Source organism: Phasianus colchicus, chromosome 10, assembly GCF_987193195.1.
Source record: "Phasianus colchicus chromosome 10, bPhaCol1.hap1.1, whole genome shotgun sequence".
In the NCBI taxonomy this organism is placed as follows: domain Eukaryota; kingdom Metazoa; phylum Chordata; class Aves; order Galliformes; family Phasianidae; genus Phasianus; species Phasianus colchicus.
In genome coordinates this window covers 12,828,004-12,969,656 of record NC_143445.1, presented here as the reverse complement: position 1 = coordinate 12,969,656, position 141,653 = coordinate 12,828,004, and the positions used below count along the sequence as shown (strand labels likewise).

Here is a 141,653-nt window from a genome sequence, read left to right as displayed (position 1 = left end):
CTCTTGTCTGTACCATATGACTCATGATGCTTCTTTACCAGGCTTAAAGAGAATTGAACTTGAGTAATAGCACCATTAGAGCTCTTTACCAGGAGCCAATTCCTGCGGTTTCACTGGGTCCAGCTGCTGATGACTCACAGAGGAAGTGGTAGAGATTAGGTGCACAGGGAAAAAATCAGAACAGTTCAGAAATAAAGCAAATCAACCAAGCATTACCTTTTGTGCACAACAGAACAATGGCTTAACAACTAAGGTTCAAAATGATCCGTCTTATTCCCCTCATTTGTGCTATTCCTGTTGGAAAGACCACCAGGAAACATGTGAACCACTGTGGAATACACACTGTAATCCATGGAACATCTCAATTAATATTCCCTCTTGACTACAGCTAGAACAATACATTGCATCAAGCAGTTTAATCTCCGGCAATAATGCCTTTTGTAAGATCAAGAGGTCTTTCCCTTGAATTAAGTTTTAAGCAAGGATTTTGAAAATTAGTTAGGTATTCTGCATAATGTATAGTGGTGGCTGCAGGTTCCATAAGTAGTAACTAGGTAAAATTGCATAGAAATTAGCTGCTTGTCATTAATAATGTTGCCATCAGTCATTTCTCCTTTTGCAAACTGACATCGGGTTCCCTTTAGAAGAGAGTTAATCCTCCAACAGGATTTGTTACTAGATAATGTATCTCAGATTGTATGAAATTTAAAACACTGCCTCTTATATTCAGCTCTGTGCTACAGAAAAAATATGTCCCAGCAGCAAAATGTTAAAATACCTAATCTGAAAGGAAGATGAAGGGGAAGATATTCTTAATTAAATTACTGAAGTACAGTAGTAGTGCTGCTGTTGTCTTACATCACCACAGACTCGGTCAGAGAGCTCAGGGAATGTTTGCTTCGAGGAAATTGCAATTTTGGGGGGCTGCTAACATTATGGGGAGGAGTCCTATCTGAGTTTTTATAGATTGATAAAGTAACTTACTGCAAAATCCTAAGACTGTTTTGACTACATTAGACTATTTCTTTTAAAAATATTTGAGAAAAATAACATACCAAGAGCACTGTGGGAAAAGATTATTGCAAATTTTACCAGGTCAGCAATTTATCCTTGTTTTTAAGAAGAAATTGGCACAGAATTTAACCTATGTTGCACTTTCTATTTCCTGTAAGAATTGCAGAGGTAAGATCAGCTGGTGATTATACACTGAGATGCATTTTATAAACATTCGCTTTAGTAATTAATGTAAAATGATTCACAGTCCTCTCTTCAGAATATTAAGTAATGCACTGTACCTCACATGTTTACCACCAGCCAGCACTTCGAACTGCACAAGGTGACTGCACTGGTACATGGCCTCTTCAGCCACACTACCCTTAGCCTTAATTGTGCTTCAGTGTTAGAAATAAGCACTTAACGATATTGGCAATGAGAAAGTTGCTTCTGCTAGTATTTTCCTGCATAGAAATTCAGTTCATGAGCTCTGAGTTCCCCAGATGCTACAGCTCTTTTAGCTGCATTAAGCAATAAAGTTTGCTTAATCATAGAATTGTAGAATCGTTGAGGTTGGAAAAGACCATTAGGACCATCATCTGGTCCAACCATCAACCCTTCCTTATCATGCCCACTAAACCATGTTCCTCATTTGAGTCAGGAGCACACTATATACATGGGGTATAGCTGATAAGGGGCTTGGGTGTGGCACAGCTGTCAACAACATGATGGGTAGCCCAGACAAGATAGTGGGCTGCCACAGCTGTCCTGGTAAGCTGGGGAGTGAGGCATCAGATTCCTCATCCCTGCATGAAGCCACACGGTCTTCATGCTCAGAGAAACACACGGATGGAGCAGGTCCTTTACTTTACTTTCCTCTATTAAAAGTCAGTTATTTTATGATGAAATATTTCCATTCATCTTATCTACCTTGATTCCTTGGCATATATGTGAAGATGAAAAGGATGAAACTTTATTCCTAGCAGTATATTAATTATGGATTCTGAAGGGGGGAAAAAAAGGCTAAAATGAAGTTAATATGGATTAGAAATTGTTTATTTGATACAGTTACACTGTCCCTTTAAGATATGTTAATATGAACTAGCTGTCAATACAACATCACTTAGTTGGTTTTCATCTGGACCTTAGAGCACAACAAAATTATTAGTACATAAATCTCTACTAATTTACTCTAGATTAAGATTCTTTCATCAACATGCACATATAAATTATACCATTAATCATAATGATTTCTTTCAGTATTCATGTGGATGAAATATGTAATTTCATGGGAATCCCACTGTAATTTAGTGTGAATTAATGTCCACTTATTGAAAAGCACTACCTACATTGATATTTCTAGAGGAAAAAAAACAACAGTCATGATGCATTTTAAACTACAGCCTTAATGACCTGGATGATGGTAAACAACCACCAAAGGAACATCACTGCAGGTAAAAGAAAGTTATCTTAAAAGCAGTTTGTTTCAAAGTTCATTAGACCAGATGGCAGCCTGGCTTCTATGAGCATGGAAAGCACATTGAGTGAATGAGGGGACTTCTCTTCCCTGCCCTAGGGAAGAATGGTGAGAATATGCAGTGAGGGGAGAACAGAAGCAGAGGTGCGTTCCTAGATGCTCAAGAAAGCAGTGCAAAGCCAACTGCTGCTGCTTTTTGATGGAGTGTCTGAATGGACGCCTTCCAATGGCCTCAGCAGTAAATTTCACTGAGAGAAGCAGCACTATCCATCTGCTTTTGTCTAGGCAGTATTTTAGCAATGGATTACATGTTTGGAGATAGTTGACCCAAAGATTGAGCAGGTGGAGAACCTGTGGATGGGATGACTTGGCCTCAGTTTCTCTGACCTAAGAAATGCAGCTTCCTCCTTAAGAAGTGCTGTGCCCTTTCTGGAGGTGAAATAGGTTATCACTTAATCTAGCTATCAAATATATAAATGGAACATACATATATACATATGCATGCTTCATAAGTGAGACAGTGAGGGGGAAAAAAGGAACTTCTGACTATAACAAAAGATTCATTAGGAAAAATGAACTAATCAGTGCTCTCCAAGGAGAAATTCATTCTGTTTAGGAGGCCGTACCCTCTGCTGCTGCACATACTTAATATAATTTATATTATTATTTAAATCACTGCGTAAATTTTAGATACTTTTAAAAATCAAGTTAATGGACCATACTTTACTGCTTAGCATCATTTATATCAAGAATTAGTGGCTGTGGAGATAAAATATGTGAAGACAATGGAGAAAATGCAAACAAGCAAATATCATAAAACTCACGTGTAGCATGGGTATGAAAAACAACCACAGAAAGGAGCCCTTGGGAAAGTTCAGTGTTGTGTGGTACAGACTTTAAGCAGTGTGCACACTGTGTTTCAATATAAGGTGTTCTTAAAATGGCTTTTAAGGACAGGGGCACCAACCTTCCGGGGCAGAGCATTTCTTCCACTGGGAAGTGTCTCCCTTTCCTTGCTTTGGATACAAAGACAGTGTAGCCTTCTCATAGCCTTAAGTGAAAGTAAAAGAAGGCAAATTAGGGAGTTCTTGGGGAGAGCATAGACATCTGTAAGGACTGCTTAGGATCTGAAGAAAGGAGCTTGGGGTGCTTTAAGCAGGCACAAACTAGAAAGAAAGAGAGAAAGAAATAGAGAAAGATAATAAGAACCTGAAAGAGTGAAAGGATTCTGGCAGCTGAAATAAATTCAGGGCCTTCTGCTGTGGGCTCATTAAAAGGCAGAAAATATTCCCTAAAAATGTCTTACCTGTAGCAGGCAATAAAACAGCTGTGCATCATTGCTTCCTTCAGGTTAGCTGTGCTGTATTTCATTCCTCTGCGCGCTCGCAGCCGAGAAATGTTGACAGGAAGCCCAGTTTGTGAAGCTTTGACACACAGTCTTTCACAGCCCCCAGTTCCTGTCAGTGTCACACTGCAGCTTGTGTCACCGGCGGGAGCACAGTACAGACGGGACAGCACGATGTCACAGCACAGTGCCACTGCAGCCTCAGGGGAGATGAGCATCGAGTGGGCAGCATGCAGGACCAGGGTTAGCACTCAGTTATAATTTATTAACTATACTTGTCTAACTTATTTTATGACTGCTTTGATAGAGCATGCGTTCAAATCTCAGGAATCTAGGCAGAGAGAATGCAGTGTAGCCCATGGAGTAGTACGTTATGGAACAAAAGACCAAGAGTAGACTTTGGGAGGTGTGAGGGGATCGTGGGAGGGGAGGGCTGTGGTGGGGTCTGTGCCCTCAATCTCACTGATCATGGATCCCAAGGCTGAGCAGTCAGCCTTGTGGAGAGAAGGTGGGAAGGTTTCTTCAGATTTGTGTGTTACTTTCTGATCAGTTAACTGCATGCCATTCCATAAAGTGTGGTCTTGAGTGAGAAAAACAGTTTGGAGCTGAGAACTCTTTGTTTTGGCATCTGGTAACTCAGACCTAAACTCATCTGTCTTTCATATTCCCTCATTTGCAGTCTGTTTTCTTTCTGCCTGGCTTGTAAACTTTCTGCTCAGTGAAAGAAGTTGAGAGTTATTTTCCTCCGGCAAATGAAGCTCCAGGCATGGATCCCTTGCTGCTGCCACAGTGCAAAGGATAAAAAAGTAAGTCGTTATTAGCAGAGACAAACTTGGGCCTCTGGCATCTTACAGCAAGCCCTGACAAAGTAACTGTGGTGAAAGCCCAATTTTAAATAGAGCAGAATTCATGGGCCACATATTGCCACCTCCTCTTTGCGTTCACTAAACTTATGTTCTGCTAAAGGAAGAAAAGCTATTTTACTTGTGTGCTGGCCAAATAATTTCCTCTTAATGTTGTTTTTTTTTGTTTTGTTTTTTGTTTTCTCTCTGGCAAATCATATTTTCCAAGGCTCTATTTTACCATGCAGTTTGTAACCCACAAAGTTACTTCACTCCTGAATATGATGTTGGATAAAATTGTTTTCTTTTCAAAGGAAAAGAAAAACAAAACCTAAAAATGATGTTTTGGTCTGCTCATTTCAGGTAACAGTAATTATCTAAATGATTACTGTGCTCAAATTATTAGTTGCTGCCCAAATGGCTGCCTGCACTGTTAGGTCACCTGGCACTTCTGTATGAGTATTTTTATTGCCTAAACATAAATAATTGTCATTCCTGATGAATTCTCAAACTGCTGCCTCAGATGCTCCCTGTGCATCATCTGCGTATTACTCAGGCTCTGAAGCTAAACAGGTAGAATGCTCACAGCAACACATTTCATCCATGTCCTTTGGTTTCTGATGCAGTGTGCACCTCCAGCTGTCCAGGAGCACCTCCATTACCCAGTGTTGTGGTACAGCAAATAGCATTCTGGCCTCAGTGTTCAAGCAGTAGATTAGTGACAGCAGTAGGCAGACAACTTTTGTCTCCAGGGAATACTAGAAATCTAGAGCTAGAAATAGATGGATTAACTGAAATGCAGCCCAACCTCTGATCTACATTATTGCCTCTCTGCTTTATCTCACAAGGGAAGCAGAGATAAAGAGTGATAGACACTGATAATGATGGAAGTCCATGATAATACACCGAAGTGATAAACTTCTTTGTGGCCCTCATTGTGCCCAGTTGTCTTCAGCTGGTTATGAGCTCTAGCCTCAAGCTATTTACACCATGATCAGGCTAGTAATTAGCAAAATGTTTAATATAATATAGAAGCAATTAGGAGGTGATAACATGCAATTAAGATGTGTTTTCAGATTAAAGATTTTATAGTGCTCTCTTTCTTGAAAAGATAAAGTGCCTATCTCAAAATGTCAAACTGCAGTGATTTAATCTGAGTTATTTTCAATTAATATGCATGTATTCTTGCGATGTGTTCACCGTTGTTATTGACATTGATAAATTAAGCTCATCCCAGCAGAATTTATCCTTGAGTCGCTCTATATTTCCTGAATGTCAGTTCTTTATTCGTATTTTTTTATGCCTACAAGCTGTGCATGATCTAACTCTAAGTCCCTTGATTCATCCCTGGGATTACAGTAATGTGTCAGTCTGAGTGGAACAATAATCTGAAAGGGCATTGTTATAAATAGTGTGTTAGAATATAATTGTTTGTCATGTCGTTTCTCCCCTTTAAATCCCTCTGAGTCCTGTTTAAGTAATTTAGACAGCTAGAATGACAAGAGTCTTGAGACTTCACTTATAGAGTTGTCCAACCAGTCTTCAGCCTACTCTGTCTTTTGAGACTGTCTCATCTGTGAAGTAGGAAGTGCAAACAACAGATGAGTTCCGACTACACTGTGGATTTGTTATTAGATTTTACTCAGGCCAATTATAGAACAATGCAAAAGCTCCTGATTCTAATTTTGCCCTGACTAGTCAGTAGAAGTGCTTAGACAATAGGTGCTAGGGTATTTCCTGTCATTACTGCGGAAGTTACAATCCCCAAGTATTGCAGTTCATATACTGGTGCTCAGCATCTTAAGGGAAGGATATATTTTTTAAGATTTTTTTTTGATACATTTTCTAATCATATGGAAAAAAGTATCTGAGGCAGGAAAGACAGGTAATTCTTGTATGGAGTCAGCTTTTTACCAAAAGCAACGAATCATTTCCAAGAAAAAATTACTAGAAATGACATTTTCCTATTAAATCATCCACTACAGTTTTTGGATCATACAGAACTTTAACTTGTGAGATGTTTTTCTGGTCTTCAGTCTGCTCTTTCAGATCTTTTAAACTGTTCCAAGCAATGAGGCGTCCAGACATCAAGGGATTTGCATACAGCACGTTTCAGATGTTTTTTCTCAATTTAACTGTACTTTTCTTTTCTGCTAAATATTGTCCCCATATGATTAATGCTAACACTTTTAAAATATTCGCATTTATCTTTTCTTTTGCTCTTTCTCGTACTCATTTAGAGATTTTGTTTGTATATGGTTGCAAAAAGTTAAGTAAGCTGACAGTCATTGCTCAGCAAGACAGATTAGATTGTATTTGGTTTTCTGCCATCCAACCACAATTAAACTCTGTGGAGACCATGGATTTAGTAAAGTAAGATGATACAGCTCTTCACTTCAGCTTATGCTGACTGACCAGTGGCTGTTAGTGTGCAGTCAGCCAACCCAGTTCTTTTCCGGCCTGTTTGAGCATATTGCCATTTGACAGCCCATGAGTCATTCTTGGTCAAACTGTGCATACTTGATTCTTGCCTATAAATAAATATAGTGTCTCTCAAGTATGTCGCTAATGACAGAATGAAATGATGCTCTTGAATGGTATCTGTGAGTGTTTCACTGTCCTGCCCTCCACCTTTGCTTTGCAAGCCATTTAAAGGACTAGAAGAACAAACAGTGTGATTAAAGGGAGCTGCCAGAAGCTGTACAAGTGTCAGCTGCCACCACTGCTCATTACACGGATGAAGCTGTCAACTTTTAATTTATAGACAATTTGAGAAGCGGTACATGAAGACTTGAAAAGAAGGCTTTCTTTTGCTAAAAGGAAAAAGAGAACTGTTATTAAGAACCTCTGCTGAAATGCACTGGTAAGAAGGTAAATATCTCACTGTCACTGTCCCAACAGGAAATCCCACTCTAGGAGTGAGATTTGTTTTATTCAGATGATTCAACCCATCAGCACTGAGGTCACATGGAAAGGATGTAGCTGGCAATTCCCAATAGCCTGGTTTGTTCTGGATCAGTACCAGGGATGTGACAAGTTATGTCCTGTTTTCGGAGAAAGTCTTGAATGAGAAGGACTTATGATATTTCCTTCTTCTGTCTGATGAGGTAATTCTGTGAGAACAGCTTTGCTTGGTGGAACACAGGTATGGGTGCAGCACTCAGAGATATGGCTGTGGCTGGAAGCGGGAGGTGGGGGATGTCTGCAGAGGGGAGAGAGGATGGGATGGATATCCCAGCCTCCCAGCCTGATGCAGTCTGGGTGCTTCAGCCAGCCTCCTGGTGGAATGGGTCATCTGGACTCTGGCATGTGAGGCTTTGGGTGGGATTCCTTGTATACTGGGAAAGTGATGGGAATGCCAGAATCTGTGGATTTTTACAAAGATCACTCCATTTCGCATGCTGAAGCTCAGAAAAGCCTCTCATTTACTTTGTTTCCTTTCCCAAATAAGTAATGCAGAAACCCAGAGGCGCTAAAGGAGGTAGTAAGTCAGGGTGGATAGGACTAAAAAAAATATATATATGTTATACAAAACATAAAGAAATATATCAGGAACATAAATGGCTTAATACCACTGGGATGTCAACTAAGAGGGGTATTTCTGTGCTGGATTTGCCTCTAGCTATAATTGTAAGACCATTTGTATAGTATATTTTTGTTTAATATTTTTCTTTACAGGAACTCCATCAATGTCATATACAGAGCTTACTGAATTACACCACTCACATATTTAATAACAAATAATCCTTCCAGGAACTATTATGGATTTAAGTGTGATTATAGTAAGAATATCCAATAGCTACTTTAACTTATACGAATACCAATTTTGCAGAGCTGTAGACTTAATTATACTGTAGCCTAGATATGTATCAGTTTTAGTTGTGCTTCTAACAACTTCTTTTACTTTCAACCAGAAGTGATGTGCATTACAAAATTTTCTCAAATGCTGTGTATGGTTATTACATTACCCCTGCCCAACTGAGAAAGGAAATAATGTTAGGAGGGTACCAAAGTGATTTTCACTTGCTGCTTCTCTGGGTTAATTTCTACCTTAGTGAAATTAGAATCAGGCTCAATACTTCACACAAAGTTTCTTTCCTATGTGACATAGCAGGAAAATTCTAAATTTCCACTTGATCAGCAGTGTCAGCTGGTAAAAGAAGAGATGGTATTCTTTTTCTCTTGTTTGTTTCTCTGTTTCTGCATTTATGTAATGCACATTTAAGAAAAGAGGAAAACAGATTTTTGCAGAGCTACCTTTGAACCTTAGAGTTGCTTTACAACACTTATTGCATTACTAACAAGCCACAGGTGTACACTACAGGAGCGGGTGAAAATGTAATTGAGGGGTATGATGACAGTTAATTGTCCATAATGTATTTATCCCAAGATGCACTTATGCATCTGTTATATATTTAGGTATTTGTTACTAGTAGCTTTGGCGATACTTAAGCAGAGGGGCATCTATATCTAAAAGACAATAAAAAAGGAAAATGCTATCAAGGGGCTTTAAAGTGGCAAGACAAAGAAAGTTCGTCTCTTTTTCGCTGTCTCTGAAATGAATAGGTCTATTTATTTCAATGGGATTTTTTTTCCACATATGCCATATTAAGGTTTGAGTACAAAACACTTGACACTGTTTCTGGGTGTGCTGTGTGTCTGAATTACATGACTACCTGCAAATATTTTAGTAGAGAGGTATTTTGATGTTTGCCTTTCTAGTATAGTTTCTTCTCTGCTTCAGCTAATTGTTGTTCTACATCAGTTTTGCACAATAGATTTAACTAGTGTCTATTCACCCACTGACACATAGAGGATTTATGTGTGGGAGTAACCCACAAACTTCCCCTTCTCTTTACTGCCTTCCTCCATGCATGCCTTAAGAATAGATGTGATAATTAGTCATCTACTTTTATCTATGTTTGTATGCCATCCAGGCATTTAAGAGGAGAACATCAAGTAGCTGTATCAAAGCAGTGTTCTGCATCCAAAGCATGGTGGCACAGCTTAGATGACTAAGGGTGATTACCCATTTTCTGGGCCTGCTTCTACTCTCTGTGAAGGCAACAGCAAAACTCCCATGAGGGTCAGCAGGGAGAAGAACCAAGCTTCAAAAAATGAGGTTATTTCTTTTTGAGTTCGCTCAGCAGGAGTCACACAATTGAAACCAAACTGCATATCTTTAAAATCCAGTGTAGATCAGGTTAGTAACAACATCATTTCAGGGCAGCGGTGGGTTCCGAGCATACACTCAGTTCGTGCATTCCAAAGCTGATGATGTAAACAGACAAGCTGTATGAGATACCATAGCAGAGATGGGATCCTAACCCCATCCTGTAGCGTGTTATGTTCCTTAAGAATTTAACTTTGCCATCACAGCTCATCTTGCCCTGGAGCTGGTGCTGCATACTGATTTGCTCGACTCCCATCAAGCGTTACCAGCATTTTGTAAGGGGGACATCAGTCCAACTCTGTATAAGATCAGGGCCTGTGTAACCACATTATCTTAAAAGCGCAGAACTCAGTTCATATCAGAAGCTGTTTGCTACATTTGAAATTGGCTAAACATTAGCATCTTAGAAATATTATCTGAAGTTGCTGAACACTGATATTAACCTGCTGCATGCTTGGAGTGCTATGATAAAAATTCAGTTGCTGTGGTAATTGTTATATTATGTTCAGAAAAGTGCCAAGAATATAATTGCTTGCAACATGACTGCAGTTCAGCTTTAATCTACATGGCAAAATTGTTTACTAAAATAAAAAACTAAAAATAATAATCTGAATTTTTGCATAAACAAATATATCCAGAAGTAGACTCTTTATTAAACTTTTAACACCAAAATTATGCTTATACTTTATTAACCAGACACTATTTGTAACCACCTACTGCTGGTTAAAAGCAAAAGCAAAAAGCACGTAACACCCAAGAAACCCCAACAAAAAACAAAACCCCAAAACACAACAAACCCAAAACCACCAGAGGATGATTTCCTTAAGAATGTTCTCTCAGGTATGTTCAGAATATTAATGAGGCCCATCTATTTCTGTAGGATAATAACAATGTCCAAGAACTGAATAGAATCTGTGACCTGTGAAAGGGCCATTCACATGCTTTAGTCTGCCTTAGCGCATTCCTTAACAAGTGAACATAGACCTTTTTCATAGTCATCCTAAATGTTTCAACTGTGTGTTTCATGGTTTGGTTCTTGTGTCTCCAAAACACATAGCTTTTTTTTTTTCTTTCTTTCTTTTCTTTCTTTCTTTTCTTTCCTTTTTTTTTTTTTTTTTTTTTTTTTTGGTCTAGTGGGAAGTATTCCATGCTTTCCTCATTTAAATGCTTATGTCTTTATGGTTATTTTTACTGCCATACCTATGGGGCTTCTTACTATATTGCCTGTAGCTGAAAGAGATTTTAAAGGAATGAAATTTATTCTGTTTAAATCTTCAGGGGCATACAACAATATCTTAAACAATTAGCAATAATTAAAAAGCATCCATTCGAACTGTGTGAAAAGCAAATAGATTTAATTTAAATACAGTAGTCAGAACTAAAGATTTTTTTCATCAAAACCAGAAGAGGTCTTCCCCTCTTCCCCTGCTGCTTTTATTTTAGGATAGGAACTTTTCAGCCACTATTTTGCTGAAGTATTCCATCTGTAGTTTGGCAGCTTCCAACATGTGAGATGAGTTTGTTGGTGCAAAGCATTTCCCAGGGGGTTTGTGCCAGAGATTACCAGAACCTCCACAGAGCTGATGCAGATACACTTCTTGGTTGCTGGAGCTGAGGCCAAAGGTGAACAAACTGGGAAAGTTAAGAGTCTGCTCTGTTAAATGTGACTTGGTCTGTGTTAGGAACAATGGCTGCAGTACAGTAGTTTAGTGGAGAGACAGTAAAATATATTCCAGTAATAATAATTATTATAACAAGCAGTAAAATGTCATTAGAAATATTCTGAAGTCTTGCAAACAGGTTTCTGTTCAGTCTGTGATTGTTAGTGATCGCTGTAGCAATCCTCATTTGACACAGGGCTGTTTGTGAGCACAATGACCCTTGCCCATGACATGTGTCAGGAGCAGTTTCTGCAGCTACTGCTCACCAGTGATGGTGGAAGGTACCTTGAGGTGGGACACCAAAAATTTGCTGTGGCCAGGTCTCAGCCAGTGCTCCTTCTTGTGGCAGACCCAATCTGTCTCTCATTTGTTCTAATGCACAATTAGAAATGTGAATTCACACATTAGATGCAGTTGGGACCTTTTATTTTGTACTCTCAGGACCAACACCATAGGGTATTTGTGCAGTCCCTTGCTTTCCTGCACTCTTCCCTTTCTTTCTCTGTTTAAAAGCATGTTCAAAATTATCAGGAGTGTTATAGCATGAATAATGCTATTCGAGTCACAAAAGTAGTTTTTTTATAGCAGTGATCCTACAGAACAGTTCATTGATTGTAATGAGAATGATCAGGAGGACACAGCAGCAGCTGCTTGTGCCAGCAAGGACAGTGTCTGCAGAACTGTGTCGTTCCTGTCTTGTAATCACCGTAACATAGACTTTTAGACACAAACTGAAGAGATCTTACTTGCATATCGTATCAAGACTCTTGAAAACAGTTGAATTCAGGTATTCTTTTTTTTAATTCAGCTGAAAATGTCTTTATTTGATTAATGTTGCATTTTTCTCCTACTTGGAGACTGAGAGTATTTTCATAAGAGGATGAAAGGGGAAGGGATACATTCTAGACAGTTTGTTGTAAGTGCCAAATAAAGTGACATCTATCTATGCGAGCAAAATTTCTAACAGTGCCTCGTGTCCACTGGAAAATGCTTAAGAGCCCACAGATAGAAAAAAGGTTAAGAACTAGTGACCTAAATAATTGGTTCAGTTTTCAAGAGTGCTGAGCACCCAACTGTTCTCGTTGATTATAAACAGATGATGATAACGAGTAACAGCTTCCATAGTTGATGAAAGGCGTTTTTTTTCTGGAGAACTTGTCCATAGATGCTTAGAAGAAGGATACATCTAATACAAGTCTTTGATAAGGAGGAACATTTCTCCCTTGGTTGTCTATTTTGTATGCATAGCGTACATAAATATTTTTGCTTTCACACTATCTTATTTTTTCTTAGAACTCATTTCAGAATTGAACTGAAGCGGATATGAGAAAGCATAAGACAATCTTAGTTTCATTTGTGGGTTGTATGCTGCTTCATGCTTCAGTCCTGAAACTGCTTTCATATTCACTGTTACTGTTTGACCACCTCTTTTAAACTTAGTAAATTTGACATCCTATAATACAGAGGAGTTAGAGAAATATGTGAGTGATGTGTTAAATTTTGTACCAGCTTTAGATCTTTTTTGGTTTCCACATCTAACAGGCTTCGTGTTTTGATTCTGTGTTATTGTGGTAAACACAGAAGAGCTGTGTAGTTTACTGGGAGAAAAACTGTGCTAAGTGTTACAGAAGAAAATTCAATCCTGCATTTTAATTGGTAATTCTGGGCAGGCTTCTTAAAGTTTTTGTCTTTGATGTTGTCATTTATATACTTTGTATCTCTGAGTTTTTATAGCTCTGTCTTAATTAATCTTTTGACAGTTTCTGGAAGATTGATATTGGCAGTGAATTTTATTGGTGTTATTATGAAATGCTTGTGCTTATAACTGACAATAATCTAAGCTGAAAATATATGAAAACCTCTAGACTGGAAGGCTCATCGTTCTATTCAAAACATTTGTGTTCTACAAAATAATAGCCTTGGTCCATTTTGTCAAATTCAATACTGCTCTGATCTATGGGTATTTTGGGTAGCTGTATCACACCACTTGTCAACCATCATCCAATCTTCTTCCAAAAGAATGTTTTTCAACACTTTTCATTCTGAGTGCATTATGCTATAATAACAACATTAGCTGGAGCTAGTTGTGGTCTTAGAGAAATGAAAGCATCTGATCAGTACTCTACCAGGAAAGGATTTTTCTAAGAATTTGATTAAATCAGCAATCTGCTGTCAGAAGGATTTAAAGGTATTGAACTGAACCCCTTCTTCTGAAATCTGCCAGACCACTGTTTAAAAACAGATATCCTAGTCTTAACATTTTGGGAGCGTTTATCGTCATTATACTATTACTCTACGGGTTGCTAAGTGTGTCTATATGAACAACACTGAGCACAGCCCATAGCTCCTTTACTTGCTCTCTACACCCTGTACATATTTAGTGATGAAGAGAAATAGGATCTTGAAGATTTGAACAGGGTAGAGTGGAAAAATTGATGTTCAGGTAATGAGGAGTCCTCACGTCTATCAAGTGAATGAAGCCATGCTATGGGTGGGGGCAGCAGCCATCATTCAGGTATTGCATTGACCCACCTCACTTCTGCTCACTCTAATGACACTCAAATGCAATTAAAGCCATCTGTTTCACATTGTGACTTAATTGTAAAGAGCAATTGTTTAATAAATACGTACGATCGTCCTTACCACTCAGAAGAGGGAGCCAGAAAGCCAAACTCAGGGAATCCTGGGGGCTATAGAAATAAGAAGGCTGCGGAGAACACACACATGCAAATGGCAAATTTGATTACAACGATGGGCTGTCTGCTTTGCAGCTCCTGGAAGCCCACCCTCAGCCATAAAAATGCAAAAATAGTGCAACAGGCAATGTGGCAGAACAGGGCGCTCTGTATTCATTCACAATTAGGTGTTCTATTCTGTTGTCACCAGATGCTGCCACGCACATTACACAACAGAAATGGGATTAGCAGGAATAACAAAAACCTGTCAAAGCACAAAACCATGGCCTAGTAGTCCTGACAAATTAAACAGTCTACAACGAGTGCCAGAGCATGAAAATCACTCACCCTTCCTCTTCTATCTCTCAGAGGTAGGCAATAAATGCCTTCTTAAAGGCAGGCCACCATGTAGCCAACACTAGAAGAAGGGGGAAAAAAGGCATTTTTCATTTCTCACTGAGTGTAGAATAAGAACAAACCACCTGATTAACACATATCTGAAAGTTAAGGTTTCATTCTGTTAATTACAGAATAATTGACATGCTCCCGGTATGTCCTGAGTAGCTCTTGTTAGAATGCTGTTATACCTCTTTCTGAACTTAGAAGCTTCCATGTAGTGCCATTAGCTTAATTTGTGTCCATGTGATACAAGATAAAATAGGCCCAAAAACTCTGTGAAACTCATGTTTTGATCATCATATTCATTCTGGTCGGTCATCAACACAGGATACTGGAAGATTCAGAGGGTGAGAGAAGACAGTTTGTACAGAAACTAGCTCCAAGGCTGGAAACCAGATGAGCTTTTTGTATAGTGCTCTGGGACAGCTGCAGTGTTTTCAAATTTTTAAGATAAGAACATTAAGATCAAGTCTGCTATGGCCTATTTTATTTATATTAAGTTTGAAAACAATGTCATTAAGCTGGGCAGCCAACTGTGCTTGAAATTTCTCTAGGGCTCTGCGACAAGTTGTTCTTCACAACTCAGTTGTCCATTCTGCATCAGACTCATGTCAGAAGCAGTGACTAGTAACAAGCTTTTTTCAAGTCCTTTCTTGAAGGTATCTTTTGGTTTTGTGGGCTGCATACCCGTGAATTATCTTAGTATTCTCTGTAGATGTTGATAATTGGTCACTCTTATTGCATCTATGCAGCTCATTAATTTGAAGGTTTTTCTCTTGGCCACTCTCAGTCATTATTTGCTGGTCCTAAACTTGATGCACTCGTATCTTTGCTATAACTTAAACTGTATGGTTCTTCACTTTTGCTGTGTGATTTATAATAATAGAAGTGAAAGGACATTCCTGTGGGAAAACAGAATATAAGTAGCTGGAAGAACAAAATCTTTAGACAGGTTTTTGGTTGACTGGGAAACATTCACGGGGCTCTTTTTCCCCCATACGCTTCTGTATTCTCACTTTTCTTCTTGCCTAAGGAGTGGCAGATAAGTCACTGGTGCTACTCTAAGTTTAGATACCCAATTCAGCAAGGGTGACAAATGTTATTTTTTTACCTATTTCCTGACCCCATAAGATTTCCAAGATTTCTTCTGGGAATTACTTACAGAAGATATATTTCTTCATCTGTGGCACAAAAACCATTTTTCCCTTTTATTTCCACCCTCTGAAAAAGTCCTTGGAGTAATAGATAAAATGTCAGAAATAATTAAGAAAAATACTGATATACACTGTGGCAGAGAATTATACCTTTTGAGATGGTTGTTGTCATCATCTGTAGTCAGTCCCCTGATAGATATAAATACCGACTTTATCACCTTGTTTTAGATGATGATGTGTTGAATTGATGTTGATGAAGACTATATTTTGGAAACTTCAATTAGAGCCAAAGAATGTTTCCAGTGTGAAGCAGAGGATGTGAGATCAAAATAGAGTAAGTAATCATAACAGAATACAGACGTTCCTTTATACATTACTTACTTGATCCTGTTCATGAAAATCCTTTCTTCTCTTTTTCATTTTGTATTTTTCTTTGACTTATTGTTATCCTAAACACTTCTGTGTATGGAAAGTAAACATCTCTCTACATGCTTTTAGTGCTTAGACTGCAGCTGGTGTTAATATGTTCAATATATTTAACAGTCAAAGCAGCGGTAGACAGGTGACAGTGGCTAAACTCAAAGTGCTTATGTCAGCTGGAGGATAAAATAGGTAGGTGCTGGTTACAATTTAAGGAATTTCCTGTGATGAGGTGGCTCCATAGTATATATACTAGTACTGTAGCATCCATGTGCATACGCAAAGAAAAAAAAAAAAGAAAGAAAGAAAGCCAGTGGACAAGAGACTTTTCCTGTGGCATATCTAAGGCAAGTCTGATTTACCTTGGGGTTTTCGACAGAAAATTGCCATCAAATTTGCCTGCAATCAATACAAAGTAACAGGTAAAGCTGTCATGACATGTGAGCTGACAAGAGATTGGCTCTGTCTCACAGACTTTCCTGCCGAAAAACTTTTTTTTCTGTCTGGTGTGGAAAGCACGTATCTACTTACTATGTGATTTTTACTTTGCAGCTAAGCAGCTGTTCAGATTATTAGGTATTTATGTGTTAAGATAAGTTATGTGTTAAGATGGATTTTTTTTTAAAAAAAGGTCATATTTGTTTTTAAGGGAAATGAATTGTGACTAGATTTATTGTACCATGTACTCAAAGATCAAATCGCATGACCAAAAGCATTTATATTTTTATTTATAGGAAAGAATATAAAGGAGCAAGAAGCTTATGTGCAGCTTAAGTGTTGAGCATTTATCTTTTTCAAAATGCATTAGAAAGGCAAATGGACTTGGAATGCCAGTTAAAAAGCAAGGATCACTTGCTGTAATTTATCACTTTCTGTACTTAGTTAGATTTGAAGGACGAGTTATAATGCCTGCAGATCAACTTGAATTCTCTACTATATTTTATTAGGTACAAGGTAGCAATTGGTTGCATAAGGGACTAAAAATTGGCCCTAAATCCTCTTCAACTTTTTAGCAATACTTCAGTATTCTTTGATTTTTAAAAAGTCTCAACAGCTACGTCTACATAGTATTGGGGCCCTTAACCTGCTTTGGAAAGGAGCTCTGTATAAAAAGCCCCATGTGCACATGCGAACCTGTGAAAGTCACTCATTATCTTTTCTGCAGGCCTTTGAAATTCTGAGCCACTGTGACAGTGCCTAGGGCCAGACATCATGGTCTGTATTAGACTTAGGCATTGACTGGGTCCTCAGCAGGGGAATGTCTCAGGTGTGCTTTGTTCACATGGTTTGTTGACAGTCCCTCAAGTCAAAATAGTGTAAACAATGCCTCCTATTTTTTTTTTTTTTTTTTTGCTTGGCCCACAACATCAGAAGTGGATATTGGTGGTATGGCAGTAGGGGCTGAACCTTCCCACCAATGTCCAGGTACGTGTTGTTGCCGTGTGACAGACAGCAGCAGAATAGCCTCTGACATGGAAGTGCATATGGAGCAAAGATGTGTCCTTGAATTCCTCCACGTGGAAAAAAATGGCTGACATTCATCAATGTTTGCTGAATGTTTATGGAGACCAAACGGTGAGGTGGTGGGTGATGCCTTTCAGCAGTGGTGACAGTGAGTCACTTTCAGTAGTACATATTGTTATGAGTGCACCACTCAGGCTCTTGTTAATTGCTGGCACAAATGCACAGCTAAAGGTGATGACTATGCTGATAAATAGTGTTCTGTATCTGAGAATTTACTCTTATCAAATAACGTTGTTGTGCTCTTTGTAGTTATTGTCGTTTTCATGGAAATAAATAGGAGGCAATACTTTCAGAGCACCCTGTGTGTGTATATATTCTGGTGCACATAATGTAGATTTCTGACCATCAGTGTCAACTGTATTGCTTTGTAGAATTACTTCTGCTGGTCTGCACTATTTGCCAACTGGATCTTTCTGCTTGTGTCAGAAGGTGTTCAGTCTGTGCTTCAGATCCTTAATCAGTGAAATAGGGGAGATAGTATTTGACCATTTTATCAAACAGTACACATCTCAGATGAAAATCTGAGTAAGTCCAAAGTGTAGTAATAAATATTATAACTCTTAATATGGCACTGAAATCCTCATACAATTTTCTCTACCGTATGCAGATGTTTAAAGGGTCTGAACTGTAAAATAAACAACAGTTAATGGCAGTGCAAATACTTAAATCCTCATAATATATGCTCTGCTTTGTATGCCATATGACTTTTGGTGCCTGGCAATTGTTTATGGACCAGTTTCCCCTGCAGTGCTGCCTATATATGTATATATAAAAAGAAAGGAGAACCACAGTATTGTGCTTAGCAGACAGCTGCTAAATAAATCTGTACCAAGCGGTGTCACCCTCAATGAGGCAGAAATCATAAATCAAATTTTAGAAATAATGATGCCAACCAGAGCAGTGTGGCACTGTGAATCTGTTGTGAGAGAAGAAAAATTCTTTTTGCTGTGTTTTGTTTCATCAGTTTTAATAATACTCAAATTTTTTCACTGAGAAATTCATGCCATGTGGATTTTTTTTTCATTGAAATATGAAAGCAGTGTACTCACATCCAAGTAAAATAAAATTTAGAGCTTTTTCCCCCCTCTATTTGAGAAATAAATACAGTTAATACGTAACATAAATATCAATTCTGACACTGGAATATCAAGCCATTTTTATGGAATTGCATGACAACATTATAAAACACAATCATTTGCTATTAGTGCTGTTGGCATTGCTTTAAACAGGTGGAAGGGATCCTTTCCTTGTTATTCAGATGTATTTTGCTATGTTCATATATGATAAATACACAGTTGTTTCTAGAAGTCCTTTATAGATATGGTACCTTAATATCTTAAAGTAAAATTCAATCCATCTTAAGTTTCAGTATGAGTTCTCATTGGCAGCATGATGTTAATAAATCATCAGAGCACCACTGATCAACTGATGTATTTAACACTGCACAAACAGCAAGAATTATACTGGGCCACAAACTCCGCGCCATGCCTTTGCCATTAAAAGAGTTAATAACTTCACACTGATGGATTATTAGATTCTGTGTAGCCCCAGAGTTAATATGAAAAATATTTAGAAGGAACCTTTGTGGGCAAAACAGAGTCCGATTTGTCTATTTAAAATCTCCAAGCTGTTGGAAGTAAGACATTCAATGCTACACCTGTTAGAGCCTGAGCTTCTACTGGAGAGATGATTCTGGTCCTTATAACATGATTATAGATTGACTGGGTCTCATTCTTTTCAGTCTATTTTCTACTTCTGTTGCAGGGTACCAGTTCCCAAGTGCTGTAATCCTTAACCAATTATCTTGACGTTACTCTGACTAGGCTCATTACAGAGAACACATGTTTCTCTGCACTCCATTCCCTGCTCATCTTTCTTTGATGTTGCATTTCCATACATTTCATTCCTCACATACACATTCAGCCTAAATTGGCCTTATTATAACTTTCACTATTTTTGTAATGAACTGGCTCTCATTTTTCTCATTTCATGTACTGAAAAGAAACTACTGTCAAATTAGAGCCATTAATAGCAAAACTTTTTCTCTCGCTAAACAAAAACACTCCAACATTCACCTGATAAATTTAGTAAAATTTGATATAATTCTGCCATCTTCAAAACACCAACCTGGCATCTAAATTAAGTCTTAATAAGCAGAAGAGCTACAAAGGCTCACTCTTTTCTTTAGAAGAAAGAAAAAAAAAAGAAAGAAAGAAAGCCACCGGAAATGTTCAGAGAATAATTCAACCTGTAGCAGGTGAGTCCTAAAATATGAGGTGAAGATGTTTGAACCTCCTCCCATCTCTTCCATGGAAGATCAGCAGAAGAGCAGCCCTGGATGCATGGAGTTCTGATTTCACATCCTTTACACAAGGAATGCTGCATAGGCCAAAAAGCCAAATTCTTCAGCCAGGGAAATTGGGATTGGAAGATGTATCCTTGCTGCATAAGAAATATTTCAAGGACCATGACTACAGTGGAGAAGGAGAAGTGCCTACTGTTTTTTTCTGATACCAAAGGCATATGTTTAATGAAGGCAGCATTTGCAGACTCAGAGTAGACCACAGGGTGCCACAAACTCCACACCATGCCTTTGCTGTTAAGAGTTAATAATTTCCCACTGATGGGTTATTACTCTGTGTTGTCCTCACATGCTGTGGTACTGACCATTCATGGGAGAAGTTCATGGAAGACAAATTTTCCAAAAACTGCCAATTGGAACTCTCTACAATGCAGACTTTTGGAGGATGGAAGAGTTTTCTGGGGAAAAATCACCAAATGTTTGTTTCTTTCCTGCAGTGATACCCAAGCATCCGCTATTGGGCACTATAAGTGGCAAACTGGACATCTTCCATGAGCTGGTAAGACTCTTTTACAGCCTTCATAACTGCAGCTATCTGCCTAAAGATGAGGGGGTGAATCTGTGCTTCTGCTTGTAGCACGTGATTGTGGGTTCCCTATAAAGGACCTTCTAATGGGCCTACTCCTCCAAGCCAGTTTGCACATACACACTGGTGTTTGGTAAGGGAAAATTGCTAACATAGCATTAAACTGAGTTTTAAAGGAATGAACTGATAGAAATGCCATCTGAATGATCATGTCTGTGTTCAGTGAGACTGGATTTCCTTCTGTTTAAGGGAGCTCTGATCTAATTTTGTCTTCCCAGTGGATTTTTATTTTTCCCTTTTGGCAGGGTAATGGGTTACTTTCTGGTAAAACACACAAATATTTTCTAACTGCAAACCATCATGTTTCAGTGGTTTCAGCTTTTCAGATTGTTATCTGCAGCTGTTATTACTAGGCTATTGTAACCACCACTTTTTTCCAGATTGAATGCACTGCTATTTGAACTCTGATCCTACAGACAGAGCGTGAACAGCACCTTTAGTAGGACAGCAAATCCTAACTGTTAAACCATGGCCATTTAATTGGTTGTAGTCTCTTTGTATATATTGAATACTTAAAAAAAACAAACAAACAAAACAAAAAAAAAAACTGAGCTCTGATCTTTTACTAAAGGGTGAATTCTGCAAATTAATATTTTTAACCATGCTACTAACTAACCATGTAGTATTTATATACTGAGTTTGTGGGACTGAATTTCTGATAGTTTTTCTAATTAGAGGCTGAGTTTGGGTCCAAATGGGCAGGCAAATCTTAATGACTGTGTAAACCACTAATCACATCACTCGTCAGATCTTGATGTGTCTTCAATATTTAATTCAGTCAGAAATCCTTAAATAATTCAGTTATTTTTAATTAAAGAAAATAGGGCATTTAGCTGATTTTTATTTATTTTTATTTTTATTTTTTTAGGCCAGAGAGTATTTATCAACATTATTCCATACTTTCACTTTTCTCTAGTATATATATTTTTTCTTTCTTGGTATCTTGGTTTTGGATTCTTACTTAGTTACATATTTTTCTAAAAAAAACTATGACTTTGATTTACAAATGTGAATGTGATCAATAAAAACCTATGGCTTCAAAGTGTTCTTATTTATATTTAAATCCTTCCTCTCACCTGCTGTTTGTTGCTTTTTAGTTATGTCACCAATCCCACTGGAGCTCAGGAAATCTAGCTGGTCCTCTCTAAGCTGCCAGACATATTCTTTTCCCATGTACTCCCATGTCCCTGCAGCTTCTGATGTGAAACAGATTTAAGTTTGCGTAGAGCAGAGGTCAACATGAAAGCTTAAAACAAAACAAAACAAAAAAAATAGCTGGCGTTCAACTTTTAGCTCTGGTTTCTATTATAAGTCAAGGCTCTATTTTTGTAATTTGAAAATGGTGCTATTGTTCTGCAGCCATCCCTTACCTCTACTTTCACTGATTTTTTTCTTAATGACAGTGATGTTCAGTTTAGATAAACTTCTAGCCATGTTGACGATCATTTGTTTGAACTGCAGCTCTTTATGCCACAATTGGAAAATTGACATGCATTTTGCAAATTGAGCTCTATTAACTTTTCAATTATTTTGCAAAACACAAAGCTTTGAAGCCATTCCTCTAGTTCTCATGTAGTTATTTGCAGTCATGACTTTGAGTCCTTGCTGTGGGTTGTGGGAGTAGTGGCTTAATGGGACCCCTTTAGCAACAGATTTTGTAAAAGTTAATCTCATAGTACTTCAATTTTTATTTATTTGTTCTGTAATGTTCTGTAGCTTTGTAGTAACATATCCCTTTCTGAATGCCATGAGTTGTGTTGTGTGAGGGTTAAATACTACATGCTATGGCTCACTGTGCTTGACCATTTACCGGTGTTGTATATATGTATTCAGCCTTTTGTATTTCTTGGTCCTTTATCAGATGGAAATTACAAGTGGAGGTGTAATTCAGTCTGTGCTTAATGTCATTAAACCCTGTGGCAGTGGGTAAATCCAGATCCCATTGTGGTCTTACGAGACAATTTGGCAAAGAAACTTGTGCCGTTTTACTGAGACGATGAGATTTGGACAAGGACTGTGCCCCCATTAAGGAATGAAGCCCCACTGCTGCATTTTAGCTTACATGGAACATCTCTACATTAACAAGGATGTATGCAGTGTGCCTGCTGACTTGTGAAACAGCCAGCCTCTCCTGGTCTTGCAGGGAGAAGTACGTAGCCTGAGCAGCCCTAGAGCTGCTCCATGCTGTGCTCCAAGGTATTTGTATTTCTGCTGTTCTGTTCAACACAAATTGGTCAGTACTCAAGCACGAGAGTAAATTGCTGTGGAAAAATACACACTTTTTTTCCCCTGGAACTTCATTCAAACTGCAATAATTAATTACAAACTAGAATTAAGTTCCTTTTATTACAAAGACTTAGGCCTTAGTCTGAAGTGGGTTGGGAATTGAACCAAGATCAAATGGATAATAAAAGTATATTTAACTTCATGGAAGCTCATAAAAGATTGTATTAATTAGGATGAGTAAGTAATAAGTAAGGATGAGACCATAGCAAAGTCTGAGGAAGAACTTTCAGCTGTGTGTTTGGTGTTAATTTAGCACCTCATTCACTTCTGGATAAATGTGATACCTCTTCCAACATTTGTCATTTATTCTGGTAGTGATGGTTTCTTCATGCACATGGAAGATGTGATGAAAGGTGGAAAGCAGATAAAAAGGCATGGCTGAAATAGAGCCCTCTCTATTTTTAATTTTTAATTTTTAATGCATGTTATGCTAAAAAATTGTCATGGCCCTAGGGCCTTCAAATGGTTTTGATTCTTTTATTTATAATGAGAAATTTGTACATTTTGAGCAGTTTGGGGTTGGTTATGTGGTTAATTTTTAAGTTGCTTTCTATAGTTGTGTAAATCTGAGAGGACACTCTGAGACCTTGTACACTTAGTATAGAATCAGGTGATCTGTAATGGATATTGTAAGAAGCAGTACTTTATCACAAGAGAAATGTTGCCAGTAAGGGTCATTTACCAGTAATTCTGAGATAAAAAGAAGGAGACAAAGGATTCTGACATGAAACTTGGATCTAGGATGCCATAGAGAATTCAAATAAAGAGAATCCATGGAGGAATCCACTGGAGATTTAACATTATTGTAATACTCCTCATTCCTTGCACAAAAGCTCTACAAAAGCTTGCCAAAGTGGAGCAAATTTTAGAATTTTCAACAAATGCTGCTATTAATCCACATGCTTAAAGTCATGACTTTCATTTTGAAGAAACTTTAAATAATAGAAATAATAGAAACATCAGTGTGCAATGCATACATAAAAACTAGTGTCTTGTTTTCAAACATCATTTGATATTAAGGTTTATGAACATTGGCTTTTTGTTGTTAGACTTAATATATCACGTATTCTCTGTTGTTGAAAACAAAAACTAAATAACAGACTTGTATATAATCTTGAGCTGGCAATATTGTCCAGATGGCACTCTTTCCTCCAAACTGTGGCAATCCATCTTCACCCTTGTTTCCATATTAATTACTCATCCACATTATTGTATGTTGATTAAAGCTAAAAAAGTAGAATTTCCAGGTCCTGTTCCTAACCCACTTGCACTACAACACTGAAACAGTGTTGTTTGTAATCTTGACAACTATTTTTTGTCTGTGTGATAAAATCGCCACAAAAATATGCTGTACATTCTGGTTAAAGTTAACGGTAGGAACATTCTGCATAACTCCTCAAGTTAAGCTTTGTATTTCAATAAATTTGCAATTCTTCCTCTGGAAATACAAGATGGAACCCCAAAACTACTACAGATTTTCATTTACTAGGTCTAGTGTCAGTTGACTGAAATACTGTCCAAGGTAGGTTGTCTGGAGTCAAAATTTCAATCAATACCAAGGCATTAGGTAAGAGTTCATATGGTAGTGAAAGCATTAGAACTACTTCTATTCAAGGCATTATTGCATACAAGTACTGCAGTGCCACATTTTGTTTGCCCATGTGTCAGACTCTATCCGTGTACTGTGTCGCCATAACTACTTCGAGTGGTTCACCAAAATAGAAAGTTGTTTACAGAGCATTGGTTACTTCCAACAAGATGTAGGACCAGTAAGACCTTATTATTTATATCAACTTCCTCTTAATGTTTCAAAAGTAATACTATAATTACTTAAACCTCTTTTTTCTTGCTACAATCGGAGATAAGTAGATCAAAATTCTGTCTTCAAGTTTCAAAAGAAACATGACTCCCCGGAATTTTGGATTGTCTAACTTTCTTTCCCAGTGTGTCAAGTCCAGTATCTCAGGGTGAAACACTGATGTGACAGACTGCCATAATGCAATGTGTTCAACCACCTCAATGATGCATCAACTGGAAGGAGTTCCCAAAGATTCAGTTCACACATGCACACACACAAAAAAAAAACATGAGGGAGAAACAGTTTGGGGAAGCGGAACATTAATCTTTTTCACATAGTTTGGCACAAATTTAATTATGAAGTATTTGTAAATGTTCAATCAATTAGACCACTTGATTGTCAAACTTATATCTTTGAAAGCAGATTATCTTTTGCAGAAGAAAAGCTTCTCTTAAGCATGATCTTTTATGTTAACTGCTCCAGAAGGAAAGTGCTACATTTTCCATAGGATGTAAAGAAAGTGTGGGAAAAAAGTGTATAATCTTTTTTCAGGATTTTCATATAAATGGACTAGTTAAACCTTTAAACTACGAAGTTTTGGGGAAAAAATCACTTTTTCAGTTAATAATTATATTTAATAAAATAGTCATCTAGTAACTCTAGATTATTTAATTTTTATAAGGGAAACTCAAAAATAATTGCAGGTAGATTCACAAGCTGAAGAAACTTCATGAAAGCTATTAATTTTTCCCTAATTTTTCAAATACTTCTCCAAAGACTCATTTTCATGTCTTTTTACTAGTAATAGTTAAGTTCAAAATTTGGCAGTTCCAGTGCAAGGTAATGTAGTCTTTATCAGTTATCAACAATGGAATCCTAAACTGACTGGAAACTAAACTGACCAAACTGAATCTGTTTCTTTGTACATAACATTGCCATCTCTGGGAAAAAAATCAAGTTATAAATCTGCAACTAGAGATCTTAATATCCACATTGTGTATCTCTTCTGTAGGTTCTTTATTTTTCCCCCTGGATAATCAATTTTTTTGCTCCTTGGGTTGTAACTACTGTGTCTTGTCTTCTCATAGCACTGTCTTCTTGGGCTTTACTGACTGCAAAAACAGAAGATATTCTGCTGAGTGATGACTGGTTTTTGCCCTGTCATGTCCTAAGCTTCCACGTCCCCCTGCTCAAAGAAATGCCAGGTAATGCACAGCTCTGCCACAACTGAACCTCATCATAAAACTATGCAAAACTGAAGACCTATCCCTGCACAGAGGTTTATGGAATAATTGTATGCATGTGTGGAGTCTCATAACATTGTATGGTACCCAAAAGGCTTGCAGAGATGTCTTAAGTGCTTAGGGAGATATTTCCAGATTGTCATATTCTGTCACAAATATCTCAATGGGGTCATCCTGTAAGACATTGAGAGACATGATGCTGAATTGTTCTGATGTTTGCTGGTCATGGTGGCAAACGCAAGAGGTTTTCCAGCTGATGTTAGGTAGGCAGAGGATAGGTGACACATTTTAGGAAAGTTATTGTATTTATTAAGGCAAATCATGTTGTGAGCTAATGTCACATGACCCTTTTCTATCACACTGAATTGACAGAAAGCTTCTAGCTTCATGAAAGGTATTTGGAGCAGAAAATCTGTCACATTTAATGGGATGAATGCTTGGAATATGTCTTTGTCAACCACAGTATAGCTTTATGACAGTACGCTTTTATATATGATGGTAAATTTGTGGTACTTATAAATGTTGTACACCTGAATGAATGCAGTCAGTACTGTAGTTAAGGTATGGCATAGATTTAAGTCTGATCCGTCAAAGCTTGTGCTGACAAAATCTATGGAAGAGAGTTGGCCAACATGCAGTGATGGAGAGGAAGAGAATGTGTGCAAAGGTGAGTGACTTCATGAACACTGAGAACTACAAACGAGTGACCTGGATGGTGTCTGGGCATCATGGGGGGAAGGTTGTAACTACAGAAAGAAAACTAGGAGGGGAATTGGGATGGAGAATGCACTAGGAGAATGCACACCACACTCTGTTGTATTTCTTGAGTACCACTCTCTAAATCTGTCACTGGGAGAAAAATTAATAAATCGTGTATTTAATTGTTTTTTTCCAATGTAAGAGTAGAGCTTGCCTATCAGGGCGAAGGAATGCTGGTGGGATTGGCAGCCCCATGATGGCACCAGAAACAGCAGTGAGCTAGATGCAACATCCCTTCTGAGGAAAAGAAACTTGCAGGGCAAATGCAGTGCATACATTTTTCATGGACAATTCAAAAGTGTTTATAGTCTGGGAGCAAATCAGAGCAGAACATGAGTGGCTGTGCTCCACTGATGAAATGACAACCCAAATATTGTTCAAACAGAAAATTGATTGCAGTTGCTCTCTCTTGTGTTGAAGGCAGTCCCTGTGTTGGCTGCAGAAGGAGTTTGAGCACGCAGACCAAGACTAAATCATAACCAGAGTCTGTCTGAAACCTTGTCTGCCAGTAAGAACAGCAGAAATACTGTCTGTCCAAGTGCTGCTGCAGCCGAGTTAAGATGTATCACAGCAATGAGCTGCTTCACTAATGCTGACTGAACAATGAGTCTTGACAGCCTGCTTATGACTGCACGTAACCTTTTCAAAAGCACCCAGATATCTTAGGAGCTTGGTTCTCGTTGCAAGTTGGATAGCTGAGCGGTGACTAACATAAACAACAGTCTAACTGCAATCAGATAGTCTGAAATGGTCTCGTAAATCTCTGAGTGCTCCTTCTGCCCAAGTTTCATCTGTTTGTCCTCTGTGGAAGTTGCATAGTGGCTGGACAAGTGTTAAAACAGTGTACTGTCAGCCAAATCTGACTGATTTTTGGAACAGCCAGTGGTTCATTTTTTTCAAGCCCCCCCTCATCCATGTCTGTTGATTTTCCCTGAGACACTGCACTGAGCACTGCTGTTGGTGTGTGAGTGCAAGATGCTGGGCATACGTGTCCTGCTACCTGAGATGGTGGAGTGCTCTCACAAAGCATGCAGCATGCCAGCTCTCTGTATCTCAGTGAGGACTAGAGGGTTGTTTTTTTTTCCCCTGTGGATCTTTTAAATGCAAGTCAGGCTTCACATAGCCCACAGTCAAAATAAAAAAAAAAAAGGAGGAAAAAAAGAAATCCTCCACTACAGAGACAAATAGCAACATGTGGCTGAAAGATAACAGAAACGTACATGCAAGTGCTAAAATTAAATATGGAAATATGAAAATGAGGGTTTTTTTTGGTTTTGTTTTTTTTTTTTTAAGCAAAAGAACAGATTCACTTGTCACTGAAATTACATGGGAACCTTATTTCCTTAGCAGCCCATCTCAGAAGAACAAAATAGAAAACAAAGGTCCGTAGATAAGAAGCACCATCTCAGTACCCAGTTGTCTTGGTTGGCTTTGGCAGTGGGAATCTTTTGCAAAACTTTGCAGACAGCATGAAAAAAGCAACAGGAAAAAAAAAGATAAAGGCAAAAGAGCACATTAGAATAAAATGTGCAAGATGTAGATGTGTGGTCCTCCTCCCTTAGTCTTGTCTCCAGCCTTACTGCAATGTCACACCTTCCTATGAGGCACTGGATTTATTTTCAGTGGCTTTTTCTTCCGCTGTCATTTCCTGCATCTCCTCCTTCCCCCCGCGTCCCTTTTTCCTGCCCATAGCCCACATCTTTTCCAGATATTTGATGTAAAAGTGATTACCTCTGCTCCCTGCAGGCTCTGCCCCTGCTTCTGTGATGGTTTGAACAATCTGTAAAAAAATCACGGTGCTCGGCAACGGGGCTGGTTGCTTCTGAGCCACATCCTTCTGGAGTCTGCAGTTAAGAGCTGCTCAGGTCTTCAGAGCAAAATGACCACTAGAGCACAAGAAAAAGAATGGTTGTTGTCACCGTTATTCTCCCTTTTTTCTGTTTTGGTGAAATTCTGAACAGTTCATTCTTGAAGGTTGGTGAGGTAGCAACATGACACATCCACAAGAGGCTTGTACTGAACAGGTCAGCCTGACAAGTATATCCTGGTTAACAGGGTGCTTATGCACCTGAGCAATATGAACACAGAAGGGGGTAATCAGAGGCATAGGATTACTTGCTTTTTTATGTTTCACATCAGTGTAAAGAAAATAGGTTTTCCTCTCTCTTAATAGAGTAATATCATTCTCCAAATGAGATAGGCATCCTCTTTCTTCACCTCATGTTCTCAGTGTCACCTATGCACACTGTTTCTAAAACTTGTATTCTACTTTGTGCAAATATTTTCTATTTTCTGTTTTCTTTATTTTGATACCTTATTTTCTCTGCTTCCCTCTGTGTTTACTTTTTCCTTATAATGCTTCTCTTATTAAACTTTTCTTCCTCTTGGCCAGCTCCTTTCCAATGGTTCCTGTTTTCAAGAGAGTGCCTGTAATTTTATTTATAAACAGAGGTCACAAACCTCCAAATGACAGATTTAAAATGTGTCCTTTACCATCTCAGCGATGCAGACTGTCAACACTAATTTATCTTCATTCTCTTCCAACATGCAGTTCCTCCAACCACTTCTGCTTTCCTGGATACCTGTCAACTGTTCACACTGAGAGACCTTGGAAGGGTAACCAACTTTGAAGATTTTGTAGCCAGCTTTTTGCCTGAGTGGGAAACTGTTGAGTTTCATCTCATTCCTGTCGTGGTTAATTGCAGGTATTTATTAAGCATTTAATATTGTATGAGTCAAAAGGAGAAGATTATGAAATAGACTATTTCTTGTCTTTAAAGAATGCACGAAATGTGACTGCTTCTCATTTTGCCCATTCTTGATTGGGTCCAGAGAAGGGGAAAGTGGAGGCGCAGACACCTCCATGACCCCCTTCATGGAAGATGTTGGTGGGGGGATTAGTGTGGTCTGAGCTACACCTTTCCATGACGCTGAGTGCAGGGAACAGATAGGCATGAGTCACTGTAAGTGCTGGAATAGATTGCCCTTCCTGGGCTGGCAAAGAGTTGAGGGAGACCTAGGCAATGCAAGTACTGTGCACACTATGAAACCAAGGACAAATCAGACTTCTTTAATATGCTGAACGTTTATCACTGCATTTCAGATCATGTGTGTCTTGGAATGATTGCTTTAAAAAGGCACAGATAGAAAATACAGAAGTCTGGTTCACTTGCATAATGTACTCTTTGTATATGGCTCCTCTTTTGGAATATGGGAAGGTTGTAAAAAACTGCACAGAATTAACATGCAATAACTTCCTGTATTAAATAAATAGCAGCTCTGATAGAGAAATACATAAACACAGTAAATGTTAATGTTCCAAAAATATACAGATAGGAGGCAGCCTCATGTGCCTGTAAAGACATTATTATGACTGGATCTACGGAATAATATCTACCATTCTAGGAAGGAGAACAAGGATCAAAAATGTTTTTACAGTTGCAAAAGAAAGAAAGAAAAGCCTGCAATCTCTGCCTGATTGCAGTGGTCGCACCTGTTCTTCCATTTAATGAAGAGAGAAGAGTGTTTTAAATCTCCATAATACAGTCTTTGATAACTTGTGGGAGGTCTTCAGTATAGAAGTTTTTCTGTGGATGCTATGACTGGAAGAGCTTTACCTGCTTTTACAATAGCAAGTCAGGCTTTGTAATGTTCACTTCTTGTTGTTTTTGAAAGGGAAAAAAAAAAATAAATCAACTTGGAATTATCCATCATTTAAAACCAAACCAAACATCCTCCTGTTTTGTTGTGTTTCTTGCAGCTTTGTTTAAAAAAAAAAAAGAAGAAATGTGACTCGATGATTAAAGGTGAGGGACGCTGTAGGAATGTAGCAAAGTATGAACTTCATACTGTACCAGAGTGGTGGTTTAGATACCACTGTGCTGTATCTCGGGCAGCCACCAGGGTCTGAGGATTCTGCTGAAGACAGGATCTTGTGATACCAGGTGAGGACCTACATTCTAAATGCAGGCCCCTTCTTACTTGGCAGTAATTCAAGTTAACTATAGTAATGTTGGAGATTCTTGTACTGTACAAATATCTGATTTCTCTTTGTAATCTGTTGGATTTAATGTGACTTTAGTGAAATATTATGATATTGCATATCAACAGCCTAATTATCCAAAATGAGGAGGGAAAAAAAAAGGCTTTCCTTTGATTGGTTTTGAATTTGCATCTCTTTGTTATCACTGCTTGTCCTTGTGTTACAAAACAAGGAGAACAGAAGCACTAGATCTATATTCCCTAAACCAGCCAGGGTTTCACATACTTTTAACGTGTTCCAGAAGAAGCTGTGCTATTGTTTTATACAATGCCAGCAGTACCACGGTACTTCAAACAGCTTTCTGAAATGCAGTTCTTTCTGTTCCCGCTGTTATCATTTCCTAGGACACTGGGAAAGACCCCGAGCTCTAAATGTTGGATTAAGATCTTCACTTCAGCAGCTGAGGTCAGTGGCTCCTGTCATTCAGTCTGCACTTCTCCTTGCTCACAGACTGGTTTCAAATAGAGGCCCTCAGCCTAAGAAGCAAGTAGGACTTCCAAGCAGCTGTTCTGCTGTTGTGATCTTTATGAGTAATTTCTTTTCTCTTAATCCACTATGTAGCATCAAGACCTGAATTCAAAACTTTCTGTGGTTTAAAGGGATCTTCCCCATTGCTAGTTTTGGTGGGTTTTTTGAAAAAAAAACTATGCACTTGATATGGCTCAGACCATAATTAGTGTAAGTCAGGCACTTACTCTTTTTACAGAAAGCTCTTTTGCGCTATTAAAGTACAGAAACATCTAACTGACTGACTTCCATATAAAGGGGGAGGGGAAGAAAGGAGTCACACATAACTTGAGTTACTGGAGCATAAGGTATTTTTATTCAATTGAGCCCTTTAGTTCAGATTAGGATCATAGCTTCTTTTGAATGTACTAGTTACTTTGAGTTCTTAGTTCACTGTTGAAAAACTAACACTTCTAGACATCTCTGACAAGTTCAAATAAAAAGCCATTAGGATCTTCTAAATTTAAATCTCACTGGAAAGTTGAATTTACAAAAATGCCTGTCTACAGTGTATATGGATCTATACAGGAAAACAATAACACAGGTTAAGTTAGCATAGGACAAGTCTTATTTTTATTTTCTATCTTAATATTGGGAGATGAAGAGCCATATGTGACAATAAATAACTTTGTAAATGATTCTGAGGATATAGTGGGAAGATTGTGCTCATGATGAGTTGATACAGGCATTTTTTTCTCATATCTGTGTAATAAAAGATAGTTGCACTAGTGGCAGACTCACAATCTTTTTGAAGGTTATATTGATCCGTTAATTTATCTGTACCTTTATGACATGAGAAATATAAGGATATATCTTTGATTTAATAATTATATAATAATAAATGGCACAATTTTTACACTTCTATTCTTCTTCCTTTACAAAGAAGGCCAATGTTTTTACAGACGGATAACTCAGAACTGACCAGGAAGGAAAAAGAAAAAAGCCCTTAAAACGAATACATTTCAAGGAGGCTGTAATTATTTCCTTCTTTGTGACTTACAGCAACATACTGAAAGTTAATAAAGATAAATGTAACATTTACAGGGTAATAAGAGATTGTGGAAGGAAATAAACAAACCTAGGATATAGTGCATCTAAGTAAACACAAAGGTTGTAAAACCTTCAAACTCAAATATCAAGAGCACTGCAAATTAATGCTGCACACAATAGACCCTTTGGAAGCTAACTTAATCCACCCCCATGTATCTACATGAGGGCCATGCATAACAATGCATGAGCTGGATTTCCATTAGAGTTTCCTCTGCAGGCTGTCAGTTGTTTGAAGAAATAACAATTTCCTAGGCATGAAAGCTTTTTCAGAATGTTCCCACTGATGTGTAATAAAAGTGACTTTACTTTTTCCTCCCCCCTTCTTCCTCAAGCCCCTCCCTCCGAGATGGGACTTTGGGGGGGAAGAGGATGGACTTAGACCCCCGGCCCCCTACCAGTTTACCTTGCCTGGATTATCAGTGCAGGTGTTAAAATAATTGAAGGTGTGGTAGGAGATACAACCCCTAATAGCCTTTCCTATATGGAGATTACCTAGGTAGAGAATGCCAGAGTACCTGAAGAATAGGCATGTGAGTACCTTATTAACATAGCACCATTCAGCGGCAGCTGCATATCTGGAAAAAAAACCCTTTAAAGAGCCTATTCATCTATGTTAATGGGCCCATTGCACAGTACATTGTGTGGGAAATTAAGTCTCTGGCTGTGAACTTCCTGTGCTGTGCAAGCTGCCTTGACTCTTTTTTATTGCTTCAGTGTTATTATCTCCTCCTGGAAATAAAAACAATCATGTTCTCACATTTGAGAAGCCAAAACATTCCCAGATAACAAACTGGTTGAAAGTTTCTTTTGTTTCCCTTATTAAGTGAAAAAATATGTTTTGAAATTAAAGTAAACCCTAAATTAACATCAAAGCCCATCAAATTAGCTGAGCTGTCATACGCATGATAATGTTGGGTTTTCTTTTTTTTTTTTTTCATCCCCTGTAAAATACACAATTTAAATTGCTTTCCTATTTATTGTTCCTTCCTTGGAATTAATTTTTTGCCACAAAGTATGTTAATTTATTCAAATGAGACATGATTTTTGAATGTTTAACTGGCAAAAGAACTGCTTTCCTGCTGAAAGATTGAGGTAGAAAATAACACTTCTTTTCCTAAAATATAACGCCTCTCCGTTTTAGCACTGAATGGACAGATTCTTGAAACATAGATCTTGAAAGGTGTACCAAAAAGAGTAAACCTTACGTGTTCAAGATATTTTTAAGCTCTGTGATCAGTTTGTGGGTAACATATGATATTGTACAGTCTATAAAACCTTTCATCAAAAAAATAGTTACCATCAAATATTTAACCAATGTTCATTCTTAATTTACGATCCAAATTCTACACGTTGCATCATCATCATCTTCATCACACTGCCAAAAGAAAGGATTAATTATCAGTACTACCTGGTTAAAACTCAATTAAGGGGGATCTTTTTTTTTTTTTTATCTTGTCTCTTTCAGTCCTTCCTTTCAATTTCAACTTGATTTGTTCAAATATTTGACATGTTTAATGAGCATACCAGAATAGAAATAGCCATTGAATATGCTGTACTCCTTCCATGGTGTACATTCAACTTCAATTGGACAACAGTAAGAACAGCCAAAAAAAGTCCTAACTTTTGCTGTTATTTGAATTATTTATATAAATTGCAATATAGTTATGTTCTTCAGATAAAAGAACTATTTGGCACTGTAAAACTGGCTCACTCCATACCAGTTATCAAGAAGTATCAGTGGAGGAAGGAAGTCAATAAGGAATGAGCCTTGTAATGCAAACCATCACTTTATCCAGTCTGTTCCACACACTCATCCTATAATTTTTCTTCAAAAAAATTTAACTGTGAAATCTCTGGAGCAGGGATGGTGCGGTATGCACATACCTTGCTGTTTTCTCTGCTTTATAGTTCTTGACAGTATTATCATAATAAAAATCATTATTGCTGCTGGTAGACACAGCACTGAGTGCTCTTTGGGTGTGTACAAGTTTGACAAGCGATGATACACTAATATCAGGGAGGAAATCAATATTTCTTCTTAGTTAATGATTCAATTATGGAAATTCTTCCCTCAATGCCATTTGTTAACTAATGCCGCCGTAAACTGTAGTCCATTCAGTTTATCTTTTAGCACTCTAAATTACAATTTCCTGACATTTAGATATTGGAATATTAGACAAATTTCTCTTTTCAATCCACTCCAGCAGTTTTTTCACAGCACAAGCTATCTGGGAACATGTATCCACTAGTACTCTAGAAGGCAGTGTTAAGAGTTTGCATATTTTAAAAAGTTGGAGAAAATCAGAACTGCAGAAAGACCAACACATGGCACTCTTTTACATCAGTAGATTTGGCTGTTACATCATTGTTATAACATTTTTTTTCAATGGTATCAGACAATCATATTTGTTTTACCTTTGTCTTATATAATCTATTTAATTTCTAAAATGACTTGTAAGTTTGTTTGTTTGCTTGTTTGTTTGATGACTGGCATTTTGCAGGTTTTATAATATGTTTTAAGAGTTTAAAAATATACATTGCACTTCCAGACCAGCCATTCCCATTTAGTCCCTTTTCCACAGCAATACCATTTTTATACAGCAAGTGTGGTGATGGCATTTCATGAATAACAGGGAGGCTGGTAATCTGGATGCAAGCAAAATTTTTTCAAACAGTTGCTGTAAACATAATTCAGATTAATGGGCCATTTACAGTCTTGCTAACTTACTAACTGGCTCTGTGCTCTAGGTAATCAGGGTGACATTACTGCCGGCACAAAAATGACATCTCGTCATCAGAAATTTTCTTCATTGGCACAGAAAATGCCAGGCACATCACCTCTGACTGTGTGGCCACCACATCTATTAACCTTATTGATTTGGAGTCATGCTGTGCCACACTGGAAAACTACTCCCTGCTGAAAGACTCAAGTGGATCAATCCTGAACCATGAACAAAACTCAATAACAAAATGTAGTAGGCACCTTTCTCCATTAAGTATTCCTCAAAGTAAATCACATTAGAGGACGTCACCTTGAGGAGCTTCCCTTAGGATTCTGTGATCTCCCAGAAACTAATAGAGAAAAATGTCAAAATTGAGGGAAAAGATATTTATAATGCCAATTGTATTTTGTATCGGTGCCCAGGAATATCTTACTATAACTAATTTTCCCTTTCTAAATTTGAAAAATCTAAACTTGCAGTTTGTTTTCAGTGATGATTATCCCTGGTATGTCATCCAGTGACAGATGAGTCTGGAAAACAAAGTTTTCTCCTTTTATCAACCTTTCAGCATTTTCATGAATTTATCAGCATTTATTTTTGAGAGCCTCAATGTGATGGGTCTTGAAAATGAAACAAGGCCTCTAACTTCTTTCAGCCTCATACAGTTAACAAAGAAGGCAACAAAAGGAGTTCCAGAGCTTCATATTTCTTGACAAAAGATAGAGGATTGCAGCAAGCCCCATTCATATTTAAATGTTCATGGCTTTGGAATTAAAAGTCCATCTTTCATGTTACCATTTCCGTTCCTTAATTTTTTTGTTGGTGTTTGCCAGCAATAAAAATGATGTCCCAAACATTAGTGTGACTCTTCAGTCTACAGAACTTCTGTTCTTAATATTCCTTGTTACAGCCAACTGAAGCTTTTTTTATTTTTGCTTTTTTGTGTGTGTTTTTTGTTTGTTTTTTGTTTTTTTTAATAGGAGTTGCACATCATTCCAGTTTTTAATTGTCTTGGAAAACTTATTCAGGACAAGAAAAGTGTGGGTATAACTGATCTGTGTGCATGTGAGTAATTATAGCTGAATAAGTTTTATTAAAGCTAGCGGGACCCCCAACCTCAGGGAAAATTACTCACATGAGTAAGGGGCACAGGACAGGATCATTTCTGTTGCTGTATACTGTGACAACAGTATTTTTTCCCAAGGGTCTGATCTGAAAACTTGACAGCTAAAACCTACGGGCATAAGGTTGAATTTTGCACCGGTTTTGATGTTGATGAATAGAATAGATTTCCTTAAAAATACTCCTTTTATGATGTTAAACCATGCTTTACATCTGTATATTTATCCGTATTAAATATTTTGATATTTTATTTCAAAGAAATTTCTAGATTATAAAAAGAAAGGAAAAACAAATGAAATGACATTAGAAAATATTATCAGTTGCTTGGAAGAAAAAAAAAAGTGATTTCTCAAAGCCACATAGAAGTCTGGAAAATATTATTTTTATTCCTTAGGAAATAACCCTGGGTTTCTAATTAATGTCATGAAATTAAGGCCATTTATCTGGAAAACTGAAAGAAGATCTATATACGCTCCAAAGTTCAGTGTTTGTCCCTGAGCTCTAACGTGGGATATACTGTGTGAAAGTCTAACATGGGATACACCATATATCATCTCTATTTAGAGCCCCTAGGCAGGAAGTATGGATAAAAAAAAATAATCAAAATTACTGTTTTTCTTTACTGAAAGCCCTCCAAGGAATTCATTGGAATGAGTTCTGTCTGCCCATCTAATTGATAATTATTTAATTAGCAATTTATAATGATAATGGGATTTTACCCCCCACCAGTCCATCTTGTCGGTAAGAAAAATATAAGTAGACAACCTTATGTATTACTTTACCACTTTTGGCAGTTGGCACAAGATATTGTGGGCCAGCGTTGTGATTCCCCACAGTTAAACCATAAAAGCAGTGTATTCATATATTTCCTTTGCCCACAGTGTTTCCTTTTCTCATTACTGTGGGTGACTGGCATTCTCACAATGTGTGTGGGTGCACAGGCTTGTTGTGTCACCATGGACAGTTCTAAGAGCAGCTTCATTAGTTCTTTTTACAACAAAAGCTAGGTTTTTTTTCCTGCCTTCTCTTTCTTTCCCTTAGTTGGCATGCGGGTTGAATTTTTCTTGGACCCCCTGCTTGACTTTTTTTTTTAGAGCTCCTTTTGAACAGTGCAGCAGTGTGAACACTAGGAATTGTAACTGATAGACTGTTTGCAGGAGAACTCATGAAAGTTCTCTTTGTTCACTTCACATCAACCAGGTTTATACAGACCCTCCCCCACCTCAGCCAAACAGGGAAAAGGAAATCCACTTTTAATTATACATTGATGGGAATCACTGTATAGTGAAATTGCATCAAGTGGAGAATGTCCACTTTATACTCCTTTATCTAAGAATCCAAAAGAAGGACTGGTGTAAAAAAAAAAAAAAATGGATATGTAAGAGTAGACTCCCCAGTATATAGTCAGGCCTGACTAATTGAAATCAGTTTGCCAACTCTGCTTCCAGTCCTGGTAAAAAAAATTTAGCACTGTAAGAGTGATTTATCCCTTAGTCCTTGATCCTGTCATGTCTTTATCTTTGAAACCTTACCAAAAATATTTCCAAAGCTATGTATTTTTAATGGGGGCGGGGGGAAAGGGGAGAACATTTGCAAGTGTAACCTATTTTCAAAATTTGAACTGGTGGTATTGATGTCTTTCCTATTTCCTTCCATCAGACAATCACACTCAGGAAACTGGGAAAAAGATTCTTGAGGGCAGAAAGAAAGATCTACCTGGTGGTGGCATAACAAAAAGATTATACAACCCTGCAAGAAGAGTAAGTAAACAAGAGTAGCACTTTGTGTCATTTTATGCTTTTGCCCAGTGAAAGGAAAAAAAAAAATTAAAGTAGTGATTTCTGAGATTATAATTCATTTGAGTAATATGCTAATAAATATGTAATGTTAATCTTCGTGTGCTTCTTAAAATTAGTATTACAAGATATCATTAATATTGATGACTGTGCGGGATATTCAGTGTTATTATCTACTGTTAAAGTTTACTATTGTTCTATTTGCTTTTTGAATCTTTCAGTACAGAAAGGAAATTGTAATGGTTTTCTCAAATATATCATCAGGAAATGATTTTTTTTTTTAAGTGTTCTTAAAGTTCACTTTTTACATTTAATAGCTCCGAAAGAAATGCCTCCTTTTTAATTCCATGGAAACTATAACAGATACAAAGGATACAATAACACTATTTGATAAAGTAAATTCTCAGCTACAAAACACTATTTTTCAACACAGTCAGCACCATTAGGTGCATTTCTGCAAGCAGTGACACTGAGCCACATGCAGTGCTTGTAAAATTTTTCATGGTCATCTGGAATGTGGCTTGTCTTTCACATCTCAGTTGCCACTCACACACCAACCACCACCTCACTGCACTCATATCCACTGTTTGGTCTCCATAAATGTTCAGCAAGTGTTGATGAATATCAGAGGGCACCATTTTTCCCACATGGATATTGGTGGGAAGGTTCAATCTTTACTGCCATACTGCCAATATCCACCTCTGATATTGTGGGCCAACAGATTAAAATAGGAGGTGTTACTTTTGGAGCAGCTCTTTTCCAATTTAAGCATCTGTATTTTTTAAATTTCATTTAAAAAAGGAATTGTTAGTACCTGTGAAAGAATGGTTGTGAATGCCAAAGAAAGACCAGTCTACCTACAAATAGTTTTGTAGGTAGATACAACCTGTACAAGCAGCTAACAATATTGCTAACTAGAGACATAATTAAGCTAGTGACATTTAAGTGGGCTGGGGTAGGAGAAACATATCCATGGAATTAAGATCTATTTTGATGTAGGAAATAAAAGAAGCCAAATGGTGTTGATAAATCCCACTTCAAAGACAAAATACAAATACTGATTGCATCAAGGTCAAAGGCAACAGTGCAGTTGTGTCTTGCAGAAACAACAAGGATGTGTTTTGCACTGAGGATGGGCCTGTTTGTTAGGAACCCCATCGTAGGCATTATTCCTATGTAGAGTCTGAAAGAACTCATCCACTTTCCGCTGCCAATCCTGGTATACACTCCTCTGCTGCACGATCAAGTCAAGAATGTGTGAGTGCATAGTCCTTCTGCAGATTCAGACTGTATCTGCTTCTAACCCTCTCCTATTTCATCACTGTCCCAGAATTTCTTCCAAGATTCTATAAAAAAAAAAAAGTGTATTCCTTCCTAACCAAAAGAAGGAAAGTATGTGAGTTGCACAGCCAAAAAAGATGAGGAGCTGAATGCAGCAGAGATGAAAAATGATGCTGGCTTAAAGTAACTGAAATGAAATGGGTCTGTAGGGAGGATCTACAATATGTGGTAAACTACAAAACACCCTCATATCTGATAAGACATTCACTGAACTTCATTGCTTTCCTCACCTGCAGTTCTACCAAGTTGTTTGCAGAAGTGTGTAGGGACAAGTTTTAAAAGGCCCGAGCTTCTTTCTTTTTCTTTTTTCTTTTTATTTATTTACCAGAGCCAAAAGGTCTTATGAGTTTCCAATTTGAACATCTAGTCCAAATTCAAATGTGTGACATTGTATAAGTCAGTCCATCAAGACTTTGCTATACCAGAATGTAACCAGAGCGTGACTTCCTAGAGATGCTCATCGTTTCAAAGAAGCAGTAAGAAAATCAGGAGATGTTTAACAACCAAACACTAATTCTTTTGGATATATACTTTTTTTCCCTGACAAAACTAAGGCACCTTGTGATATATTACATGAGGCAAGATCCCATTCAGAATTCAGGACTGAATCTGAAATGATTCAGGATAGGCAGCATGTCACCTTCCAACAAAATGAGCTTTCACTGTGACCAACTACGAAATGGCACAGAAAAGTGGTAATTATTAAGGCTAAAGCAACTATGACAGGAATAAATGTTTTTTTACATCTGGGTAGGCTGAGCCATGCAAAGGAGCCTCAAGAAATAGTCTACATGGGAGCAACTGATGCTCAGCAGGAGTTGCGTGAAAGTGGTACCTCTCTTCCTGCTGTGAGGGAATCATCCAGGGAGAAAAAGACAGGAATAAAACTGGCTTGGGAAGAGGGTAAAGGAGACTGTGAGGAGTGGTCTGGGAATAAGAGAGAGGCTAGAATTAAGTTTAAAAAGTAATCATCAGATTTGATTGTTCTGGTCTGTTTCCTTTATATGTCCATACTAGATGTTATTTAAGAGAATCCTCAAAGGCCACTCTAAGGATTGCTGCTGAGAATAAAGCATCTGAGATGGATAATGTTCTTACAAGAGAAGAGTTTAAAATAAAAGGTAGGAACATTTTCTTGTAATGACTGCGTTATATGGATTCTCTACCTGCTTTCAGTGAAGTTACTCATTCATTTACCCCATCATTCAGCTTAGAACCAGGACTTTCTTTAAAGTTCAGAAAGATATAGTTCAGCAAGTTTCCTTCTGTGGAGAACTTAGGAGCACTGTTTGAGAGAAAAGCCCTTGAGGCTAACATGCTTTAGTTGGAGTTCTGCTGAACTGAATTTGCACAATAAGTACTGTACCTTGCTCTTGCTCACTAAAGCGTCCCTTGTTTAAGACGACGTGTATCTGTAAATAAGGGAGAGTGAGATACAGTGTCAGGACTTATGCTGTGTCATCTGTGAACAGGCCCTTTGGGCTGCTTGTGATGCCAAGAATTGCTGAGCTGTGGATCTGCAAGCCCTATCGCCTTTTCTCAGCAGCATGTTCCTGCAGCTCATTGAGAAAGCAGCCTCATAACAGTAGAAAACTCACCAAGCCACACTTCTCACGGTTGAATTTTCCTACTTCAAGCTTACTTTGGACCCAGGGCTAATATAAAACATATTTAACATATGTAAGATATAAACCTGCAAGTTCTTCAGTAATCTTAGATCTCTCTTCAAGAGCATTCTATTCCAAGTAATGGAATAGTATTATTAATAGAGGGGACAGACTTCCACTGATGATTCGGGTTGATGAAATATTGCCCCAGTGTGTGATCCTCAGAAAGGTAAGGATGTGTAATTGGACATTAGACTGATAAAGTAAAAATAATGATTAAATGCTTGGTTAATGTCTATAGGAGCTTAAATAGATAGCCTGGGTACAATCACTTCAGTTTTTACTGAAGTATGTCCAGATTTGTGGACATACATAAAGGGGATCAGAATTTGTCCATTTCTATTTCTATACTCTGCTTGGGTGCGTATATCTGTTAATGAAAAAGCCTTTGACAGTGACGTGTCTATTTTCTCAGGAATCTGAATAGCAGTCACAGATCAGGAACCATGTTTTGAATCTCTGTATATTTTTCTTTTCTCCTCAGTTCAGCTATACTCATTTCATTAGGTTGGGTCAGTTAGGTCAGACAGCTTTATAATTATCTCCCAGGACCAAAGCCCTAGCTGAACTTTTAGTTTAGAACATTGTATCTTTGCTGGGACCTGGTGTTGTTATCATCTATTTCACTTCAAAATTATGAGGACCAATTCTTCAGTGCTTGTTTGTACTTTGTGTACCTGCCAAGTCCCCTCCTTCCATTCCTTCAGGTAGTCTCAGAAGTGACTGATTATAAATGCTGATCTGACTCTGTGAGCTTTCAGCAGCACACCTGAGGTTCCCGTTTTCTTTCATGGTGAACAGTTTTTCTTTCTTTCTTTGACTTTTTTGAGGAACTGATTCCAAAGATTTTATTCACAGTAGTTAACAGGTGTGAATTGGTGTTTTCTAGCATAAGTGTCGTGCTGGGTAGCCTTTGTTCACTTCCCGCTGCTTCCCTGCTCTATTATGGCAAAACTTACTTTAATAGAAGTTTTTTTAATGGTTTATACAGTGTGTATTTTTAAAGCATATTATGGAATAAAAGTGAATACCTATCAGAACAATGTGTTCCTATGAACCTTTAACAATTGGGCAGATCCCTTGATTTCAATGGACACAGTCCAGAACAAGGGACTTGTACCACCTGAGCAGGAGTGCTAGAATCTGGCCCTCAACAGATGCAGTTTTGTTTCCACCAGCATGTGCCAATTAAAATGATTCTGCTGTAATAAAGTATCAGGAGACAGAAAAAGAACCACCGTGAACTGAGGTAATACTGAAGAGTTAGACGCCTTTTCAGCTAACACAGATCCCCTGCTCCATTGGTGATCAATGGCAATAATGACATCCACTTTCCAAGGTAGTGCTGGGCTGCTGAGGGCTGATTCTGAAGCCAGTGGCTGGTGTGAGTTGTTGAGGGATATTCAAAGACCATGTTAGATGGGCGGCAGGAAGATCTGAAGCCACTGGAGATGTAGAGCAGAAATAATAGGAGGTGGGATAAGAATGACACCATTTCCAGAATGTCTGAATTAAGAAGGAAGGCAGGAAATGTTGAGCTGTGTTTGAAATACTTTGTCTGCTCAGTACAAAGTAATTGTACAGCATATCAGTCATTAATGCCTCAAAAATGAATCTGAAGAGCTCACAAATTTAGTTCAGTGGTTCGTAATGGGAATTGTTTTAGATGGCGAACAACAAAAGTCTGACAAACACTTTCAAATTTCTCTTTGAACAGGAATATGTAACTGCTGAGTTAGGCCTCCCACTCTTTACACCTCTTTCATGCTTCTTGACATGACCCACCCTAGGGATGCTCCTTCTGATTTCCATAATTAAAGGCAGAATGAAACAGTTACTGGTACTTAAAAAAAAATCTTATCTGTGAACATTTAGGGAGAAGAATGTCTGTGCACTTTGGGTACTTTACTTTTATCTGTTTCTCTTTACTATGACTAACATTGCTTGTTTAAACAAGAACCACAATGCTTGTATTTGCTGACTCCATTTCTGTGCTGGTTGCTGTGGCACAATTTCAAGCTGCTTTCAGTGTTACAGTATTTTCAGGATTTTACTGCTGTAATTATGACATTTGCCCCTCACTGTTCAGTTTATGTCTCTGTTTTCTGCTTGAGAGTTGTAATTCTGGGGTTAGATTTTTTTCATACAAGTCCGTTTAAAAACTGATAGGGATGGGAGGAATTCAGTATCAAGTAGTACAAGATTAAAAAAAAAAAAAGGTTTTGCCAGAGCAAAGAAAAACTGCACACAGATGAGAAAGCTCTTTGCTGCATCACCTATGTGCTACAATACAGCACTTCTATATTCTTCAACTGTGTTCCCTTTTCTCTCCCAAACTTCCACCTCTGTTAATAGCTCTCAGGCTTATTTTTTCCCATAGACTTTATAACAAACTTGGCAAAAAAACCTGATGCTGGCAGAGGCCGGAATGAGACCCTGGTAAAGAAAGAGAAGGTTTCTTCTTTTGAAGTAGAGAGCTCTTCAAAACTGAAGCTCTTTGTGAACCTACAGAGGTTCACTCCCAATAGAAGAGAATCAAATCTAGAAGTAACTTTCTGTGAAGTTAGGCACTGGAATTTAGCCAGTGACCAGTGAGACGAAGAAACTTGTAGAAATATTTTGCAGAAATATTTTTAACAAAGAAGCAGTCTTTCTTGAAAGTGAAATATTTTGCAATAAAATCTGCCATTTTTACAGTTTGGCTCATTTATTTCTCTAATTTTCAGAAAAGGAGAAGAATACGGTCTTGCTCAACTTGAACGTGTAGAATCATTTTGCCTGGAAATAGACATTATTATAATATAATATAATAAGCATTCTCTTAAGAACAGTCATATGGTTGTTTTCAAATAGTTAGCAGAAAAATCAACATTTTGAAATTTGATGCAAAATAACTTGTGTCTTCCAGATAGCTCTATTCATGTATTCTTTAGCTGCCACAAGCAGAACTGTAATTCAGCAATTACCTGCGTTTCATTCACATCTTCCTTTCTCCGTTAAATCATAAACGCACGTTTTCAATTTATTAGCATTGGATAAGTGGCCAACTATGTCTACAAGCCTTGTAATGTGTAAATTACCCTAGCCAGTTCTAAGAAGGGATATGTGTCCATGAAAGTGAATTACTCACAGATCACAAAGGAAACTGCCTGTTCAAAATTATTTCAGAAGGTCTAATTATCTCCAAAATGTAGGATTGGTTTTGTGCTGTTGAAATTTGTTAATATCCCCCAAAATGCTTTTGGCGTTTTCGTATGCACAGCAGGAAAATCAGTATGGAACGGGAACTAGTTTTTAATAAAACTTGAAAAGCACAGCTTAAGGTCCTTGCTGAGCTATAAGTGCTGCTGAACTATAAACATGAGGTTGTAGGCCTCTCAAGCCTGCATACTGACTTAGGGTATTAATATATGGAAAAGGCACATGAAAAAGCAGTTATAGGAAAAATTGGGTTTAGACTATTGATATTATTAATTAGAGGTGAATAACACTGATTTAAAAATTTGACACTTCAGAAATAGCAAAGCGAAGCAATCACCAACATGTCTGGAATTCATATTACCTGTCCAAGCAATTTTCTTTCTTCTTCTGTAAGTGCACAGTATTGTTCATTTCAATGAGATATTACAGACAGACACTAGACACTCAATTCTCCCTTCTTCAGACAACTGGGATTTAAATATCCATTCAGTTCGGTAAATGATACGTCTATCACAAAACTCCTTTTTAACTCTATGTCTACAGTTGAAAACATATGGCTGATATATAATTAATAGGCATTTTACATCCTTCTGAAGAGCAGAAATGTGTACTTACTTTTTTTTTAATTTGTGATATAGACAGTGGATGACTGGCACTGAATGTATGTAAAAATGATAGCACTACATGAGGAAGGAAAAAAGATCTTTTACAGAGGGTTAGATCAAAGACAATAAGGTTGGTGACATACTGAATATTATTATCTACTTCTGTCTTATATTAAGAGTGAGTAGGTTTCTCCATCAATAAAAAATGTTTCTTTGTTATCCACATATCTGGTTTGATTTCATTTTTCTTGAATTATGTTCAGTACCAACACTAGGTGTGTGCTGGGAGTGGTTTGTACAGAAGAAATATCAATCTGGAGGATTGTGACCTGGATGTTGTATTGGGCAGCTGTGTAAAACCCAGCTGATGTTTTTGTTCATCTTCAGTTTCTGTACAAGGGGTGCAGCAGAGTCTGCTGAATGTCCTGAATAGAATTCCTGGAGTTCAATGTTGAAAATATAAATGGAGCATTTAAGCAGCGTAAATTCACAGAAGAAAAGTTAAAGTCTTAAATCAGTATTTAGTATTAACAATATCAGGATACCCTTTTCTTCCAGGTTCAGTCTTGCAAGATGTAAATATAAGAAGCTATTTTCAACTGAAAAGTCCATAGAAGAGATTTTGGAACAAAGAGGAGAAAATCAACAGCATCTAATTGTGAGGAGCAGATGATACTTCTCCAGATGGAACTCAAATGTGAAATTGCAGAAGTTTGACTTTGGTACCAAGTACGTAAGTATTAATACAGTTTTGATGAGAATAAATACAATTTTCTGGGAGCTCAAAGAACAACGTAAGTTGTGTGATCACGGTACTACCTCTGCATTTCCAAAAAGCCATGCAGAGTATCCCTCACTCAAAAGGTCTTTAAGTGATTAAGTTCTTAGTAAGTAAGTAAGAGAAAATGAGTTAGTTAATGCCTGAATAAAAATAGGTGAGAGTGGGCAGGAAAAAAGTAACTATTTTCACAAAGAAGAGGTTGCTAATGGCATCATAGAGAATACAGTCTGTGTGTTCATAAATACATTTTATAAAGGGTGGAGGATGATTCAGATGGTGTCACTGTTTGCAGATGGTATAAAAGTATTCAATATTGCTAGGTCTGTGAGAGGCTGTCAAGGCTTGGATAGGATTTTGGTGATGAAGTGATGATATAGGACATTCAGGATATGTTTCTGTTACTTGCAGATAGGTATCTAGAGTCATTTTAGGGACTCTGACATATCCATACAAGAATTTGATATATCACATGAGACTAGCAGAAGTAAGACATTACGTTTACTCTGCTGCCAACTTTAGGTGCCTGAAACTGGAAACTGAACCTCATCTTTAGTGCTCAGTAATGTATCCCAATACTCATAGAGAAAAATAACTTTAATCCTGTGAAAAAAATGTCTTGGAGTCTATACAAATAATTCTCTGAAAACATCAACAGTGGTCAAAATTGCAAATTGGTAAGCATTATTAGCAAAGAGAAAGAGGGGAAGAAATCCAAAGGACTCTGCTTCTGTGTAAACCTTCTGTATAACAGCAATGTGTCACTGTGTCTGGTATTGATCATCCCATCTCCAAAAACATATAGGAAAACTGGGAAAGGATTTCAAGGACAACAGGAAGAATGAGTTTAGGTAGTTGAAGACTCTTAACCTTGCAAAGTCCACGTCAGAAGAGAGAATACCAGAATGTGAACTGGGAATAATCACTCACTGTTCCTCACAGTGCAAGATGCAGAGCACCCAAACCAAATGAGCCTTTTAGGTTTAAAATGGAGAAAATGCTATCATTTGTGGATTTCACTTCTCCAAGAAACTGTAAGTCTTAAATTAGTTGAGCAGGAAGCAACATGAAGTTTACTAAGTTCCTAAGTCAGTAATAGCCAGAGTGTGGGAGGAGGAACTGCAGAAAAAAATCTTTCTGCACATCACTGTCTCTGCTTTCCTCTACCAATCACCAGTGCTGGAGCCAAGAAACAGAGCTATGGAAAATTTGGCTTAGCCAGCACTACAGCTTCTGTGCTTCATCCCTCCCCTTGATCTGTAGTGCACTTAAGGACCTGCAGTAAGTGTGCAGGGTTTCTTCTTCCACATATATACAGATGAAAGCCAAGAATAATATTAAAAAGATCATGTGCTTAGAGAAAGATAAGAACCCTTCAGGAGTCTCCCCTCAAAAAATGTCATTGGCTCATATTCGGCTGTATTAACTTTGAAACAGAACATAATGTTGTATGACTTATACTGATAGTTCTGGCTGTATGCAAGCACAGAATCATCAGTGAGTTAGAGATACTATTGGAAGATGAGGGCTTTTGATCAGTGACAGAAATTTTATACAACCATTCGGGACAGCAGCTATATAAAGGAAACTATCAATGTATGAGTGCATACTGTATTCAAATCTGCAGAAATTAATTAAGAAGATAAGGATTATGCTACTGTGGGGAGAGAGAGTGAAAGGAAAAAAAAACAATTCCAAAGGCCAGCAGTACTAGATTTGATGTAATAGCTCCTATTTCTGGTTGGCTCAGTAAAAATGTTTTAAATTTGCAGACATTGTGCATGCATATATGTATTTATGCAATTACTTTTTTATATATTATATTATTTTATATTATAAACTTAATTATACATATTATCTCAATATATCTTCTACTAATGGAGAATATGTTCTATACATATGCATAGCTCCATTTAGGGGAAAAAAAAAAGTCTTTTTGATATTTCTTTTGTATATTCTTATATAGAGCATATAATTTTTTCTTATTTTGCCTAGCCTGAGCAAGGGAAAGATGAGTCAAAGACATAACTGATATCCTTGTGATAGTGTTTGAATCTCCACAGCATTGAAGCTTGACATCCCTCCCTAACAGATGCATACTGCTGCACCAAAAATACTGCCACTGCAGCAACCTTGCCTGCTGACAGTCCCTTTGCCATTTTTGGCACTCAGGTTTTGGTGTGTTACTGTGTGAAAGCTAGGAGAAAGGAAAGATGTAATGGGTAGCAATATGCAACAAGTGTGGGTAAAAATGAATGATTTGGTATCAGAAGGATGGCAGAGGAATCCCTATTGGGAAACTGGTAAGGAGCACCAATGATGCAATTAAGTAGGCAGACGAGTCCCTACGATATATGTTAAAACCTAATATCTATTTCCCTTTTGTGACAGACTTTGCCTAGCTTAGACAAGAAAATTTCACTAACAGGAAGGCGCAGTTATTTCTCACTCAAGTATCATCTCTATCAGGCAATTACTAAACCAACACGGTGATGTACCTCCAGCTAGGAGGACTAATGTGTGGGGCTATACGTCTTATGTCTTAGGTAAATTACTGCCTCGGACATTTTACAAGAAATAATAAAAGCTCAATAAGGAATAGTGGTAGGGGGAAGAATGCCAGCAATAAAAAGATACGCATTGGTACTTCATAAGGATTAATGATTCAGAGAACTGGAAAAAGTCAAGCGGAGTTAGGCATAGCAAACCAAATTAAACTGATGGCAGAAGCTTTTTCAGTCATACTGGGAAGGAAATGCACAAGAGAATCACTGTGCATTGAGGATAGTGTAGAAATTAAAGATAATCTAGCTGTGACTCAAAAAATTAAATGAAGACTTTAAAGATAAATTTAAAAAAAAAGCTCAAAATGGGAAAAATGAGATTGAATGCAACATGAATTTCTTTTTAAAAAATCATGAAGATAAACTTGTCTTACTCCTTTATTTTAAAGATAACTTGATTTTTGAGATAAAGTAAATGCATTAGTTTCAACCTGTCTGTGTTTTAGTCAAGTGTTGGGTACATTACTACATGGGGAATTATTAGTTAAATTGGAAAAGATAAGGGCAAGTATCAGGACTGTAATATAAGTAAGGAAGTGTCTGAAAAGGAGATGAGAGTGATCTAAGTTGAAAGCATTTTTTCCTCTCTCTGGAGAAAAGTTACTAGTGGAGTTCCTTTAGGATTGGTCTGGGGATTAATTTTATTTAATATTTTCCTTAATGACCTAGGCAGAAGAAGTAGGAGTGTACTAATTAATTTGCTGATGATACAAAACTGGGAGATGTCACGAATACAGAGGAGGATTGGAATATTATACAGGAAGAATTAAATGACCTTGAAGTCTGGGGTAATAGAAATGGGACGGAATTTAAGGTCATGTTCTGCAAGGTCATGCACTTCGGGACTAATGAAAAGTATCTGCTATGAACTGTAGACTCATCAGTGGGAAATGACAGAGGAAAACACCTAGTTCTAACAGTCAGTCATAGAATTACTGTGAACTAACAGCGCACTTAAACCACAGAAAGGGAAAATGCAATTTAAAGATATATCGAGGAATATATTTTTAATGGAGCAAATGGAGTATTCACACCATTGATCAAGATGCTTGTTAGACATCTCCTTGAATTCTGATTATCTGTGTCTGCAGTACAAATATATATTTTTTTGTTTTATTTTTTAGAACAGGTGCAAAGAGTGAGTGATGTGGTGATCAGAGGAAAGGCTGACTGTCTGAAAAGAAGCTGGGCCCAGTAAAACAGAGGTTGAGAGTGGACACAGTTGCTATCTATACTATGAGGTAAACCCTTGGGAGAAACAAAAGCTCGTGAAATTAAACGATAATTTTGACATGACAACAAATGGGCATAAATTGGCTATGAATACATTTGGACAAGAAGTGTACAGGAGGTTTCTAGACACCAGAACCATCAGTACAGGAGTGTGGGAGTAAACACAGAACTGGAAAGATTTATTAGTTGGGCTTATGCCATGTAATTCATGTGCTGGCATGTTCTTGAACTTAACTTCTTGTCAGCTCTGTGCCCTGTTTTTCAGGCAGTCTTGTTCTATAGACCCTTCCTTGGTTTACTATAATTTCTAGCAAATTTTTCATTGTACTTGTGGATATATTTTATAACATTATCTCCTTGATACAACACCAATACTACACAATATATTTAGTTTGTCTATTCTCTTCTCAAACAGCAACAGCTGCTCATGTCTTGCAATGACCAGAACAGTGGGGTGAAAAAACCATGTTTCTTTATAAGAAATGTGTTTATAACAGCAAAAATTGTTAATTAATAATTAGGTTATACACAAACACCTTGAGTCACATCCACTCAGAAAACACATCCAGAGGTTAAAAAAAAAAAAAAAAAAAAAAGTTCACTGAAAGACAGACTGATTTATTTTTAATTTTTTTTTCTTTCCATTCAGTATATTTCTACAAACTTTTCATGTTTTTTCAGTACCGAACAATTGTCATGATGGCCCATCATGATTGCTACTAAATTCTTATGTTCATCTGTTTCTTCTCAGAAAAGAATTGCACTTGCAATAATGATAGGATTGTTTGTTTGTTTGTTTTGTGTGGACTACAAACTTTGATATTCTATAACAAAAAGGTCTTTTTTTCCCCTCAAAATAAACATATTCTCTTTTCTTAAGCAGACCATAATTGTTAGGTTATAAATCTGCACTTTTATGTCATTGCTTTCAACAAGAACAATGTGGGGAGGAGGAGGGGGGTTAGAACTCAGTTTTCTGTCTGTTGAATGACATGGCTTAATCATAATGAATGGAAATAGTCCCAAGGTTCTGTACTGTATTTGTGCTGTAAAATCAAAACAGTCATATTGTGCCTTTAATGCTGTCTCAAATGGATATTCTCATTATTGCGTTCTGAGAAATGCTCTACCCTAGTATGTCTCAAATCTCATTCTAATCATTACAAATTAACAATACAGAGGTTGAAAAGCAGCAGCAGCATACTCTGATACCAAGTAAATAATGACAACCTTGTGTTTCCCAGGAGAAGGGCCTCGGTTTCCAATAAACCAGTAATTTGAGCAGGTTTCTCACTATCTGATTGAGGTGTTACAACTATTAAAAGTTCAAGATTATCTGCATCTATCTACTACTGCATCTAACAGATATTGAATTACAATACTTAGTCTGTACAAGCAGCAGCTTATTCCTTTTTGTCATGTGCTGTTGTGTTGAGTTTCATCAACTTCAGAGACAATGATGCAAAATAATGCAATGTGACACCATGAAATACAATAAGATGTGACATAACACATTAGAAATTTAAAGAATGAAAAGCTTCAGTCAATTCAGGAAACAGGAACCCGGTCCAAATTTATTGTGACAAGTAAGAACAGTGCAAACACTAAACACTGTTTTCAAACCAGAGGGCACCATTGTTTTCTGACCACCCAAATTGCTCGCAGACACTGCCGTCATCTTTATTTTTAGTTTGATTTACTATGCACGGGGCTGGGAGCTTTCTCAGTTTGGGTTGTGATTTTGTTGTTTTGGGGTTTTCCTCTCCCCTTCGCCCAGTCTGGCATTAGCATTTAAATATGTAAATTGGCATCCAAATGGCTTGGAGTGATTGTCAGCAACTTTCCATTCCAAACAAACCCCTTTCTTGACATTTCATGAGGATGCATTGCTAACATGCTTCCAAGGATTTTGTAAAAATCCAATTCTGTGAACAGAGGCTCAAAATAGGTGAACAAAAAAGCATCTGTGTTAGCAGAAAAGAAGCATTTTCAGTCCCTATCTATGGTATGCTAATTGAAATTGTAGAAACAGGCTGCTTTCCTGTAGAGTACTAAAATGAATTGGAATATGAAACAAGTCTCTTAAATCTGACTACTCCAGACTTTTCTTCCTCACATTTTCACTGTCTTCTATTCATATCTGTCAGATGATATTTAGGTCTGCATTAATGGATTAAAGGCCACATTGATCTCAGTTGGAAAATATGAGTTGCTGTTGCTGATCACCCTATGCTATTGCCAAAGCCTTCTCCTTTGCTAGTAAAGTCAAATTCTATTGAAGTCTATCCCAAATAGTCATCTGTATAAACAATGATATGTGATTCTAAACTTCAAGCACATTTTCTGACCAGCTGTACTAACCGTTTTTATGTATCTTTCATTTAAGGGCAGCAATACCATGCCGTGAAGTCAGACAATGAAGAGATTAAAACTATTTTTGTAAAGCCAATTTAGGGCCTAGATGGCTCATTTGATCGGACACTGGCCTTTCATCACAGAGAAAAGCAGTTCATATCTAGCCTTGGCTGTTGTGTTCAGAAGTAATCTTTATGGGATGCTTATAAAATGAGTACAGAGATTCTTGGTTTACTTGTCAGCAAGGTGAAGAAGAATAGGGAGCTGCCAGCTGGTATATATGCAGGTGAAAATTAAGTCTCCTGAAAAGGATTTTAAAGAGTGCAAAGCTCATAGAACACCTAGCTAAATGAATAACAGACAGGTGACTGCTAAATATCCCACATCTTCCCCAGCAAATCAAACATTAAGTAGTACAGCAAATCCTTCTAAATCAATAAGTGCAATAAAAATCTCTATGGAGATTTATTTTTTGTGCACTAAAGGATAAAATCCAGTATTCATTGAGATGAATGAAGAAATAAATGAATTAAATGTATGCACTCGTGCCAATTAAACTACTGCCAATTAAAAAAAACTAAAATGATTCTGGGACAGATCCTTAGATGAATGACACCTCTGATTAGCTCCAGTAGATGAGTTTTGTGATAAATCAGATAGTAATGTACAGTATTATTTTCCAAAGCTGAAGCTGTCATTAACTGAGTTCGTTAACTAATTAATTAATTATTGGTCTGAAAAAATAAATAATTCACCTCCTTTTTAACATGAATTAGGATTTAAATGGGTACAGTCATTACACGAAAAAGGAGTTCTGAAATGAATGTAAGGCTGCTTAGATTTCTCAGAGTCGTTGCTCATGAACTTCTGATGTGATTTAAAGCCAGCTTTTAATGTATTTGGATAACTAGCCACTTTTAAAATTCTTTTAAAATTCTTTTAAAATGTGGCCTGTAAGTGTTATTGGCTATTTAATTACTCACAATCATATGATCACATGATGCCAAATTTTCAGTACAGCCAGGGAAACGTTTCAGAGGAGAACAGTTTCCAAGTTTCCATGTAGTCAAAGAGCAACTTAATTTGTGTTTTCAAAATCTGATTAGAATGCAGGTTTTTTTTCCTCTATAATTCAGTGAATATCATGAGCTTAGCAAGTTAGAACTGAGTAGCAAAAATTGATAAGCTTTCCATGAGTTAATTGCTAGATTATTCATTAAAAATAGTATTTCTTTTAAAAATGTAATAACTTAGTTTGTAGTTTTATGGAGTAGCCAAATTATTGTCAGCCAGTGAGATCCTTTATATACCCATAGGGTCATTTCTATACAAACATACCTAAGGAACTCTATCTCAGTAATGTGTATAACGTATACTCAGCTGTAGCTGGTTACTGAAGAAGGCTTCAACTGGTTTCTGAGGCTGTATCTTTTAACCCACCCTACAGCATGTGTGCAGACACACCAAGAAACCTCTGCTGTACCTGTGCAATGCTTGTTCCATGCTCATCACAGCTGAGGAACAAAGAGCAATTTACAACTGGCATGGCCTACTGCTTATATATTGTAATTTATGAATTCAGCAATGAGTAAAACGGCTGTGTATTCCCTATTCTTGCTGATTCCAAGTGCAAGTTCCTTCGTAATACCCTGCCAGTTGAATGAAAATGATGGTTTGGGAGAGGAGGAGATATGCCCATTTATTCCTTGGTTTCTCAGCTACAGCTGCCAAGAAGAGAACAAATTGTAGTGGTGTGTTCTGCGATATGGACATCTGCCTAGTGAATCTGGATAAGCCCACTAGCATGTTCTGTTCAAGTCACCAGACAGCCATCAGATGGCAGTGACTTTCAGTCCCAATGACCTGTCCACATTTGAACCTGTGGCCCAGAGGTGGAAGGTTTTGTATAACTCAGTGCTTCCCTGAGCTCACTAGTTCACACTTTGATAAAGTGTGCAGTTAGAAAGGAATAAAAATATTCTCTAGACAATACTGGCTATATACAGACTCTTGAATCAGTTTTTCCACTGGTTTCTGCAGCTATATTTGTGTCATAAGCACAAATATAACTCAAAGTACAGCCAGTATTGAAATGATTTACACCAGCTGTTGGTAGAAACTATTGAAATATACACAGGTTGACGGATGGCTGGATCGATAGATTGCTCTTTTCCATTGAGTACCTTCTAACCATTGGCTTTTGGAAGAAATTGTCTTGCAATTTGTAAGACCCATTAGATGACACAGAGCTGGCTGTTGCCTACGATGGAGGATCAGTTTCTTAGCACTTGCCTGTGCAAGATTTAGAACAAGAGCAAGAAAGGTGTATGAGTTGTGTGGGATTTTGAAGTGAAATGAGACGTATTGTCTGCATATGCACCAAAATAGATATGGATCACTTGTTCTGAAAGTAGCAAAAGCACTGATAAAAGAGCTGATCTGGTCCACAAAGCTAAACACTACTTTTATGAGTGTTATTTTGGCATACTCGTGTATTTTTAGTATCAGCTTGAAATCATAAAGTGATTGTGAAATAAGTTGCCAATACTTCAAGCAATGCTAATGTTGCTAATTTTTAGGAATACATTTTAAATTCAAATTCAAAGAATTGAGTGTTTTTTTACTCTTATCCATTCAAACTTCCAAACAGGAAATCAGATGTTAGGAAACTGAGCTTCTCTTCCAGACTGAACAGCCGGAGTTCTCAGAAAGCAATGTGGAACCCCTAGCACTTCTCAAAATATCATTGTAATGTGTATAGCAGTGTAATGTGTATTGCCCACAAAGGCAAACAACCTCGACCTCACACTTTCGTTGACTGCTAAAAGGTTATATGCTGCTGAGGCTGTAATTTGCCATATCACTGATTCATATGTGCAGCATGCAAGGCAAAGTTACTCAACAGGGGGAAAAAAAAAAAAAAAAAAAAAAAAAGAAATTCTAATTTGGGAAAATATCCACCCTATTTTTTAATTCTTTTTGTGTTGAAATTCTCAGTTAGGACTCAGCATTGGGAACTGAGAGTTTGATCAAAAATACTTTAAATCCATGTTGTGTTATTTTGTGTTGACAAGGTGGTTTTCAAGCATTTAAGCTTTTCACATTCTCATGTGAGCACCTTGGTATGTACAAATAAAGGCAAAATAAAAATCAAATAATAACTGATCTTTGCCGTAGTGTCCAGATTAGGAACCATGTTCTGTGCAGAAGTGATGGGCATGTAAGGCCTTCGTATCAGGAGATCTGTCTGGCACTCATCAGGCAGTGTTACTTGATCACAGCTGGATAAAAATGCACACCCAGGGCAAATCTGTAAACACCAGCTTAATCTGCATGGGAAAAGTTACTGTCATCTCCTTCGACAGAAAAAGCCTCCAGGACACATTCCAGCAGTAACAGTCGCCAGTTTGTTACAAATGTTGTCAGATTTAGACACAAAACCATTATAGATGTCAAAAAGCTACAGCTGGAAAAATAAATATATTGCTGTTTAGGTATTTTATTAAAAAAAAAAGAGAGGAAAGTTGGTAGTTTTATCAGTGTGACCAAAGGAGCTTCTAGGGAGAGGAGGTGGATATCTGTATCATATGGTCCTAGCTAACAAGCTGTGGTTTAGACTGCATTTCACAATTCTCTAACAAAGCTTCTTTTTCATACATCAAAACACCTTAAAGAAATTTTTCTTTTGGCAAAGGGCTGTAATTTGGATAACGTTTTGCAGGAATATTCTGCCAGTACCTACTTTTGGCTTCTTATGCCTCTGTCAATGGTCATATTTGCAATTGCAAGACCAGAGCCTATTACACTTGTAATCAGCCCTGGGAAATACCCTGAATCACTTAATCATCAGAATAGCTATAAAATAATGGGGAAAAAAAGCTTTAATCAACTCTAGATGGTTTATCTAAAATAATGTAGTTATAGATTCATATTTTTCTTGTCTTTTTCAAGCAGATATTCCCATTTCCTTCATAGAGGTTGGGCACACGTGCAAAAAAGACCAAGGCTCTGGGACCTGATTCTTCTATCTGGGACTGGCAATGGGAAACTTCAATTTAAATTTAACGTGAGCTGGACCAAAGTCCCCAAAGTGAAAATCCTAATGCTACAAATTCCCTTTCCAACATTCTATCTTCCCTTCTACCCGCCCATGCCCACACTCATGCATAACAGAGATGCAGAATTGCTGGTTTCTGCAATGTGTTAAATAGGAGGAAAGGGAACATTCAGAAGAAAACTAGGTGTTTGGGGCTTTCTTCAACCCAAGATTAATGTCAAGAGATTTTTCTTAGCATTAGTGTCAGTGCTAGCCAGAAAAAATGATCCCATTAAAGGGCCCCTCATGAATAATTCATGAGCCCCAATTTAGTGTTAGTACTGAGGGTGAGAAATAAACAGGTGATAGAGTTTGTAGAGAAACCGTTGCACTTCGTATGGTATTTTGGTGTTATTTATACTGGGGTTTTTTACATCTGTATGTGTCTTGGGGGGGTGGGGGAGAGGAAGCATGATATGATTTTAAAGCTGTTCAGCTTTGAATCAAAGATCTATGTGGTCTGTATTTCCAAATCATTAGTGATGAGCTATTCCTCCTAAGTGCATTAAAGTAGAAAGCTTCATAGACATGCCAGTAATTTAGGGGCTGTGTTTGGCAACAGGATTCCTCACTTCTTTGCTGTTCTCTTCTAAGTCCATTGTGAGTATAAAAGAATAGTTACTGAATGCAGCAATTAAGGGAGTTTTTTCCTCCTCAAATTAAAAGTTACATTTTTGCAATAATTGCAGTAGTTGAATAATTTATGTCCATTTAAATGGAATAGCACTTAGCACTGATGTTTACTGAAAACCCTTTTGTGTTTAATGTAAAAAGGTGACAACAAAAGTGGTACAGGAGAAGGCCTGTGAGTATGAGATTATTACTGTGCCTGTGCAAATTGTCAGACTTCAAACTGCAATTGATTTCTTTAAATTATAGCACTAGTAGGTGTATTCCAGACAAGTGAGAGTTACTGGAGATGATGCTGGGGCTGGCTGAGTCACTCTCAGCACAGTAACAGAAAGCTGCTGGTAAGGCTGCAGTAAGGAGCCCTCAACTTCAGCCTGCTCAACATGCGTTTAGAAAACCAAAAAGAGAAGAGGTGCACAAAGCTAAAGACGTGTAGGTGGGTGAATGCTGTGTCGTTTCCCTTGTAAAACCAGGCATAATTAATATCTTTGCGCCTGTGTTGTGCCATTTCTCTGTCCCTTTCCTTCGGAGAGAGCAATCATGGGGAACTGGCTATCAGCTACTCAGTGTTTTTTTTTATACTATATATTTTGCAGCTCTCACTTCCAGTTAGAAACACCAATAGAGAGAGGAACTTTAAATTCCTCATATCTCTGAAAGTATAAAATGAGAGACAGCTTACTATGTGTTTGCTGGGCCTGTGAACATGATTGTTTCCATTTTTCCAGACCAATGTTTGCATCCAGCCATAGGATATTATTCTGAATTGCATTAGTATAATTCTGTTGCTACTTCCAAGTTGCAAGGAAAGCAAGTGTGTTCAGCATCAGGCCTCCTGGGTTTATTCTGATAAATATTTACTGAAGATTGAATTCTACCAAAATGCCACTAGAATTTTACTCTAAATAAAAATTATGTCATTGGACTTGTGGCCTCTATTGCCAAGATCTGTGAGCTGTCAATCCCAGATGCTCATTCCCATGCAGTGGCTACAGTCTGCATGGTTGAGCTGGTTTAATCCAAAACTAGGATGTCTCCACCAGTGAGTGATTGGCCTAGAGGCATGAAGTGACAGGACAGTACTTCAAAATTAATTTACTTAAGTGATGTTGCTGGTCTTTCTAGAGTGGTCACCTCTGTGGGACATTGGTTTTATAAGCTAAATGCACATTTCTCAGTGTATAATAATCACTATCCCCTTAAGCCCCATAGGGCGACATAAATCCACTTTAAAAAAATTCTATACTGACATGCCCATGCATGTGATGGTTCAAGTTCCTATTGTAAACACACTGCCAACTCTTCAAATTTCTGTTCTATAAAGCAATACCATTATAACCAATAATACTAGTTGAGTAATATTTTTATAACTGTGTCATGAATTATTGCAAAAGTTGGACAAATACATTTTTCTCTGCTTCTAAATGCCTGTTTTACCCAAAAAGGGGATAAAAAAATAAGTAAAATGCAATCTTGTGGTCCATATAGCGAAATGAATAATGATACATCACACAGAGAATAGGTTTAAAGCACCAGGCTGAAATATGTTAACCTCATATTAAAATTCTGTGCCCCAATCAGACGGCACCCACTTGCAGAAGATACAGCCTCATGCTGATGCTGTGAGATGGTTTTCTTTTTACCTGTGCTCTTCAAGTTGCCTTTAGGATACAGGTCACTGCTCTGCTGAAGTAAGGATAGGGATTCCTCTCTCTTCTCTATACTTGAAGGGTTTCTTCTGCTGCAAGGACCTTGGGGCCTCAAACTCAAGTTTGTGTGAGGATCTAGTCTGTGGATTTGCTGAGAAGGTAAAACCATGAGAAGAACACACAGTTGTCCTTCAGTGCCATGCTATTGCGAGTCCTCACAGGGCTTATGCTTTTATCCAAGGAAAAAGTGAGGAATAAGCACAAAGAGGCTGGTTGCTTCCTTCCTTCCTCAAAGTGAGTACAAGATCTTGCAAGAAGGGAATAGGGATGATACAGATTTCATCCTGAGAATGGTCTGTCTTCATCCCTCCCTCCAAGACATTGCAGGCTGCTGGGGAAGTATTTTCTTCTTTCTCTGGTGAAACATCATTCCCAAGAAGCAGGTATGACATTCAGACATACTGGCATTTCGCATACCTTTCACTTCTGTAGGATGGCTGTATGACAGTTGGGCAATCTATGTGCATGTAAATATACATTTACTTCTTTACGTAGTTAGTTAATAGTCATGTAGGCTATATGTTGCATGTGTTTTTCAGACATCAGAAACACACACTTTGGCAGGTTAGTGAGTGTCTGCTTTTTCCATTGCAGTTTTTGAGGTGCAACATAAGTATTGTTCTGCAAAGAAATGCTCCTACCTTGGATTATGCTTGGCACCAATTTACATTATAATATTACTGACACCACCATTTAATTTGCCTACTTGCCTATGGTCTAAGAGTAGGTAATTTACAAACCTTTAACAATGTTCAGCTTTCCTAAATGGTAGGGAGAACTGCAATTACACTTAAAATGCACTGGTGCACTATGTGTCAGCAAAAAAAGGACCTACAAAAGACATAATTACAATGTAATTGCCTACAAGTTCATGAAGTAAACATACATTATTAGAAGGCACTCATCTATTCAATTTAAGTGACATTACAGATAACATATTGCATAAATAGGAAGCCATTTTGTGACTAGTTAGTATAATAATAGGAGTTGAAATTAAAACGTGGTATATGTATTCCTAAGAGCACTTCAAGCTTGGCATCTGCTCTATAGTGGCTTGCATTATGCTCAATTTCCAGTTTTAAGCATTTGAATATTCTCTAAAGAGGTACACCAATAAATAATGATACTATTAGATAAAAAAAAAAAAGAAGAAGAAGAAAGAAAAGAAAGTTTAAAAAGTTTCAAAACAATGTCTAGGTTGCCCCAAGACCAATTTTTACTCAATTAAAATTTCGGAAGCAGGAAATGGTCAGAGATAACAGGGAAAATTTTCAGGAGGTGTTTTTGATGAGTAAAATTGGCCAAAATTATGCAAAAAGCAGTATTTACTTCATCTTTGCCTATATGAACATCACTGTAACAAAAGCAGTATTACTGAACTCCATACTCCATTATGTATGTACATTCCAAAGTAACCAGCAAAGATACAGCATCAGCATCCTTTTGCTTCTGCTTGGTAAAGCCTGGATGCTTACGGGGTCAGTGGTCATCCCACACTGCACCAGGCAAAGAATGCATGGTGTCTGCAAACTTTGGTCTTAGAAAACAAAACTGCACCCTGAACTGCATGACTGCTCTGGATCAAATGAACTCTTAACTTGTCCCTTTGTATCATAAGATTTCTCACAAGTAACCAGTTTATTCTCATGAAATCTCAGGAAAACCCATTCCTCACCTGATGACACCATATTCTCCAGCATCTCATGCAAAAAATAGACATTTTCTTGTTAATGCTGCTTGGTAAATGAAGGGCGTGTACTTCAGCTCCTGAATGGGAGGTTGGATGTTAGGAAATACTTCTCAGAAAGAGAAGTGGTGCACTGGCAGGCACACGGTCAGTGGGCAGTATTGGTGGGAGGTAGGCAGTTGGACAAGATGATCTTAGAGGTCTTTTCCAACCTTCATAATTCAGGGATTCTTCATGAAGTGTAGCTGCCTGGGAGAAACATCAGGCTCTGTCTCAGCAAAGAGGTAGGGCAAGAACGGTGAGACTGGGACCTGTATCCATACTAAAAGCAAAACTGTCTCTTTAAATTATACTTGTGCTGTTAAGAACCTACTTAATGTGTGTGTGTCTTTTTTTTTTTTCTTTAAAGCTTTGTTTTCAATGTTTCTTTTTAATTATTAATCTCTTTCACTGCTCTTCCAGTGAAAAGTACAGTTCACTTTGAAAATCAGGCAAATATCTGGAGGCTGCTGGTGCCAGCAATGCAGTGTTTTACTTTTCTTCTATTACCTTACAAGCAGTCTGACACAGTATAGGTCCAGAGTGGATTGTTTATTTATAATTTGCTTACAGCAGTGCTCCTTGCCAACTTTTATGAACTACATGATATCATGGATTTCTGCTTGGGATTCCAGTCTGCTGAACATAGCTCAGGGTTTGTTTTTGTTGGTTTTGTTGTTGTTGTTATTTTTCTTTGTTTGTTTTGTTTTTAACCTCTTTGTGTAGACAAATATAATAGAGGATTACAAGCTTGTTAAGTATTTCCTTTTGGAAAACATTGTCTGATACTTGATATTGTACCAGGGCTCAAACTAAATTGGTTTAATTCCTTGTACCTGCTGTGTAGTTAGATGAGATCAACTAGACAGACCTTTCCCATTGGTTAAAGGTCAAAAATAGCCTAAAGACACGTTGTTTACAGCACATCATGTTGAGAAATACACTTTTCATAGAAAGCATGACCATATTATCATTAGCGGTGATAAAAAGCTTAAACAGCTCTGTGGATATAATTACAGAGGATTATTTTTAATCACAAATCTATTTCAAGGAACAGTAGAAGAATAAAATTCACCAGAGAATCATTTCATTATTAATTTGTAATCATTATTACTGGATTATAGAAAACATTGTTTTATTTCCCAGTATTAGGATACATTTTAGAAACTCCAGACACTTCTGAGAGAGCAAGAGTCATATCTCTATGACATTTATTTAACTATAAATAACTTCACTAGCGTTTGGCCCTATGCAAAGTTATGATGCAGCCCCTGATTGACTGAAATGACTAATGACATTGTTTTGTGTCTGTTTCTTTGTTTCTTTTAATTATTATAAGATGCCCGGATGGAAACTAATCCCTTCATTTCAACATTTCAAATTATTTCTCTTGAAAAATATTTAAATTATTACTAAGTTTTTAGATTTTTTTGTAAATTACTTTTGTGAATATTTTGAAGTCTTTGACTTGTAGAACTGAGTAAGAAACGAAGATTAAATGCATCTTCTCAAAGAGTATGAGATTTTAAAAAGCGCAAGTTAAAACACAGGGAAGATTACAAAATGCAAACACTGGGTTGCTGTCTGCATGATGGCCTGAATATTACTCTGACCTAGTTGGGATTCAGTGGTGTCTCAAATATTGATACCACTGTATCTTCAGACACTGCTATTACTATTTACTTTTTTTAAAAAATAGTTTTAAATATTCCTTGCTAGTTATTGTAAACTTATAAAAATACATAGCAAGAACTTTAGCATTTTTTATTTAGTAAGCATAGTTATTTAGGATTTTTTATTTAGTAAGCATAGTTAAGAGGAAAACATTTTTATATTTACTATGAAAGAGGATCAGGACAGGTTTTTCACTTTCTTTTACACTTGAGCGTAAATCTTATGTTTTACTTGGAAGTGGTTTATATGGACTTAGCAAAGCAAATGAGAATCACTTTGACTCATTCAGGCTGGAAAACGGTGTTGGTTTTTACTTAGCTTCAATGATTTGTGTTGTCATTTTCAAAACAAGAGAATAATGTTTTTAATTTCAGAACTCCTATCCATTAGTAGGTGACTACTTCATCAAGTCAGCTTTTCATTTGGAAAGAAGAACCAGAAAATGAACCTGGCACTAGAAGAAGCCCGTGTTCCTTCCACAGCTGGGAAAAGCGATGGGCCTCTCTAGAGCAAGATTTACCAAAGGTAAATAGTTATAGAGTTTTTCTATAGGGAAAAGGGCTGCTAGAATGGACCGTACCAAAGTTAGTGGTGGGGTGAGAGATAAATCAATAAGATATAAAAACAGGATAAAAAAAAAGAAGTTATTCAGTGAGGTAGGAGTTGTATGGTAGATAGCATATAAATGATAAGTTTGACAGATGATAACCTGTACTGCCAAGTGTAACCTCTGAAGTAAAAATGAGCACACGTTTCTCAAAAAAATACAGACATTGTTCTGTGGTGTTGACATCCTCCTAATAGTCCTATCTGTTCACAGAAGTCGTATCTGAGAAAAGAAAATAACATTTTTGTTTTACATGGCTTGACATCTTCAAAAGACTCAATGGGAAGATTTGGTAATTCTAAAATTTACAGCATTGTACAATTAAAGCACTAAAGAGGTGGAAAAAACTGTATAGTGACGAAGTGTGATTTTCAGACATTTGTGATGACACATCTGCCTCGTATATGAATTTCCCCAAGTTTTCATAAAAGATGTGTGCTGCAGCCATGAAAAGCCTGATTTTATTACAGATCATTATTATTACTTCTGAGCTGCTTTTAGGAGAGCTCTTAACTCCAGTGATCTCCAGCCAGCTACTTGAAAAACACCCCTCACATGTTGACTTTCAAGGTGCTTTGGCAAATCATAATTGGCTAATTTTGAAGTGCTTTTATTGGTATTGGAAACTACCAGTATTCTGACATATAGAACCAAAGTCAATAGTAATGTCAGATTTCATATAATGTTTAAATTAAGCACTATTGTTCTTAATTATTCTTGGTTAACCATTTTAAATGATCGTAGAACAAGAAAAAAAAAAGAGTTATATATTCTATAAGAGTTCTTAAATGGGATGAGTGGATCTTAAACATTCAGCAGGTGGAGAGTATGTGTCTAATATGGACAGCAGAGTTCATGTTTGTATTTTATATGACAAGAAGCAGCAACTTGTTAATTAAGTAAATATTGTAATAAGTATGGCTCTGACATCCACTTGAAGCTTATAACTCCCCAGGGAACTGATGCTTAATTTGTGGCCATGATAATAACAACCTAATGAACCTCCCATCTTACTGGATAGCTTAATAAACTTCAAAGAAAACAAAACAAGAATCTGTGAGTAAAAGTACATCCTTAGCTTTTCATTAAACAAAATGAGCATGAGTCAAGGCCCAGCATGGCTTCCAAAGTTAAAGCTACCAACTACAAAGCAAATGTATGCAGAGAAATGTACAACAAAAGACATAGCTTTTAAACCTCCAGTTGAGTTTCCATAAATGTTGCTTACAAAAGCTACCATTCTCTATGTTAACAAAAAGTTGTGGATATGTTCTTCACTAAATCCTCTTTTCCCATATAATCCACCTTGTGCACTTTATCTCAAGTGTGTTTTATCTGATCTAATCCTAGGCTCATTCATTCTCAGATAGAAGCAACAGGATTATTTCACACTTAAACTGAGCCCAATCTTTCTGTGTGTCCATAAGAGGACACCTGGGTAATGAGAAATTATCTACGGAACAAAAGATTAAGCAGGTGCTAGGAAAAAATATATTTTTTTCCAATATGGCAATTTTTGAAGGAAAAGATAAAACATTTAATTCAGAAGAATGTTCATAGGAGGCACTACATTTTAAAATACATGATCTTATGTCATACATAGTACCAATATTACTTGGGATGAGTTATTTCAGAAAAAAAAAAAATCCATCACTCTAAAACAACTTTGATTTCCCTGGAAATAATTTGAATTTCTGTGGGTATAAAGTGTGCAACATACAGGATATATCAAAGAATTAGTTTTAATTGGGTCAAAGAGATCAGTTCATATCCAGACATATTTTATTTTCCTTATTCTACCAGCTCTTAGTTTAAAACACTTTCAATTTCTGAGACAGGGTGGGAGAGAGGCTTCAGGACTTTGCCTGTGCATCTTCTTTGGCTCTTAGAGACCTCAAGATTACCTCAAATAATGTCTGTTGTTTCTAGCATGTACCAGACTCTTGATGCTGGATGTGAAGGCAGAGAAACAATTTACTGTTTTAAAACAAAGAGCCTGTTCCTCAGGAGACACAGACTGGTAAAGTATGTCATTATTTTCCAATCATTCCCTCCTTCCCTTTTGTCATCAGCCTCCTCCTGGACCAGCGTATAACAGCAGAGAATTTGTCCCTTAATTCTATAGGCACAGCGAGACTGTGGACTGATGATTTGACTTTCTGAGTGGTAGTCCTTTGAGTTTTCTTCTCTCTAAAGAAATACAACAGAAGTACAGTATGTAAATAGTTTCACAGGATTCAAATGAGTACATTACTGAATTATTACACTAGAGATTGAAAACAGATACATGTTACAAAGGAAAAGAAAAGCCCAACAAAATCTTCAGATCTCAGGACACAGATTAATTTGCTAAACTGGCTAATAGGGAAGAAAAGTCCAGTAGTTTATAACAAAGTGTAGGTTTGGGAGTTTTTTTCCTCTGTAATATCTGGTACTGGACAATGTCAATCACAGAATGAAAGATTAAGTAGCAATGAAACATAGAGTTTTTATGGTCTGTACATTGTCTGGGTATAAAGATGGATCTGGAGTTTACATTGGGCTTGCATTTGGAAAGGGAAGATCCTAGAGTTCCATTCCTTGATGTATGCAGAGAAGAGTGAGGGCTGAACAACTTGGAGGTATAAGAATTTATAATCTGATTGTAAGAAGCTAGGCTAACAGGTTCAAAATTGTTATTTCAAAAAGCAATTGGGAAAAGTAATCCAGCTTTAATATTTTCAAACTATTACCTGACCCACGATGCATGTTTTGTAGAATCAATAGCATTTTAGGAATACAAAGCTTCAGTTGGATCTTCATTATCAAATTGAAATGTTGAGTATACATATGTATAAAGAATATTTGCAGATAAGCTAAAATTATTTAAATAATTAAATATATCCTTGCATAGATGGGAAACACTCACTGTGGTTTGTTTGTGCCAGATAAGAGCTTTTCTCCTTTATGTACTTGAAAGTACATAAAATTAAAGAAATTCTTAAGTTTTTGTGAATATACTGAAATATTATAATTGGCAAATAATTTTTTTCTGAATCTTGTAGAGGCATTTTTCAAAGTGGAGCATTTCACACATTAATAACAGTCTTGGAGCTGAGTTTTCTCAGCTAACTTAGATTTCACAAAAATCTAAGTTTGAATTTTTCAAGAAATTAAAATTTAAGCTGAAAAAATCAGAGAAGCCATTGTTGAAAGCTTGCTATAAAAAGTCACCAAGTATGACTGTTAAAATTTTACCTTCTTCTGCGTGAAATCTCTGCACTATTTTACCAAAAAATTCAGTAGTGCATGCATGTTATCTACCACACATGTCTCTGGTAAGATCCTGTAGATTCAGGAAATTCAAACACACGGAAAGGCAACATCAGAACAATACTTACACTGATAAATGAAAAGAACACCAATTTGTCCCAATACGGTTTTGACAATGTGGAAGCAGTTCCTTCTTCTTTCAATAAGGTCAGCTTTGCTCATCTCGGTCTCCCCAGCTCCTCCCAGCTGATGGGACAATCCTAGCACACTGACCAAAGGATGAAATACAGGAAAATACAGTAAATATGTAAACATCCAAATCACAATGTTGTATCCTTAATAGTCTTTTTAGATATGAGTGAATATGGAGCAGCAATTCTGCCAGATGCAAGAATTCCTCTAAGCAAAGACTCACGCACGCTGTTTTAATGAATTCTCCTTTTCAACAGTGGGAGCAGTAACTCAGTACCTGCAGGTTTAGTCATTCAATCCAGAGATTTGCAGTTTTTTGTGTTTTCTTTTAACTTGCCAGACAGCAGCAAGTAACAGAAATGCAAATAATGTCAGTGTTGTCAGCTAGTTAAGATGAAATCTTAAATTCATTTCCTGTGTACAATTTCATATTCATTTTTAAGTTAACAGCATGATGTTACTAAAAACTTAAATATCAATAGACTTCGAGGATGTTTCTTAAAGGTGTATTTTGCTCTTTATTAATGACATAGTAAAAAATGTTTTGTCAAGATAAAGAATCTTAATTATTGATGTGGGTATTTGAATTTTCTCTTTAATATAAAACGTTACTTCAAATAGATCTACATTCTTAGAAAATCCTTAATGTGTATATACAAGATATGTGACTGTAAGTCTCTAGACAGAAAGATAAATACTGAAATGGCATGGAATTCAAGCTAATGAATTTCATGAAATATAACTTAATTTTCTTGTCTTTTGTCTTAAAGTTCCAATAATATAATAAATGAGGATGGAAAATCAGATAATGTTTCATAGGGACAAAAATCATCCTTAAGTCAAGTCTCAAAAGGAAAAAAAAAGAAAACAAACAAAAAACCAACAGTGTGCTAAGAGTAGTAATTTGTGCATCAGTTGCATTTCTCTTCTAACTCAATAATGCAATAAAACAATGGCTGTTTCTCTTGGAACAATGCAACTGTTTCAAGATAATCCACTGCAGTACAGCTGAAGAAAATCCTTTAAAAATTATTCAGAACAATCATCACAAAAGATATCGTGTTGAGACATTTAATTTTATATTATTCTGCAGAATGCCTCTCCAGCCACAGAAGCACCCCTACTTATTGTTTTGAATTGAAGATTAAGAAATAAAAAATAATCTTCAAGGAGATACATGGATAAATAAGACAGAGAAGTATATCTAATAATATATATAGATAGATATAAAACGTGCATATTATACCTGTATGTTATACCCTGTCTATCACTATGCTGTGCTATTTGCTCTTCTGACCAATAGACAGTGGTAATTATCTGCATATATGTACATGTATGAGAAAGGGAGAACAGATGTCCATGATTATGTAAGTTATGGTAATTAACAGTTCATAAATGAAACAAGTTTGTTTTTGTTGATGTGTCACTTGCACACTGCTCCTCTTGAGCATTGGGTTACATCCTGTACACGATCGCCTTATTGTTTACTGTCATAAAAATTCCAGTTTTGTTTCTGAGCAGTCACAGAATGGGACTTGCCAGCTGTCATGGAAAATGTATTCAGTTTCATTTCCACTTAATTTATCTAATCTTAATTCTATTATTATTTTATTATAATTATTTAAATGCTTGGGGCAATAATCTAAAGTAAAAACAAATAAACAGTAGGAGATCCAGATAATTTGTAAGTGATCTGAAAGGTCTAATGGAAACCACATCATTATTGCAGTTTTATTTTTTGAAAGGTTAATATTATAGAAGTTTCATCATTGCTGATATAGTTAAGTCTGTCAACATTGGCATGTTAAATTCACGTTTCATTAGATGAATGGCTAAACTATAAAAATTCACTTTGGACAGGAAAAAAAAAAAGTGAAATAGTGTTTAGATGTTCAAAACCTTGTAACTACAGGCCTGATATCCTTACTTTCAGTGCTTGAAACACAGGAGATCAGGACTGTGATTATTGCCCATTTCTGTTCTGCTCAACAGATTCGTGTGAAGGCACACACTAGCTTCCTTGTCTGCAATGCAATCCAACTTCAGGCTTGAAGACCCAACAGTCAGAGTACTGTGTCAAGCTGAGAACCTGTGGGTTGTTGTCCTGGACTCAGCTGCTTGTCTTGCCTCAACCTCTTCAGCAAAAAATGTGAGTACCTGCATTCAAAGCAGCGCAAAGCCATTGTCTGTGTTACATTTGAAGCATGATTTTGCTGAGGTTGTAACCTGTAGCTTCCGTTTAATCTCTGAACCCAGCCCCAGTTGCTCTCACAAACTTGACAGTCGCCTTGCCTACTGAGTCTCTGATACCACAAAGCCTTCATTACCGTTACTCATTTTACTTCACCTTTTTTGCCTTGTCTTGATTCTCCCCATAACTGATAAGGGCTCATATAGGGTGCTTTCAGCATAATTTGTGTTCAGTCTTTCTCTTTTCTAATGAAATGAGTTATTTATTTCTGCTGTTTCAATCTTAAGACCATTTTTCTCTATTTCTTTTTGCTTTTCATATTGAGCCTTTAGATAGCATGATATGTTCCAATGCATTGATGTGGTTAAATCACATAACAAAGATATATAACATCAAATTAAAGATTAAGGAATGTCTAATGTATAATTTTAATTCTGTTCTTGAAATGCCATGTAAGAATCATGAAACTATTAAATTCATGCATTAAATTCATCACATAGTGTTGTAGGTTTATCCAGTGTGTAATAAGGCATTTGATTAAGTAAAAGATAGCTGTAAGTATTCTGGGCCTGATCCAGCCATCACAGAGGCTGACACACAGCTTTCGATCATTACAGGATGAGGGGGATTGATTCCTAATTATCACCATACACATAAAAATGAATGACTGAATTTGGTTCAGTAAGAATTCAGAAGGATAGCTCTGGCTTATTTCTCAGTTTCTAACTTCGGGGAATTCCAGCAGCATTCAAATCTTTTAAAAAAATTTGGATTTTAACTTCATGTAAATAGCTGCGGATAATTGTACTTCTTTAAGCCAGTTCCATCTAAGACATACAGTTACGGTGCAGGAGAGGGAGGCAAAATTCCAGAATGATGATTCCAGAAGTGATTTAATTAGAAATTGTAACTTGACTTTGTTTCCTGGCAGAAACTAAATGTGTTAGTTTGGTTTGGATACAGTGTATTGACAAAGGGCGGGTTGTTTTTCCCTTTTTATCTTAGTCTGATGTGGAAATAGAGAAAAATAATCTGTCCTAAGAGCAAACAGCGATCCCAAACTCATTGTTTGCTTGAAATGGCTGACCTTGCTAGGAAGATATATGCACACAGATGATCAGGCCTCAATGAATAGTTAGGAAACCCTGGCAAGTGACAGGGTGCCTGTGCAAGCAGATGCAAGGCCCTTTGCTCGCACTGTGATGCAGGAGCTGTAGGCTAGCAATGTGCCTGGGGAAGTCTGCTCTACAAAGCCTGGCTCACCTCTCCTCCTACTGAAGTTCTTTTGAGAACTGATATCCAGTCTGCCCAAAGGCAGTAGGGAAAGGCACAGTGAGACAAAGTCCCTACCCCCTGGAGTGGCAGAGCCTGCTGTCCCCTCAGTTATAACACTCTTGTGGGTCTGGGTCTCAGCGCAGGGACTGGGCGGGCCAGAGCCGTGCTGATGGTCTCCCTGCTGATGTGGATGGGGCTTTCATCCCCGACCCCATTTTCTCGCTGTGGATGCTATGTTTCTTCCTCTGGTTGGCATGAGAAAGCTGTGAGGCTGTGACACAGAAATCACCTTGCAACTTGATATTGGGAAAGTTTAGAAAATTGACTGCTGCTAAAATAGGAGCTATGAAAGTGCCATCTGCAGTTCAGTCGCACGGGGCAAATCTCACAGGCCTTACGCAGTCGGAACACCCATGGAGCAGGCACGGCGGGAGCTGACCCGCAGGATAATAGAGATGCATACTGTATGAATCGGAAGTAACACCTGGCCTTTGTCTGGAAAATTACCATTTTTTTAGGCCAGTCTTCAAAGCTAAACATTTCTTTAGGACTCTGGAGCCATTGAGGAGGCAGACAAAAGGAATAGAGTCATGGAGAGACATGTAAAAGCTGTAGACCCAGCAGAAAAGGCGAGAGGGTATGGGAGAGGGCTAGGGAAACAGGAGTAAAAACCTCAGTATAAAATTCCGTGCAGATCAGTTTTTCCAAGGGTGAAAGGAAAATGCATTTCCCAATAGATTTAAGTGATTTCATTACACAATTACGTGCTTGCCTAAACTTCAGCCACATACTGTTACCCATCCTTGCAAGTAATCAGTTTTTGATCTGTTTTACAACATATACTTAGCTTAACCATAAAATACGTTCATGTCTGTGTTCAAAAAGATGCAACCATCAGATTTTTTACTTTTTTTCTTTTCATTTTAGAGGTAGGGAATACATCATTTTTGAGTAAACGCACAAGCCACAGAAAAAGAATGCCTGATCTTTAGAAAGACCCAACATACATTTGCTATATATTTCTAATTGAGGATAAATGTTGCTCTTCTACATCCAAACAAATGCACAACTGATTATACTCAGGTATAAAAGAAACAATTGCATGGCATATGCAGATTATTTGAAGTTGCATTCTCACAGGTATCTCTCTCTGGTCTGAGGCTGATTTGACACAACACAAAAGTAGGTTGAAGTCAATAGAACTACTCAAATGCTTAAAATTTCACACTTTCTCAAATGGTTCCATTTCTGGATCAGGCTCTCATGAATAATCAGACCTTCGGCTTCTTGGACTTTTCTTTGGGTGATCAAGTCATAAAAATGAGAATGCCGTCTTTGTAGAGAGTTAACAGACACAAACTGCAAGCTGATCATCAGCCTAATTGTGTGACATCCTTCCCTAAATCAAATTAGTCACAAATGATTATCAGTTACAGCCCTAAATCCTGACGTAGTTTGGAAATATATGAGTTTTCATAAAGGGCCAGAAAAAAAAGAAAAACATATTATCCCTGAATATATCTGGTGACACTTCCTAACAGCTACAAGAAAACTTCAGGGAGAATTTCTGTATAAAGTTGCACATTTTTCAAGGGCAAGTCAGCTAGCTGAGCCACAGTGCTGGAACCTGCTGCCAGCAGCCACCTTGGATATTTTTGCCTGGTCTTATCCATGCTGGTTCACTGCTATTAATATTTTGAATAAATCATGCAATTTGGATTTGTACAGTCAGGAAAAAAGTCTTCTCATCTGCTGGTGGCACTGGGTCCACAGAGCCTGAGTTTTTCTGGGCAGCCTGTGTGAGATGTAGAGGTTACATCAGTAGATCAGTGTTCAGATTGGGCCATTCATCTCAGAAAAGTTCTGCAACCATTTCACAGACAGCAAGTTGATACTGTCCCTGGAGAGCACACCTGTGCACAGGCATTTCCTCAACTATGTACAATATTCTTACATTTAACACAAACAAGGAGCCAAAGCCACGTCCCAGTGACATGCCATGGTAAATCAGATAGCTATTTCAGCTTTCTCTGCAGTGCTGTAATCACAACTGCATATTACACCTTTGCAGGCAAACTTCTCGAGACATTAGGTATATACTGTGTCTTATTACAGAACAGTTTCAGGTGTATATACATTGGCTGAACAAATAATTAATTGTTTCCTTTTCTGTTCATCTGTCTCTTCTACTCTCAGTTGATTTTTCCCCACATTAGTCTTTCAATCCATAATTGAAGGAGCAGATCTCTCTATTTCTTTTCTGAGCACCTGCTTCCTGTTTTCAAATGTAGGGTAAGTGATAGTGTATATTTTTTTTTCCCGAGGGGAAAATTCTTTACTCCTAGAGCACAAATAAGGTTGTTTATATTTGCCTCAAGTGCCAGAACTTAACATACTCTTATGCTCCAGTTATCCAGCTGACATTCTGTATTTATTAGATTTTTAGTACAGTATGTGGCATTATAATCAATGCATTATTGACAAAAGCACTTGGATCATACACTATTTATTTAATTTACTGCACTGACTCTTATGCAGTACATTTAATGCATACACTGTGCTTTCCTGGCACATTCAGATACATTATTCAGAAAGGGCACATGGATTGTGCAACAAACCACTATAATGTCTTAGTTATGTCAGAAGCTTTTCTGTAAACTGTTGATCATTAACTCATTCTCTGCTGCAAACTTAACTTGTTACACACATTTTGGGCTGTTATTGGTAAAGTTTGCCCATAGTTATACAGCATTTTTGATGTCTAGTAAAGTCATAACATAAGCATTTTATTGTAACCTGCAGGCACCATAAATACTAAATCTCCAACATTTTTATAACCAGTTGTATCAAAGGCAATCTGATTGTCACTCTTTTAGGATTCTTCCATTAGTAAGCAGCCTTATATTACAGGCATAAAACACTGTTAAGCATTTTAGCTCCGCCAGACTAGCTGCAGCTGTGTCATATTTGTGTTTCCTTATTTTATGTGTGCCAGTTATCTAGATTAAAGTTGGAATAGCATAGCACTCCACTAGATGACAGGCTTGGTTTAAAGCCAGACCACTTAGTGATGCTTATCAAACAATTTTCAGCTACATACAGTAGCATAATTTAAAAAGCCAAGAAGACTCTAAATTATCAGACATGCCATAAGAGATCATTTCTTTTTTGGATGGAAGATTAAATAATTCCCCTTACAAATACATGGAGCCTCCCTAGTCAAAGGCCTCAGTGAAATAATTCAATTTCATTTTTTTGTGTTTTGAATGTCTATATAGGCCCTCATCACAATGGATGTACACTATCTTACCCAGTCTGGGACCCAAGATAGAAAATCTGCTAAACTAGTGGCCCATGGACTTCAGCAAATCCTGCTTTCAGAAACTCATTTTCCTGTTTCCTTGGTTGTGATCTCGAAGGCATTAACTATTGGCTCAGCTCCAGCTAATGTTTGCTCCAAGGCAGCTGTGCACTGACCTGCAACCCCACTAGATGCAAGTTCAGTTTGAGCTTCCCATCCATTAAGGTAGGACAACCTGTACTCATGGACTGCATATATTTGCAGGAAGAGTGTGATTCCTGGTTCTGGCACTCCCTTGCCCTCAGAGATGCATAGCAGGGAGCAGTTCCTCTGCTCCGATGACTGTCTGGACTGGTAACATGGCCGGTCTTTTGTGAAGGCTGTTACAGGGAGAAAGGTTAGCCCACCTTCAGAACAAAATTGCCATCTGTCTGGACTACCAGCCTGGGGACACTGACCACTGCTCTGCCCACCTCCAATGCACAGTGTTTGCCCAGACTGGGCATGAAGGGGCTTGGAGACAGGAGTTGTGCAGAGAAAGGAAGATGTTTCAGTAGGGAACTGGTGAAGACTACAGGAGACTTCTGCATGGGAAACCATGCTTCATTGGTTTTGCTGTGCATTGTAAACTATACTATAGTTTATAGTAAACAAGCTATAAACAACAGCAAAAATAGATTTAGTAAAAGTTTATAAATGAAAGAAGTTCAGAAATGCCAGGTAACTTGAGCATCTGTAACAGTAACGTTACAGCTGAAACCTTCCTGTGATAAAAGCAAAGAAACTAAATGCATACTGATGCTCAGAAAGGGAAAGGAGCTCATGGTATGCTGTGTGTAAAGTCTGACTGATTCATTTTTCTCCCTTCAGAAAACTAAGAAACATATTCAGAAGAATTTTAGGCTTATGCTGTGTGCATTTGTATTTTAAAGTCCAGAAAAAAAGTGTCCTGCACATTTCCCTTAGCAATATCTGCCAGTGTTTTAACACTGCAGGGCCCAATTGTTCACCTGCAGGAGTCAGTGAAATTTTCCCACTGATATCAGAGACAGCAGGATCAGGCCCCTAATTTTGAGAGAATTGAAGCCATCCTTAGAACAGCACATGCTCTGCTCTTCACTTTCTTTGATGACTTCTAACATTCTTTTGATGTGGACTCCAAAAAAGACATTTTCATCTTTGGAAATGTGTTTTTTAAAAGATGAAAAACGTTGAATAGCAGAGTGAGAACATTTTGTGTTTCAGGCCACAATCCTATTTAAGCTAAAACTTGCTAGTAACTATTAGATGAAAGAGACGAAAATGTAGAATAAAAATTGTTGGACAAACAAAACGAATAACAACTAAACAGACAGTCTTCAGACTTGTGGAAATACCATACTGTTCAAATCACTGGTATGGACACACATGATATGCACTGGCATAGCATAAAAATGTCACTTACATCCTGGTGTCTGTCTGTGATTATGAGCCAGATATTTAATCATCGGTCTTCTTGTGAGCATCCTTCTTCTGCTTCTCTGCACTCTGTAGAAAAAGTCAAGAAAAATGGGTAGGAGGATGTAATGCATGATAAATAGAAGCCCAGTGCTCTGGCATGATGGTGGTGGAAGGAGGGGTAGAGGTATGTCAGGATTAGATTTGCTTCTTTAGTGTTTTTCTTTAGAAAAAAATGTGATGAAGTCTGGATTAAAAAATAAATCCAGTGGTTAGACAATTGTGGAGGATGCTTTGCACTACTGCAGGGTGTTGAGTTGTTGGAAACAAGCAGTTGATGGAATGTATTCATATTGCTTAACATAGTATGCTGGGAAGATGCTCCAATGTTACAATGATACATGTAGTATAAGGAATGGAATAGAATAAATAAAATTTCCTTGCAGAGGTTAAGGTTTTGACCTCAGTTCTAAACTGACATGATTTCCTTTTAATTTTGTTTTCCATCTGAATGATTATTATCAAATATTCTTTAAGAGCATCTGTTAAACATAATTACTTTCCCTTCCACATGTAAATCAGAGTCTTTCTTTAAAAAAAAAAAAAAAAAAGCAGTTTATACTTAAATTAACTACTTTTATCTGCAATTTGCAAGTTAAGGTACATGTAAAGCCTGTGGCTATACTCAAGGCTCAGTTGTGCCTCCTAGGCACAGTGTTAATTAAAGGGTGATGTGGATTTGTACCACTCTGAGAGGAACTCTGGAAGGGATTATACCTTAGAGAGACACAATGCCTCCAGTGCACCACAGCACGTAAGTAAAATGCACATGCTGTGCACCACCCGCGTTGATGTTGCTCAGCATCTCTGTGGGCCCATCTCCTTCCCACACCTCTTCATCCAATTCTCTGGGATTCATACCTACAGGGCATCAGGAAGAAGCACTGTTGGCCAGTTCCTTCCTGCATGCTCAGGAAGGGATGATGCTGACATCCTCATTGTCACTGAGAGCTTTTCAATCTGGATGCAGCCTGGCCAAGGATAAACAGAAATTGCCAAGTGTCATTTCCTAATTATAGTTTTTCTTTTTATTCATTGACAGGTCTTTTAAAGTCTGACAGTGCATAGAATGCTTGACAGCTTCTTACATTTTACCTGCACTCGTCCTACACAGCTAATTTTGAATAATTCTGTATCCAGCAGCTGATTTTATTCTAGATATTTTTCATCAGGGATCAGTTTTCCCTGGAGTAGCTCTCTTGACACCAATGAAGTTACATATGATTTGCCCAGCACAAATAAGACCAGCATCAGAGCCTAAGACCTCTGTTTTAAAATACTGACAGTATCCAAAGGACATATTCCAATCTATATGTAAATAATGCCCATGATTAATTTAATGCACATTTAAGGGGTTTTCAAGGCCATATTACTCACTGGATTAAACATACATTTTTGTAATGTATTATTGTTATTGTACATCCAATAGATCCATTTCAGCCCAAGGTGATTTTTTATGACCAAGTAATAGACCACTGAAAATAGGATTTATTATAGAAATGCCAACACACCCTTATTTATAATATAACAATACAAATTGCTGCTGTAATAAATACTCTTCAGTTATCAAATCATTAGTCCTTTATGGCAACAGTGACAAATGACCACATAGGCAGTATGATATGACTAATGTAATGAATTAACTTTCAATTTTAAATTGGTTATTGGATCTGGAACAACTGTATGTTACGCGGTGCTGTTTAAATTTTGCATATCTGTATCGCATTGTATGTAGTCCTTCTGAATATCTACAAATGCAACATGCAAATGATATCACTCTCAGCCCACAATCCAACACAGATCAATAGATTGCGTCCACTTAGAGGAAACTATTAGCAAGGAATGTGTAAAAGCAAAAATTTTTAAATATGCCAAACCATTTTGGTAAGACATTATTAGTCCCAAGAGAAAACGGGTCAGTTGTTAGGAGATTATTAAAATCAAACAAAATTTAGAAAATTTGGCTCTTGAGGGGTCTTACCCTACCAAGTGTTTACTTCATGAAAATCTGCTCAATGGCAGAATAATATATGTATATATAAAAAATATGTATATATGATCTAGAAAAAGTGCAGAACCAAGGTCCTTTGTAGAGATTCTACATTTGTATCAAGTAAAATAAAATAAGCAGGCAGGATTAAGAAAATTATAAAAGTAAGCTTTGCAAGGAGTATATATTTGAACAATGAGATTAGCAAGTCTAATAATATAAGAAATGTACACTTTGTGACTTTTGATAGCTCAGATCTGCAGATACATTTTTTTTATCCTCACAACAGCCAAATATTTTAGTAGTAGAAATCAAAATAATTTAACAAATCATTATTGGTTGCAGAATGAGAAATTGTCCAGTACTACATAATTATTTTATCAATTTTATCCTTCAACATCAGCAGGAATTAATTCAGAACTTTAACTGCTGCTTTTAAGACATCAAGAATTGATTGGTAATTAAATGAAAATATTTATTTTTTCTTTCTTGATCAGTTAGAGAAGATGTATTTAAAAGAATCTTTGCACATATTTTCCAACAGCTGGTTATGTGCGGTCATTTTTGCTGTCAATATAGTATGCAGATTTTAAAGAAAGCTGAAGAGATTAGATAATTAATTTGAAAAAGCAGTAATTGCAATAGGATGAGGTGAGGATTCTTTCTGTCTGATACTGTGCCTTCTCCAAAAAGAAATACTCAGCACAGGAAAACTTTCTCCTTCATGGAGAATCTTAGCTTCCTGCTCTTTGCTTACTGTCCCTCCTTTTGGTCCCTGCCCAACTTCAAGCCTCCCAAGTCACCCAGAGCAGCTCACTGGTGATTTTCCACCTGTAGTTACTTTTGGACTTATAATTGCTATCTCAACACCAGAGGCCAAGTCAAAGCTCATTCTAGGAATCAGATTGTAAATGCATTGCGATGATGCAACAGCTTCAAACAGCTGCCCATGCTCCGTTCACACTTGATTCTGAGCCCATTGAAGTCACTATGAATCTTTCCTTTGACGTCAATGGGCTTCAGATCATGTCCTGAGCGTCTTTTAAAAACCTCAGACAAATCAAAACCATTTCCTTTGGAATGAGACTGTTCACACCCTTTGGTGAAGACTATTTCCTTTCCAAAAACAGTGTTCATACCAGAGTCATGTCAGCTGTGATTTTTTTTTTTTTAATACCAAAGACTCCATTCTTTTAAAGAAGCAGAAGCATATTTTTTACTTACATTTCATCTGTTAGCAGCTATACTGTTTTCATTCAGACTTTCAAAAATATCCCCAGCTGGGAAGGCTAGATCTACAGCCAAATGTGGGAACATTTTCAAAAGTTGCAACCTTTTAGAAAACTTTGAGATGGAAACCCCTTGCAGACCTAACCATAACAGTCATCACATTTCATCTGGTGGGGGGGCTTTTCCTGCATGCTGCCACCAGTAGACTCCAGTGGATCATTTATTCTCATATAACCTATTACATTATAGTAAATGTAGCTTGTGTAACAGAACGAACATAACATTAACTCTCACACAACACAGTGCACTAAGGACTACATACATTGATTCAAAAACACTTCTAAAATGGAAATGAAATGATAAGATACAGATCTGGAAAGAATAGATGCTGCAGTAGTAGCCCTAGTAGTTGCAAGAAACATCAATCTTGCTGCCAGACATACTCCTGCAGGGACACTTTTGTGTGCACTGTGCATCCTGGAATGTCCTCCTGGAACGGAGTGCCTGGAACTGTATTTTGGTCCATTTATTCAACATGCAGTTTTCTCCCTTGTATCTTACTACTTATCTGACTATTTCTATATTGTTTCATCAATACAATAACTCTAAGGATATCTGTTTAAGGATATCACTCTTTCAAAGGAGAAGTGTGTAAGCTCTTTGCTTCCTGTTCTGAAATGACACATTATGGTACTGGAGGGATCACCTCAATCAGATTAGGTGAGTTACCATAGAAAAATTAATGAGACAAGCTATGTTTTCAAGTCAAGTGCAACCACAACCCTGCCTTAGTGATGGCCATTACCTATTTTATTTCTGACTACCCTGGGAAACAGCACTCTTTAAACTTCACCTCTTGAAGAATCTCCTAGGAAGACTTCTTGGCACATTCACTGGTGTGTTTCTGTTGTATTGGTCCTCCATCCCTTGTAAGAATATGTGTGTAAAACAGATGGATAAGGTGATCATCTGCAATCATTTCCCCCCCCCCCCCCCATCATTTTCTAAGCATCCTGAAAAGGAAGACGACGTACCTCTCAGGGGCCCCAGATCTGTGATTGATTTTGGTGCAGAAGCTAAAGCACATGTTTTGCAGACGAAGAATGTAGATCCTGTGGGAAAGCTTAGGATGCACAGTAGTCTTGAGTAGAAGCTGAGTAAGTGAGATAAAGCCCAAAGATGGTTCCCTAGAGCCCACTATTAGAAGAATTGTCCAAGCTATATGGTAGACAATCCTGGGATGAGAGAAAGCAAAAGAACTGAGTACAGAAATATAAACTAAGAAAGTGCTCCCAGAATGAAAACAGCTAAGAAGTCTGGAATTGTTTGTCATCTACTGCTTCTGGACTGCATTGCTTTCTTCTATGGTAATAAAAGATCAGCTCAGAGGAAAAAATATTGCCCAGAAGGAGCTGGGTCTAGCACTTTAGTAGGGAGAAACAGAAGGGACAGAGATGATTAGGTTGCCATAATACATGAAACAGCCTCCAAAATATGTACCACACCTCAAATAAAAAAATAAGCCAACTATGAAGTATAAAATGAGCCTTGAAGGCGGTGCAGGGGGTCACAAGTTTTTTTTGGTGTGAGGGTCTTAGTGGCCTCAGCTGATGTCAATTTAAAGAGACAAATTAATACACCAGAAGCAGGAAAATAATGTGGTGTTATTCCCTGAGGTATGAATAGCTCAGACAGTTTTCTGTTTTTTGGTTTTTGTTTTTTGTTTTTTTTTTTTAAGTTAAGGGGAAAAAAAAAATCCCTCCTCTCAAAACAACAGAAAAATCTCCAAACAAAAAACACCACAGTTCCTCTGAGTATGAATTTAACCAACTGGTTTCCTGACTCTATTGAGTGTTTTTAATCCCAGCAGAAAACCTGACTTGCTTATCCAGCTAATTGGGACCTTGCTTGTATTATGTCAGTTCAGGAATCCTAAAGAAAAAGGCTACAAACACACACAAAAAGAGAAGGAAAAAACAGGCAGCCATCCTGTGGGTTTAAGAATTTCCCTAGCAGATACTGGATTCCCAGTTCTAACTCATTTCTTTAAACAGCACTGGTGAACATCAAAGAGTACAGCACAGAGCATGCTGAGTCCCAATTACACACCTCGAAAGTAAATGTTACGTCAATGGAAAGTCTTCAGAAATTCCAAACGAAACACAGGCTGAGATGTCCAAATGCTCCTTGAAAATTGCAGACCCTTTCTTTACTGATAACGATTGCTTTATTAAAATGCATAGTTTTTAAAATACAAAACTACATCACCCCATGAAAAATTTTTAGAAATATTTTAAAGCACATATGGATATTATTACTCTTTGCAAGATATTAGGAAAAGAAGTGTCAAATAATTAATTTCAGTGCATTTCTTTTGCTTTTAACAAGCCATCTTTAGAGACAGGAAATCTTTTCTGAACACAGCTCGTGTTTCAAAGGAGAAATAGAGTTTGTACAAATAATTGGTGCGTGTTGGAGTCTGAGGAGCATAAGTTGTGTTATTAAAAAAAGAAAGAAGCCTTTAAAAGCTGTGTAAACTCTCTGTAGCTAAATACAAGTTCAAAGACATATCTCTTTCACATCACTTACCAAGAAATCATGGCCACAACAGTCTTTGATTGTTGGGTGGGATTTTTTTTCCTCCCCACAGTAATGCACAGATGTAATGAAAAAAAAAACCACTATCAACATTGCCATAAAATTAATTCAAATAAGTAATGAATTAAAAAATAGGCACAATGAGTGGTCTTTTGTTTCCATTGTGCTTTCTCGCTAACCATCATGCCAGTGCTCACATGGGTATGATGTATGTGCTAATATATCACTTAGGAGAATATATATCAGTTTTGTAGAAGTGCCTGTGTATATGCTTCATTAATCCTCTATGTTGAACTGCCAATAAAGTTTTGTATCCCCAGATATATAGAGTACTGATATTTAGCTCATCTCACCTCATCTTCCTTCTGGAATAGGAAGTTCTATTCATCACATAGTTCTGGTCTTCCAAGAAAGTAGAACAGGTCTTTCCTAAAGAACTGAAATGTAAACCAGAAGATTGTTGAAGTGCGTTCACCTCTCTCTTTTATTATCTTTATTCAAGTCTGGATGCATTGCAACTGAAAGATTTAAGGTATAGGGGATGTATCAATTTTAAAAATATCAGATATTCCTAATAAATACCTTTTTTGATAGCATAACGTGTAATTTTCGAGGGCGTAAATAGTTGGAGTATTTGGAAGTATGGGAAGTGCATCACAGTACTTAAAGTGTAAAATAATCATCATCTTGTTCTTACGTCTAGATCTTTGTCAGAATTAAAGTGTTTTTCACTTGGTCTTAGTTGCTTTCTAATTATCTTCCTCTCATTGCTTTTCTATTATGTTACATTCCTTTTGATTCCACTTTCAATCTCATTTCCTCATTTCATAGAATCCTTAGAGTAGGAAAGGACATTTGAGGTCCATTTAGTCCAATTCCCCTGCAATGAACAGGGACACCACAGCTAGATTAAAAAAATGTGTTTTCCTCTTTCAACCCAGGACCATCATATCTTTCTTCATTGTAGTGATTTTCTCTATTTATTCATTTTGCTTTTCTTTTTCAATAGCTCTGTCAACCAAAATTCAATAATTTCCTTTTGAAAAGCATGAATGATAAAAGAGAAGGGGTAGAAATTATACTGGATTTCATACTAAAAGCAACAACTGTAAGTATCATGATCTGTAATGAATGATCAATGAATTAAGAACTTCTTGCTTTTACAAAACAACCTATGATGAATACCCTTTGATGAGGATGGTTCTATTATGTTAACACCTCTTTTTGTTGTGAAAAACAGCAGAAGGTTGCCCCGATACGCCCATGCTGCCTGACCTGAGCACTGGTGCTGCTGGCACCCAGTGCCAAAAGAGACAAGACGGTGAGCCAGCAGCTGGGAGGGTAGTACAAGTGCTCAGCAGTTGCTGCATGCTCTTTTAAAGAAAATATTTAGATAAAGAAGTATTTTTCTGTATTTCTGCTTGACTCAGCAGGCAGTCATTAGGAGGGTTCTTATGCATTTCAGTCAGGTGTAGCCAATTAGATATGGGCAAATGCAGGTTTGGTGGACCCTAAAAACCTTTGCATCAAGGTAGTCAAGTAGCAGTACTGAAGCTAAAACAGAGAAATCACACAGCAGGGAGGCAATGCACAGTAAAACATGAGGAGCTCTGCACTTCCTTTTTTTCTTCACCCCTCTTTTTTTTTTTTCATACTTTCAATCATTCCTGAAATTATTCAGAACTGTCAGTAAATGCTGAATCCAGACAACTAGCAGAATTTCCTACAAGTCTTAGAACACTGTTCTCATCTATATGGGATGATGAGGGTTGCTGTAGGTACAGGCTTTTGTGGATGGGTTTCCCACCATTGTATAATCAATGAAAATTATATAAAGGAATATTATATAATCAAATAATATTAAGATGTTATAATAATGAAATAAGCAAGAGAGTTAGGCACAGCGAGACAAAGAGAATAAATAGGATGCTTACCCACGTCATGGGCTCACTCAGGAAACTCCAGTGGAGTGGATCTTCCAAAGAGAGAGAGATCCTTCCCCACTGGTAGTCAGCTCTTAAATGGGTCTAGGAGAGGTGGAGCCAGGCTCCACCCCTTCCTGCAGCACAGGTGAATTGCTTTCACCTGTGCTCCCAGGGCTGACTAATTGCTCACCTCAGGTGATTAATCAGAGGTTCAGGCCGTGACTCAGCAGTTCCCATACAACCATGAAGGCTAATTTTTTGTTTTGTTCAGGAAGCCTTGAATTGCAAACCACAACTCAGTAGACATTCCTTGTGGCCCAGTACCACCTTCCACACAATCCAAACCACAATCCACATTCTCATGACAGTTTTATCATTCTTTGCACCAACACTACCACAGCAAACTCAGATACTCCAACGTGGTTAAGATATATTCCCTGAGCCTACAAAATATTTCTGAATTATAATCCTACAACAACTCCCCCAAATTATCCATGTACATAGAGAGCTCTAGACTTGCCTTCATTTCCTGTGTTCCTAAAGCAGAGACTTCACATCAGTACTTCCACATTTCTGCCCAGGATTTCCCAGACACAAATATGTGTTCACATACCCTTAAAATATTTGAGGTATGCACCATAAATCCATTACTTTCATAGCATATCAGACATACTTGTGAATGTGCAGGAAAACTGGACACCACATGCTGTGTAGTTACGGTGCCTCCTGGAAATTGCAGCTGTGCTGGGAGCATCAGAACCACCAGGCACTACCTCCTCAGATCCACCTGCAGCTGCACTGTTATGCTGCAGGACAACAAACCTGAATCATTCTGACTGAACAGAGTAAGACTAGGAGCTGAGCCAGCCACTTCTGTTCTGAAAACAAGACTTTGGTCTTCGAAAATGGGTGTTATCATAGATCAACAAACAGACCCAACAAGTGATTGAGCATGCTTTAGGATAAGGATAATAACAAACACACCAAGAAACCTATGAATGAATTAAGCCAATAGAAATAAGCAGAGCAAAAATACGTACGCCTCTTCACAGTCAGTCTAAGGAAAGATAATATCTACAACAGATGTTCAGCTCCTCTTCTGCAATTCCAAATTTCAGGAAACTTCAGGAAACAAGCAGTGTGTATGGTGACAGTGCCAAAACACTCGAGGTGTTTAGAAAGTATGTGTGCTCTTTAAAAAGCTGAAATTAATGTTGTGATGAGGAAAAAAAGACAAAACTATGTGTAAGAGGAAGGTCTTGGAATTGGCTCTGCCAGTGAGACAGCTGCTGGAGACACTTCTTCAGCCTCTCAGCACTATGTGTGCTCAGACCCAGCGAGCCCAGCAGCAGGCACAAGGAAGCAGCTGAGCCAGGAGGAAACATCTACAGGGCAGATCTCAGGTTGTCAGAAGACTGTCCTTTTGCATCTTGGGAAAGAAGTTTTGTTATTTCAGAATTCTATATTACTATCCAGAAATGAGATACTAGATGTACAAGATTTATTTTAGCCCCCTGAAAGCTGATGTGTGATGCGAAGTTCTGAAAGTGGTGTTAACTCTCATTCTTACTGGACAGCTCCGATAAAAGTATGGATGAAGAACATCATGCATCTTCATTGCTTTAATACACACTATGAAGAAATAGCTCTAGAGCTCAGGACACAAATGGAGCTTTAGATTAGCTGTCAACAATGTCATATCCATGTTAATAATGCCCTGCTCATGCCTGGGGCTGACACTCTTATTTTTATTCACAAATTCCATTTAATAACAGCAATAAGTCACTCTAGACAGTGCATTTCTAAGGGATTTTTGCACTTCTCAGGTGGTTAAAGTCACTTGACCTTCGGCCTCATGCCTTAAAAACTCCCTGAGAGATGTGCTAAATTGCCCAGAAATACATTGCCTGTCATGTCTTGTTGCTTAATTAAGGGCCAACCTAGATGGCCTATAAGGACTGCCCTTAAGTAATTACTAATTGATCTCCTACTCGAGAAAAATGAATAAATTCCACAGCAGCCACAATGTCACATGGCATTTACTCAAATTCATATTCCTCCACCGGAGAATGAAAAGCACATAGGGAATGGGTGGATTGAGGGCATAAAATTTTTTGAGCAGCTAACCCCCACTCCAGAGTTTGTCATGTTTCATTGGCTGCTGCAGCCAACAGCTCTCAACCCTTTGCATCTGTTGAGACAGAAAATATTTCTTTAAAAATCAGAGTTTTTTTAGAAACTACAAAATATCTAAAAATTCTCCATCTGTAGCTGTTTTGAAAGATAGATATTTGTAACAAAGATGAACTAACTGAGGAATCGCAGGCGGGATGATAAATTGTCACCCGCTTCTGAAAGCACAAAATTATAGTCTACCAAAATAGCCAGAGGAAAACACATTTCAAAGTTCTGTGAAGAAAGGAGGTGGGGTTTAGGTAGGAATAAGAAAGGTTCTTGCAGCTTTTGTTAAATTTCATTTATCAGAGTCTGTGAAACAGACTTCCTGGACTTCTTGTATTTTGTATCTAAAGCTGAAAATTGTCCAAAAAAAAAAAAATAATAATAATAATAATACTGGTATCTTCTGGTTTTCTAAGAGAATGCGAATGCTTTGGACTTCACCACAAATGTTGAACATGCACATGAAGTTGTTTTCCAGTATAAGCAACATGAATACTATGCTTTTATGATCTGTATATAACATCATTTATTGACCTTTCATTACTCTGAGCAAGAGTGCACTTAACCTATCAAAGCAGTTTGTACCAAAAAAAAAAAAAAAAAAAGAGTCAGCTGAGGGAACTGAAGTTGTTTAACCTTGAGAGGAGCAGGGCGAGGGGAGATCACATCATTCTCTACAACTCCTTGAAAAGAGATTATAACCAGGTCAGCGTTGAGCTCATTTTTCAGGTGAGAAGTGACATTGCAAGGCATTAGCCCCAGCAATTTGTGCCAGGGAAAATTCTGACTGGATGTTAGAAGGAACATCACAGAAAGGGTGGTGAGGCATTGGAACAGGATGTCCAGGGAGGTGATGGAGGCACTGTCCCTGGTGATCTAAGAGACATGTGGACACAGCCCTTAGGGATGTGGTTGTGTTAGGCTGATGGTTGGACTTCTCACAGTTACATCAGTAGTTCATACATCACAAAATTACTCAAAGAATAAAAGACCTCTCTGAACCATTTCAGTTCCTCGCTCTGGGTAGAGCTGAAGTCAAAGCCAATATTTCTCTTTACTTCAGTGAGGCCAAGATTTTACTCCTGTAAACATGAGTAATGCAAAATGCTTAGTTGCTTTATCTTCTATATCTTTTAGTATGTAAAGTGTTATGGATTTAGTTTTCAGAAAAACTGCAAACGTTGTAGGGACCTGTCACATAAATATATCTGCTTCTCATTATGATTATGCAATTGATGGTGTTTCATTTCAACATATTGTACAAATCATTTTAAAATATCATTGAAATAAATGCACTAACCAACAGCAATTCCTTAAGCCTTATGATTTGAAAGAGATAAACAGCAAGTTATGAAAGGTTGCTTCACCCTACCTGAATAAAAACAAAGATTTGAAATGCGGAGTCAAATCAGACGATTGCCCTTTCAATCAATCCTCTCTGTGATTTAAGTAAAAATTGCACCCTCTCATACTTCTGCAATTGATACAGTTCTAGAGTAATATGATTAACCTAGCTATCAATAAGACATGTAAACATATGCAATGTATGATAATGTTTTGTGTTATAACTTATTTACAGATCCTTATAGGCAGCAATGAGCTATGCATTTCTAATGTCTTTTTTTTCAGAACCTCAGAGCTTAGCTAGAGTTTTATTGTGTTAACATCATCTTAACCAAATATCAGTGTTAATGCATCATTTGGGTATCTTAGAAAAAGCACACTTCTTTTAAAATTAAGGGCATAGCGATGCTGATATTTTTGATGTCTGGATGTGCCTAGTTTCTTGCAGCTCACGAGGCCTTTGCTGTCATCATATTCTGTGCAATGATTTTTGTGTTTTTCTATAACATTTTTTCTCCCTACACATGTGCGTTTTATAGCCTCTTCATGTTGGTATAGCATGAAGACTTATGTGGAATTTAGAGGATCTGAACTAAATGTAGCTAAAAGGAACTTTTGGATGAACTGCCTGGGATTTGTTCAGATCTGTTAAAGTAATGGGGGAAAGCACAAAAGGATAAAGAAAAGAAAGGCCTTAATCTTTGTTCCATGAGTGATAAAGCAGCATCACATGGGTGAAAATTGGCCTGACCTTCACCCACATGATGCTGCTTCTGCCTCAGCCACTCTTTCTTTGCTCTGATTAAGTGAAGATAGCCTCTTTCTCTGCAAGAAAAAGTCAAAGAACAAAAAGAAAAAAAAATCCTGTCTTAACTATAAAAGATTTATTTTTTTAATCACAGTTGGGCTCATACAAGCCAGTTTCTAATCTTATTTTTTTTTTAAGCTAAAAAAGTGCCTTTTTAGAATTTCTTTGGCTCAGTTTCTTTAGCCTTCCCCCCTTCCCCCCCCCCAAACCTCAGGGCCTAGATCTTAACTTGCTTCCCTTGGATGTGCTTTGTTGCTTGTCTTCACTTTTACATGATAGCTGTTTGACTTAAATGGGTTGCTTGCCAAAGGATTGCCCCTTGGGGAATGGAAAAACTGGAGGGAGGGAGAGGAAAAGCAGTACTCAGCTGGCTTAAATGACATGTACAGTCTATCTATTGGCAGGGTATTGCCAATGCTCTGAAGAGACCTTTAGCATTCAGCTTTTACCACTGGATGCCATCCACCAATTGAGATGTAGTTTTATATATCAGGTTATCCACAATCCTACAGACAAGATAAATTTGAACTGTGACACTGCTCTCCAACTCCTCTGGATAATATTTTTTAATAGTATAATATGTAAATCTGACAAGGATATAAGTCATTCTCCAGATAGTCAACATACTCTGAGAGCAGGTAATGTTTTCAAAGCCTACAAAAGGGGCCCACTGAAATCTATCTCCTCTTTATGGGCACTGCACAGCCCATTTTTTGCCACAGTGTTGCGACAATCTAAACGCAATATTAATCAGACATCTCTCTACTAAAAAATAATCTGTTAAACTCAAGGTTATATAGGTGTACATATATGTGTATCTGTTTGAAAAGAATCCAGCTTCTCAGCTGAATGAGATCCAGTGAATTATTGGTTAAGTCCACAGGCTAGCTTCAATTTCCACTGGTCATTTTTTCCCCTTGGGAGCTAAGACTATATGATGCTGTGCACCATAATGGAATGTCACTGTAATGTGTAATGTCTGTTATTGTATTACACATCTGAGGTAGGGAATGAGGAAAGACCTCCTCAGCTTATCTTCAAAACACGTCAGATAGCTTTTAGCTGGAAACACTGTATTCTGTATTACACAGCCATTCTATTAGAGATGGGCAAGTTACTTAGCAAGTTCACCACAGTTTCTAAAAATGAAATCAGACATATGGATACTAGCATGCTCTCCATCCACCATGATTTCTGCTGCTAAGTCCACGTTTGAAACGATGCACACAAATTCACTGCCTTTAGAAACTTTGCAATAGCCATCATTTAGAAGAATGACAATTTAGAACTTACATATCAAAATTAGAGAAGTATTATTTTAAGCAAATACACTGATACTAGCAACATTATCTTCCTCTTTGTCAGTGGTTTCAGAAGCATCAGAATGAGTCATATTCTGTCCTAAGCAGATATTAGCCACCCAGCCTTGCGTGCATAGATAAATTGATTACTTATATTAACATGGCTGACACTCACAGGACCTGATTTTTGTGTGCAATAAAAACAAAGATCACACCATGAACACCCATTTGTTTTCTCAAGTTCTACCATCGTGCCCGCAGAGAGTACCACAGAAAATGTTGTGGTTGTAAAGATGTTCAGCAACAGTTAAAACTTGGACCCTGATTCAAAGCCCATTGAAGGCAATGAAAAGACTCATATTAACTTCAGCGTGCTTTGGCTCCGGCACTTGTTTCTTTATTTAGAACATGTAATGATTATTTAGTGGAAGAGACAAATACTCTGAGCTTTACATGCTTCAGTCCTCTCACTAAAAATAAAATTAAATATGTAAAGTAATATTTTTTAGGAAAAAAATATAATTTGTATCGATTTCTAGCAAGTTAAAATTATTCTGCTAATTAATACAGCAATGCAATGGAAAGCACAGCAATAATAACAGAGTGGCGAAGTCCTAGGGTACAGCGAACAAGGATAAGCCCAAACATAGCAGCCATAAACATGGAAACAAAGGGTGGAGACAGGGAGGGGAAGGAAAAAAAAAAAAAAACACTAACAAAACAAACAAAAAAACTGATTACCTTCAGAAGGCCTCAGGAAGGGATCTCCAGTAAGATACCCTCATCTCTGCTGCCAACCCTTAACTGAGGTCTGGGAAGGGGTGCATCCTGGCTCTTCCCCTTCCAGTCACTCAGGTACACTGCATGCACCTGAGCTCCCTGGGTTGGCCCTGCCTTCCCACCAGGTGCTCAATCACTGCTTCAAGCTGTGACTCAACATTTCTGCTACAACTACATACATATACATACATACATCACATACATTTGTGATCACATATGGAGAACCGCACATTTATACATGCTTTCTCACACACATACAAATCATATTAAGAATTTAAGGTATAAACCACTCAGGTTTGGTTCACTGGCTTAGACAAGAGTGTCCAGTGCCATCTGGAATGCAGTATGGTGTCTGATACACCCATATGAAACTAACAAACGTGACAGAGAGTCTGTAAGAGCTCTATTTTCTTCTGGATTGGCATTTGGAGGTCAGGTGGCATCCTCAGCCTTTGTCAAATGGCAACAGGATCCTGATTTGGGGCAATCCTAAGGGAACCCTTACCATTAGTAGTTTAATAGCCAAGAGTATATTATAAAGGCTCTGTATATTTTCCCCACAGTCATCTTATGGAGTTGTTTTTAAGCTCAGGATTTGACAAACCAACTGGTTTTAATTTTGTGGCTTGAATCACCATTTCATTAACAAGAGGACAGCATTCATGATGGCATATAAAATATTGACGCAATAGGCTAAATTTAAAAAGATGGAACATACTGAAAACCACATTAAAAAAAGAAAAAGAAGAATGTGTTTTTATTTAAAGCACTAAAAATACTTTTAAAATACATTTTTGGCTGAGTTGTCTGGTTCTCCCAGTTTCTCAGTACTACAGCATTGCTTTCACATGCCCATAAAAGCTCACGTTAAGCCAAAAATGGCATCACCCTGGTCAGCAGAGAGGGAAGGTAGTTTGGTGACTTCACCTGTTAGCTAGCTATCGACAGGTCTAATCTAAAGCTTTCCTCACTGTCAGACGATAATGAGGTCCAGAGCCTCCTTTTATTTAAAATATCTCATATGTGCCATCATATCTTACTGAAAATGCACATTTCTACATATTAAATTGCTCTGCGTACAGCACATTTTGTATGATTTTTTCAATTTATAGCAGCTGCCTCAAACAAGCTTGAAAGGCTCTATTATGGTCTGTTGGGTCAAAAATTGCTTTTTTTGAGCACTGAAGTACTTAGTTACAGTGAGTTTGTAACACAATATCCACGCCATAATGTGCATATTGTGTGTGGCAAAAGGCGAATAATTTGTAATCTCCATTTAAACCAAGAGCATAAATACCTACTGTATTCAGCAGATCTGAAATGTTCTACCAGTATGGATTTGAGAGGTCAGTATGTTTGTGTGAAAGACCAAAAAGATCTATGATAATAGATCATAATAGATAATAGATAAAAGTTGCTATGATAATGCAACTTACTGAACAAAAGTAGGATTTACAGCTCCTTTAAATTTATGTTTACTCTCACTTCATTATTAACATGCAATCCTCTGAAATGTAATTCAGGAAATACACAAGTGAAAATCCATGTCCATTAACAGGCGTCACACATGCAATCCTCCACTGTAACAGAAGTTCAGGTAAGATCAGCTCTCATCCTTCTTGGAGACCCCATTTCTTGCCCTGTCATTCAAATTAGGAGTATCTTCCCCTTACAGAAAACAAGGAAAAACTGAGAAATAACACAAGAATTCCCGAGTGACAGGCTAGGATTATTTATTTGCTGTTTTCCTTTTGCTGTGCAAATTCAGACCCTCTCACTTTTGAGAACCTTTCTTTGCATAATCCTTCCTCACCTGTGATCCTTATTAACTTTGTGCAGGGGAAAGTCCATTAGGCAGAAGAGGGCATTGGCAGGGAGAGAAGAATATCAAAATCAGATGTGAGTGATGCTGATGACTGTTGGACTGTGTCACCACTGTCCTCTCTGTCCCTCCTGCAGTCCTTATTTGCCAGGAACTCCCTTACTCTGACTGCTTTTTTTGCATAGATTTTGCTGATAAGATACTTAAATATCCTCCTCCTTTCTCTTAATTGTTCAGTGATCCACATTTAGTACATATAATACATGGACTCACTTTCATCTACAAAGCCTGAAGATATTGTTCATTATGTTTCATGTGCCAGAATAGATCAGAATTATTCCCAGAAGGGTACGTGTTTAAACTGGCAAAGAAAAGTGACTGACATCTACCATAAGTACTTTTGTCAAAGCTTTGGCACGTTATCGGTTTGCAGAACTATTCTAATGATCAGTGTCCGTACCCACCAGATGTGCTTTGAAGAATATGCCGGATACTTGTAAAATTCTGTTTCGCTCTTAACAGCAAATGTGTAAAATACAAACGTGTTGGGCTATAAATTCTGCTAGAGAAATTTGATTGGTTAAAAAGCTGAGCCTGAGGGGTCAGAGAATGTAAATAATTCGAGATGGGAGCCTACCCTCTTGGCTCGTTTCAGAAAATGTGGATTATTATCTCTATCCTCAAACACTAAACTGCCTTGTATAAATTCGCAGCTTCCAAACTGATGCAGGCAGAAGTAGGAAATACTTAAGTTAAAATAAGACTGTATCTAAGAAAGGGGGGGGGGGGGGGGGAGGAGGGGGAAGACGAAGAAAAGAAAAACATCACAGCATTGCCTATTCATGTTTGTTTATCCTGTTATTCCCAAATGCCCATTCCTAGTTCGAAAACATTATTGTTTTCAAAGGGTACAAGAACAAGCACTGAAATGAAGTCTGTCACGAACACATGGAGGGAGGATTTAATTCTTTCAGGCTCTTAAGGCACCAAGAGCTTGGCAGAGGTTGTTTGCTATTTCTTTTGCTAGTTTTGGAAGAACTAGCCTACAGAGAGCTTGCTAGCTATAATGGTGCATGGTAGATGCCTGAGCTGGATTCATATCTGCTCGGAATACCTGAAGTCAGCAAAGCTGGTAGAGGATATTGGTGAATGGGATCTTGGGCCAGGTTCCTCTTGTGACTTTTCCAGATATCCAAAGTAGGGTATCTTTTCCCTGAGCTACTCATCATGGCATTTAAACTTTTATTTATGAGGTTCTAAGGCTCTAAGTACTGCATATCAAGTAAATTCTTTAAATAGTGAATATCAATTTTTTTATTAAGGTTGAATAACTTACCCACACTCTTGGGCTGTGTTCCTATTGGGACAGACACCAATAGGTAACAGAACACCAGGCTTTTGTTTGTTTTCTCTAGGAAGAAGATTACAAATATTTGTGAATTCATGTAAGAGCTCCTACACAAAATGTTTTTTTTTTTACTTAATTAAAAACTCAATTTTACCATTTTCTTATCCACCTTCTACCACTGATTCAAGCACAGCTTATAGATCCTTGATGGATTGTCTTGAAAACTGGCCCAACAAAATCTGTGTGTCCACTTAGTGGTATTTATTTGCAGTGATTACTCCCACAGTGGTTTTCACAAAGTAAAGCCAGAGAAGATTATGGTGTGTTTTTTGGGCTTGTTTTTTTTCTTGTTGTTGGTGGTGGTTTGGGGTTTTATTTTGTGGATACTCTGCCCTTTTCCAGCTGGCATAATAGTGGTTAAAAGGCTGTCAATTCCTTCTTTGGCCTTGCTTAAGAAAAATCTCAGCTGATGCAGGATCGTGTATGAACTCCACTCCTTAGATGTCTAAAAGTACTATTTGTGCATTACTGTAAATATCTGTTGTTCATGACTTCAGGTGTCCCCATATGCTCTCATTGTGTGGAACAGTTATTACTTGGCTGGTTTTGCCCTGCTTCTCATTACGGCCTGGGAGGCACAGGGACAGCCCTTCCACAAGCTGGTTCTTCCACTAATTTACTGTGCATTCAGAGAGGGTAACATTTCCAGAGTGCAACCGAATAAATAAAAAAAAAAAAAAGGAGTTTATTAAGATATATGCCAAAATTACAAACACAGAGGTTTTATATATGCATGCTAATCATTTCTAGTTATGCATGAAGTTAATTTAGAGAAGCAGATTTACATTATTTTAATGGCATTCTCTACAAATAAGATTCAATGATTTCAGTTTGGTTTTGATGCCCTTTTTATGTTTTGCTTGTTTTGAGATATGTTTTAATTTGCTTTGTCAATAATAAGAAAAATTAATGGAGCTGTTATTAAGGTTAAAAGCACCTCACAGAAGCCATCACTTGTCAGTTTTTGTTTTATTGTTATGATTACAACAAAGTTGTATTGTTATCAGTGGCAAAATAATAACCTATTTTTCCCTGGCAGGTTTCTGGATGCTTCTGGAAAGAAGTGATGGGGAGCTGTCCTATGAAATGACAGGGAAGCACTTGCAGAGCAGCACAGAGGTTAGGGATACCCCTTGGAGAAAGGCATTCATGCTCTGTGCCAACTCGTGGGCTCCCATCCAGCTCCCACTGCCCACCACGGCTCCTCTGTCTCCTGCCATGAGACACCACCAACCATGGCTGTCCTTGGCCCCATCACTTCCCAAGCTCAGCAGGACTCAGTTCACTGGCCTGAAACAGTGGAATAAATCTCACAGTTTTTCCCTCAAGATGTCTAATCCTTCAGTTTTCATGATGGCAGTTTTCCTGTTGATTTCAGCAGAAGTGGTATCTGAAGATGAATGGCAGGATAATACCCATTTGAAATATAAGTGGACAGCAGCACCAGATCAAATGGGTGGTGAAAAGAGACTGAATGGAAAATGATGACAGGGCAAAAATATCCCTTCCTACCAACATCTTCAATGTTTTCATTTCCAGGCATTTGTTAAGCAATGAAGAGGGTCTCTCTCTATTTAATGTAATTTAGTGATAATTCTTTGAAAAGGAAAAAGATCCTTTCACAGCTGTATCAACAATATCTTCTCTCTTAAAAGAAAACAGCAGCTGACTTGACATGTCAAGCATCACGTATTTGGCCATGGAAGGCAAGCATAAGCCAGACTGGCCAATAGCACTGACTTGGAACAATGCCACTGAAAAGTTGGTCTGTAAACTGATGCTACCTTATTTCTTGGATTGTAGAAGGGCTTGCTGAGATTTAGCAGCAATGCAGAACTACCACATTCCTAGTAGATATTTCTTTTCTTGTTACATGAGATCCATGCATGAAGTGAAAAAGAACAAATGAACATCAGGTTTACATCACCACTGATATGTGAATGATTGATCACCCATTAAATCACATACAGAGCTGGTAACAGCACACGGGGTAGCGTTAAAGTAAAATGTTTGATATTCTTTACTCTAATTAAACATGGAAATAATACGATGCAGTCTGTATTGTAAATGTTATTGCAGATTATAGACCTAAAGGAGAGGTGTTATGCCACCTTTATAGCTTCCAGTTCCTGGAGACTGTGACTTAGAGCTGCCTCAGGGCTGCCCTAAATTACACCAGTTGGTAATGACTCCCAAAGGGCCGCTATGCATCCAGTGGTTGCTGGAGTGTAAAGTACTTTGGCTATGCCAACAGCCCATCATTTCACAATGGAGGCTGAGAGCAGCTGGCATAGTGCTTGGAGAAAATCCCCAAGTAGTGGTTTAAGACATTTTTCGAACTCTTTTTTTGTCATGAGAGTGATATAAAATAAAGGCCAGATTTCACAAACACACAGGGGCTTTTTCTTTATTATTTAAGCATCTGTAGTCGTGAGTTGATAAACTGAGAGATGAGGGTTTCTGTAGGATTTCAGAGCAGGTATCAACCCAATACTGCTTCAGCTTGGCAGCATTCCAGCTCTCTGCCCTGGCCCCGATTCCCTGCGTGGTGCAGTGGAACACCACTGGCTGTCAAAGGCATACTCCTGGTTTACATCTCTGTTAGTGAAAGGAGAACTGGATTCCCCCTTGTAAGCATCAGTTTTTCAATTCAGGATCATATTCCATTCTTCAGTGGAGCTGCCAAAGATAAAACTTGACTTTCCACATGTAAAATGTTTTTGTAAATGTATGTGTGACTCATTCAATAGCTCAGCCCATCCACACTCAGTGAGTGATGATTTTTCTGTGCAGTGTGTGGGTGGGCTGACCATCCTTAAGCAAATCTCAAATATCAAAAAGTCTTCTTGAAAATTAGGGCATAATATTGGCAATTTGGGGATTTTGTTTTTATGTGATGCTCACTTAAAGCATCCCAAAGATAACAGCTGACTGCTAGCAGCAGAAACTCATAACTCACAAACTGAGATGATGCAGTCAAAAATTCAGCTGTGTTTCCATATCTCTCAGACAACAAGCCACTGCTGATGACCTTACTGTAAGTTCTATGAAACATAATCAAAAGTAATGTAATTGATGGAGATATCACAGGTAGGAAACATACAAACCCTTTGGGCAGGTACAGATTGGTGTTGTTCATAGATAAATTTACTAGGGAGAAGTAAGTATCTTTTCTGTTCTAAAAAGAGCTTTTTTAAAAAGTCACTGAATTCCAATATCACTGAGGAGAAGAACGATTTCATGGAGAAATTTTTTCTGGATGTGAATTCATAAAGGACTCACTCTCATATTGTGTGGCGGAAGATTAGTGTTAAGACAGAGGGCTGAGCTGTAGCCAACTTAACAGGAAGAAAAAACTAGCATTCCTTTCTCTTTTGCTGAGTTCTTTGAGCTAGCCCTGTCTAGCAAATCTGAGTAGGGTGGCAAAAAGTCAAAAGAAGGACCGATTAAAGAAGCTAACATTGCATCTCCTCTGCTCCCTGACTGTGCATCCTTCTGTGCACATGGAAGAGAGATGGTCTGGCATTTCTGTCTCTCCCTGCAAAGCTCAAATGGTGGTGAGAGAACTTCTTTAGTGCCTTGTACATATCTGCTCACAGATGGACACACGAAGATTTCCCAAAAAAGGTGAGGAAAGTGGATCATCAAATGGTAGAATAAAACATAATAAAACAGTCATAAAAGGAGATCATCTGGCCCATCGTTCTGCCTGAAGGCAGGATTGACTTCAGCTAAGTACATTCTGATAGCCATCTGTCACTGTATTTTTTTAATTATTAAATGATTTTTAATAGTTCTAACACCTGTTATTATCCTCTAAGCAATCCATTGCAGTGATTAGCTATTACTTCTGCACCCTGGAATAACATTGCTAAACTAGAACTAATGTGAGCCAAATACTGGAGGCCCATCACTTGTTACACTCACTTCTTTCGCTAGATCCTTTCTGGAGTTTGGAGAGAAGCCTAATTAAAATTACATGACTTGCACCCCCCATATCAAAGGATCTGGGCCGTGATTTCTGTTGATGTAATGGTTTAAACTCGACAAAATTCCTTGGATGGCAAAGGATTTATTTTGTATTTCCTCAGAAGATGGAATACAATACCTGAGGACAGGAAAGTATTCTGTTAAAATATAAAAGCAACTGATTTTCTCTCCTGTGTACTTTTAAAATTTGTTCTGAAGGCAGAAAGGGATGGATAACTATGTAATTAAAGAGAGCTAAAGGAGGGGCAGTAATGAACAAATACCATTATTTTTGCCATAGTTCTTGAGGAAGCTAAGGTAGAGCTGCAGAAAATCTGTTACAGTGATGCACTTTACTTAGCATGGGAGTTCATGCAGTGCAAAGAGCTTAATGTGTGCAGCTGAACTGGGCCTAATGGGCATCAGTTGTTATCTGTGGAAATGGAGTCTGTTAGAAGGAGGCTGGCTACTATACCCATCTGAGAAGGCTAGTGGGATTTTCAACGTACTAGTGACCTTTCCTTACTCATTTTGCTGAATTTTTATCCAATAAAAGCCATCATCTGCCCAATATACCTAAGTCTGTATTGTGCTTTCTGAGCCCGCTGGTGAGGCTGTTGTAAGAAGCAGATGGAGAGGAGGGGAAGACTGTAGAGATGGAACAGGAGCTGGGGAACAAGGGGAGCTGATGAAAGTCATATACACTCAAGCACTCTCACATTTTTACATATACTTTTAAGTATGCTTTTATACATATATGTATATGCATGTATATAGAAAGTGCATTCTACACAGTATTTCTCTCCCAGAAATGCAGAAACCTAATCTGCCAATAGGGTTTACATGCTAGGAAAATTCTTAAGGAAAACAATTATATACCTGTTGTAAATTGATCCAGTTTGATAAGAATTTTGCTTATTAATTATATGCCTTATAAAGCTCCTGGCACATGAGGAAGTTACAGATAAGTGTGAGTAACTAAGTATGGAAGTGTAAATAGCAGAAAACTTATTACCTGTTAACGCTGCTTCCTGCCCATTTTGATGGGTGCATATTAGTTACACTTACACAAAAAGTCAAACTCTCCAAGACTGTATTAAATAAATGTAAGTTTAACAGAAATGTTGCTGACTTTATTTTCATTGTGCAGCAAATTATTGCCCTGCAAGGTTTAAATATGGCTAGTGAAAGTCACCAAGACCAAGTGGTATTGCTCCAGAGGGCTGCTACAGCAATGTAGTAACCTAATAGCTCCGATTTTCAGAATCCTGACAAGTTACTAAGGCTTTGATCAAACATGAAAGGAAGTACAGTTTTGTTCCAGACCATTTAGAACAAAAGCTTTGTTTACTTTTTTTCCCTATTTTTTTGAAAATGTGTGGATTTCTCATCAAATAAGATCAGCTTCAAACTTAGGTCAACATGACATTCCGAATGTGTATCTTTGTGCAAAGACAGACTACTTTTTCAGTAATAAATCAGCTCTGTTTTTAGAAGAAAGTGGGTTCTAGAGGTTGAAGGTTTACCGACAAAACTCCAATTGCAATTTTAATGACATGTAAACAAGTGGAGTATCTACAGTGGGCTGAATGCTGACAGGCGAGCAGGAGTGCTGGATGCCTCCAGGCAGCAAACAGAGTCTTGAATTGGAGAGCTCTTTCTCAAAAGCATGAGTACACAGGATTCATTGGGCAGGTTGCTTCCTCCAATAGAAAAGTCTATGTTGGAAGTGCTAGTCCACTTTCTAAGGTCTTTGATAAGCTTTTATATCTGGGTCTGATCCACAAATAAACTGGAGGCATCCTGGCTCCTCTTTGTCCTAGTGGGCCTAGTGAGAATCCGACCTTGTCCCTTTATAGGTAGTGGAGTTTGCATGTATCTCTCATACCAGTGTTTACAGTTGACACTGATGAAGTTCCAGTATCACCCCATAATAGTGGAGCTGCTGGGGGAGGAAGTTGGGGGGAATGGTGGGAAAAGTTGTTTGCCATTCTGAGTGAAGGAAAGATGCTCTTATTGTCCTGGGGGTTCTGCAAAAGGCTCCTTGGAAAGTGCAGTGATTTTTGGACAAACTGTCAAAACTCTTTGAGGTGGCTCTGATGCTGTCAGAGCATTTTTTCTCTCACCTCACACAAAGCTTTTCAACTCCTCTTATTTTAACAATTCTAACAATAAAAAATCATCAGATATTCTCTTGCTATTTTAAATGGCTATTGTTCCACTGTATTTAATCATTAAGGAACCAGAAGGGACACATTTCATTGAAAAATGTTCATTTGACCCTCTATAAACAGCAACTTGAAGCATTTTAACAGCCTCTTCAAACTGTTTGGACAGAAATAAAGCAGCATCTGGTTTGAAGCATGCTTTCATATTGTATTGTTTATGTTGATAGCTTAAGTTCTTTGCTGTGCATTGTTATTTATGACAACTGAATGTAGAACATTTTTGATTCAGTGTGCTGAATCCAGAGTGCTTTCATTCTACAACATGGGAATAAAGCAATCAAAGCTGAGGTGACTTGACTGATTTCATTTGGAAGGTTGATTCCAGCAGCCTATTAGTGTTAGAGCAGAAGGGAGGGGGAAGGAAAGGATGGAGCATGTAACTAAGGGATACAAATTAAAAAGAGTGAGAAATCTGGAAAAGAATCCTGCTGATGGTATGTCCTGTATGAAAAATTTCCAGGAGTCACTACAGTTATAGGAAGAAATTGCAGGAATCTGTCCAAACAAAAAGGCAAGAATTCTATACAGACAGGATTTTTTCCTTCTTTTCTTTTTTTTTCTCTTTCTTACTATGGTTTTGTTGTTTTTGTTGTTGTTTTGGTTTTTTTTACTGGAGAACTTGCAAGAAAACATTAAAGTTTCAATCATCTTCACCACTAAGCCAATGAAAAATACGAAACTACACCTACTTAAAATATTTTCATTGTATTTTCTACATCACTTCAATCATAAACAAATCAAATTGGGCTTCTTAAAAATCTAACTTAATTCCAATGCCAAAATAACCAGAAACACAATTTGTACCACCATTAGTTTCTGCAATGCAACGTTACAGTAGAAAATACAAAACCACGGTCAAAACAGCATTTGTACCAGTGGAGCAGAACTGTCCCATGGCTGAGAACACTCTTAAATAAAAGAATAAAATACCACTTCAGCCAGACATTATCTAAATATTCAGTACATCTATTTACAGTCAGCAATATATAACTGTCCAACATATATTAACATAGATTTCAAATATATTAATACATTAATAGATCTCTTAATGTTGCTCTCATGATATTGTAAAAAGTGAATACATGCAGTTCACTATTTTTAAAAACAATATTAAAGTATCTATATGGTTTGAAGTAAGTGAACACATCATCAAGTTTGAAGGCAATCTGGTTTCTAAATATTATAGGGAGGATTTAAGGGACAGAAACAGGTTTCTAATCTTTAATAATCATATCCAAAGCAGCTGAGGATGGCATTTTTAATTACTGACTTTTCTGTTTAATTTGTTCTGTGTGATATTTCTATTTACTTCACAAGGTGCTGACTTTGAAGCAAGACCAGCTAGCTTAGTTTGACTTCAGAGCTACTTCCCCTCTATCACCTAGTAGGCCTGAGGTCCTGTAACAGCAAGCAGAAGCTTGGCAGCCTTAGTGTTTGCTTGCTCCCAGACTGTATCTGTTATTTTTTTAAGACTTATTAGAATACTACATGCTGAACATGGCTACAGCCATGTTTAGCAATTCGATATCAGCAGTGTTTGAATCAAAGGACTATGATACAATTAAATACTTCTTCCTGTTGTAATGCTGCTATATATATGGTAGCATCTTCTACTTGTGGTTTCACAGACCTTTTTAGTCAGGGTGAATTAAGCACTGTATCCCTCTTTTGCCTGTTCTCCCCTCAAGACTTTGGCTCTGCTATTTACTTCCTCTCAGGCTGTTTTCCTTTCATTTGCCTTATTAGTAGGTAGGTCAGTAGCTGATACCACCTACTGCGAGCATCTAAAGCCTTTTCTTTTGTTGCTTTGTTTTTTCCTAAAGCCTGAGAAGTTGCCACTTTCTTTAGTAGTTCTACACAAAAGATATTAAAAACCATTTAAATCTCATCTGATTAGGAAAAAATATATACTGTGCCTTCCTTTACAGTCATGTATTCACCTTGCTTTATAAGCTACAGAAATTCAGCCTCTCATCTGAGTTTCTTAGGCTGACAAAAGTAGCCACAAATCTAAGTGTGTTACAGAAATATGACATATTAATTAACATCTTTCCATTTTTGGAGCTCTTTTCATATATAATAGTCTGGTGATTTTTTGTTCTTCCTATACTCAGAAAGCCCTGGAAGTTGGGGGAGGTCAGACCTTGCTTGCATTGCTAAGACATGGGGACAAATTGGCATCTATAGAACAGACCTTCATTGCCTCCCTTGAGCATTTTTCCAAGACTGAGCAAATGCAGAAGATGATATTGTACTTCTGGGTCATGCTAAGCTATAAAGGAGTATAAGTCTGTGTGAGTACGTGTATATTTATATGCATCACAATAGGAATTAGTAAATCATTGTAAGGAAAGCCAGATTCATTTCTATGTCACTTTGTACATTTTTTTAAAATGTTTAGCATTGCATTTTATACTCAAATACTGGAGTGATCAGACAGGTCATGGATGTGCTTTTTCGTACTTCCCATCTGAGGTAACTAAGAGTTTTCTGATAGAATTCTACTGTTCTTGTCTTTGACTCTCAGCTCTCATTACATCCTTCCCTTTCAGTCAATCAATAGCTTTGAGAATGGTCCCACTAATGCTCATCTTTTATGTTACATCCTTTTCCCTACCAGCTACCACCTTCTCCTTCTCGGCTGCAAAATCTTCTGTTTATATTTGAACCTTGCTTCACCAGCTGGCTTTCTTCTACACTTGGGTCCTCTAGGCAGGTGTTACTCTGTGTGCGCATCCTTTGCACACTTATGTTCAGAGTTATTGCCCCTACTATGCAATACTCTTTAGTCATGATGTTTGGCTCCTCTGGAACCCACTGTTTTGTCTCTTCTGATAGCTAGTGTCTGCTAGCTGCTGTCCAAGTGCCTGTGTTGATACAGACATATTTTCAGAGTATAATGAATAAGTATTGCAGATTGAACAGTGAGTATTCAGGGATACACATCACACACTTTTATTCTCAGCTATTTAAAAGGAGGTTATTGGCTCCAAAGGGTTAGTAGTATTCAATAGATATTTAATATATACTTAATAGCCAGATATTTGTCTCTCAAGTCCATAAAGTTTCTGAACTTGAATCACAGATTTAAAGTGTGGGGTAGGAATTCTCCAGATGATAATTACAAGACATTCATTAGTCAATTTGAGTCCATGGATTGAATTTGCTAGTGCTGGAACCATAAGATGCACCACAAATAATTCACTAAACAGATTCTGAAGAACGACTGTGGCCATTTCAAGCCTTCACAACTAAATTCTGTTCTCATTCTTGCTCTGGAAAACAGCCGCACCATTCAGTACAGATGCCTAGTGGTGTGTGGCTTCTGGAAGACTTTCACATTCATAATTTGCTGCCCTGGATGTCAAACATACCTACCCAAGCAGCTGCTCTGCTGTATGTCCAAACCACCCACAGCAAGAGCTTCTGCACAAGGTCCAAGTCTGCAGCACAAAGCAGTGCACAAAGGTAAGCAATATACTAAGTCAAAATTAGGCTAGTAGGCCAAAACTCATCTGCATAGAAAATGGAAGGAATTGATGAATACTCTGTAATACAATACAAAAATCAATTCTTGTAATGGCTTGTGTACAAGGTTACCCTGCTGCATTCTCTGCATTAGTGTTTTAGCTAATATATGTCCTCAAATGTGCAAGATACACTTGGTTATGTGTTTATAAGTAAAAAGATATACATGAATATGTATGCGACTAACTCAGTTGCAACATGGCAAAACTGAATCTCCTGCCCTGCCTAGTGTTTATTTCTCTATGAACATCACAGGTCCTAGGATCCTTCCTTCATTTCTTACACTGACCCATCATTTTCTTCATGACAGAACTGTTTTTACTCATACTCCACATTTCATATGAGATTCTCTAAAAATAAATTTTATAAAATCATTTTGTTCCATTTACAAGCACAGCAGTCCTATTTTCAAAATCATTTACGCAATAAATTTATGTCTTCAGCTGATTCTGGAATTTCCGAGAGGCAGTTATTTTGGCTTTTGGAAACTGCCTCTAGCTTCCAATGAAGTTCTTATGTAACTAAATGGTTGCTGATGATTGAAACAGAGGATCCAAAATCTTAGTTTAGAGAACTTTGCTTGCAAATTCTGAGCACCCCTAGCTGCCTTATCATTTCCAGTGTGGCAGTGATGCCAACAAGAGACCAGTTGTGCTTGTTGTGAACGTGAATAAGGAATTTAACTGAAATGCAGAGAATAGAAAAGTTGTGCATCTGATTCACTGCAAAAAGTTGACTCCCTGAAAATTAACTAGTTCTCTTCTGGCACGCTTGCACAAACACTAATGACTGCTATCCTCTTTCTACCAATACAGCAGTAATTTGGATGATAGGTGTTTGCATTTCTTAGTTTTGGAATCTTGACAGTTGCTATTGCCTGATCCTGCCTTCTTGCATTTGCCTTTCACACTGGAAAAAAAATAACAACCAGAGTATGACTAATTTTACTGTCTTATAAATGTTAGGGGCAAAATCACTGAAAATTACTTCTGGATTTTCATAAATAAGCTTAATAATCTCTTAAGAAGTCTTTGGCAAAGCAACCAATAAGAACGGAGGTATTACAAGCTTTAGATTTTAATGAGAATTGGTTGTTTGTGGTATTTCTCATTCTGCCACAATCCAATGTCAAAAGAATGTGTATTAAGATTTCTGTGCCTAGAATCACAAAATCAAAGTGTCGTATTTGCATTACTCATGTGGGCTTTGAATTGGACTAGTCAGATGAACAGTTTTAAATGTTCACATTTGATTTTTTTGGCCATTTTTCCCTTTGTTTATAGACAGCACAGATTTTTAGGAAGGAATTCAGTGGCCAGCTGCCCAAAGTAAAGAATAGTGAAAAGATCAAAGTAGTGCATATCGCTACTGTGGTAGTTATTAGCATTTGTGATACCTTATTCTCATGACAGAACAGAAAGTGGCATAACATCAATCTTGTTTTGTTACAAAAAATAATAAAAAGGGGAATTGGTACAAGTACAGCTGTTTTCATTATAATCTCAAGAAACTAATGTCAGAGTCCTCTTCACGGGCTGTAATGAAAGAACCTTTGAAGAGCTAGTGTATTCTTCTGTTAGTCACAAAGGTACTGTACGCAGTAATTCCTTTTCTTAAGAAATGGCTGTTCCTTTAGACCAACAGGAACTGATCACGAGGGTCCCACTATTGCTGAGATGGGGTCATGTAGAGTGGAAATATGAGCTCCATAACCCTTGACCCCTTTCCCTCTTTATTTCGATTCCTTTAACAATGCATGGTTGGCAGACAAAAACAATGGAAAGTTCCAATCTCTTTTGTTTGGCTTGGGAAAAACTCAAGCCAGCTCAGTTTTGTTTTTACCTAAAAGTATGTCTGGGTTTCAATTAAAAGGAGCTACTTTAAGTTTTCTAGTCTGTGAAACTTTGAAAAAAGCCATTGTTGCTCATCCATGATCTAACCAACGAGATACAGATTCTCACAGTATCACCATAAAACTACATCTTATTTCTAATTGTAGAGGCTAAGAAAGGCTGGATTGCTAGGAGACTGGATTTTTGAAAAACAGTGCACCCATTTGCATACAATTTTTAAACCATTACTTTTAAAACAGGACATAATACGTTATAAATCCAGTGTCAAGGAAATACTGGCAAAAGGAAGAACCAAAAATAGCACAAGCACTGCTGCAACTCAGGAGCTTAGAAGGTGATGCCATCCCCTAAAACCCTTGCAGAAACATTACATGTTTTATTACAGTGGGAAGTTTGATTATTTGAATGTTAAAAAGTAGTTGATTCAGATCTCCTAAAGAATTACAATTTGAATACATATTATAAATGAAGATTACTGGCATGTATTTCTGATCTGCTTGGATTTTTATACACAAACCCACTCATTTTGCAGGTCTAGACTCATTTAGAGATATGTTTAACTTCGTATTTTCTCATATTTAAGGTTTTGTAAAATTTCTGGTTTTTAACATCATTGTACAACAGCTCAGTGTCTTCTTGATAACAAATCCAGCCAGGTATGTGAAACTGACTTATCTTTCAAAAGTCTTTTCATTGTCAGCTGGTAAAGAATTGGTCCCTGGTAGCTTGCTTTGAGTCACTCTGTTTGAAAGAACCTTGCATGACATAGCAAAATTCAGCTATCAGTAGTTTCCAGTGTAAAATTTATAGTAAAAATACGTCTTTTATATCACCCACAAAGAATTGTATTAGTTGTCACAAATTTGTCCAACAGAATCATATGGTGAGTGTTGCTGAACAGAGGGAAGACATAATTGAAATCCTCATCCCATTGAAACAACCGTATTTTTTATAAGGTCAGCAGTTTGTCTTTGCTCCATTTGGAGGTTTACAATTTTCAGCTTTGGATCAGTCCCCACGTAAATGGGCTACATAAGCAGATCCCTTCCTAAATACAGGTCTTCCCAATAGAGGAGACATTAAATGTCTTTCACTTGAGCAGCTGAAGTGTCATATTTTGGATATAGTGCACCCAACTGAACTACCAAGCAGTAGAGAAGAGACGGTCGTGGGATACAAAGCTACAGCTTTCGAAGTACTATGGCCAAAAATTCTTAAATATTTCTAGTTTTATTTTTATATTTCCAACAACTGTATTTGCCAGGTACTTCAGTTTTGCTCGATAGGAACAGGTAAACAAAATGACTCATTTTCAAACTTTAGATTATAATTGGTTGTTCTTCTGTTAATTTATTTTATTTTTTATTTATGTCCTTTCTGGAAAGTTTATTTTTGCCTCGTATTATCACTTAACACTAAAATGATTTTTATAGTTCTAAGCAGTTCTTAACATTTAGTTTATAATACCACAGCATACTTGCCATGGGGCCTTAGTTACACTGAAAAGTACTTTTAAGAGACAGCTTTGATGAAGTCCCCCCCAAAAAAGAAGCTTTTGAATAAACTACAAAATATTTCTTTTCTTATCACCACTTCTGTTACAACTTTGCCACTGGGGTACAAATAATTAAGAGTACATACAATTAAAAAGAAATATTTGCAAGAAGGATTATTAAACTCGGGATTGGTAGGAGTTGTCTCAGCCTCAATACAAGCCTGACATGATTGGGATGTTACAGTCAGACCTAACCTAGATGAAAGACCTTTCTAGGTTCTTGCTGAATAGAGAAGGCAGAGAAGTAGTTGTTCATTGCCAACCACTTGACTAGCTACAAGAAAAAAAGGCATTCTCATTAGAGACAGAGCAAAATGAAAGAGAAGGTGATATGATCCACTTTCTCTGTGGATCCTGAAAGGAAACTTTTGTTATTTTTTCCCCAGAAAATTGATATCCGGAAGCAAAATATACCACAAAAAGCCTATACATTTATATCCTCCTTCTACGTTCTCGTTTTTTCCCCTTTTTCCTTCTTTTGTCTTTTATTTATAAATTAAATAGACTGTTGACCAAATTTTGCTTCTAGATGCGTGCATGGTTTTCACTGACTTTCATGAAAACTGTGGGTATGCCTCTCAAGGCAGAATTTAGCCTGGTGTATGGTTTTGATTCATTCTGTCTTCCTTTAATGTTCAAAATCTTTGAGATTGTTTGGATATAATACATGAAAGGGAAGACAATATCTGAAAAAGGGCAGAGAACAATTATTCCCTTTTTCAAGGGTGAACTGCCTTAAGTGAGCAGAAATCAGTCACAGGAGGCTACTTGCTTCACTTATTTTTCTAACTGCTCTAGGCAAATAAAGATTAAGCCATTCTTTTATCAGGCAGGCCCTCTCCCCAGTATAAAGACATAATCAATCTAAACCGAAAGCAACCAGGAAATGTACAAAGGTTTTTTGGCCAGGTGTAGGCTGTATAATGACATAAAAGTGTAGGATTAATTTTGGTTTAGATTTTACTCCAGTATATTCAATAGAGATAAAAGATGCTGAAATTAGATTTCAAAGTTTTATAATAATTTGCTGAACAGTTGATAAAGGAGTGTTGTACTGCATCGGTATAACACTGTCTTCAGAAAATCATATATAGATAAATTCATTGTTGAAAAACTTCGAAATCTAAAGTGCAAGGTCAGCTTAGTTTCACAATGCGAGATCAAATCAGAGTGGATAAAAATAATTTACTTCATTTTACACTGAACCACTGCAACTCTTAATGAAATTTAATCCTACTTCCCCTCTTTTGGAAATCTCAACGAAGTTATGGTTCAGAGAGAAGGCAAAAAGTTCAGGTACCCCGGGATGTCAGGAGGGATTAAAAAGACTAAACCTTTATTTTCGTGCACATCTATACAAAAAAAAAAGCTCGTGATTCTGATAATAAGAAGAATGTTTTATCCTACATAATTTTCTGTAAAACCAAAATTTAACTTCTGAGCTACTTCCAAGTCCAACTCAAAATCATATTCATCCCAGTTTGCTCATAATAGAAATGACAAAAATAAAACCTTTTTCAGTGCTCAGGAAAAAGTATGATTTTGCTCGCCCTCTGATGATGAGAATAAAAGGGAACAAAGACTCAAACTACCCATAGTCTGAGTTTAAAAAGAGAAAGATGTGGCTTTTCTGCCCCTCTCCTGGTACTTTTTGTGGTTAGGAAAGTTTTGCTGAATCTTAGGTATGTTCATTTCTGAAACTGGGGCATTGAACCAGGAATGCTCCCTGGTAAAAGATTTTATTTGCACTTTTAAAAGCCTTATGAGTCTTGCTGATCACTTCATCATTACAGGAAGGAGAGCTACTAGCAAGGATGGCAGTGAGCACAGCAGACACCGTACTGGATAAATCATCAGGTAAGTTGCAATGCATATATGCGTTTGCGGATTTTACATGTGTAAGGTCATTTCAATGATGTATTTTACAGCTTCAATAGGGAGGGTTAGAATGGACTTTGTGATTAACTTCTAACATGAATGGGAGTTTTAAGAACACCTGACAAAATGGAGGACAAAAACAGCACTCAGGAACACTGCTCACAATTTTTTCAGTTCTGCTAATAAAAGTACATGATTTCTTGGAGCCTTGTGTTTCTTAGGGCTGCAGAGGGCTTCCAGATAGGCCTGGAGAAGCACCAAGATTTCTTTAAAGCCAGCATGCACCTATGAGCTGAAGCCCTTGATCCTATCCTGTCATGGTGGAGAATTTCCTCCTGAAAGTGGGGATGGTCCCCAGAAGCTATGTCAGCTGCAGAAATTGCACTGATGGATAGGTAGCCCTCCACAGCAGCTGCTTTGTCTGGAGGCTATGTACAAACCTCCCTGGGTCCACAGATCCTCCTACTACATCTTGTCTGTGTATTCCCAGATAGCTGCTTTTGTATGAAAATGAATCGTTTCACAATAACCATTGAGCTCAGTCTAAAATACACAGCACTGCAGATAAAGCACAGCATCTCAAACACCGACAGATTCCCCCACACATCCTTTCATTTTTAATCGCATGATCCCGTTTTTCTTGACTCGGCTCTGATGCTGGGCTTTCGCCATGTCATTAAACTTTTTAAACACTGAATTGCTCCTTTTATGAGTTGATGTTCCTGTTCAGATCATAGCTCAAGCTTTGCTATTTGCTATTTAACTCCTCCTGTGTGTAGCTTTAATTTCAGTGTGTGCTGTAAGCCTGCTACTAATGCCAAGCCAAGACAGCCAAATGACCTTGCCTCTTCTGCTGTGATTAGAAATTACATTGCAGATTTTCCTTGGTGGAAAGCACTGCAAACTTAAGCATTCTGTAACAAAAACACCCAAACAAAAAGAAATCGGTGAACTGAAACACTGCTAAGGGTAAGATCATTTTTCATTGAAAAAGACTAGCGTTATGCAGCCTGCGTTTGCCAGCAAGCTGGTGTCTTTTGAAACCAATTATTGTATTTTGTTCATGTAGCAGATGAAGATGGTAAATTAGTTCAATTGCAGATGAGAACTCAGAGCCCACTGGAAGTTGATTTGTTTGTCAGCATCCAGGATCTTACAGCATGAAGCACATCTGTCCCAGCCGTGCTCTGTCACGGGAAAAGGAGCACAAGGATGCCTACGTGTCAGTTTGCTAGCCTGAAAAATGCCCTTTCCTTCTGAATGGCTCTCACTTTGCTTGCCTCAATCTTCTACAATTACTTCAAATTTCAAACATTTACAGACAAATTGGCAATACGCAAAGCTGTGACATTCCAAAGACAATGCTCACTGACAGCGAGAGACTCACATCTCATATGCTTCAAAACTCAGGGAGTAAAGGAATGAGAGAAAAGAGACTGCCAACCCAGGTTGAAGAAAAATGGCAGCTTTATCTTTTTACTTACTTGTCAGCCATATTTCCCGCTGATTGTAGAAGATGGGAGAACCCCTTTTTTGAATTATTTCATTAAGTCTGACAGAAGTATGAGCAGCCCAACACTGTGCTGTAGTGGGAAAGTGCTGCTTATTGCAGACTGCCCAGGTATGATTCAAGAAAAGAACTGCTGTGGCTAGAAATGGAAAAATAAGGGAAAGCTGGAAAGGAGCGTCTTTGCACATTAGCTGCACTTTTAGGAATTGAAAAGGTAGCTGTAGAAACACCCAGTGCTGGTAATCTTTGATACTCTCATTATTAGGAGGTTTTTAAATTTTATTCATGTGGCTCATATTCAACCTGACAAGTCATGTAGCGATTAAAAATTGGAATGCTGCAACAACAGTGTTAGAATTAGGATCAGTGACTGGTTTAACTCTCCCTGACAAGGAAAGCCTGGCAAATGACTCGGTTCCAGCCAGTAGGGAATCTTCAGGCTCACTGCGCACTACCAATGTGTCCTGACAAGCCTCGTCAAGACAGCCAACGTGGGCTTAGCAGATGCCCTCGGAAAGTTTCCTCTTCTTACCTTTCTTGCTCCTGTGTAGTTTGTCCCTGGACTGTGGAATACGTGTTAGCATAGGCTTAATGGGAGATAGTTGCATTTTTTGAGACCTTGCAAAAGCCTGCAGGTAAGCAATTGGGACTTAGGATGCGCTTTTTCCTCCTCAATTTCCAGCAAAAGAGTTCTTGCAGTGATTCAGAATCAAAGGTGGGACATTCCAGAGTACAGGATTTTCCATGACAAAACATGAGAACATGAGAAGCTGCTAGAAGGAATTACTGTGGTGCAATTACATGATCACCAAGGACTGAAATTTCCATTAAAGCACGTGGTCTCTACCATGGGTCTTGTAGCACTCAGCCTCAAATATGTTCAGATAATGATTTAGGCTCCCCTGGTATCTCTCTCTCTCTCTTTCTAATAACATGCTGCCCTTTCTGCAGTACAGTTACAGGACAGATGTCTTTGACTGATGTGTTTGAAACATGGGTGGTTTAGTATCTCCGTTCTAATAATGACTGATTTTTGGTATCCCGGGAGAACATCTCTCTTGGCACTTAAGATATAAAAAACAAGTGACATTTTGAAATAAACAAGGTCTACAGGTGGTAGAATTAGCACTCAATCTGTCATCCTACATGCAAGGCAGAGCCTCAGCCACCAGATAAATTAAAAATGTCTTCCGAGGTAAGAAGGCTAAAAGTTTGAGTTCATTATGAAGAAACTTACACACAAACCTTACTCTCCCTTCTTCAAAAGTCATCACAATTTCTATGTGTGTATAGCAAGTGGCATTTCCCTGAGCAGAAGGGCAGGGATGAGAATAGAAATCATAATGGGAACCTTTCATCCCCCAGGTGATTTGGGCCTGGATTCCTCAGCAACTCTCCTGAGGGCAGTCTGCAGTATCAATTTTATCAGGTGGCAGACAACTGACGATTTCTGTTGTCTTCACCTCATGAAAAGGTGCAAGAGTTCAGTCTACCCTTCAGGTTAACAGATCCCTAACTCCTCTGTGGCCCTTGGGACAAGGATTCCTTCCATACCATGCTAGCATCTCAGATTGCCTGTAAGATTTTAGCCCAGTACAGCACTAGCAATACCAGTGGCTCTGATGGCTAGAATATGTGAGTTAGAGGAAACAACAGTTTTACTTAAGAAAAAAATATTCGAATATTTGACTTTTATAAATTCTGTTTACTCACCTAATAACATTTATTTATAGACAAGAAAATCTAAAATTTCGGTGGACGACTTCAGAGTCCATACTCGGTAGAACTCAAGTGCCATTCCAGTACAGATTTTAAATATGCAATTGCAGATACAATCTGTCTCTGATAAAATATTATTGTGTGCTTCCAGAAGAGATAGTAATCAGCTCTTGATTAATATTCATTGTATACATATATGTATTCAGGAAATTAAAAGGTATTTTCAGACAGTCAGAGAGCATACAGAACAAAAGACATTCCTAGATAAAATGAACATGCAGTGGTCAAGGCAATCTCTTGAATTCAGAGTTAGTGAAAGGCCAGCCACTTCATTTTTTCATTCACCCCAGAGGATTAAGAAAAACTGAGCTGATAGAATCTTGTGATCCCACCCACTTTGGGTGCATGTTTTCTAATTAAAATGGAAATTTGATCAATTATCAAAACGCACTGGCTGATAGAGATGTGCCATTCATCTTCTGTGCAATCCTACATCTGCCTTGGAAGCAAGAGGAGTGTTTTCAGGTTCTGCAATAATTTAGATATTAAAAATACCATGATTATTATTACATTCACTTCTAAGGCAGTCATAATTTGTATCTGAAATGAGCCAAACCAAGCCACTGTCCTGCCCTCCACCAACATCATGCAAAATTAGCTAATGCATAAATGTATAGAGAGAATTGCATACATGGGGACAGAGATATATATCTGACATTGACGAAGATATCAGTAAGTATCCCGGCATTTGCAAAAGCTAATCATGTCATAGAACTATTTGCAGAATTACGTACTTCTCTGTGAAGTCTCAATGATCATTAAAGTGAATGGAAAATTTTCTACTGTGCTTTCATTAGGAAATATGAATCCACATGAATAACGCTGAGTTGTGCATATTCCAAGTAGTTCTTGATGCACTCTGGGCACATAACAGTCCCCATATACAAACATATCAAAGCTGATTGAGTAAGGAGCACTAAGCAAATAAAAAAAAAAATTACCATTAATGTAAGTAAGTGCTTGTGCTAGTCTGATAAGCCACGACTCTTCTGTCACATGCAGTTCCCCATGTTGCTGTTTGCCAAAGACCTGGACTTTCCCAGTGAGCAGTAAGTGGGCACTAGGGAGGACTGCAAGGTATTCAGATACAAATTAGGAAGGCGGAGTCCAAAAAATGGCTGATGATGATGCAAAGAGGAGAAAGTTCAAACCATGAACAGAAGAAAAATGCTTACTGAAACTCTTCCAACGAAAGCATAAAGAGAACACAGTGTCCACCATTGCTGAAACTAAGAGAAGAAGAGTACATGAGGTGTCCAGTTATGGTGCTTTGCTATCCTAATCCTTCTTTGACTGGTTATAAAGCCACATAAAAAAATCCTCAGTGCTCATATACATCAACAGCTCTAATGGCAAAGGCCAGTCTTAATGCACTAAGAAAGCAGAATGTCACTGATAATTTGCTGCTTTCTGTCACAGGAATCCACTGGTTCCCTCCAGTTAGGCCCTGGCAGCTCAGCAAACCAAAAAAGTCTGGAAAACTGAAGAGAGAGCCTGCAGTGAAACAAATGGATGCCCCAAAAGCTCCACAAATACAGGACGCAAAGTGTAACAGCAATTTTCTTCCTATTGTGCATTGTCTAAGAATTCCCTTCAAAGTGAAAATTTTATGGAAGATGAAAAGAGAAACATCAGAAGGCTTAAATACAAACTTCCTGTCCTCTCTCTTACCTACGCTTACTTATTTGTAGACTTTAGCTAAAAAACAAGTGCTGTTGCAAGCCATGAGTATGTGCAAATCTCCAAGACTATACTACAGTGGGCCAAGAACTCTGTCAAAAGGAATAAGATTATCTGGGCTCAGGAAAAGCAGAACAGCCTGGCTTGCTGGTTTACAAGAAGACTGCAGTATAGGACATTTTTTTTACATTTTGTTTAGCAAAATTCTCACTACTTTAAAGTTTGACTTTAGGAAGTCACTGCAAATCTTGAAAGTATCAGAAGTGGTCGTCCACAATGGTGGGTTGCTGAAGGTTTTTTCTGTCACCACTGCTCGAAATATTTCTAAAATTGATAAAGCTCATTTAAACACTTGGTGTTCAGACTTACAGTGTTAACACTAATACTGCACTTGCTCCCTATGCAGCATTAGGGCACTGAATCTGCCTAGGACCACCCTGCTGCAAAGGCTCTTATATTATTTAAGATGAAGAGAAGAAGAAAATGTGAGTGACCAGACTAGACACCTATTTCATTTTTTCTTCTAAAGACCATGCTGAGATTACAGCATTGCTTCCCATTGTAAAAGCACTGTTATTTGAGATTGGTTTTGTTTCTTGTCTCTCTGTGGGTGAGCAAGAAATCTAACATAATATTGTTTGTTTGAGAATTACAGTGAGTTTATCCTGATTTCATATACAGATGTTTTCCAGAGTTTAACTTATTTAGGCATCAGTCTGTGTGAGCAGAGTAGGAATGAAAGGAGGAGTCATCTCACTCTGCTCTTCCTCCCTTCTACCTCCCCCCCACATACACCTTTTGTTAGTCCTTTGTCATCAATGAATTTTGTGGGGAGGAAAAATCTAGATTGGGCACCAAGTTTGGAAGTTGAATTGTGAAGGGTAAATCCTGACTGTCTTGATTTCAAAGGAGCTCAAGATCTAGGAGTATAAGTAGCGTTTTATATTTTTATTTAACTTGGAAGAAAGGATTATATCATTCCTCTGGCAATAACTTGAGATTTGTTTTTTAAATATCAAATATCAGTTTGAATCTCCAGGATTAATGGGAACTGTCTGAAAGAAACCTTAAATTAGATTACAGTATCTTTTTGATAATTCAAAAATTATTTTTCTGTCTGACACTGACCAATAAATAAAGAGTTAAATATAACTTTGTAAGGTATTTTAGTCATAACAATAATCTCTTTATATATCAGTGGGTCAATAGTTCAGTAAAAGAAGGAACTATAACTTGAATAGACACTAATTAAAAGAATCAATTCTTATCCTACTACATATGTCCAGTCATATTAACACATTTCTAGATTTCTTACTCAGTGGACTAGTCAAGATTAAAGGATTTGCTAATATGGATGAACTGAGTATGCTTCCAAACTGACTGAGCAGATTTGTGAACAAATTAGTTCATTTAAAATTGACAGTGAAAGATTGATTTTGCACAGAATGAGTTACCTAAGGTATTCATCATTTCCTCTGCTTCCATGCACAAGACAGAGATCTGCTTCTTTTTCTTTCTGATTGTAATAGGACTGCTTACTGAGCACCTTTATTTTACAGCCATGATTGCAGCCTGTCATTCTTTTAATTTAGACATATTTTAGCCTCCACAGACCTTCAGAAATAACTTCCTTAAAAGCCTTAGTCTAATGACTCATTACATGAGTTGCTCAATTCAACCACAGTACTTTAAATTATAATGCAAGGGGAAAAATTGCTAATTACACAGAAAAAGATCCAATTACTCCTGAGACCATTTGATTCATTATTCAGATTGTTTTGGGGGGTGGGGGTGGGAGGAAGGGTGTCTCTAAACATGAGGTTATGTATCAGTGTATTGTGAATGGCACTTAGATGTCAGATTTGACATCAGTTATCATCATTCAACAGCATCCAACATCTCTCTATTTTCCCCTACCAATCAAAGTAGAGTTTCCAAGACTGATTCATACATATGTGCCAATGCCCTATTCTTCATTTTTTGCTACTAAATGACATTAGAAGAAAACTATAACCAATCCCTTCCTAATGCTACTACGTGGTAAGTCACTCTGGCATTGCCAGGGGAATATATGTGACCACATATGCGAAAGGAAGTGACCCACAAGTCATAAAACTTCAGAGAAAAGAGTTTCTCCAGTGATTAAATGTGGTTTCCTGCTTGATTCCCTGCCATCCTTGAGCTAGGGAGCATCCAGATATTTTGCCCGTCTTTGCCCAGGTTCCTCCCATCATGTAACATGACGTTTGCAGTTGGGTGGTAGCTGAAATCAATGGAAATGATGTACCTGCCATTGTTCACCTCTCCTGAACCAACATTGCTGAGATTTGTGCTCAGACACAGCCATAAAACCCTTTGGACTCTTTCAAGACAAATCATATCCAATCTAAACTTGGCTTTTGTTCATGGGGCATTCAGTATTCCCTGAACAGGACTAAAGTCTCCTCCAACCTGGCTCATATTTCAGGGTAGAGGGGAATCTGAAATCAGTTAACTGCATTCTGTTTCCAGTCTGACAATTCTAGTAACTAAATAATCAAAAATTTTCCATGTATATGTACTTTCAACTCAGTTTGCCCAGATGTGAAATGAGATCAAATTTTGGTTCAAAGAAGAATGTTTTAATGTCATTGTCTGAGTGCTTTTACGCCAAAATTAACAAGACAAATGAAGGTGATTGTAATGTAGAAAAGTTGATAAAATTCTACTGGCAGACTATTGTTTGCAGCTATACTGATGTGAAATTGAACTATTATAAGAGCTCTCAGAGATAATAGCTCTTTCTAAACCCTCCAGACTGCTCAGTCATGGCTCCATTTTTCCAAGGGCTTTGCTAACTGATTCAGCACCCTGCAATTGTTCCCTGAAACATGTGTTCTTCCATACCTATTACTCTTCTGCAGTATATCCAGTTTAGTCATCATTAAAACCATCTCATCTATGATGTGCGAGCCAACTATTCCTTTTTTTTTCTGCAGAGTGTCACTTTCTACTACACACTTTCATTTTATGCTTCTCTGTAATCATTTCATTTTCTCTCTTCTCTTCATGCTTTTTACTTCCTACTTCATTTCCTTTCCTTCATCTAAATGCCTCAGTATTATCTGCTATTTTGGATTGTACTACAGCTCACCTTCCATTTTCTTAAATTTTGTGGAATTTCTCCAGTCAGGGATATTACATTACTTAGGATGAATTATGCAAAAGCAATAAAATGAAAAATATGTAGATGGTACACGATCGTTATCTTGCTATTAAAGTGAAGCAGCAACAAAATCTGTAATGTATATGAACAATTTGTTCATATTTTTAATGTAGATTAAAAGAATCTTTGGACTTTTCAAGACAGAACGAAGACACTCTCTCCACCTTCAGTGATTTGTCTTTCACAGTTTAATTCTGCCATTTCACAAGTTTCCTGGCTCTAGGGTTATGTGCCCTGGCAAATAGTTGTCTGTCACCTGTTAATGCATTTCCTCACTTATCTGATTGACAAAATCCCTGCCTTGGTCATTGATTTGTGCAGATACACATGAATGTCTGATGAATTCAATCAGAGACCTTCAACACTTTTAGCTAGTTTATTCTGTAGGGGGTTTATTTTGAGAAGTAATCCATAGCTGTTGCCAAATATTTGTATGTGTCAGGATCAACAGTGAGAAAATAAATATCACAATTAATTTGTACAGTTCTTACAGTGATGACCCTGCCACAATGCCCTCCTGGATCACATTGCCTAGATTTTATACACCACCAGCCAAACCTGAGACAGATAGCAAGCAAGTTTGCCTGGAAGGTATGCATTGTGGATGTAGCAGCACCAACAACAACCAAGCTGCATGAGTGTCCACGATTAGGTCAGTTTGATCAGATGAGCCCATATACATACCCACCCGTGCAGGAATAGAAAAACAACATGGGTTTTATTAGCCCAGGGGGTTTTATATTGCACCTGGATAGGGAGTAGGCAGTAGCATACTTCTGTGCCTCTGCCATGGAGGCAGTTCCCCAGTTGCCTTGCATGATGGACAGCTCAGATGGGTTGAGCAGAGCTCACATTCCTTAGGTTTCAGCTCTGAAATGAAGGTCAGTGCTGGAGAGCAGAGCCGCAGGCTGAGAAAGGACAAGAGAAAGGGGAGAATCCCCCAGCGAGCCCTCATGCCTCCCGTGCACTGTGCTTCTTTTTAAAATATGCCTACCTTCTATGCTAAGAAAGGAAGCCCAATAAATTAAGCTAACATTTCTGCATCTGCCTGAGACTGATTTTCTGTATTATCTTTCATTCAGATCATCTGTCTGAGAATACAACATGCCAATCTGAGGGACTAGCAACAGCTCAAACCAATTTATACACTAGTCGATGCCATCCCTAAAGTATTGCAGACATCAAATTCTCCCCCTTCTAACTCATTACGTTGCTCAGGAAGCCTCACATCATGCACAGCAATATAAGAGCCTGGTAACTTCTGCCAAAATAGCAATCCGCTTGGCACATCATTTACTTTGAATTATTCTGTCTAGGGAATGATTCACGGATTCCCTTAGGATCCTCAAAGCTCTTGTTTTCCTGGCTGAGCTCAGTCTGGCCCTGCTCTAGCCTGGGTCAGCTCTGCCTCTTGGTCATTAGCCCCAAACTGGGCAGCTTCCATCCAGCCATTGCCAAGTCATATGGTGACGAGCTTCTGCAATAGAACTACACTAGAAAAACAGCACTGTACACCAGCCAGGATTTGCCTGTCTGAAATTATTTTAATCAAAACTAAAACCCATGTAACTTCAAAGGAATTACCTCTTTTCTGCCTCCCAGCCTGAATTATTTTCTTTTGTTCCTTTTTTCTCCAATCAGCATCATCAAGAGCTTCTTCTGCTCTCTTTAGGTCCTGCAGCTTTTATGTTAAAGAAACCTCCCAACTCAGTCAAAGGGATGAAACAGGACCTAACCTAAGCCCACGGATAACAGATTTGCTAAACCTGGAAGGATGCAGAGTAAGCTGCTGGAGTAAAAATCAAGCCAGATTTTATGATTTGATCAAACAGGAAGAACAAAACCAGGAACATTAGCTTGTTTGTTTGTCTTCTGTTTAGAGTGTTATTTATTTTTTATTCTCATGAAGTCGAAGGACTAATAGTGAGGATATTAACTGAAGCCAAACTTAGTGTGAGAGCAGCTGCTTTCCAAGCCTTCCCAAGCAGCAATGCCAACTCTTCATTGAGCAGCTCTGGGTTGCCACACTTTTCTGTTTTGGGCCCTTTTCAGCAGCATGAGCCAGTTAGGAGGAACTGAAAGATGACTTTGTGATTTATAGGAATAATCAGAAATAGCATGACCAAAGTTATCAAGTGTATTTTCTCCAGTAGCACAGGCAAGAATGAACTGCGCTATAGAATGAACACAGTCAGAAGATGAAAGAAGGATAGTTCCAAATTTCACCATTTTTGTCAGAACATCAGAATTTACTGAAAAATGCTTTCAGCCCTAAAGTGGGACTTTGTGATTAAGTTTTATAGATTTCATGCTACCTACAAAACAGTGATGTCTTAAAGTTATAACCAGGGGATGGGACCTTCTCTAGAATAAAGGGAAGCGATGAGTTTTGTTGTGAGAATGGTGAGTCAATGCCATGAGTCCAGAGAAAGGAACTTGTGCTTAGCAAGGACTAAGAACCTGCTATTTTTTATAGCTAGAAAATGAGTCTGGTTAGAAATGCAGTCTCTTAAACTACTATTATTGGGCTTTCCATTTTCCACTACAACAGTAATGGGTTTTTAAAACACATAGATGTCCTTGATTAAGTTTAATTTATGTCTGGATAGGTACAAAGAGCTTGATTCAGAGATTGCATCTGAAAATGTATAGGAATGGCACACAAATCCTCTGATTAAGCCAGCCCTTTTGAGGAAATCTCCTGCTCTATTCCAAGAAGAACATTTGCTAAAACCTCACTGAAAGGTAGAAGTCCCAGACTAGCAGAAGTTTGCTATGCATACCAGACACTTAAAGTGTTTTCTCTAATAATAAATAGGCAAATATTTGAGTTGCTGCTACCTCCAAATACTTCTGGGAAATTCATCTGCTATTTTCAAAGCATACAAACTGCCTTTATAGGAAAAAAAGAGCAAGGGCATTTCAGGTATAAATACTCTCCTACTTTCTGGCATTTGGAAAAAAGTACTAAGCCACAAACCCATCTAAACAGCTATGTGATGTTATATGGTAGTAATTCACCCTAAAAATATGGTCTATTTTGAATGTTGTGAGATTAACCCTTTATATAGATGATACAGGTATGGATACAGACAATTTTTACATATTCTCTTTTAGTACCATCCACCACTCATAGTATCGCATGAGTGATCCACTTCATTTCATTTTAACAAAAATCCCACCATTTTTAAAAACAAAAATTGATAATAGTGTCATCTTTTTTTCATATATTGTACTTGACTGACAAAAGGTAGGTTTTGCCAGCTGATGCTTCAACCTTTATTTTCAAATTTGTTACATTAAAGTGTGAAAAAAATCCCTGTAAATCTGTTGGATATTGTTGCTCATGAACTGTAAGTTGCAAAGGATGCCATGCCATGTAAGTTATACAGCAGGGATAAAAACCTCTGATATGGGTTTTCGTAAATCTCAGCATCAAATTATTGGACTATAAATATGCAATACACAGATTATTGTGCTCATTTTTTTCCTTCAGTGAGGCTTTTTACATGTCAAGCAATCTCATCTAAAAATTTGGCTCAGTCCTGATCCTTTAAAATTCCACCAGCTTTTATGCATTAGCATTTTCATACTTTCTATTTATCACTATGCTTAGAATTGTTGCAGTGTGATAGAAAGAATTATTTTTGAAGACATAAGTAAGCCTGTTATCCACATGAATAAGGAAGATAATACAGTGAATCTCTCTGAAATGCACAGCCTTAGTGTACAATCAGTGTATTTCTTTCATGTTTATTCCTTTGTCACATATTCATTTGAGAGGGTTCCACAACATGCTCAGTACATGCCATGAATTGGTTTGCCACACGTTTATCCTTTCAGTACATTTTATTTCACTGGTAAGGCAATCATTACATTTTGGCAGATTTTTATGCATTTAATAGCTTCATTCTCTTATCAGATATTCATTTAATTGGATTTCAGACTGGTTTCACATAGGATTTGGGTAAATGGAAGCATAGGTTGCAACCTATGTGTTCCTTAGTAGAAATTCATGTAAGTTACATCAATTGCTATTTTAATACACAATTACTGCTGTGTAATTTATCTGTTTGAGTGTTGCTTTTGACAACAGGACCAGTTTACGGTATTAGCATCCCTGTTACTGGAGTATGCAGACAGTAGGCTACAAAGGCACTTAGACTACATACCTCAGCAAAGTTAAGCAAAACAGTTAACAGAATCTTATTAAACTTATTTAATCATCTGTTGGTCCTTGAATCTTCCAAGTGGAAGGCGCTTAGCCCTTGGAGTTCTGGAGTATCTCTCTTTGCAGTGTCAATTGCATCCTTTAACTCCCCTCTTACCAGGAATAGAAATATGCCAGATTCCACCATCAATGACACTCATACAACTCTGCTATCTTCTGTTAATACTTAGGATGGGAATAGCTTTTTTATGTTCTCTCTCTGCATTCCCCCCTCCCTGCTCCTCACCCTTGCCAGAATATCTGTGCAGGGATTTTTAAAACCGATTTGATTTTGTTGGGTTATTTGCTGCTGCTTTTTATTTATTTTTTAATGAAGTTTTTATGAAATCCTATATTGCACGTTTTTCTGCTTGTTGCAATTCTAAGCACATTTATTATTAAAGTTGAATAAGTTACTAATGAAAAAAGACAAGTGGGACACCTTGCATTTAGGATATTCAACTTGCATGGCTCTCCTTAGGTTTAACACATGTTCACACCCACATAACTGAAGACAGTATCAACAGACTGTATGTAGTAGAACACCACTTTAAATTTTTTCATTTCAGAAATTAATTTCTGAATGAGTCTTACTATTATCTCTCTGATCCCTATGGATACTTTGTAAATCAAGATTCAGCCATGTGGAACGGTGATTCACTACAATTAAAATCCTGTGAAAACTGATATTTTTTCTTCTTCTTTGGTGTTACACAAATGTAACTAAGGACAGAATTTGACCTCCTGTGTCAAAGAAGGATTAGGCCTTCCATGGTTTTGGTATTGATTAAAATCATCATTGTTTAGCTCTACAATATATTTATGAAGGAAAAAAAACATGAAAGAAAAGAATATATTTTCAACATTAGGAAATCGAGGCAAATAAAAAGGTTAAAGAAAACTATTTCATAAAATGGCATGTAAACATGTGGAATACGTTACTAAAGACAAGAGAGGTAACTTAGAACATATGTTTATGAATCAGTATGTTCAAAAGAGAACAAGACGAGTTTCTAGACAAAGAGAGAATAGAGTGTGAGGAATGCAGGAAATTAGAGATGGGGGAAAAAAAAAAAAAAGAACAACATAAAAAAAACGAAAAGCAAAAAATAAAAAACCAGAAAGGTCAGTTTTATGAGGATTAGTATCTTTTAACAGAGCAAGGCTGGGAGCAGGTGGAGTTCCCATCCAGCTCTGGACAGCAAACTCACAGCCGGTTTGTACTTCCAGCTCATATCCATTTCTGGAAGGGCAAAGAAAGTGGTAAGGATCCAGCAAGAGTTGAAAATATAATAGCAAAATACAAACTCCAGGTCATGAGAGCTTTATTTCTCCCAGAGCTTTGCTATAAGCTTTTCTATCTGTGAGCGCATTTTTCCTCTTGTTGCATAGGGTGCTTCTACTCTTACAGCTCAGTAAAATTTAGGAGTTGCAGTCACATAGCAGAACTGACTTGACAGCTTCACAGGTAATAAACACCTGGTAATTGAAGACCGTGGCTTCCTACTATGCCCTTTCTGCAAGAAAACCAAACATAAGCCAGTCACTTTAGGTGTTCTCTTTTCTTTCCAATACTTCAGCCCCCCCAGCCCAGCACCTGTACTGTGCATCCAGGGGAACCTATGTGGCAGTTCCAATGGCATGTCAAGCCTTGGGATCAGCATTATTCTCAGAGGAAAGATGGACATTTATGTTACAAGAAAGTCATAAAGTCAAAGGAGAACTCCAGAATACCCAAAAGCTACTTCCAAAAAGCCACTGATAGCATAGTCCTCCTGATTAAGTTTGCCACTCAGAAAAACTCATTTTTGGGTGATCCTCCCACTGATATCAGCCCTGGTATACCAGCCTGCTTCCTGAAAATATCAAGTACTCTAGACATCCTCTAAAAAGATTCATTTTTCTAGGTGAACACTAATGTCAGCAAATTGCAGTTCCATGTGCTCCTATGTTCAGGGTGTACATCCTTTTACCTGGTCTTTGGAAGTTCTAAATACTTTTTAACAATAAAGTCTTTGTTTTTCTTTGTGATTGTCAAGTCAAAAGGCTTATATATATAGGCTAATAAATGAGCATGACCATACTGCTGGCAACTTCATATCCATATTTCTTTGCTAGCCATATGTCCTAGATCAATTTTGACCAGTTCAACATTTTTAACATTTCTTCAAATCAGAAAGGTCATATTAAAATAGTTGTTATACTTTTTTATTCTCTTCAGATAGTGTACAAGGAAAAAAAAAAAAGACATTTTTTCCCATAGCCTTGATTCAAAATAAAGATTTCAAATTTCCTTGTGAACCAAAAAGCAAGAAAAGTCTGCAGAAAACAAGTTCACGGTGTGTAGGTATGAAATCACACAAATCTCTGGATGAGTGAAGTTCACAGTATGTGTTCACTATTCCTTATTCAGGCAGCAATGCAATATGGCATGTGAAGTTGTATGTGGACTGACAGAAACACCAAAATACCACGCACAGTGCACAGAGTATCACCAGGAAATTCTGCACTGTTGAGGAGTGACACTGTTGAAAGGCATCACCCTGCCTGCTCCTACCCCAGGCTTCGTCTCTCTCAAATCTAAAGACAGCAGACGGGTTTCTATGCAGATGTGGGAGGCCACACTCCCTCCCTTCATCCTTCCACCACCCTCACTGCTGCTTGCTCCCTTTTGTTTTTTGGGCTGTCCTAAGCCTCAGAATAATGTCCTTGTATCTGCTGGTGGCATCCAAGGGAGACCTACCCAATAAGCTTACCTACAGTATTTGCTGCACGCCCTTCACTGTAAATCATATTTGCTGTAGTAGCATTTCCCCTAGCCCTCCATCTTGTTGCAGGAGGTGGGATGCTGTAGGAGTGGATGCTTTTGTTCGGTGGTGGTTTCCTGTGCTGTTAAGTGGCAGCAGATGGTCACCCTGCAGTGAGATGAGCCCTGGCCATGGTCCTACTGGCAGGGGCAAGAGCACTCAGCTGTCCCTTGAATCTAAACTGGTTTTAACAGGAAAAGCTGGAGAACAAGATAAAGAATCATATTTCCCTACAGCAACTCCCCCATCCCCCCGCAGCATCTGTCAGGACCTGCCAGCTGAAGCATCGCCGCCCTAGCAGGGCTCCAGATACCAGGGAGAGGGTGTGTTGGGCCACAAGATGCCTACAACTGCTCAGAATATTATGGTTTTTTTGCCTTATGTTGCACTGCTATAGAAGTACAGTTTCCTTGAAAGGATTTTATTTTTTCACAGCCACCTATCCTCTGCAGGTCTCCTGTATGCAAGCTACTGTTTGCTGTGCATGAAGTGGGATTTGAGAGCTGTGAATGCCTTGTATCATTTTGCTTCAAATTTTCTGCAATTCACATTTTTCTTTCTCCTATTCTCATGCTAGATTTACTCTCTGCTGAAAGTTCTCTAACATTTTAACAATAGTTGAGTTTGCTCTGTGCTCCTCTCCTGAGTAAATATTGTTATTCCCTGGCTTGTGTTCATTCTTATATAACACTCAATGCTGAAAGGTTTTTATCTTTGTTTCCCATTTGGTTTCTGACAGCCTTATCCTGGGCACTGTGTTGGCACAACAAATTCCTTCCACTGGCAGTCATTAGATAACATTAGATCTAGAGCTTGCCATCTGACACTGTGAGCTCAGCTCTTCCTGCTACACAATGCATTCCAGTAGTACGTTCTGTAATACAAAACACAGTTTTCCTGGCATTTTCCCAAGATGTGTTACTGGCTCTCTCATTTGCTCATAAGGTAAGCCCTCAAGCAGGTTCTCATACCAGAAATATTGCTAAATTGATCACAACTATATCACTATCCTAAAGTGATCAGTTAGGATGACAGATGGCTAACTGTCAAGTATGAGTGGTGTCTCCAACTGTTCCCTGGAAGGGTCCTGTTAGAACCCCCCCTCAAACACCAGCAAGCTTGGATCACATAGCTAGGAGTGACTGCAAGTTTAGATGGGATGCACAATCAAATAAATGATAGCATTTCATGTTTTTCTTTGTTATGGCTTGGTCATTAATATTTCAAGCTAACTGTAGAGATGAGTGGCTAACAAAGCTACCTGGCATTGCTCTCTCCTTGCACCAAGTGAGCCTACGTACCACGCATCTACACCACAGACAGCTTTCCCCTCCCATACCAGTGCGCACTGGGAGCACAGGCAAGTCAACACACCCATGCTGCAAATTGAGACCTGACATTTTTGATGACAGCTTTTAACACAGCCCTTTGAATTTCATTTCCTGAGAAGGTTTCAGTCAGTGAAGCTGAGTTATTTGTGCAAAACATGTGCAAAAATGAGGCAAGCCCAGCAGATGTAGTCAGTTATCAGAACACAAGAAAACTTTGGTGGAAAAATTTTGCCACGAGGCTTGTTAGTACCTGGACAGTTAGTGCTTCTGAACATCAACAAGAATCTCTCAAATTGAAATTGAAGTTACTTTTCTTTATTTTTTCTTTTTTTTCTTTTTCTTTTTTTTTTTTTTTTTTTCTGCAAATTCCGAAAAGCAAGGCGAAGCTTTTATGCTTTACTTGTTTATGTAGATGTTATTTTAGTTGTAAAGTTACTTATGCATTGTTTCCTGAAGCAGAGATACTGGGATAATCCAAAAGGGGCTGTCTTCTACTATTTGTGTCCAAGTTCAGTCCTTTAAATTTTAGAGAAAAAACATGTTCTTATAGTACCTCAAGCACCATTTTTACCTGAGTTTGTTAGGCAGCTTTTCTTTGTGGCAAATGAAGAAGAATAGCTGCTCTTGAAACTGAGTTGTTAAAGTTTCTCTCAAAACTGTGCCTGGACTAATTCCTCTGTACAGTATAAAGAAGGAGCTATTGCTTCAACAGCTAGTGCAGAAAAAATGGTACAGCGAAGTTGTGGTCTATTAAAATATTTGTGCTGGGGTGTGCAACAAATACTGTGCGAGAATGATTGCGTCTTCCCCAAATGCTGTTCTGATTTAAAGAGGAAGGAGTGACATAAATCCAGAGGAACTTGTTTGTCTGCACTGCAATTAGTTTAGATTTACATAAGGTTACTGGGATCAGAAGTTGGCCCATTCTCTTCATGTGTTTTTTCTTTCCAGACACACCAGAGTTGCCTTTTTTTTATTGTTTTCCTTTGAGATATATACAGAAACAGCTGAAATTCCTCAGTAAAGTTGCAGTGGTACAAACAAGTATGCCATTTATCATCTGACAGAGAGAGTTTCACTACCTCCTCACTGCCTCAGAAACTTATGTTTTATGGTAAAAACAATGTTGTTTTATAGGGAGCAGAATAAATACATATAATAATAAATAAAATAAATATAACAAATAATACATTTCCTCTTGAAAATGGAAAAATGAAATTTTGCACATATTGCAAAATACCCATTTATTTTTGCAATCAAACCCAAAGAACAAGGATTCACATAGGAGGCAGCTGAGATCTTGGCTGTGTACTTGTAATTCATTTTAGCTAATCAGCAGCCTCCAAATCTTCTGCATTCACAGTGTCTTTTTTTGTTGTTGTTGTTGTTATTACTTGTGGAAAAAGAAATATTTCCTTTTTTAACATAGCAGAAAACATTGCAGAGTTCAGCCTTTGTCAAGCTGAAACATGGGGCAAAGACGCATCACAGAGAAATAAAGGTTCTGATGGGTTCTCATCCTTGTGTATAATTTTAACTGAAAGATCAATTCCAAGACACTAAGAGGGAGATAAATGTGGGATGTTACAAGCAGATAACAGTCAAAGACTCAGTGAAAGGCAACTCTCTTCCCATTCTCCTTTACCTGCTTATTTCAGTTTCCAGTCAACTCTAACACAAAAAGTTGTTCCTTGAGAAGGCATTGATTAGACTGAGTCACATCATTTTCATATGAGCCTACTTTTCAGGAGTATCCAGCAATTCTGGTGTTGGCTACGTGGAGAAGTCAGCTCCAGCACCAGAGTGACAATCACACTGACAGGAATGACTTGGCCATTCCTGAATGGAGGCACTGAATTTAGTGGAGCTCAGAAACAATTTTGATTTGAACTTAAGCTCAAGATCATCCATACTAGACAACCATCATCAGCTCTGAAGATTAAACATGTAGCATCAAAATGCTTATATAAGTGTGGATAGGGATGGAGCAAGGTTTACCTCAGAATCAGAAAGATGGAAATAGTATTCCTTATGCTGTAAATATTTCTAGATATTACATTTTTACCAGTTCACAGAATTCTCTCAGAGGCAGAAAATTGTCTTGAGGAGAAAGAAAAGGAAGAGAGAACTCGTTTTCCATGAAAGCCAAAATTACCTGTCAACAGTTAAGATTCAAAGGAGGTCTCAGTAAAGACTGTGTTATCCTGGTCCCTAAAAAAGACTTTACAAAGCAGGAATATCAGTGATAGTCATTCTTTCAAAGGACTTTCAAAAGTTTTAGACACATAGATAGACAGACCTCTCTATATATCTCTGGTTAATTCAGATCTGTGCTATTTATGGGATATTGATGTGCCTTATCTCAGAAGAAATATCTGAGGTTATTAACTGTTTTGGTTGTTGTTGTTTTGGGTTTTTTTTAATTAAAAAAAAAGAAAGCAGAAAAGACACCAGTGAGGCCTTGATTTTAAGAAGCAGTCAATTTAGCCATATTCACTAGCTTATTGGAAGCATGGAAACCATAAAGTGACTTGGGAAACTGATACTTCTCCACCCCAAGGAAAATACACTGTAGTAATTACAGCTCTAGCTTCCCACCAGCCATAAGCTTTCTTAGATTAATTGATTCAGTGCAGTGAAGGCTGTGACCTTTAACAAGGGTGTGGAGACACTTGAGCACCCTGAGCAGTAAACAACTTGCTCGCCACTACCTTGCCCAGAGCACTGTAACAACAGAAAGCTTCCTGCTGCTGCTCTTTGCAGGCACTTCTTCCACATCCATGAAGGAGAAGGTGCTCATCAGCAAAGGAGAAACCCAGCCATTCTGTCCACTTATGTCAATTAGTCATTCTCTTAATAACTTCTTTTCCTCTCTTTGGTGTGCTGCTGGGAAGGCTGTCTAATAATGTGACATGAAGGAAGCTGTGAACAATGCTAACATTCAGCAAGATTGTGGCTTACATGACTGTGGTCTAGATGAGGTTCTGATAAACTCTCGATGAAATGCCTCACTGTAGTGTCAGATTATTGTGGTATGCCCACATTATTTCTGTTCTAGGACATCTGTGTTAAAACCTGCAGTGAGTCTGTGATAACCTTCAGTCTTGCTTTCGGAGTGTTGCTGAATTAATTTTAAGTACAGTCGTTGTATGGTAGGAAAGCACATCTCTTTAATCAATATAAAGATTGAACTGTTTTACTCAGCAGTTTGTCTTTTGCATTTGGGCAGAAAAATGTGGACATGCTCCTCCTAAACAATACCTACGCATGCCATGCTGGGGTGCTGACAGATGGACATTCTGTATTTACCAACTCCCCCCCGTGGTTTCTTTGCTGTTGGATGTGACATTCTTCAGATGTCTGTTTTATGAATGTCAAAGACCACATGGCTATTTTGCAAAGAGTGGAATTGTTAAAACAAAATCTTGGCCGGAGTCCCTATTTTAGTTTTCATTTCCTAAGTCCTGTTACTGAGACCAGAGCAGGTCTTTCCAAAAATGAACATTCCCCTGTCAACGTGACACCTTTTAATTCCAATAATGAATAAACCTGGTAGTTGCTCTGTTCTATACTTAATGTTTTCACCTGATCTAGTTTCTAAGCAGCGCTGCCGCAACAGGAGCAGTATAGGATTTTACTTGATTTATCAAACTAATGAGTTAGTTTTATTGTAAGTGATTAAATGTGTTTTACTTTTTAAAGCACAGGAACTGAAAAGAAATGCATTGTTACAATCTGAAAATAACTAGAAAGATAAGTTCATTAACTTGCCTACACTTGTGCATCATAAAAACCTTGTTAAAAATTACTCCCTAGCCTGCTGTATTAGCTTCTTTATGAGGTAATTTCTCCATACAGTAATAAGATTTTTCTTTTACTCTCCAGTGCATATTAAACCCACTAATCTTCTTTTATAAACTATAGTTTCAGTCACTTTCTCAATTTACTCACTTTAAAGATATTCTCCTATTAATATTAAAGGTAGCAAACACAGATACAAACTTTGCAAAACAGTCTTTCAGATTTATGGCACAATCTTATAACTGCGTTGCAATAGCACAAAAGGGACAAAGCAGTAATTGTCAAGTATGTCTCATGACAAACTAAACAGTGTTTGTCCCCATAGAATTATTTTCCCATCACATTTATTATGCGAATGAACTACGGGCGTATTTTCCCCTCTCTGAGCATAAATACAAAGTCTGAATGCTCAGTGCACCGAGGCCTATACAATTTGCACGGATGCAGGGGATTAAGGACCTGTTTCACTACAGTATTACTGCAGCTTTACACCAGCACCCATACTACTGATTTCAAATGAATACAGACTAATACCAGGGAGGAACAGGTTCTAGGTCAACAATCCCGTTTCCATTAAGGTAGCAGCAAAATTTCCCTCGAGTCTAAGTGAAGCAGTACAATTGGTTGAGCACGGGCGGGAGCAGGAAAAACATCAATGAGCTATAAATTAACCTTTGCTTTGTTTCAGCTGTGAAATAAGACAAGTCTCAAACTTCCAATAAATAGTCTCTGCACAGAATACTGGTAATTTATTATTGTCCTGATTATCATTATCATTTTTATTCTCATTTGAAGTGTGGCCATCCCTTCCCATGGCTCAGAAAGCCCTGGGGTTAGAAGCTGTGCAATCATCAAACAACAAATCAACCCTTGCCTTGCAGTACTTAAGAACCGTATTTAAATTCACTACTACATTTTGCAAAGTGCAAGAGCCACTTTTCCCAACAGTTCTTTTTCTTGTTTTTAAAGTCATCCTGTTTTCTTTGTTTATCTAACAAGAAGCTCCTGAGACATCAGCATTGTTGCCAGTAAGACATGAGGCCAGGCAGAATAAGGGGTGTGCTGGGCCAGCAGCTGCTGGGTGACACCGTAGGGAACAATCTGCAAGCACAGGTCCTTCATACAGGTGTAATTATTGTAATTAAAAGATATTTGACAATTAAATGATATGCTATTATAGTTATCAAAAGATGTGACCAAACCAATGGTCCCAGACAAATGTTTTTCCTCCCTTCAGGCTGTATCATTCACAGTGCCCTCTAACACAGCCCAGCGCCCCTCCAGAACACTGTGCTCTCCTGCTGCAAGGAGCCATAGCACAAGCTTTGGGGTTTACATACTGTCTAAGGAGCCAGTAGCAGTGATGACAAAGTGGGAGAAAAACTCTTCTTCTCTGGGGATTGGCACTGTCAGCACTGCATGCATTTACAGGAAGAGTCTAAGGCCATTCTATGGTGTAGCTGGTGGGGAAATAAAAGATATCCAGGAGTTTTGTGCATCCATTATAGGAAAGAAGGACAGATATTTTTGGTCCAACATGAATACCCACATTTTGGTTAGCTATCATTTTTGAGATAAGGTACTTTTTCTTAACCAGAGATCTCCACTGTGTCACACCATTCCTATGAGCCTGAAGTCAAAACATGACAGAAATGCAGACCTCTATCATGTATCAAATAGATGCTTGAACTCATTTTAATCAGCATGCCCCTAATGTCACAGTAATCACTGCTCTGAGTTGGACTGAAGAGTTAAACTATGACAAGATTAAGACGACAGCCTCATGTTAGCGTACTGTTTGTGTAACATCTCTGCTGTGATGGAAGGGGAGAAAGGCTCAGTGAAGTTCAGCCCTTTCCCAAAAACACTTATGTGGATAATCTTACATACTGAAAAAGTCACTGGACTAATCTACAACATATTTGTTCAAAGTTCTTCTTTGGCAAAATTCACATAAATGACATCATCACACCAGTTTTTCTGAAAACAGAAGTGCATTTAGTATTTTAGAGGCATTAATATAAGCCTCCTGATCACCATCAGAGAATTTTTCATTGTGAGGTTTTATTTCTATCCTTTATTTTCTAAACATGCAGCTTTGTAATTTGTTCATGCATTCAGTGTTGACTTCTTATAGCAAAACACACATGCAATCAGACTGGTGCAATTTGATACCTTACAGCTGAAAAACTGAAAAAAAGTGACTTGTTGAAAACCATTGTTTAAAGATGTTCCCAGGAAAGGGGGGCAGGGAGAGAACCAACCCAAGCTTATGAAATGAACATTCAAGAGTTTGCAAAAAACCCCAGCACATATATTTGTCATTTGATATTTTGTGGAAAAATATTGCTTACATTTAATTTCCAGCATTGTGTCATTCTGGATTACACACAGCCATATATTGACACATGCCTTGTTTCCAGGAGCTGCACTTTATGGGTGGGGGATGTAATTTCCAAAAAAAAAAGGACTTTTCTCATAGCACTTGTTACTTCCACGTCCCAGGGTGTGCTCATACCCAAAGCACCTTTAGTTTTAAAAGCTATTGGATATCTTCTTACTATTCATATTCTGATGTGAATGCAAACAAATGACCGAGCACCAGGAAAAGCAACTTGTCAAAAATAAAATTTAAAATGTTTGTTTTTCCTACTACTACTCAGAATATCATTTTCCTTTTGCAGTACTTCTTGAGTGACAACAGAAGCATTATCTTTAGCAATGCCCAAACCATACTGCAAACGTCTGGTAGTGAAAAGGAAGTCAGTTAACATTTTCTGATTTGGTAGAATAACTGCACCCACTTATTTTAAATCTGTGAAGACACCTTAAGAACAAACTCAATTAATCTGAGTCCCCAAAAGCAAAACAGTTTACAGATAATTCTCTTACCTCTCTGAATATTTAGCATGATATGCACAAGGAATGTTTCTTTTGAATATGTTTGGAAGAGATTGTCATTAGCATTCCTTAAGGAAGATTTTGCCAACGTACCAATTTCCAAGTGCCCAGGTAAAATATGAACATTAATTCTTACATTACTTTGGAAAAAAAAAAATGGCATTGAATTAACACTAAAACTTGGTGCAGTTTCCCACAAGAATACTATTTAAAAATGGAAAAGCCTCATGCTGCTTCAGAGAGTTTTCACTTGCACCTTTTCCATTCCACACAAAGAGCTGAAGCAGTTCTGAAGCAAGTAACAGCTAATTTGCTGTATTTGTGTCACATTGATATGATACTGACAGTATTCACACAATGGAGCCATTATCCATTAAGACATACGTCTTCCTGGTGTCTGGATACGCACGAGGGTAAGAGGAGAATCTGGGCTTTTACAGACAGTTTGAGAAGTTCTGCATCAGGAAAATGGAGGTGGTATAATAGGTAGAATTATCTCTGCCCACTCAGCGGTCATTAAAATTATTTTCAGATATTTAGACTCATTTACACAGACACCCACAAAAAAAAAAAAAAAAAAAAAAAAAAAAAAAAAGCATAAATGCTCAATTTTATTTCCATGAATCTTTAGATGTCTATCAATTCAGGCAACAATGAACAAGCTTTGCTTTGGTCTCTTCCACTGAAATGGGTATAAATCATAGCAAAACCCTGTATTCCTGACAAGCACCCAAGCCAACAGTCATGTATAGGACAAAAGCAAAAAGTCAGACACAGAGATGCATATACCACGTAGTGAGCACCACAAGTGAACCCTTGCCACAAGGAGAGGAATTGCACAGCTGAGTTTGAATTGCTATTCTCCCCGTAACCCTTTGTTTCCATATTCAAGCTGCCCTTCTTTGCTGACATGAAGTTCTCACAAAGTAGTCTACCAGACTAGCACTATGTCTCAGTGACCTGTAAGAAGTTAGCTGAGTTACATTAATGGGTGATGAGCCTTCTTGACCTAAAGCACAGATGTTACTCGCTTTCATACATTTAATGTCCTATATGGACGTCTTTTTAAAGGACCAAACAGTTCCCAACAGAATATTTGTACCAAACCTTTTAAGGTTCATTCACATTTATTTTCTTTTATATTTTTTTCACCCTTAAAGGTCATTTCACAAAAGAGATCAAAAGGAAGCTCTTCCATTCCTCCTCTGCAGGTGGCCAGCAGCAGATTAACTACTCACAGAGACTTCAATGTATAAATCTGGACGACTTGTTTTACAGAGCATAGCAAAGCAATGTTATTGTCATATGTTGTGTTTGCTTCCCACAATTCTTTCTCCAAAGTAGCTATTTGGAAGAAATCTTCTGTTTTGTGTTTAAAACAAAGTACCTTGAAGCTGAATGAGTAACTTATTTTAGCCAAGAAACAGAATCTGTGCTAATAATGTTCCATAAGAACAAGATGTACATCCAGGGTTGGCTGCCTTTGTCCCAGACAGGAGTTAGTCCCTTTAATACTTCAAGACTCCACCCAAGCCAAAATTGAGCCTGAGGTGACAATAAGACAGAATCAAATGTGCTTTCCCTGAGTTATTGAAGCAAGACTGTTCAAAACAAAAACTTACTCAACTATCAAACAGGAAACACAACTCTCAAGCAGAAAATGTGTCCACGCTTAGTGGAAAGTTCAGATGTTTTTTTTTAATTATTTTTTTAAATTCAATTATTCTGCTAGTAGAACAATTTATTAAAAAAAAAAAATTAACTAATTGGACCACCATTTAAACAATGTCAGCAGCTTCTAGCAGGGCTGAATTCCTCTGACTACTGTGCCCTTCAGCAGGTAAAACTGTGAATCTTTTTAGTTGTGTTGCCCTATTTCTTTTAAGGTAAAGACTGGGGAAATGGTGAGGGCTTCTCTTAGGAAAAAATAAAATAAAAGAATGTCTGAGAAGTATTCTGTGAAGAAATCGGCTGCTTATAGCCATTTGGCTTCAAAGCTGCAAAAATAGGATGTTCGCTTTCTGACCCAAGTATGTAGGGCAGAGAATAGAAATGGGAGACTTTTCCACACTACAAAGAACAGTTAAGAAATGGGTTGGCAGTCTCAGAAGGTAAAGTAGTTATCAAAACTTGGAGATAACTTTTCAAGTTGTTATATACCTAAAGAGGGTCTATCAAATGATCTGCTCCTGCCCTAGACATTTCAAATTGATCTTTCTCATCACACTCATGGCACAGGGAGTGTGCCTTCAATACATCACTTGGAGCACATATTATCCCTTGACTTCTGAGTATTTAGGTAGTCCACATTGAAGGCATTTTCTCACTTTTCACCACTGCTGTTTCAATTAAGAGTACACCCCCCATTGCAAGGTCTGCAAGTGAGTCTCCTGATTTATTGTACAGCTTTGATGTTGTCTCTCTAAAAAAAAAAAAAAGTCCCGTTTTCTGTAATGTAGCAAATGTTTCCTGTGATATAAGCCATGCAAGTCCTTTCCTTGAAGAATCAGCATGTAATGTGGACCATGGACACAATCACTTCTATTCATTAAGGATGGGCTTCAGGGTCACAGCATGGCCAAACATGACTTCAGCTTGCACAAAAGAAAATAAAAGGTTCTCTGAACAATTTTTATATATAAACTGTGGTTTTAAGAGAACTACTCTAGGCTGGATTCACTCTTGGGGAAAGGGCAAGGGGAATGAAAAGATGAAGAATAAATGAGCCGCTCTCTCCACTCCCTACCATAAAATAATATCTAAGATGTTTTGGATAGGCTTGGGAGAAAGTAGTCTCACAGTTGTCCCACTGAGAATCTGTGGGGAGTAACGCTACAGTATGGTTACACCACAGCAAAATGCAGGTAGTGCCCTCACTGAAGAAGACTGGGAGAGCCACACTGGCAGCTAGATGGAGGAGCAGGCTCAGTTACTCTTCTCACAACATGCCAAAATAAGAATGCTAAATTAAATGTCTGCAAAGGCTAGATGTTTTCCAGCTGGGCAGGAAAGCACATCTACTTGAGCTCTAGAGGTAGGATTTGGGCTAACAGTGTAGTGAATAAGGAAAAATTGTGGAATGGGATTTCCTTATAAGTGGCATTTTGGCTTGCCACACTGTAAGTGGTGTTCAAAACCAAGCTGCCTGTCACATGAAGCTAAATTGCAGCACGCCTGTATTGTGTCAGAGCTTTTTGGCATGTTGCTTGACTCCCATCTGCAGCCCCTGCTACTCACTACTACCAAAGTGACATACAAATTGTTGGTTCTGGATTTCTTACATTTCACGTGATTGAGCTCAATCTATTAAAATTAATAGGAATACAGATCCCCCACTCTGTTAGTTCTCTGGAATTTTAGTCCAAAGCAGTCCCATTGAGCTGCAGGTACCTCCAGCCCCACTGCAGCAGCAGCAATGTGAGAAAATGAGTGGTTTTGACTTTCAGTGAATGTAGGTCACTAGGAAATCTGGCAATTTCTGACACAAGCTGCAGAGTCTATTGTCTGTGTTGGAAGTTACGTAGACTTCTTCAGAAGTCACGCACATGCTGGTGCTTTGTCACGACTTTGTACCACAGCTTAGGCTAATCTTGAAAGTCCATCAAGCCAACGCATGAATGCTTCTTCATCAGAATATTGCAGTCAGACTGCAGTGCCCACAGAAACACTTCCTGCTGGCTGTGGTAGACAAAGGTCATGGTTAAAGTAGGCCCTGAAGCAGTTTCTGCCAGTGAAGATGCTGAGAAGCCTTGAATGAGCGTTAATTTTTTCTTATTTTTGTCACATATACTTTGTGAAGGATCACACCAATTAAATACATTTCCTTTTGTAGCTAGACTGCACCTGAGACATCATCTGGTATTGAATTACAGAGCCACAAATCTCAATAGAAAAGAATAGATAGCATTTGGACAGAAAATACCTGACCTTATCAAACTCTCAATAGACTGGATTTTCAGCATTTTTTGGACTTACATATATAAAATGACATTACTAAGAGATCTGGTGCTTCTACTGTAAATAATATTTGGATTAAACTAGCATTAATAGCTGCTAAAAATACCTCACTGAGGCAGTGGGAAAACGAGACAAATCCCTCTGTTGCAGAATGGACAATATTCTTATCCAATTCAGCAGAAGAGGAGGAGATACTCTCTTATACTGGAGAAGAACTATTTTTAGGAAGCATGGGGCCTCTTGGGAAGGGATAAAGCACAGGTATAAGTGTAAGAGGTTTAAGCTTATTAAGAAGGAGTATTTAAGATGACAAACATGAAATTAATGTGTTTTTTTTTTTTCATTTTACTATTTGAAGAGTAATGCTCTCACATTTTGTGTACAAATCAAATATGTTCCCGCTAAAATGCACACAAGCATTTTTGTAAGTATGCAGACACACCAGCAAAGCCAACATACACAAATTATTCCAACAGAAATGGTACTGTTTCATTTAGACCTTACTCTGGAACTACTGGGAGATGCAGTTACATTACGGCCATCCGTCCCACAGACAATCCTGTAATCTGGTTCTCCAGCAGCCAGCTACCTGTCTTGCTCTCAGTGAGAAGATCTGGTGCATCCAGACAATGGCTACATAATCAGCATCTACTCAATCACACAGATCTCTGCTTATAAACTAAGACAGCACTGACTGCATCTGTCATGATGCCTTAAAGAAACGCCTTGAGAAACTGATTTTTCACTGATTGTCTAAGCAAAGAACTGAATCAAACTTCAGGGATCAAATGTCAGCCAGGGAGTGCTATAGAGGAAACTGATCTAAAAGCTGGATCTTGTATTCTTAGCACTTAGTTGCACTGATAAGAAAAACTTAAGCTATATTAGTGAATATTTTCATATCAGACAGCGATGTTGATGTTTCGAACTGTCAACCCCAATAGATATTGAGACTTTTAAGAAAAACAATATTAAAGCAAAGATTTTTTTATTTACCTCCTCAAATTGGACCTTGGGATACATACTTTGAAGCCTTTCTCTTCAATCAAGTAGTTAAAGTTATTTTTAAAAAAAAAAAAAAAAGGTATTATTTTATACACACATGGCTTCAGACATTGAGATTTTAAGAAAAACACTGAATATCCTTATATTTGCAATAAAGTCTACATGAACAATGCTTTGAAAATCTGTCTCCAACTCAGAAAGTTTAATGCTAATTTTGCTCAAGATAGAAGTCACATTACAGAGGGTGTTCAGTACAGAACGTGACCCTGTACTTGTTGCCAATTGTTGTTTATTCTGTAGCCTTTTCTAATTAGCAGAGTTTCTTCAATTAGTAGCTGGAATTGGTTTGCATACATTCTCCAAATTGCTGTAATCAAGCTTTAAACTAGGAGCCTGAAAAATAGAGGGTAGCAGATTGATAGTAGAGTGATTGCTGGTGCCTGGCTGCACATCCAGCAATAACCAGACATGAACCTGCACAAAGCACCTTCTGCATCTTGTGTATGTTCTGTTGTATTTCTTCACAATGGTGCTAAAAGACAGTACAAAGCACCTTTTGCATCTGAGCCATGTGCGTATGTTCTGTTGTATTTCTTCAGATGGTGCTAAAAGACAGCACTAGGTCTACAGTGTGATAGATAGTGTGCATTAGAACAAGCCATCTTTTCCAAGTAGTAATTCACAAAACAAATATTCAGTTCCTTTAAGGAACAGTAGTAGATGCGTTAGTAATGATTTACCTTCCTCAGCCCATTTCCAGGATTCCTAATGAAGTGCCACACTTGGTTCTCAAACATACAGTTAGGGCAGAGCTGGGAACTCAGTGCCTTTTCATTCAAAACTCCCTTTGATAATAACTGAACTGTTAACTAATTAGTATAAACTTTGTCCCTGTGGAAAAGTATGATCAAAACTTCAAACAGAAATGTTCCAGTGTAAATACAAGCAAAGGCAGATTTATTTTGGGGGGCAAATCCTCAACCTATGGAACAAACTGCTTGACAGGTCCTTTCCATTACATCAATTCAAATTGGACGCACTGCAGCTTTCTGTGAACAATTTCTTGTCCAGCAATATAATACGTTATACTTGTTAGACCATTACAGATGTCACATCAATTGGTTTTAATATTCTCTCATAGCCATGTTTCTCCTATTCAGTCTGTTCATGAATGACAGCCAGACAGCAGTTTTGTAACAGTTTGCACCAAACAGTTCAGAGTAACTTTCCCCACTGGCTGGCTGGACTGCTTTTAAATCCGGGAACTGGCAACTATGAGCACAGCTGAGAGGAGCTCAGCTATCATTCAGGCCTACGTGGGCTCTGCAAAAAAGCTCAGAAGTCATCAGGTCCAATAAAAAACACCAGCAACTTAGCATCTCCCAGACCTTAGCAGTGTCAGTCATTACACAAAGAGAAATGTATGCAAAAGCACAAATAAGACAGTCACTCCTGCTTGGATGATTAAGCTTTTGAAAATGACAGGAGTATCAGATGGGAAATAAAACAGGGTTAGCTTCTGCTATCAAAAGAATAAGCTGTCATGGTCTCTAAAATTCATAATTGTTCATCTTTGTGAATATTTGTCTCATCCATAGCAGACCTGGGAACAGCCACAAACCATGACAAACTAAATTCAGCATGGAAATTGTACTGAAGCAAGGTTTTGCTATTTGACTTTGTTCCTTTCCCATTGTTATACACCACATCAAGAGCAACTGAGCAAGCAGGGAGAACCAAGAAAGAAAAGGAGAAATTCAAAATATCTGAAAAACTAAGCGCACTGTACATCTTCAGCTGTTCTAAATTAACTTAGCTGCATCAGTTCAATTGTTCGGTATTAAATATAACAACATTTCCACAGACTTTGCAGCAGGTGAGACTGCCTACATTCTTCAAAAGGGGCACTTTCCAAATGCAGTGTTTGATTTAGAGCACTTAGACAGTTTCTGCTCTCCTTCCAAGAAGCTTGCTGGTCTGATGAACGAACACTACCTGCACACGGCTGGCTGCCCCAGTCCCACCAAGCCATCCATGTTCTCACTTGGTCTAATTCCAACAAGGTAAATGGAGTTGGAGTGATTTAATAGCAGTAATGATATGTGATCACATATCGCAGCCCACAGAAATGTTCATACTGTATCTGCATCGATAAAGCATGCACAACTTTATAATATTGAATGCTTGCAAACAGTAATCACTCTGACACCATAAGGAGGCTCATCCTTAGAGATTTGCTACAGATTTTGCTCTTCAGTGTTGAAATGCCACGAGTCCGCAAGGAGGAAAAAAACAGTGGGAGTAAAGTGTGTTGGACATGCCAATAAATTAATGATAAATTATTAAAGCATGATTGGAAATATTGCCATTTTTCACAGCTGTCAGTTTAAGTATAAAAGCATCAGCACATTAAACTAGTTACTGCTTTTTCATAATTGAGACTTTAGCTTCTAGCTGTGCCCTGCAGCTTTTCATTAATCACTGGGACTGAAGTTCAAGCACAATGACAGCTTAGAAGGCATTAAATGGGCAAAGTATTTTCCAGGTACAGCTAGTGAAGGCCTTTTAGTCCTATAATCCTCAGCTAATTGTTTTTCAAAGTCTCTAAATAAAATCTGCTCATGGCGTCTCCTAGTGACAGAATTAGCAGCAGACTGGCTCTTTTTATCTTCACACTCTTTCTCTCACTAAAATCTATTGAGTGTGTCTATATGTTAGCTGCATATAACAGGTGCAAATGGGTTGCGATATGTAAAACTGTAACTGATACTCAACCAAGGAAACATTGATTAGATTGCCTGGGAAAAAGTGCTTCCTGAATGCTTGCTATAATCATACCATTTAATTTGTCATAAAAGAAACAAGATGGCATGGAATATTCCTGCACACAGTTAGTTTCCCTTTAAACACAGGAGAAGGAAACATGAGAATTTTAAAGTCCAGTGGAATTTGCATACTTAATGCTCTGGAATAGAATAATAGAATGGCCTAGGTTGGAGGAGACCTTAAGGACCATCTAATTCCAGCCCCCTACCACGGGCAGAGAATAAACAGACATTTCCTCATCCATAGCTGAGGGTGCAGGTTCCTGTCCGGTATTCCTCCCCTTGCAAAGATTTTTACATCATGACATAATAGATGTGCCAAAACATTCTTTCCTTTGTGTAACAAATTATCAACTGCATTGAGACTCATTAATTATGTTATCTAATTGGATTGAGGCAGGTGCAAAATACCTCGGATGAAGTGGTCACTGGCAAGAAGGCCTAAGCACAAGTTTTTCTATTAGAAACCAGCATGTCTCCAGACTCCTGGAATTACTTTGTACTTATTGATTAATGGCCATAATTTATTACAGTGCAGAAAATCTTGCATTGAGTTAAATGTGTGATTAATCAATTTTCCATCAAATTATGAACAGCAGAACAGTTGCAAGAAAGAAAATACCAAGAGAATTTTTCCCATGGCATAGGAATAGGAGGTATGAGGACTTCTTCTTGAGGAGAACTAATAACTGTCTAGCACTTGTTTAATATTTCCTGCCACTCTGATGAATGCCAGCCACATAAATAGGCCACAGGTAGCAGTGATTGAAAGACCACCAAATAGGTTTTATAGCCGCCTCTGTTATATAATGAAATATTCTTTAAGCCCATCTCAAAACAATTTATTAATGCAAAATGCATTTCTGCCTTCAGCCTGAAATATATCATTGTTAAGTCAACAATATTATATTAAACTGATAACTGATATTGCAGGAGAAAAAATCCCTGGGCAATGGAGAGATGAATTTGAGATCTTTGTGTACAGAAGCTCATTTTTATTTCCATCAGAAACACAGAAATGTGACTAATTGATGTCACTTCTAATCAGCTAGTAATGCACATTACAAGTATAGCATGAGAACGTTTGGGGCCCAATTGGAGGGAAAAGAAATCCCTTGGTAATTCTTTGTTTTTATTGAGAAAAGTGGTAAGCTTCCTTTCTCCGGTGAAGCAGTATATGCTGTAATACTTTATATTACCCTATGTCTTGTAAAGGCATTTTTACTCTGTTTTACAATGAAATGATGCACCTCCCTCACTTGGAAGAGGATGATGTAAAATTCAAGATGACAGCAATTGCTGGAAAAAAATAAAATAGCATAAAATAATTGACAAGGAATTATGGAGCATTTGTAAATTAAAAGCACAAAATAATTCATTTAAATCTCTCTGTGATCACTCAAATTCTTATTTTCAAATCACAGTGTTGAATCACTCACAGTGACTTACAGCAGCACCACTTACTTTCCAAGGAAGGCAGGAGCAGTTTGTGCTGTCTTTGCTGCCTTGTCCTTGTAGCTCCCCCAATTGCCAGGATATAAAATAGGATCAGGATCCCTCTTGCTACTGGCTGTGCTACTGGAGATGGTTCCTTGAGACAAGTATTCACTCCTTCAGACACACATTTCCTTTTCACTGTACTCAACTTCCCAACTAGAGAGAGAGACCTTTCTTCTCTGCTAGCTGCTGATAGAGGTACTGCTTCTGAGGCAAGAACTGTCTTTGCTTTTAAAATGGTGACCTCCTAAATGTCCTACCAAATCCTGCAGATGGTGCAAGGAGGCCATTGAAGAGTATGCTAATTTTTTTGGATGGCCAAATATGTCAGGGTCAACTTCTTGGAAAACACTTTCCTCAAGCAGGGTTATTTTAAAACATCTTTAGTTGAAGCTGCCTGTACTGCTCAGAGAATGGGCTACCCCAGGGAAGGAGATGGATGCTGGATGGCAATACATACTCTGTGAGGCACCATGTGTTTGGTCACCAAGAAAGCTTTGAAACATGTTACAAAAAGTGAAGAATGAATGTTGTGGGTGCCCGGGGTAGGTCAAAATTACATTGCCACCTAGATGAGTGAAAAATTGCTGAAACATACAGAAGAGCAGTGTAAAGAGTACAGCAGTTTAGCTGTGCAATGCCATTTACACTCCCACCACAAACAAACACATCTCTTCTAGGTGAGAGCTTGCATGTGTGTGGTCACACACATACTCCAAGAAGCAAAAGCTGGAATGCAGTAACTGAATATTTCTTTTAAATATTACAAACACCTCCCAGCCCTACTGATTCCAATGCAGTCCCTTCTCATATGCATTCAGGAACGTGAGAAAAAATTATCTTTACGTGCAGCCCAAGGCCACTGCTAGGACACCAGTCCTCCATGGCATGTCTGGGGGCTCAAACCAAGGACCCAACTGGAGATCCAGTACCTCCCTGCCACATTTTCCTCTTCTTTCTTCCCAAACACAAGGTTGGTGAGAACCTCTTTTCCTCAGGCGATTGGATGCAGTTCCCAGGCCCACTGAGATACAGGCACAATCAAGTGGTCACCTACTGCATTCTAGCACCATTTTGACTAGTATTATCGCATACTACTTCAGAAAAATACCAGTGCACAGTCCTAAACATCTTTCTTTTTTAACTATTTTTTCTTCTAATTAGAAGACTTCTCTCATAATATATCAGACCATAAATAAATCCCCTGTGAGAAAAGTCTTTAAGCTAGGAGCTTCAGTATGCAACTGTTAAAACATGAAGATGTGGATAGCCCAAATTGCATTACTACAATGTACACCTAAAGAAAAAACAAAGGGAAGAAGATTGGAAAAGCTCTGTTGCTTCTCTAATAAAATTAAAGGTGATGCATGAGTATATTACCAATAAATAATTTAAGATCCATGATTATGAGCACTGAGTTGAAATTCAGTTTGACAGCTTCGGGCATTAATCTGTAACATGTTCTGAACACATGTCAGAGTTTGCCTTTGGTCACTCAAAGGAACAAACAGATGTTTCTCTTGGAGAGATTAACTCCAAACGTATTTATTTTGTTACTTTCCTCTTAAACTCTTTTATAGTTCTTCTGAAAAGCTCTCTTTAAAGATCATTTAGATAATGTGGCTACAAATGTAGGAAGGTGTTGAGGACAGGGCTGGTGCTCAGATGTTCCTCATGGATTTCACTGGCGACATACGAAAACCTGTGGGGAATGCTTCAGGGTGGTGAAAGCAAGAGCAAGATGACCACAGAAAAAAACTTAGATAGAGAGTAGCCAGAGAGAATAATGCAGGGAAAATAATTATGTCTAAGCTGAGAATGGCTTTAAGGGTGGAAAGCAAAATCTGGTTTGGGGATGGAACATGAAAGAGGATGGGATAGGTTTCTGTTTGAGTGACTGAAGCTATTTCTGTAAATGTCTGAGAGGGTTACTTCAACCACATGAGTCCATGTGCTTTTTTGAAGCAACAGTTGCAGAAATAGAGACCATGGATACATGACCAGATGGGGGAAGCAAACCCTTTTACATCAGGAAAAAAAAGAAAAAAAGAAAAAAGAAAAAAGAACAAAACACAAACTTCTTCATCAAGCATAATAATTCCACCAAAACTTCACTAAATGAAAATAAATAAATACTCAAAGTCGTAAAAAAGCAAACTGTGTGTGGTATCCCAGCAGAGTTATATCAGAACAGCTTCAGTAACGAATATAGAAGTGTCTTGACTCACATAATCTGAGAGGCTCCTAAATAAAGTCAGTACACCTAGAATACATGAAATTAATGTACAGATATCATCCAAGTTAAATCAGAATTACATCTCTTAGAAGATTTCAGCTTCAAAGAGCAAAATGCATTTTACATATAACTTCTTATACAGTTTTCCAGATCTTAAACTAAAGTTATCTTTACTTGAAGAAACTTTATTCTTTAAAGAAAGTAATGCATGCTTCTTCTCTCATGGTCTGAGAGGCAATATTTTAAAACCAAAGAATGGTCCCTCAGGAAATTTCTTCTGGACCTAGTCTTTGCATGCTGTTTACCCAGTAATGTAGTTCTAAATGTCCATTCCCTCTTCAGATCAAATAATGAAGACTTAGCATCTATGTATCAATGAAAATGATGTATAGTGATAAGACAAATGTCTGATCTATAGCTTTTTCTAAGCTAATCTATACTTGTTACAGCTAGTTTATCCTTCCAAAATTTGCACTACATTTGCCTTTGCCACAGACTACAAGCCCTTTTCCTTCCTTTGCCCCTTGCCTAACGAGCTCTTGGAAACCCTGCAGAAACAGCTCCTGTGAGGCCATAACGTTGTCCCCAAAACACAGAGCAGGAGGGTGCACAGCCTTCAGTTCTGCTGATGGCCACCTCTTGGCAGAATGAAGGCAGCTTCATCCACAGCTTCTTCACC

At 37.8% G+C, this 141,653-nt stretch overlaps 3 long non-coding RNA genes across 3 annotated transcripts; 2 read left to right on the top strand and 1 right to left on the bottom strand.

Annotated features, from left to right (window-relative positions):
* Positions 1-20,462: 20,462 nt before the first annotated feature.
* LOC149916612 (uncharacterized) lies at positions 20,463-29,299 on the top strand. Its single transcript, XR_016469872.1, has 3 exons — positions 20,463-20,524; positions 25,784-25,900; positions 29,250-29,299. It is a non-coding gene; the product is annotated as an uncharacterized LOC149916612 (long non-coding RNA).
* Positions 29,300-37,805: 8,506 nt separating this feature from the next.
* Positions 37,806-64,134, top strand: LOC149916611 (uncharacterized). The gene is made up of 6 exons (XR_016469460.1): positions 37,806-37,902; positions 40,297-40,400; positions 45,311-45,481; positions 49,219-49,335; positions 61,908-62,042; positions 64,054-64,134. It is a non-coding gene; the product is annotated as an uncharacterized LOC149916611 (long non-coding RNA).
* A 98-nt stretch (positions 64,135-64,232) lies between these two features.
* On the bottom strand, positions 64,233-81,688 carry LOC149916610 (uncharacterized). Its single transcript, XR_016469459.1, has 6 exons — positions 81,585-81,688; positions 80,004-80,087; positions 74,694-74,803; positions 73,780-73,862; positions 65,505-65,644; positions 64,233-64,314 (listed from the first exon to the last, which is right to left on the bottom strand). It is a non-coding gene; the product is annotated as an uncharacterized LOC149916610 (long non-coding RNA).
* Positions 81,689-141,653: the final 59,965 nt, after the last annotated feature.